The 121,306-nt window shown below is 36.1% G+C and overlaps 5 protein-coding genes, 1 non-coding gene and 1 pseudogene across 10 annotated transcripts; 3 read left to right on the top strand and 4 right to left on the bottom strand.

Annotated features, from left to right (window-relative positions):
* Positions 1-9,762: 9,762 nt before the first annotated feature.
* On the bottom strand, positions 9,763-37,824 carry LOC113046220 (paired box protein Pax-3-like). 3 transcript variants are annotated; one of them, XM_026207158.1, is made up of 9 exons: positions 37,440-37,824; positions 35,980-36,215; positions 35,322-35,451; positions 34,544-34,687; positions 20,474-20,673; positions 19,653-19,818; positions 19,236-19,456; positions 13,227-13,490; positions 9,763-11,281 (listed from the first exon to the last, which is right to left on the bottom strand). In XM_026207158.1, exons 1-9 carry the CDS (start codon positions 37,522-37,524, stop codon positions 11,264-11,266), a joined length of 1,464 nt encoding a protein of 487 aa, XP_026062943.1. In that variant the 5' UTR covers positions 37,525-37,824; the 3' UTR covers positions 9,763-11,263. The 3 variants fall into 3 exon arrangements, with proteins under 3 accessions (XP_026062943.1, XP_026062944.1, XP_026062945.1); XM_026207159.1 differs by having other exon boundaries at positions 35,322-35,448; XM_026207160.1 differs by having other exon boundaries at positions 37,381-37,516.
* Positions 37,825-49,764: 11,940 nt separating this feature from the next.
* trnag-ccc (transfer RNA glycine (anticodon CCC)) lies at positions 49,765-49,835 on the bottom strand. The gene has a single exon. It is a non-coding gene; the product is annotated as a tRNA-Gly (tRNA).
* A 1,539-nt stretch (positions 49,836-51,374) lies between these two features.
* Positions 51,375-70,610, top strand: LOC113046219 (long-chain-fatty-acid--CoA ligase 3-like). 2 transcript variants are annotated; one of them, XM_026207156.1, is made up of 17 exons: positions 51,375-51,586; positions 56,769-57,018; positions 57,107-57,257; positions 59,025-59,225; positions 60,232-60,409; positions 61,794-61,903; positions 62,004-62,142; positions 63,355-63,505; positions 64,472-64,595; positions 64,752-64,823; positions 64,900-65,039; positions 65,152-65,324; positions 65,890-65,964; positions 66,092-66,283; positions 66,619-66,733; positions 66,819-66,976; positions 67,903-70,610. In XM_026207156.1, the coding sequence occupies exons 3-17, from the start codon at positions 57,108-57,110 to the stop codon at positions 68,058-68,060; spliced, it is 2,136 nt and encodes a 711-aa protein (XP_026062941.1). In that variant the 5' UTR covers positions 51,375-51,586; positions 56,769-57,018; position 57,107; the 3' UTR covers positions 68,061-70,610. The 2 variants fall into 2 exon arrangements, with proteins under 2 accessions (XP_026062941.1, XP_026062942.1); XM_026207157.1 differs by having other exon boundaries at positions 56,769-57,028.
* A 14,519-nt stretch (positions 70,611-85,129) lies between these two features.
* LOC113046217 (secretogranin-2-like) lies at positions 85,130-88,245 on the top strand. Of its 2 annotated transcripts, none has more exons than XM_026207153.1 (2): positions 85,130-85,290; positions 85,905-88,245. In XM_026207153.1, exon 2 carries the CDS (start codon positions 85,910-85,912, stop codon positions 87,677-87,679), a length of 1,770 nt encoding a protein of 589 aa, XP_026062938.1. In that variant the 5' UTR covers positions 85,130-85,290; positions 85,905-85,909; the 3' UTR covers positions 87,680-88,245. The 2 variants fall into 2 exon arrangements, with proteins under 2 accessions (XP_026062938.1, XP_026062939.1); XM_026207154.1 differs by lacking the exon at positions 85,130-85,290 and adding an exon at positions 85,486-85,782.
* A 283-nt stretch (positions 88,246-88,528) lies between these two features.
* On the bottom strand, positions 88,529-96,248 carry LOC113046218 (AP-1 complex subunit sigma-3-like). Its single transcript, XM_026207155.1, has 5 exons — positions 96,132-96,248; positions 91,491-91,669; positions 90,196-90,304; positions 89,845-89,982; positions 88,529-89,183 (listed from the first exon to the last, which is right to left on the bottom strand). The coding sequence occupies exons 1-5, from the start codon at positions 96,132-96,134 to the stop codon at positions 89,148-89,150; spliced, it is 465 nt and encodes a 154-aa protein (XP_026062940.1). The 5' UTR covers positions 96,135-96,248; the 3' UTR covers positions 88,529-89,147.
* Positions 96,249-97,091: 843 nt separating this feature from the next.
* On the top strand, positions 97,092-100,015 carry LOC113046490 (dehydrogenase/reductase SDR family member 12-like; annotated as a pseudogene).
* A 3,746-nt stretch (positions 100,016-103,761) lies between these two features.
* Positions 103,762-115,829, bottom strand: LOC113046216 (cullin-3-B-like). Its single transcript, XM_026207151.1, has 16 exons — positions 115,628-115,829; positions 111,320-111,517; positions 110,732-110,845; positions 110,018-110,178; positions 109,759-109,873; positions 109,299-109,527; positions 109,027-109,172; positions 108,644-108,820; positions 107,176-107,346; positions 106,984-107,091; positions 106,677-106,801; positions 106,430-106,526; positions 105,612-105,746; positions 105,329-105,515; positions 104,445-104,590; positions 103,762-104,357 (listed from the first exon to the last, which is right to left on the bottom strand). Exons 1-16 carry the CDS (start codon positions 115,709-115,711, stop codon positions 104,226-104,228), a joined length of 2,325 nt encoding a protein of 774 aa, XP_026062936.1. The 5' UTR covers positions 115,712-115,829; the 3' UTR covers positions 103,762-104,225.
* Between the last annotated feature and the right edge of the window lie 5,477 nt (positions 115,830-121,306).

Raw genomic sequence — 121,306 nt, 5'->3', positions numbered from 1 at the left:
TTAAACATGTGTTTTCGCTCAAGAGCCAATGAGGAGGCAATGCTGAAGGCTATGCAGGATGGAAGTGTCCTTCACAAATCATTTTACTAGAGCACCGATGTTTGCTTAAATTTGGGTAATTTGTCACCAGTGCAGGGTAAATGTCTTCTGAAAACCAAGCTACTGCTTTACTGCTAAATAAAACTGCACTTTAATGAAAATTTGACAGAATAAACAGTTAATACAATTTGTTTAGTATTAAAACATTAAACTCATCCATTGATAGTTGACTAGCATTAATAAATTAACAACACTGGCAACAGCACATTTACATTAGAGAGTACTGTAAGTAATATTTTGTTTTACTCTTGGTTCAGTTTGTTCTGCACATGGAGTCCGTCATGAGGAGACAGCAGGCTGAAGACTGCAGGCTACGAGTGTTACACAGCACAGCTATGAAAAATAAACGTGAAATGAACACCTCACTGAACACGACATCCATGGCACAATAGCTGCTCTATGTAAATATAATTTTTCTGAATATTCTGTGTTTTACAGAAACCTAATTTTCTGAGTATGTTACTCAATGGAAGTGTGCTTTTTCACTAGGTGGCACTACAACATAAACATGAGTAAATAGCCACTCACTGGAACAGACCTAGGCTTTTTGTAAACTGTATTTTGTCAAACATGTAATGGATAAAATCTGATTAAATATGTCCAAGAAGAATAAAAACATAATTGGACTTTACAACAAATTCACATACTCTAAGCTCTCATTACTATAGACAAAAAAAAATGCATAGCCGAAACAAATATCTGGTTATGCTGAAATCCATATGAATTATTTTTGAGGGGGTTTTTTTGTTTGTTTTTGGCCAAACAAATGTTGTTGTTTTCCAATGTTTTTTGTTTATTTCATTTTTTTAATGTGTTAAGTGTCAGATTTTGTGGATATTTAAATTTACATTTTTAGTTTGTTTAAATTTAGTGTGATGGAATTTTAAATCTACTTGCGTACTTTGCGCATAGAAAATAATTGGAATTACATACAAAACATTTTTGAATGTGCATTCTTTGAAGCAAAATAATTTTCCAGCATTCCACCAATTTTTTTTTCTTTTGAGGAACATAACTTTCTACCTTGATGCCATGGGTCATAGCAGAAAATGTGTGTTAGGCTGCCAGTAACGGAAGCAATCTTTAAAAAATAAATAAATAAATGTACGGTGTTTGTGGAAATATTACAAATTGCTTTGGGTCAGTTACTTGAAGACAAAACATATTCCAGAAAATATATAAATATATAGATTTTTACAGCATTGTTCCATAGAAGAGTTTTCCTGCAATCTTTTCTTATTTGGATGATTGGTATTTTTCTTCAGACAAACAGGAAGTAACAATTAAATATTAAATTCCATTCTATAGATGAACCTGAATGAGATGCATGTAAAAAGCTAAATGTTTACATGGAAATGATGCTGGTCTCTGAGTGTGGATTTTACTAATGCTTTAGTTAAAAAAAAAAAAAACTGCAAAGTGCACACTCAGCTGGACTAAGATGAAGGTCTCAGATGCTCACTCCTGGCTCCTCTTATTGTTCCTGGACCAGGTTTCAGGTAACAAGCATGCTTCAGTCCTGTAAAAAACTATAGCAAAGAAAAAAAAACAAGAGCTTAATTTTTTTTTTTTTTTTTTTTTTTTGTGAATGTGTTTCTGTGTATGAGAAGTATGTTTGGAAAAATTACCAGAAAGGAGAATTTTTTTAATAACACAAAACTATTTAATCTGGCCTTAAATTTTTGTGAAAGAGAGCAGGGGACTTTAACATTTAAGAGAAACTACAGCAAATAAAAGACTCAGAAGAGCTTAAACGTGTTCGCTCAAGAGCCAATGAGGAGGCAATGCTGAAGGCTTTGCAGGATGGAAGTGTCTTTTACAAATAATTTTACCAGAGCACCGCTGTTTGCTTAAATCTGGTTAATTTGTGATCAGTGCAGGGTAAATGTCTTCTGAAAACCAAGATAGTACAGGTTTTTTTCTATTTAGAATATGTGACTACAAATACAAATTGCATCTCAACCTTAGATCTCAATATTAGATTATGTAAAATGTGTATTTTACTGTTACCATATACATTTCTATATTCATTGTATTAATGCATGTTTGTATTGACCCTTTTCACTATGTTTCCCAATAATCTAAGTGGGTTACAGTCTGTTAACACACTTCCAGTAAACCTCAATAGACTGTACAACATGTGTAAATGCAAGTAAATGGTTTCAAAAATCAATCTCCTCCTCAGTAGCATAAGGTCCACAAGAAAAACAATATTTCAAAAACTTTTGGTGTGAAAATAGTTAATTTCTGTCATTTGTTAATTTAGTTATGTCTTATCATAGTATTTTTATTCAAGTTACAGTTAACTGTAGCAATAGTTTTGGCTGTTACTTTGCACATTCTATATTTTTGTGAGTTCAAAGGGAGAACTTATTTTTAAATCTGATATTATTTAGCACACTCATTTTAGATAACACTTGAGTATTATCTCTGTTTGTTTTGCGGCTTCAGATCATTTTCCACCTCGAGGCCTTGATGAGAAGGCAGCGATGTGAAGACCGCAGAATACGAACGCTAAACATCAGCAAGAAATATTACTGACCAACACATCAAGTCATATTTATTATTCTAGAGCAGCAGAACCTCTGTGAGAATAAGTAGGCTACTTAATAATTTTTTACCTGACCCTCAGCGTCTGGTCTCCGTCCATGTGTTTGGCGGGTCCTCCGCGCGGCGCGCACGCGGTGTGTAAATGGTGTCACTAGATGGCACTAGAGGGCCAAACCCAATGGAACCTCGCCTGATTTCTTCAGGTAATATATTGTATTGTTATATGCAATTGTATTATAAAGTTTCTGTTGGCCTATAGCTTTTCAGGTTATTATAACTAATCTCAAACAATCTAGTAGGCTATATAATTAGCATATAATAAAAACTTCATTTTATAGTACTGTCAGATGATTAATCGCGATAACATCGCAACATAACATAATATGTGTGTGTATACTGTATATATATATATATATATATATATATATATATATATATATATATATATATATATATATATATATATATATATATATATATATATATATACATATATACACACACACGTGCAGTATATATTTTGAAAGTAGTTCCATGTATAGGCTATATTTATATTGTTATAATTTATTGTATGTATCAATATTTTAAATGTATAAACATAACATATTTTTTCTGAAATATATACATGCATGTATGCGTATTTATATATGCATAATAAATAGAAGTACAGACACATATATTATGTAAACAAAAACTTTTATTTTGGATTCGATTAATCACGACAGCACTATTTAAATCTAGAAATAAAAGAGCTGTTGATAAAAATGAGTATCAGGTCTAAAGATGATAACTGAGTAACTGAACAAACAAGAAAACTTAAACCTAATTGCGTGTTTATAATCACAAACATTACACTGCAGTTGGATAAAGGAGGCACTAAATACGTACATATTTCTATGCAAAATACAAATTGTAGTGTGATGTTTGTGTGGTTAGTGCTTCAACGTTGTGCACCCATTATTTACAGCATATCCTGAGGTAAGATCTAAACCAACTCAAAGATGAATACCACAAAAACTAGTGAAATACATATTTAAAACTTTAAAAAGTCCCCTTTCATCAGGAAAGTGTATGGTCACATGCCTCCATAAATGTGTTCAATTTATTAAATGTAATATTTGTTGGTGAAAACTTTCATAACTAGTTTTGTTAAAATTTTGCATAATAATAAGTCTACACTATACATTTTTATAAAGTATTACATTATATATAAAGCACACAATAATATGAACTCTAAAAAAAATATAAATGTAAAATTATACATATTTGTAAAATCATAAATAAATAATAATTTATGGTTTTAGTCAACAATTATTTTTTTCTTCTTCTTCTTTTTTCAAGTGAAAACATTTCTTGTTTTGTTAGCCTGACTTGGCCCCTTCTGTGAAGTTGTGGAGGTATGATCAGGTCAGAGAAGTGAGATGGTCAGTTCAGCTCAGCTCAGCTCTGCCCCCGGGCTACATGTCTTCAAAGAACAGCAGGCGGACAGATTAAATTAAGACAGGTCAGGCTCTTCCTCGGGTCAGGAAGGATGCTCCTCTCTTGGCCTAGGATACACAGCTGAGTTCTGGTCAAATATCTAGCCACTGATATCCCAACAAAAAGAAGTCATTGTATGTGTTTACCTCTATGGAATAAATTATTTTAAAAAACTGTAAAATACTAGTGATTTTTTTTTCTTCACAATTCTAAAAATAAGCATAAATATATATATATATATATATATTATATTATATTATATTATACATATATATATATATATATATATATATATATATATATATATATATATATATATATATTCAATACGTATATTATTAATACGTTTAAATATTTTAAGATACTCTTTATTTGTAAAACTGCTTTAAAAACAAAGTCTTTAATGGGAAAACATTGTGGAGAGCACTATAAAAATAAAACTATTGTGACATATTTATCATATTGTTGTTGCAGCCATCTTTACAATAAGCCACTCAGAGCTGCTCACAGTGATTACAGCAATATAGTAGCTACCTCTCTGCAGAAAAAAAAAAACATTAGTTAACCTATCCCAAATATTCTAACTCATCTAAAATCAGAAAACAGACCAAACCATTTTGAGTTTTTAGTCTAAAAATAATCAGTTGTCTAGAATTTTTAATAATTAATTTCCTTATTATTTTAATTTGGTAACTTCATGAAGACAGTGTGTGTGTTGTAATTCTACAGTGATAAGATAATCCCAATAAATAATTCATAAATCAGTTTAAGTTTATTTTTTAAACGAATCAGGCTTTTTTTGAACACCAAACCTTTGAGGGGAAAGCAAGATTGTCACATAAGTTTTTAAAAGTCATTGCATGCAATTTATGAAGTAGCCTACCAAACCATTTAGATTTTTCCTAATTATGTAAGCCAGCAGTAAGTCTTTATAACTTTTCTGTTTTAGTAGGTTGCATTTGGTGTAGAGGCATGTATTGATATGATGATTATGTGTTGATTTATATAACTGTAATAGATTATAAACCAGGCAAAATAAGTCAAAAGTATCAAAAAGGCATCAAAAGTTTCCAACCCATGAAAACAAGCCACTGCAAATGTTCAAGCGATATGGATAGACAACCACACATTAATGTGTTCCAGTGATAGGTTTCTAACAATAAATAGAGTTTAATATTCCTCCTCAACACTAGAGCGCCATATGAACACCTTCTGGCAGCTTTATTCTTGCATAACGGTGCATTATCTCTTTTATAATGTATCACACGTGCTGTAATACACTTAATTTATCATATCAGTGATGTAATTGCTTTTAATTAATTTTGTAATTTTAATTATTGTAATTGCTTATTATTGCAGTTTGCCGCTCAGCTCCATTCGCTTCTACCGACCATCACCCGAAGAGCCCTTGATTTGCTTCTGAAACTCGAGGAAACTCTAAACTTCATATAGGGAGGGGTGCAAATATAAGTTGTGTTACAGAAGATTACACCGCTCTCTCTCTCTCTCTCTCTCTCTCTCTCTCTCTCTCTCTCAATCTGGCTTTCATGATCTGGCCGGCAGAATGTCGTCAAAATGAAAAGCGTATGTTCTCATTAAAGGCATCCCCCGCCATTCTTGCTAGATGCAATTGACGTTAATTCACACGACCGATAAAGTCTAAGGTTCCATGCGTCCTCTCCGCTCTGGGTCGAAGATGTGAGATCACACGGGGTCAGCGGGAGGTTCAAATTAGACGAGCGCTCTCCGCTGCATTTTTCGCCGCTTTCTGCACGGATCAAGTCCCGTACACGGCCGTCCCTTGCACCGCATCCCTGCCTTCTGCCTTCTGCTTGATTAAATCTAACCTCTCCACATCAAAGGACCTTCGAGCACACATCGTTTAACTTACTTCCTAATACTGATTTTGTCAAAACAAATGTAATTACAGGGCTGCGTTTGTTAATTTGTAAATTCACCTTGCGATTGCTGGTAACTGCGCACAGGGGTCACTAAGAGTATATATGCACTTTAAGTTACTTTGGATAAAAGCGTCTGCTAAATGCATTAATAATATAGGCCTATTGTGTGTTGTCAATAAACCAAAAGGCATTTAGAAATGAACTGGTTTTATTCCAATCAAATATGGCGGAAGATATACTCATATTTACATTTTCAATAACATCTTCAATTAATTTTCAAACCTTTTTTTTTCAACTGAAATATTTTTTGCCTTCTGATATATGACGTACAATATGCTTAGTTGTATAATATTGTTGAGTATTATTTCAATTTAAAACATTTTGCTTCTATTGTAATGCATTTTAAAATGTTTTTTTTTTCCTGTGATGCGATTCTCAGCAGTCATTACTCCAGTCCTCATTATCACATGATCCTTCAGAAATCAGTCTAATAGCCTGTTGAGTTGCTGCTCAAAATAAAAATAAAACAGTTAGAAACATTTTTTCATGATTTGTTTATGCATGAAAAGTTTAAAAGAACAGCATTTATTTGCAATAGAATGTTTTATCTTTAATCTCACTTTTGATTAATTTAATGTCTTTGCTGATTTTTTCAGTTAAAAAAAAAAACCTTCTCACCTCAACATTACAGAAGCATAAATATCCTATATATATATCATATAATTATATATAATGTGTTTTGTGCAGAATCTCATTTAATAATGCATGAAGAATCTCTAGTGTTGAGTATACTGACATGTCTCTTGTCTCAGATGCTGTTTTCCTCCTCAAAGTCGATTTTGTCAGCGGCTGGGCCTGCGTTGGATTTCTGCTTTGAGGAGTCAGTGGAGGTCATAAACTCTTTGTATGGATCATTATTGCCTTCATCATACTGAACAAACCCTTTGAACAGAGCTAGAGCCAGGAAGGAGTAGAAGAACATCACAAACAGGATGTAGAAGTAGGCATTGTCGTAGGAACGCCTGCTTGGTGTGGAGGTCGTGGCTGTTGTGCTCACGTTATCTCGGGAATCCTGATGGTTCGTCTCCATTTCCCTCAGAATGGCTTGTCGGCACCTGTCCAGCAGGGCAAGAAGCAGTGTTTGGTTCGTTGTAGCGCCACCTAGGGGCATGTTGATACTAACACTGAGGTCAGATTCAAGGTTTCAATCTCTCAAGAGGAAACAGATGCTGTAACTTCACCAAATTACATCGGTTTGCTGTTCTCTTCGAGGTCAAAAAGATGATTCCTTCACCTTGAGCTGTGACGAAATCAAGAGTTCAGAATGTACACTTTTTGATATTTTCACAAAGCCTTGCTGATGCTGATGTAAAGGGCAGATATGGAGCTGCTGGAGCAGTATGGGATAGATTATCCGTGCCGTTCAGATACTCTGATGGAGGCGTTAGTTCCAGAACGTCAGTGTGTGTCTGAAGTTCTTTTTCTTTTGTCACTCAACTTAACTGTAACGTTCAAACATTGAAGCTTCAGTCCTGGACACGCTGAGTCTCCCAGTTATCAAATGCAGCTTGTTTTGCTCCTTAAACTTCACGTCAGAGAGACTTCAAGAGGGCTTTGCTGAAGTTCATCCACTGCAGTGGTGAGTTGGGCTTGCTCTGGTGATTATGAGGTTTCTGTCTGTTTTGTGAACAACATTCAGCCTGACCAAAGAAAGAGAGAGAGAGAGAGAGAGAGAGAGAGAGAGAGAGAAATGATAGCGAGCGAGACGCTTTTGGAAAGGAATGCTGTCTGCCGTGCATTTGTTCTTTCACTGCCATGATAAACACTCTTTATCATTTATGTTGTGATAAAGCCCTGCTCAACATACACAATCCTTTATACTCTGCTAAAGCTGTGAAAATGAATTGCATTAATGTTTTCACATGTCACTTTTTAAATTTACACACATTGCATAAAATTTCAAAACACTCATCTGCATAAAAATGTAAACCGTAACACAAAGCCATTTGAACAATGTTTTTTTTTTTTTTAACCATTATTTTGCATGAAAATTTAAACCATACATATATATGATTATTATATCATATGTCAGGCTATACAGGGTAAATTTAAATACTGAAATTTGTTATACCATGAACAGCAATTAGTAGCCCTAACACTTTGTGGTTGGTATAAACCTGCATGTTTATCAACTCGTATTCAGTTCAGTTTCTTTTACTTTATGTACTTCATAGTATTTGAGCATGGGGACATCACTCCGTTTTTAACGCCCCGTTGTCTGTGACCCAGAAGAGAAAACCTATGATCCTATCACGATCCACCAGCTCAGAACATCTTCTGTAGATACTTGATTGATGAATAGTTCTGGACTGATGCTGTTCAGGACATTGGCAAAACACCTTCAGAAAGGTGAAGTCTTGAATGTTTTTCTCTGTCCTGCACGTTTGCGTATGAGCCGTGAGATGTCATTTGTTACCGCGAGAAACAGTCTCATGTCTTTCATGTTTTTCTCCCTGTTGTTTTTTTTTTTTACTTTCTCTCCTCTTTCAGCCGTCTGTCTCAGAATGACGTGGGGGAGTGGGGAGTAACTCTTGCCCTGTCCGCTATGCAGTGATTGTCTACTGATTTCAAAGAGTGCAAGGGGTCAGAGGTTAAGTTGTCTCCAGTATATGTTATTGTGTCTGACACCAGGCTCCATGCTGGAAAAGCGAGCAAAAGAGAGGGACACTTGAAAAAAAAAAAACCTGTAAAGACATAAAGGTGTGCTACATTAAATTTAATGTTCAAAAGATGGTTTAAACCAGCAAGTCTGACCCCAGGGGATCCTGCAGGCTCCTGAGGGGGTACTTCTTTTAGATTTGAACTGTCTATAAAACAAAATGTATGACATTGAAATAATAATATATGGGCAAAATAGAAATTAAAATTAAATTTAATAAAATCAATCAATAATTAAATAATCTTCTGTGTTTTTTTTCTTTTTTTTCTTGCTGCATAAAAAAATTATTTTACATTTTAAGAAAAGAAAACAAAATATGTGTGTGGATGACATATTTCTAAAGAACACATCTTTTTGCACACTTAAGTCTGGGACATGAGGCAAAAAGTGTTAAGAAACAGATTTGTGGCTTTTTAAATTGTACTATATTTTACTATACTAAATAAGAACCTATACTTGTCAAAAACATCCACTCAATTGCATACATTATTACACAAGAAAAAGACCAGCTGATGAATTTATGAGAATAAAAGAAAGAAAAGAAAGAAAGAAAGAAAGAAAGAAAGAAAGAAAGAAGAAAGAAAGAAAGAAAGAAAATGACTTTGTTCTGGTTCTCTGTTGTGTTTGGATGGTTTACAGCGCTCTGCTTTAGTCATTAACCCTGTTTAGATCTCTCTGGAGAGAAGTACTTGCTCATGAAAGAGTGTTTTTATGAAACTGAATATATTTGTACATGAATAAAAGTGCTCTGTGAAGCTGAAGACTGAATAAATCTGATAGTTATTGTGGACGGTCACGCTAATTTTCCTAAAACAGCATTCAATACATGGTTTATTATTTTATACAGGTGCAGAATGATTTTTTGAAATGTTAAACATGATCCAGGAAAATAATGCAATTTGTTGTTTATTCTCCCACAGGCAAATGTGGAAGGATTATTTAAAAGACAAAAAGATGGGAAATATAGAAAAAAACACATTTTTTAAAAGTAAAATATTACGAATTTCAAAACAATAATTTTGAATGTAATTTATTTATTTTTTTCTTATAAATAGTAAATAGTGCTGCATTTTACACATTATGATCAACAATTATATGCAGTCGAGAACAAAAAAAGAAAACATGAAGGTATAAAAACAAGGTAAAAAAAAAATAAGACATGAACATTGTGTTACAGAGACAGAACAAAGAACTTCATCTGCAGATCTTCTCCAAACTTAAGAGTAAAAATAAAGGTGGTATCCGTCCACATATGAAAGTCCTTTCTTTGCATGAAAAACAATCAGAGTTTAAGAACAGATGATTTTCGTGAGCGAGTGAGGTATTGAGTGTGTATTGCACTTTCCTTGGGTTCGATTTGTGGCAGGGGTCTCTCTGAATGTTCAGAATAGCATACTACCATGCTACTAATGTTCAGTATGCACTATGTATATCTTGTGCAATTTTTCTGCATGCAGAACTAATGCAAATCATTCGACTTGACTTTCCTATTACACTGTAACCAGTAAATTAAATATTTTATTCCTGTTCTTCTTGACACGTCATCAGCCAAATCAAAGACGTTTTTACACTAAATCAGATTAAAAATGCAACCGCATTTGCAAGGTAGCATACTACTTTCATTGCATTCTTTTAGTATACAAAGTAGTATAGAATTAATATACAGTATGCAATAAGCAGAACAATAGTATTCCATTCTGAACTTCACGTCTGTCTCATAATAAGCTCTTTTGTGTGTGCTCAGATGACTGGGGTCTGTATAGTCTGTTTGCACTACAGAGGGCCCGTGAAATACCATCGGACACTTGAGTGCATTCTGTTTAGGTCACCCTCCTTCCCTCTATGAAGTGGACCTGAGAGCGTTGTGCCAAATGTTTTTGTGTATTCAGTCATTTATTTATGATTAATAATACGGAAAGTTGGCACACCTGTATTTTCCAAGGCCTCATTTCCTAAATATGTCAACAAAGTCAAACAAAATGTGTCTCCACCAAAGAGTCGCCGTCGAGTTGTCACAAACCAGCCACTAAAGTGCGTCTGTCAGTGGACAGCTGATATCACACTCTTCCCTGCCATTCCATGCTGTTTATAAGCACAGTCTCAGTCTTTGAGTTATTTGTCCTTTCCCTTTGTCCCCCTCGTGCCCCATGGCTCTTCAGGAAGGAGGTGGCAAGTGTCATCAGAGCGTGTGATGAGATGAAAATAAGGAGAGGCTGCTTCCTCCAGGTCTAAATGGTCAAACTAACCCATTCTCAGTCCTGGTACTAAACCAAAACCCAAGCCCACCCACAATATCCCCCTCATAAAAACAACTCCGTACAACACTTTGTACCCACAGGCGTTAGAGAGGACGGCCAGCACCACTGGCCTTTACTCAGCGCTCCTCAAACGGGAGTCTGAAGACGGACGGTCATTTTGGTCAAACATTCGAGGATTGGAGGAGAGCTCAAGTGCAAGAGTTCACGGCCATCCATAGATCTCTTCATCTCCCTCTTCATTCAGTCGATGCTGGGTTTCAGATAATGAAAGGCACCTGAAAGAGACAGAGAGAGAGAGAGATGTTAATTTAAGGTCAGGGTCATTATCGTCATTATGAAACCATGAAAAACTTCATTACTTGAAATGTAATAAATATGAACAGAAATAAAATAAAACTTATTTTTAATTCAGTTAGGTGCCAAGACAACGATTCTCATTTTCATTTAGTTTAAGCTGAAGTAATAAAATAACTAAAACATAATAAAAACCATCACCATACAGGCACAAAACTAATAAAAATGACAAAAATACACAACTTTATGAAAACTTTTACAAAAACTCAAAGGAAAATATAAACTTTAAAATGAAATTAAATGAAATTAAATGTTTATTAACTGGTAACAATAATTGTTTAGGGAAATAATATAAAGAAAATACAGTTTTGCATGCTGCAGAACTATATATATAGTAGATTTAGCTTCTTTTATTTTTTAAAGAACAGTACACACACACACACACACACACACACAAAACTCATGACATTACATACATCATATTAAAGTCTTGGAAGTCTACTGATGCCTCCTAGTGGGCTCCGGCACAATGGCTGAGAACTACTGATATTAATATATGACTATATTGACCTAGCCTTTGGCAGAAGAAAAAGAAAATCAAACTATGCAAAAGCGTAAGATCCAACAAAACATAGAACATGATTGAGTGAGCCGGTGCGTGCCAATTCCACTAAGAAGACAGACAGAGAGAGCAAGAATGAGAGATTGAGAGAGAGGGGGAGAAATGAGAAGAGAGCGGTCCTATATTCAGTTCTGTACGGATCAGAGTCAATGATCAACAGCATCTACAGATCTGACCCGACTGAAACACATGGTTCTAATATCTGCCTGCCACGGGCCATTCTACTCCTACACGAGACCCCCGCTAACTCCTCCACGGACCCCCAGCTCTGTGCTTACGGGGGTGCGGACCCCAGCAAATTAATGATATCAAGATGCAGTGCTGGATTGGGCACTCGACATGTCTCCCCTCCGCTTCTGAGACGGCTGCTCCTCTCGTTTCACTGAGTGTTTGAGTGGATCATGAACGATATCTTTGTTACCCAGAGCTCATTACATGGCTGGCTGACGGATGACTGGAGCTGATGAGATACAGCTCATCTCACGGGGTCATGAAAGGTCACAGGTTAAGCACCGTAAACCACGGCAGCGTTTACCTGTGTGGCGGCCCGGCGGATCACAACTAACTAATGTAAACCTATGATTACGCCTCAGATTAAAAGACCAATACTTCACTGAAAATAATCTGAGTTGACATTTAGATGATCATGTTTCTCTGTAGAATCTTTGCTTTTAAAAAAAAAAAAAAAGTTTCCTGGCTGAACTGTAGCGGTTAGGACGGTTATTTTAGAAAGTCGAGCTGTAGTGATGCATCTCATCAAAATCATATGCCATGCATCAATAAAAGTGTAAAAAAGTGTAAAAACATTGCAACCGTTAATGCACTTTTAAGCGTGGTTGCACAAACAAAACATATTCATTAGAATGAACATGAAATGGAAATTCATGTCAGATCTATGTTCTTAATGCACGTTATTGATCTAATTGTGAATGACTCATCCATGCATATATATTTATTTATTTTTTACCTTGTAATTTTTCATCAAAAGTGAAATGACAGAATTCTCTTTGGTGACTTATGCAGGACTTCTCCAATTTTGTCTGCATAAATCCCACCCCTTTCTTACAATCGACTGCATTCAGATTTGCCTTCATCCAATCAAAAAATTGATTAAATGATCTACATGTTTTCTTTTCAATAAATCCTCAAGATAAAATATAAAAATAATATAAAAAACAATTCAAAATGAATAAAAACTGCAATAGTATCTATAAAATATCCCAGCTATGCATCGAATGCAAAATGTAATTTTTTTCCGCTTCCACAACAAACTGAAAGGTTTTTAGAACAGAGCTGGTGTTCACCTTGCTCTGCCCGTATTGGCTGTACTGGTAAGACGCCACGTGGTCCACGCTGTACCCGGGTGAACTGTAGCTGGAGGGGCAGTAGGACTGGGAGCTGGGCAGAGTTGGCATGCTGGGCAGGCCTGGCAGAGCCTCAAGTCTCTGAGAGGAGTGGCAGCTGGGAGCCATGCCTGTGCTGGGCTCCAAACCACCCGTCAGCGGAGACAGGGCAAAATCACTCTGTGGCTGGTGCGGCACTCCACCCGGATTCAACAGCCCCATCACCTGAGGAAAAACAAGAGAACATTTAGTACAACTACACTAAGGTACTTTGACAAGCAAATGCTGAAAAGACCAGCCTAGACCAATGAATTTCCGTGCTGTTCAAGCTGATTTGTGCCTGTTAGCCAATACATGACCAAATACTCATTGTATTTGAGTCCAGAAAACCACATTTAATCAACTGCATACTTACAAATCAGTTTTATGTGACAAAGCAGTGTTATTACTGTTAACTAAATCCAAAAAATAAAACCTTAAAGGGCATTACTGTTTAAATATATACAGTATATTACATTTCTTGCTGTCTGAGCTGAAGTACTAAGATAGCTAAAATTTAATTTATATATATATATATATATATACAATAAAAATGAAAAAAAAAAATACAAAAAAAATCATTTAAAAATTTCATTTAAAATCTAATTCAAGATATTAACAAAACCTATAGTTATATTTCATCGATGCACATATAAAACAGGAAAAACAGCTGTCTTATTAAATGTTTATTCATGCAGGTATACATAATTTTAAGGTTTTCCAAGAAAATTATATATTGATAGTCTTTCAGTATTCAGAACTTCTCAGATTAACTTTTTTAAACATATTTTGAATGCACATGGATTAACTTAAGTTCTCAGACCTATCAGAATTCTTCATCTTCACTTCATTGTTTCAAATAAAACAATGAAAATTTGCTTTTGTTTTAAACTCTATGATGTGAAATGAATTCAACACACCGAACTGAACATAATGACAACGCTAAAGTTTTTACTTCAGCCCTCCCTTTTATCGAACAACACACATCTGAAAGGATTTGGTGACAGCGAGTGAAGATCTCTCCAGCTCTCACACAGCGTCTCTGGCCGCCTGTGTCTAATTCTCACCAGTGACAGACAGATGGAAGCGAGACGCGAGTGTGCCATCAGTGTCTGTGAGCTCTCGGACGCTGCTTGATGGGCCAAATACAGATCAGTTCCCTCCCTCTGCTAATCATTAATCAAAACCAGTCCAGCCCAAAAAAATCTCCTGCACACTGACTGACCGACTGAACAAGCGGCCGGCCCACTGACTGTGTCCAGAGTCCATGAGAGTCCAATTATTCCCCATCCTGCTGAACACATGGTTCCTTTTAAACCGTTACCCGGTCCAACCAAAGAGGGGTGGAGTCATTCGAGACGGGCTGTATTTCTTTGCCCGGTTAACATTTTCCTGAAAACTATACTGAGTTTAGAGTTGTGTGTTTGAGAAGAGAGCATAGCCATGAGAGTAAGGAAAAAAGAAAGCAAAAAAGAATGATTTGGCATTTTCTATCAAGATTTGATCTTAAACACCAATAGAACAGAAGAAACATATGGAATAAGTACGTCATACAGTATGTTGGTGGGTTTGCTTAGATATTCTTTAGGGACAGATTTGTCCTCAGACGTGAGCTAAATCCGACAAAAAACTCCCTGTGGGGACATCTGGAGAGGTAATCAACTGGAAAAACAATCCATAAATAAAGTTTTTATTTATATATAAAATAAAAAAATAAAATAAAAATCCCAGTTGAGATGCACTTACAGTGGAAATGAAGGTTGCCAGAATTAAATTATTAAATTCAGTAGTATAGCCCCAAAACATAATCAATGTGTATTAACATGATTTCAGCATGAAAAAAAAACCTTAATAGCCTTTTCTGTGTAAATTTATATTCAGTTTTATAGTCTTTTTAAATAAAAATGTTAAATGACTATAAAAATGAAATAACAAACAAATAGAAAAGTTAATGTAAGTTTTTTTTTTTTTTTTTTTAATAAAATGATACACAATTTACATAATCGTGTATGTAAAATATGTATAAAATTACACATTATACATTTTTGCTTTTCAAATACAAAAAATCAGCCCCATTCACTTCCATTATAAGTGTCTTTATTTTATAAGGTTTATGCTTTTTAAAACCATGAAGTGAACTTTGGTTTTCATATGACATGTTCAAAGAATCTGTCATTATTTACTCATGCTCATATCGTTCCATACACATCTGTGCAAAGTTATGTTGCTATGATAACTGCAATGCCTAAAACTGTAAAATGACTATAAAATGCATGACAATTTAACAATGCACAAATTTCTAATACAAATGGTTTAAAAACTTAAAAGCAATCAATTTTAAGCCATTTAGACAATTCTAATTTCAAAGCCTCCAAAAATGGTCCCCATTTATTTCCATTGTGAGCGCCTCAACATAACCTGGATTTTTTATTAAACCATGAGCCTAGTCAAAATTATCAACATTATGCTACAAATTGTGCAAACATTTACTTAACTTGTATTGAACCTTGAATATTCATTTCTAGAAAAAAAAAAATGGGTGTCTATGGTATTTCCTCATTTTGCAAGGAAACCATGTGTGTCTGTGCGGTTAACTCTTTTCCAAGTGGTGTGAAGGGTCATGAAATTCCTCTTGGGGTTCATCTTCAACAGCTGCTCATAAGAGAAATGGACTGAAAGCTCTAAGCACTCACAGATTTTCAGGTGCTTTCCCCACCTTGCAGATAACTCGCGGATCACACGAGCTGACAGCGTATATCATGTACAGCAGCGCATGTGTGAGTCACACGCTGATGTGTGATGCTTAACAAATGAAAAGCACATGGAGGTTAAACTCTCTCGTTCACCTCCCCATGGGGGGCCCTGGATGGCTACATGTGAGGTGAAAGCTAAAATGTTCCTTCCATATCCAGACCACAGACAGGAGTTGGTGACAAAAAGCTTCCTCATAAAACATTTTCCCAGCCAGGACATCTCATGTACACAGCTGTCCGGAGGAAGCAGCCCACATTCACCAGAGCTCAAAGTGCAAAAAGGCAATATTCCCAAATCCAAATAAAACGCCATTCTGATTTCAGATTAAACACGTTAAGCAATTTTTGTGATTGCAATTTCTGGTTTTGTTGTTGTTGGTTTCACAAACTGATGCATCATATTTAATCTCAACTTTTTATTTAATTTTAACAGTGCAAAAAAATAAATAAATAAAATAAATTATACAAATCACTGCAAAAAAAAAAACAATTTAACATGTTACTAAGTGCATTTTTAGCACTTTTTACTGACAGTAAAGAACAGCCTACGTCTGCAATGAAACTTATTTTATGACTTTCTGAATTTTTTTTTAATAAAAAGTACATCTGAATGAACAGGAAATGATGGGATAAAAAGCAGTGAATTGGATAAATAAAAAAAACACACATATGAAACCAACTTGAACTGATTTAGGTCACTGTTCTTGTAGAAGTAATGTTTTACAGCAAGAACAAAACCACTAAAAAGGGAAAACCATGTTGTTGTTTTTTTTCTTTTAAATTAATAAATGCTGTAACAAAATTATTGCTCTTTGTTAGCTAATGCATTAACTAAAGTTAACTAATGGAACCTTATTTAATGTGCATCTTTTTTTCTCTATTATGCAAAAGTTTATTTTAAAAAGCATAAACCCTTATGAAATAAAGAATCCTCTTCATTTATATTCTCATAAGCTTTATCCATCACTGTACTATCATATTTTTTTTATTAATAAACAAAAAACAAAAACAATCTCAATTTCACTTGGTATTAAACTACAAACCAATCTGCAGGCACGAGCCTCCTCAGCACACCCAGAATCCCAAGCTTATTTCAGCATACATTAAACCACAGATAAATACATAATTCAAACAATTAGCCAACAAAGTGGCTCATTTGCATAAATTACACAGAGCATTATGGAGGGTAAATTCACCCATTCCAATCAATTAAGAGTCCAGAGCATCCCATAATTAGAATCCCAGACGCTGAGAGTTCCAGCATCGTCATGACGACGAGAATCCCTGCCCTTTAACAACAACACAACAGTACCAGCTGACCCTGTGCCAGGTTACACACACACACACACACACACACACACACACACACACTAATGGCAATAACAGACCGAGTGTGAGTGTGAGAGCTACCTGACCTCTAAGTCAGTCCTGACGCAGGAATGCTGTCTTAATGACTAGGAATTGGTTCTGATTACAAACCCTGCTGCTGGGGGCGCTGCAATTAGACACACTTCAATTAATACGTCATGTTAAATAACTTTGTGCAGTTCAATAACTTTACACGAGGCAAGAGTCCAAATCCAAACAGAAGATTCTTTATTTCATAAGGTTTATGCTTTTATGACATTTTAATAACACTTTAAAATATGTTTCATTAGCTAATGTAAAACATTAACTAACAATGTGGAATATTATTTTTTGTTACACTTTATATTAAGGTTTTTTTTTTGTCTTGAACTTCCCACATCATTCCAAGCTTGTATACTGTTAAATTTTCCTTGTAATAACAATGGGGAATTTTTTTCTTTTTTTTTTTTTTTTTAAGTGACAGATTTTTCCATGCAATAATATTTCATAGTGAACAGCGGTTTTCAAAACTCAAAAAGAAAGAAAAAGTAACATGGGAGTCATGCATATATAGACTTAAATGAGGAACAGACTCACATTTAAGTTGTATGAACTATTATGTTACTATTTTAAAGACTGACAACCATAGTAACAATGAACTGCTGTTTTATCACAAAAGCTGTAGTGATTCCCCAAAATGTTCTCCTGAATTTCGTACAAGTTTGAAACAGTAGGGTGAGTAAACAATGACAGAATTTTCTTTTTTTTGGTGAACTGTCTCTTTAACAAAAACGTTATTGTACCATAACATATCTAATCAATGGGGATGTGTTTAGACGGCAGTGTTTTCCATAAATCGTACTGGTAATCTTACTGGCTTTCATTGCTTTTTTTGTGTATTATGAGAAAGAAGCTCATTCTCTTACAGCCCCAGGGGGGCTTTCTATCTCAGTCATTCTATTTTTTCCTCTGCTTCCATTTCATTCTCTCTCCGTCCATCTCTTTCATTCCATTTATCTGTATCACGCAGCACTCCGAGGGGTTTGAGTTTGAGGACAGCACCCAGGATGCCGCTCATGTCTAACTACCGGATGCTTTGAGGCAGTTAGGAGCTCATTTTCTGGTTGTTAGCACGACAGATAACAGCTGATGAGTGTGTAATCACAAATAATTGTCTTTCACTTCTGGTTTCCATCATCATCATCCTTTTAATCGTGTCCCACCCCTCCTCACACCTTCAGTCTCACATTAACTCATATTGCCATTCAGCTGGTCAGTGTAAAAACAGAGACTTCCTCCAAGTTTGGGCTCAGCAGCATTTCTCTTTTTGAAAGAAATCAGTGCTTTTATTCAGCAAGGATTCATTAGATTGGTCAAATATGACAATAAAGACATTTAAAACAAGATTTAAAATAAAGGCTACTTCGTATTCAACAAAAAATCTTGAAAAACCTTGTCAAAGTTTCCACAAAAATATTTAGCAGACCAACTGTTTTCAACATTAATAATGATAGTATGTTTCTTGAGTATCAAATTAACATATTAGAATGACTTATCATTCTAGTTTTTGATAACCTCAGATACAAAGTTTTGCAATATTTTCATGCACCACAAGCTATTTTGCTCAATCATTTTCTACTCTTTCTAATACTCTAAAACTTGAATCAAAAAGGCATCTTTTGCAACTGTACCTTTAAGATTTCCTCATATGACCTTGTACGATTGCCTAACCTCTTTGCATGATTGTTTGGTGGAAAGCCCTGGCAGCTGGTCTGTATCTGCAGCCATATACTGTATGCCCAGACTGTATGTGAAGTGAAATGATACTGACCTGTGATGGGAGCCCGTTGCTGATGGTGGGGTTCACTGGGTTTGCATGACCAGGCGCAGCCACATAGCCGTCAGAGTAACTAGAGAAACCATGACGTCCAGAGGATAGGCAGTAGGCCGAACTCCCGTCCTGGGACCCCGGTCCGCTGCCAAGCCCAGTCTGATGCACTGAGGTGGGGGGAAGAGGCTGAGGCCTGTGCACAGTGCTGGGCTGCTCTGATACTGTTGAGAGAGAAAGAGAACAAGTCTTCAGTGTCACATGATACTTCAGAAATCATGTTCATTTGGTGCTCAAAAAACATTTCTTTTAGTATCAAAGTCAAAGTCAACAGTTTTGTTGCTGTAAGTCCCTTTGGATAAAAGTGTCTGCTAAATACATTTATTTATTTGATTTATTATTCTGCTTAACAGTTCTCACCTTGTGAGATGGATGAGGGAGGGTAAGGGCTGTCTGCCAGCTGATAGGGCTGAAGACTTGACATCGCAGAGGGTGGGAAACCACCAGGTATCAGGTGATTAAACGCCATGAGCTGATTGGCTCCTGCCTGCTTCCTCCAGCGAGCTCTTCTATTACTAAACCAAACCTGCAGGACAGAAAATGACAAACAACACACTTACATTTAACACCCATACACTCAGAATAACTATTTACTCACATAAACACATCTGCAGATTGGTTTTATACACTAACGGTGGCAAATTTAAAACATGACACATTTCAGCATGGGCTTCCCATAACAACCCCCTTTATTTGGGAACCAGATATGGAACCATGTTATTCCTGGAAGAATGTGTTTGTGTGTGTGATGTATCTGAGTGTACACAGGCGCTCTTTGTATGTGCAGTACCCGAAGGCTAGTTTTTGTCTGATTGCGATCGAAACATCTGTGCTCATTAAAAAGCGGTGACATCATGTCACGGGTTCTAGTTTAATTGGGTTAAAAGGACCTAATAATAGAGTTTATTAAAAGATTTTTGTTTTGAGGTTTTTCTGCGACAGAAAACTAGGGTAAAAACAAGAGGTCAGACGTGGCACAAAGAAGCCTGTGTTTATGCGGGTGTGTCATGTGACTTCGGGGCAAAGGATTTAGTCCCCCAGTGTAAACCACATTTACATTTGATTTTAAACAGCAATGCAACATACGAGAAAGTGTTTGTAGAGTGATCATTTCCACAAAGATACAAAGCTTTTACAGGAAGTAATAGAGTTGAATATCAAAGCTGTGTGTGTTGATGTACCTGTACTCGTGCCTCGGTGAGTTTAGCTCTCTGAGCGAGCTCTTCTCTGGTGTAAATATCAGGGTAATGGGTGCGTTCGAAAGCTCTCTCCAGCTCCTCCAGCTGCTCGGCTGTGAACGTGGTCCGACTGCGCCGCTGTTTCCTCTTTAATGGCAAACCCGGTTCTGAGTCCACATCTGAGCCCTCGTCTGAGTGGCTTGCTGTAAGAAAACATTAAAGTTGGATTATTATTAAATAAAGAATAAATCCAGAACTCTATGCGCTGTGAGAGATTTTCATTTGTTTCAGCAGAGCACAAACTTTAAATGAATAGTTCATGACTTGAATTCCAGTTCTCTCACAAAGCTATTGTATAGAGTCGGAAAATAGCAATGCCTCATACCTCATACATAGTCGAACCACATTTTATGATATTTTTATGGTGTTTTTGTCAACCCCAGCCCTCAGTGACATTCAATGTATGTAAAACAAATTTGCACAGACTAAACAAAGTGGCATTTTTTAAAATACAATAAAAATACTACAGCAAACTAAATAAATTCATAAAACAAACAAACTAAATAAATGAATAAATAATTCCATAGACTAAAGAAAGTGGCAGATTTAAATAATAATAATAATAATAATAATAAATCAAATTAAATAAATTCATAAAATAATTTAAATAGAAATAACTTTATAAATAAATAATACTTAAGCACATTTTTAATAAAACAATTTAAATAAAAAATTTGAATGAATTAATCAAATAAATTAATGAATTAAATAAATTGTTTTGAGCAGCAATGCTGTGGAAATTATTTTAATAATTAATAATTAAAAACAATAATTAAAAAAGTATTTTGTTTTTTTAATGTGTTATATTTGGCAAGATAAACTGACCACAATACTGAAGTTGTTTTGTTTCTATGTGGTTATAACTGAAGGCTAGTATAACACTTTCCTTCACCCAGCGCTCTGTATTTACACACAAGCACACACATCAGCACTTGCTCGTATGCAGGTATTATTTGTGAAGTTGGACCGGGTTAGAGGTTCTTTCGTAGCTAATTCAGCAGAAGAGAATGCTGGTGTGAGTGGACTAAAGCTCAGGGAATCTGTACCCAGAGGAGGGGGCCCTATCAAATGATTAGGCTCCTCAAACTAGCGTGACAGCCAGCTTTTGTCCAGTAATACGCCTCGAAAGAACTCGCCAACGCCACATCTGCTTCATCCGACACTAGCCATCTCCCTTCTCTTGTTTGCTCTCTCTTCGATTTTCACCCCCATATGGTTGAAAACACAAAACGTAAAAAAGACACCCGAGTTTGCCCAGCAAAACCACATTCACAGACCCTTAAATTAAAAATGCAAACCGTCCATCCAATCTACTTTTCGTTGAGCTCAGTACACATTTACAAAGTATAACAACCAACAAGTAAGGAATACGCAAAAAGTTCGATCTGCAATGTGTTAATCAAATGAAAAAAAAATGTTTTGTTTGAAAAAATAATGCAGATGTCAGAATGCTTCTATTTCATAAACAAAAACTAATTAGGACTTCCCACCTAACATGCAGGTGTATTTCTCCTGCAGAGAAAGAGAGCAAATAAGAGAAAGAGTAAAGAAGAAAGAGATATTTTGAGGTTTAATTAAAAGTGAAGAGTCACGCAAAGCAAACTCTTCGTTCTCAACCCAGGAGGCACACAGCGTGCCAGCGTGCATCTCTCCGGGCATCTCACGAGAGTTTGGAAAGAAAAGAGAGACACATGGAGGGAGGGAAGACTGTCCTTTACCACTTTTCCAATGTAATGCTACTGAAAAAGTCACTTCTCATGCCATTTTACTCAAAAGTCTGGACTATTTTCAGTAGACAGCACCTGGAATGAACAGCCAGTTATTGAGGATATGGCATCCATCATTTTCTTCATAAAGAAAGCCCTCAGAGAACTGAGTCGCAAATTAAAATAAGCACATAAAAACACTATATTCGCCAAAACTAACATCCAGAAATCAAACCATCAGATCAGATCCTGCGAGGAAAAGAGAAGGCACGGGAGTTTCCAAATCGCTTTATGATTTGGGTAAAAGTAAAACATCTCACTTTTCATTTTCTTTCTATCATTATGGCTGCAAAAAGTCAAATAAAATGAAAAATACTATAATAAAATATAAAGAAATAAAATATATTAAAATAAAAAAATAAGTAAATAAAATAAAAAAGGAAAGAAGTAAATCAGAGTCAGAGTTTCTTTAATTTTCACCGCAATAAAAGTCAAATGATAAGAATAAAATAAATTAAAAGTAAATTAAATAAAAGGTAAGGTAATCATTACCACTGAAAAAAGTGATATAAAAAGGAAATAAATAAAAAGTAAATAAAGTAATTAAAATTAATAAATACATTTAAATAATAAATAAGCCAGCATTTCCATTAATTCCTGCAAAAAGTCAAATAATAATAATAATTAAAAATATATAAAAACAAATAATATAAAAAACGTAAAATAAATACTATAAACAAAAATCTAAAAACACCTATCATGTTTAATTTGGCTGCAAAAAAGCAAAATAAAATCAAATCAAATAGTAAGTCAGTCTTTCCCTTAACTGCTTGGAGTTTGTAGCATTACTGCTGCAAAAAAAGTCAATAATCTGTAAATGACACTGTTGCATATGGCTCTTTCTTTCTCTCGCGCTCCCTCTCTCACTCACTCCATCTCTTTTGGGGAGTTATTTGGCAGTCTTTTGTTGGCCTGTTTAGTGAGAATGGTGACTGAGCTCTTTGGAGTCTGATTTCCACGCTCCATCTGTAGGTTCCATGAGCTCGGTCCGGGCAGCATTGAGGCCCCTGTCACCTGCCTGGCAGGGGGCGGGGGGGAGGTGGGCACAATGAAGGCTGGATGCAGGGCAATGGGGGCTCCACAGGGGAACAGCGGGGGGCCGCCCCCGAACCCTTCCTCCTCCACGGCCAGGGGGTTACAGAGGTGGAGGTGGTGGGGGTTGACGGCGAAAGAGCAATACGGAGAGAGTTAGGGGGAAAAAAAGAAGAAGAAGAGGGGGTAGATCGCTCAGTGGCACCTGGGGGACTAGTTTAGTGACTAGTGAGGGGTGTGTGGGAATAGCGATCCTAGTTAAAGATGATTGTCAGTCACGGTCTTGTCCATCGTGTCCATTTACAGCATTGACGTACGCTAACACAGACACTTCTCACTCAAATGTATAATTATGTGATTTTCCCGGGATTTTTAACTTCACTGACATGGGATTTCAACAAACAGCATCAAACATTGATTTAACATTAACATCAGAACGATACAGAAATTGAGAGAAATTGCATTGCATATTTCCCATAAAAAAAACTGGATTTTAATAACTTAAAACATCAAAGCATAAAAAAACCTGAAAAATAAACATGCAATTTCATTCATCTGAATAACCAAAAGCTTGACATCTCCAATAGGGAGATCAATAAATGTCAGAAAATTATTTTTAATCTGGAAAAGTGGGAAAACGGCGGGAGTAACAGACTCCTGAGTTGCTGTCCATCAGAATTTGAGCAGGACAGGAATCTCATACTGTGACCACTTCCCACAGCATACCTGTCCCAATACACCACCAACCGCTTATCCCATCCATCCTCTCTCCCTCACGCTCATCTACTCTGCATCTCTTTGACTTTTGGACTGAGGTTTTGTCTTTCAGCGTCAAAATTGTGATTAAAACAATGAGTGATGTGTTGCACCAAGAAAAAGAGACAGAGAGAAATACTGATGAAGCAAGACAAGTAACACCTGCAACACTTTATCTGCATAACACTAACAGTAAAGATATTATCCAAATGAAATACATTTTAAAACTAAATGTAAAACAACAAAGAAAGCACTAGGGGTGTAAATATTTGCTCTAACAAAATAAATTATTAAATTTCATGATTGGTTTTTTTTTTTACTTAAAAAAATATACAAAGTGTAACTGGAGAGACCATCTAATGCCACAAGTTGAATGAGGACCTGAAAATAAGGCTAAAAAAAATAATATAATAAATCGAAGTTTTATTGATTTAACTAAAATAATAAATCATTTTTATTATTAATTCATATCAAAATAGAATTCTTTAATCAATGCATTGAAATAAAAAAAATATATATAATTCTCACTCAAACATTTCTAATACATTTTACAAATAATTAAAAAGAAACAGCAAGTAACACACTGAATTAAACTCAAAATGTTTAAGTAAAGGCTGAAATAATAACCTTGTTGTCTCCAGTTATCCTTGTTTTCTTTACAACTTTGAAAATAATTTACATTGTAGACATTGTTTTTACTTTAATGTGTCTTTAAGTATAAAAAGTATAAAAAAATATAAGCTCAGCTATGTGTGTGTATATATATATATATATATAGGAAGAGTCTCCAGTATTGTTATTTGGTAAGTGTTAATTCCTCTCGCTCACACATCAGATTTATATTCCTCTCACACGCAGGACAAACTCCACAATCCTGCAGCCTGCCAGCTACACACAGCATTTATCAGTGCACTCGAGAAAATAGAGAGAGAGAGAGGGATGAGCGCTCTGCTGAATGAACTCCGTAGCATTTGGATGGACGTTAAAGGGGTTGTGGTGAATTCCGAGCATAATCACAGAGAAACAAGAGAAGGCTGAAAAACAGAAGCCAAAATGACGCAAAGCAAATGCAGCTTTGTGCAAAACTCCAAGAGAGCTGGTTGACTTTGAAATGATGGATTTGGAAACCTAGAAGAAAGCTATTGCTCAAAGGTCGCTAGAGACTTGATTGAGTTCTCAGTAATGTTTCGTTTAAAGGGATCCTCCACCCAAATACAAAATTCTAACATCATTTATTCACCCTCATGTCATTTCAAACATCCCTTCTTCTGCGGAACACAAAATAAGACATTCTGAAGAACGCTGGGAACCAAGCAACATTTGAACCCATTGCAGACAAAATATCTTCTTTTATGTTCCACAGATGAAAATCATATGAGCTTGAAACAACCTGAGGGTGAGTAAATGATGACAGCTTTTGTGTTTTTGGGTGACTTATCGCTTTAAGGATCAACTTTGTCTCCATTTACTGACATAGACGAAGAACATAGAGAAATAAAATAAATCCGATTATATTTGATGAGAAACATTTGCATTCATGCAGATTTTTTTTTGCTCAAATCTGAGCAAAGTACGAAACATTCTGAGGTCTCTTCTGCAACACGTGAGATTACTTAAGTGTTTTTCCTCAGGAGAAACATCTGGGAACCTGGAAACTCCATTTGCTGAAGCCACTGAGATTTGAAAGGCATCTTTTGTGATTTTTCTTCTGGAAAGTCAGGTTGGCAACTCTAACGCAACACACACTGTGACACGCAAAAACAAAGAGAGCAGATAAAGTGAAAGTAAACACAGGGATGCTGGAGCGAGAGCACCAGAGTCCACAGATGACCATCTGGGCAGTTTATAGCTCCTGGTAGGGGAGAGTCTTCTCCTCAGGGGCTGTTAAATGGCTGGGTAATTGAGCTTGTGACATGTGTTCCCCAAACAAAACAAAAGCGAGAAGAGACAAATGAAGCATTTATTTGCAGCGTGGAGGAGTGCTGGCCCTTTCAGCCCGCGCCCCAGCCAGCCACTGGTGAGTGAATTAAAGAGTATATAGAATCCCAGCAGATGTAGAGAGAAGAATGGTTAACGGAACGATCACGACTCCATCTGGGGTTGGCATTTTGTTAAGAGGGAGGAGCAGGGAGTCACTCAACTCGCTCAAGAGCCACGACCCCAGCAGCTGCCCCGAGAGAAACCGAGCGAGAGAGAAAGAGTGGTACACGAAGAAAGAGAGAGACAAAGAGGAGAAAAGATCATTTTCAACCTTGCAGGTGGACTACAATGCGACTGGACATTTTGGACACACTTTTGGACAGCATCTTCCAATATACATATATACATGCCTAACCAACTGCCAAATGTGACCATGGTACTGATCCTATCAGGGGCTGTGTGGGTGCAAATGAGTCAGATGCACCCTCCAAAAGTTATAAAACCTAAATCAAAATGCCATGAAATTGCTCATATATCATATTTATCACTATACGATAAATCAATATATCAATATACACTTCTAATCAAAAGTTTGGGGTAAGTGTTTAATAATGTTAGCCTCTTACGCTCACCAAAGCTCCATCTATTTGATAAAAAATTCAATAAAACCACTAAAAATCCGAAACATTATTACAATTTAAATACCTGCTTTCTATTTTAACACAATTTAAAATGCAATTTATTCACCTGATGCAAAGCTGAATTTTCAGCATCATTAATCCAGTCTTCAGGGTCACATGATCCTTCACAAATCATTCTAATATGCTTATTTGATCCTCAAGAAACATTAAAAAAAATTTAAACTGATATTCTTAAGCATTACAAATGCCTTCACTGTAAAATTTAAGGTGTCCTTGCTGAATAAAAGTATTTATTTTGTAAAAAAAAAAATAATAATAATAATAAAATTACATATATTATATATATATATAAAATCGTACTGCCCCAAAACAGTAGTGTAATTAATAAATAAAAAGTATAAAAGTAAAATAAACTGAATGATGGTTTAAAAGAGGACATTGAGTTCAAAACTGTTGTTATGGGTGTTAAAAAGAAATACATTAAGATCCATTTTTGGAGACCGACACAAGGACCATAAAGAAGAGATGCTGAGGCATTATGGGTTCCCTGCATGCTTTGCTCATTATCATGTCTGAACAGTACAGCGGTGCCTGTTGCAGCATGGAATCGCTCTTAACAACGGGACAAAGCCAAAACGCAGAACCCACGCAGCGATCACACCGCGGGAACACACACCACATGCTCCAAAATATATGAGTGCTCATTACATTGACATCACGTTATATTCATGTTCTTGACTCATGCTTTCCTACCAAGCATGCGCATATTGAGTAAGCCATTACTGTGATAAGTGGGTCACATGCTAAGCCGACAAAATAACATAAAAAATAAATCAATAAATCCTGTGACATTTGCAGTTACAATCCACAAGTGTAGATCTCACCTCTCATCATAAAAATAGTCACTTCTACCTCTAAAGAACTAAATCTCATTACACTGCATAAAATGCCTGTTATAAATGTATAAATAAAATTGACAAATAATTGAATAATTTAAAGATGTTGTTTAAATAAAAAGAAAAAGATAATATATATAAAAAAATACTTTCATTCAATATGATCTTATTTATTATGCAATTTTTCTTCTCATGTAAATTTTTTTTATATATATATATATATATATATATATATATATATATATATATATATATATTTTTTTTTTTTTTTTTTTTTTTTTTTTTAACTGGAAAAGAAAGAAATTTACAGATTTGTTACATTTCTGAATTTTGATGAATCCTCATTTCTGGATGATCTCTTCTATGTTTCAGTGGAAACTGATGCTCGGTAATACATGTAAAGTTCTTGAAACACCTAAAACCTATAATGAAACCATTTAAACCCAGTTCTCCTTTGTCTTCTTCAGTTTCAAAGCATTTATTGGCCATCATAGAGAGTCTGTTACCTGTCACGCTGAACAAACACATTATCTTAACCCTCATTTCCAACAGAGAGGGAGTTAGCACAGCCACTGACCCAGGACTCCCCCTTGACCCTGCCCAGCCACAGCTTACCCTCTCTGGGGTACCAATAAGAGTCTGACAGCCTCATACAAAGCCCTGCAGCCCTGACTCAGACACACAAATATATTCAGATTCAACAGGAACCTGGAAACCACACTATACATCTTGCAACTCAGCAGCTAAAATGCACCACATCCTTAAAAATGGAGCCAAAAAAGAGTTCTACAGCTTAATGCCAAGAGAAACCAATTTTAAATTTTAAATCTATTAACTAATGGAATTCACATTAAATGTTTTAAACTACCAAAAAAAAAAACATTGAATTAGCATGACTTAATTCTTCATTTGAATACAGTTTTTTGTTTGACCTACAGCACTTCTATGAAACATTGAAGAACCTTCAATTCTAATGTTATAAGGCTATGCAGAAGTATTAATTTTCCGTCATGAAACATGAAATTCACAAACCTACACAACTAATAATGAAATGGATAAAAGGCACTAAGACAGTGTTTCCTTGCAAATTTTACTCATAAAAATCACAAGAGTTGGAACACGTTTGAAGTTCCAATTGATGCCAACAGTAAGCCTTTTCTAAATCCTCCAAAACCAAATTATTTCTGTCTGAAACAAATCATAAATTTTTTGTTTGAGTTGGAAATTATGATTCTGTTTGTCTAAGTTGAATGTAGTAGAGAAAGCGAGCTAACAATGGTCTACTGTAGAAGCTGGATGTCATGAGGCTCCAGAACAACTATATAGAGAGTGAAAGGTATGATTTTAGTAGGCTACTGTTTCTGCTGTAATTTCTCTCTCTCTCTCTCTTTCTCTCTCTCTCTCTCACCAACATATTTTGGCAGTTAAGAAGTGAAGTTCCTTAAGTTAAGTGATTGACAACGGCGTCTAGCTCTTCTCAATTAACTGCCTCATTGTGAGTCTTTATGGCAAGGCCCCTGAAACCCTCGACCTCTCCTTTCCCCTCCTTTTCATCGCTCCTTTGCCAGAGTTTCACTCACTCAAACACTTGCAAGAAAACAGAGCGCTCTATTCGGCGAGGATCCCCTATTCTCATTGACCTTCTATTGCCCACTTTTTCTTTTGGACGCTTCAAACTGTCTTTGAGAAGAGAGGAGTGGAAGAGGAGTCCATCACTCGCTAGGGGCTGGTCCGGGTTTGACCCCGCACCCCCCACTTCAAAGATGGTTTGCATTCATTAATTGTTCTTTGAATTAATATTTGAGGATCACAATGCTGGTGCCAGCATATAAAGCCGACCTAATGAAGCATACAGGCGGCATTCACTTGGAGATAAGCTCAGTGCGACCGTGTGCATGTGTGTTTTCTTCCTTTGCGTCTTTGAAATCGAATGGAATGACATCATTTGGAAATGACGCATGGTCTAGGCCGCTTCTGAGAACGTCACACATCTTTATCACCTCCCTAAAGACTCGATTGTCGTTCGGATAACTTGTGCTATCCGTAACCTCGATAAACTTGCACTGTGTTTAACGAGAGAAGGAAAGAGAAGGGCGAAGATTGTTAGGTTTCAAGGAACAGCTGAATAAAAGGCAGATGATTGCTCATCTCCATTCCCGCAGGGCCCCGGAATCATGACTGAGGAACATTCCAGAAGAGAGAAGAGCCCTTGTTTATTGATCAGAGAGACAGACCTCATAAAACATACAAGACTAGACCCCCAAGAGCCAGATTGGGCTAGAGTTTCCCAATTGTGGTCTAAATTTGGATGAGTACATCTGGCTTTACTGCTCAGAGTACATTTGCGGTCGCGAAAAAAATAAATTGTCCCCAACATATCTGTTTATTATTGTGTGACACCAGCTGTCTGTATTTGCAGAGCATCTTTTGCTTTCTCTCCCCCCTTTTCTACTGAGCGAGTATCCACTCAGCAAAGCAGGCAAAAGCCCTATTTTATTTACACAAACAAAGTCCTCCTTGCTCTCTCGGACAAAGGCAGCTGAATCTTTCATGTGTTGTCATTGCTTGATTCTCTCTGTCCTCCTGGCTATTGGCTATTGGAGACAATGAGCCCAGGAGAAAAGCAGCAGATTGTTGGAATGCAGCTCAATGAAACTAATTATTACATGTTGACTGCGTTCACCATGGCACGTCTGAAAGCACTAAGCTCATTCAATTGGCCTCCACGGGACTCCCTTTCAAAAAAACTTGATCCCTTTGACTGTTTGTATTTCTGAGTTTTCTTTTTCGCCTGCCGTGAATGAGAATCTGTGAGAGAGGGGCCGTGGCTCTTTGATGACTTTAGTTACTTTTAATTAGCTAAATGAGGCTCGAGGATTGTCAGTTTTCCCAAAGTTAATGGTATAGGAAAAAGGAGGGGATGTGGGATAAGTTTTATCGATTCACAGAGAATGATTCCAGGCACTAGAACGATCCCTTGCCGTTCTTAAAACTTTCTTTGAAAAGTTTTAGCTTTTGTTCCAGCAAATGAAGTACAGATATAAGAATAGACATAAATATATATTGCTGTTATTTTCATTTAAACATTATCTTTCAACCTAAACAGGAGAGAAGCCTGCATTGATCCAATTATTTTACATAGAAAAAAAAAATTTTAATCTCTAAACCAATCCATATACATTAATTTATACCAATAAAACCAATTTTAAGTTTAAGATTTTACAGTTTAGTGGAAAATAAAAACTGATGAAAAACATAATTTCATATAAATTATCACTTTTTATTTGATTAAAAAACTTAAAACTTAAAAAAATCACAAATACTACCAGAAAACAAATCTACCTTTTTGTTCGGAGCTTCCTCAGCAAACAGTTTTTGAGAAACATCTTTTGAGGTGTTTGCTTATTTCAGTATTAGTAAGCAATGGTCCTCTACACTGGCTTTTCCCAGACAAATAAATCTGAAGGGGCCTTTGCTTTGATCTCATTCTCAAGCCTTAAAGGGGCCCAACAATAGGTTTTGAAGGAGCAGGGGCCCAGAGCCAACACACCCCTCTTACCCGACAACTATAGACTCAGCAAACACATACTTAATCAATATTTGGCTAGAGAACACCCTCTTGATTCTGAAAACACCCTTTTGAGATTTTAACTGAGCACCGAATAGGAAAAAACAACAACTCCCACAAGCAGGGAGGAGAGAGTGAAATACAGCCAGCGCAGAATCAGCCAACTGCAAACAAATGAACAAGAGTGAATGGAGAGAGGAGAAGTTTATAGTGCGTCAAAGTAGATCAGGACTCATTGAGTTTTATGATGTAGACACATCTACATGTGAATAAAAGCCAGAGGTGATGGATCCTTTTAGGAAAACAAAAACATTAACCGGGCTTTTAAAAGGCTGTTTTCCTTTCTCCTTTCCCCTTGCGCTTCCTTTCTTTCATTCACTGTTTTGTTCTTTCTTTCTTTCTTTCTTTTTCTTTTTTTTATGTAGATATAGACATCTAAGTTATTCTGTTGCAAGTCCAGGTTTAAAAGTACACAAATACAACATAAAATCCATCAAATGCTTTAGGCCTAAAAATGTGATGGAAAATATTTGTGGGACATTGATCAAAAATAACTCATCCATAACTTGATCTGTTTCCTTCCATTTGACTCACAATCATTTCTGCCAAAAAAATCAGAAATAATTTCAGTGATCAACTTCTATGAATTACATCCTATCCTTGAGTTCTGTATTAGTGGAATGAATAAATATGGGGATTATTACTATTTATCATTTGGTGTATATTGCTAAATGTTGACGTCAATGTGGGCTTATGGATTCATGTTCTCATTTCTTAGCTTGTTTTCATTATTTTGAAAAAATATCCTCTACAAACTGTAGTCTTGAATATTAACTAGACATTGTTCTCACTGAATGAAAACTAAGCCATGATGAATTTAGCTTGCACTCGTTTAAAAGCTCAATGACCATCACACAACTATTAACAATGACAGCAAAACAGCACAAAAAAGTCAGCAAATAGCAGAACATTTTGCAATACCATAATGCAATCATGCTGAAATGCATGTTAGGAGCTTGCAACAAACACTCATCAAGACAGCGAGATTTCTCAATGTGAAACTCACTATGTTTATCTATGATTTAAAAAGCCCCATATTCCTGATAAAACTATACTTTTTTTATGTTACCTGAAGTTCATGTAAATGGCAAAAGTATGCTAAATAACAAGGTAGAACAAATAGCCTACATGTTTTACATCATAGCTAGCATATGTATAAGTTCAAAAGCAAATACGATGTAGTTATATCAGTGTCTGAGCTGAAACAATGAACAATCCTAAATCAATCTAGCTCTACAATGTGGGGCTGAACTAATGGCAACCCATTTTGAGTTTACTCAAGTTTTTTTTTTTTTTTTTTTTTTTACACAGCAAGCCTTTTGCAATGTTGTGCGTTTCAAAAGTTCATATCAATCAGCCATCTCCGAACAACAACATATCGACAGTCGTTTGTTAAACTAATTACCAACTGATCTGTATTCGTGATGGCGGTGCTGGAGAAGAGAGAAGGAAAAGGGCAGTGAGGAATGAATGCGCGCCCCGGGCGGAGAGGAAGGGGGCGGGTTTTTGTCCTGAGATGAAAGTGGGGACGAATAAAGGGCTCGATTTAATCTACTAGAAAAGGTTTTCATTGCAATGACTGAGTATAATGTGCGCCAATTGTAGCGCGGCCCATGACGCGAGGTGATCCGGCTAGCGCGCTCACAGCTCAGTGTTTCTCTCTCCACTTTACATCCAGAACAAACTCCAATGCGCAAGAATTTCAGCCCGGTGGGGGTTAAAAAAAACGCGCTGCCTGTATCAATTTCCAACTTAATACATACAATTCAAATGGGAAAATGGGTACTGCCTCGAGGTTATCCGCTGCCTGGATGTTAAAAATGTTCGTGATATTTTGTTGTTTTAACTTTTGAGTGTCAGTAATTACATTTTGACGAAAAATTTACTAACTTTAGCGTATAAACTGTTCAACGATTTTCGCGGGCTAATCGTCTCTTGCAACACTTGGCCTAATGTAAGCTATGTTAGCTGTAGCTATTAACATATCGCATTTTAGAGAAGAAAAGTTTTAAGTACAAAAAATTATGATGTAACGGTATATATATATATATATATATATATATATATATATATATATATATATATATATATATATATATATATATATATATATATATACTCGTGCTAAGGCGGCAACTGTGTTGCTATGGTTACCTCTGCAGGTGAACGCGGCTCATGGGTAAATTTGTGATTGAAACGTTTATACAGCATATTCATAAAAACAAATAACAGACTGATTTGAAACGTCAGTCTTTTGTTTGGACTTTCCTTTATGAAAATGTTAACGAAAATATAAGGCTGTAAATATTTTGATATTTATAAAACTTCAAATAATCAAAAAAGTAATTCCATAAATCCAAATATTTAAATGAGACACTTTACTTTTAATGGTCTCGAAAATCCATATAGCCTACACTACAATCAACAGGTGTTAATTCTTAAATAAACTTAACCGTTAAAACATCTTAAAATTAAATACTACCTCCAAATATTGTTGACGTCGTTTTGGGAGGCTAAAGTGAAAATTCCAAGACACGATCTAGCTAAAAACGGACACATTATTCAAGCCTCGAAATTTATACTTCTGATTCGGGACCACGGTCTTTCGTGAATAATTCATCTCTCATTGCCCGTCCATAATGTCCTCTCTCCGTCTTTTGTTAGACCGTTTTTTCTTCCTTTATTTCCAAATTTTGAAAAGCTTGGAGTCTTTTGTCAGGACCAAGCTACTGCTAGGCCGAGCTTTGTCCTGGGGAAACTGAAGCGTGAGTCTCATGGACTCTTTCGCTTTTGTTTCCCAAGTTCATCCTCAAGTGTCCGATTGTGCACCGCAGGAGCGTCTTTTAGTGAACGCTATTCTTGGACAAATGTTTGATTTACTGATTCGGCCAGTTTCACGAACGTTGTTTTAGGAGGTTAATCTCTGATGCTCCTCAATTCAGTTTCAATAAGTTTAAGGAAAGACACAGAAAAACGCTATATATATAAAGACGTGGGCCATTTTTCCTATCAGTCTATTTTGCATTTGGTGGCATTAATAGCGCTTTTGGCATTAATAGCGCTTTTCTGACATTTCATTTACGAAATTTCTGACGTAGGCCTATAATCTACATATTTTTCCACAAATTTTCTTAACAGAACAAACATTCGCTTTCAGTATTAAACATTTATTATTATTATTATTATTATTATTATTATTATTATTATTATTCCTGCTGTTGTTATTGTTAAGAATGCATTTATGACCTACACATATATAGGCCTAAATATTTTCTATCTAGGCTATAATAAAACTTTTGTAGATATGCTACCTGTAAACTCATTGTGCTCATCTCAATCCGCGTAAAAAAAAGATCAAACTCGTCAGAACTTACATCTGTCACCGAGAATCCCGTCGATGCTGTGTTTGGCTCTTCTTTCGTTTTCTTCTATCTCCCTTTTTTCCACTTCATCATCATCTTCATCTTCATCTCCGTTTCCACCGAATTTACAGCGCAGCATGCGGCTGATTGAACTCACTGCGGACAGACATGGAAAGCTTCATCAAATGACATCAGAACTGCACTTGTTGTGTGTTTAAACAATTGAAAATGTGCAAGCATAACATTTCATTCCGTAACCACGAGGCATTTAAAACGATCTTCTATTAAATATATACAGGCCTATACTGTCCAACACAATGATACTTAGTATGCATGTGTGTTTCTAGTTAAAGACTGGTATCAAATGTTCACACGCTGTGATTTGTTACAGTTTAATAGTTCTAAGATGTTATAATATTCCATTCTGTTACTGTGATGTTCATTTAATTATTATTATTGTAATAATATATATTTTTTTTCTTTTTTACATGTATACTAAGCTTTGGTAATATTGTATCATTTACAGTCATGCCAATGAAGCAATTTTGAATTGAATACATATATATATATATATATATATACACACACACAAACATATATATATATATATATATATATATATATATATATATATATATATATATATATATATATATATATATATATATATATAGGAGTGCTTAAGTCACAAGCCACCTCTGTTTCCCCCCAAGCAACAGGTGTTGGAGGCAATATCTTAAAAACAAAAACTAAACTGCACACATTGACAGATAAAGTTTTGTAGGCCTACCTGAGGGCACGTTATTTCGATCGCAGATCCCATCTTTCAGAAGTTTATCCCGCATCTCCCAGCTGAACATCCCTGGATTCTCTCTCTTGTATTCTTCGATTTTCTTTTCCAAATCGGGAGTTGTGCTCTGCTTTCATTACAATGGTTACATAATAATTTATATATTTCATTTTATGATAACTTTCAAAATATCTAGAAACGATTATAATAAGAATGTATACAGATAAATACAAAATATTATGTTTATTTCATTTCAGTCATAAGATGTGTTAAATGAGGCAAAAATATATGTGTAAAAATCTCTTAAAAATAAGAGTTTCACAGACTGATGCCATGGAAGGACTTTTATTTTCTAATTATTTAAGAAACATCTATGCATTGGTGCTTTTAGAGACAAATGGACTGATGTGAAAACTTAAAATAATTGTTTTTAGATAATAAAAATAAAAGATAAAATAATTCTAAACAATGGAAACTGTTGATTGTAGACATTATTTGCTGAACGTCTGTACACGCTTAAAAAAATGTGGGCATAATAAGTTAGTCGTGAAGATAAACACCTTTTATTTACAAAACTCCATACGAATGAACTTTCTAATAAATTCTATAATACAATTCAATTCTAGTAGTGCATGAAGTGGCCTCGGTGATGTCCTACCTTGGGTTTGCTGCCACCAATAGCACCGGGCCGAATGGATCCCGTCTCCTGGTACCTGCATAAAATTTTGGACACGCATCCGTGCGACACGCGCAGCTGTCGGGAGATGACGCACGGTCGTATCCCGTGATGGGCCATCTCCACTATCTTGTGCCGGATGTGATTGGGCAGAGGGCGTCCGTTTATGAAGACTCCACCGAGCTGGTTCACGCGGCCCTGACCTAACGGCGTGGAGACTGAAGTAGGAAGGGGAAAGGGTAGTGTCAATGACTGACGACGATTTCCTTGTGCTAAAGTGAAAATATATTTTGAAAAGAAAGATATATAACCGCACACTCACTTTTAAGTTTACGGTGCCATAAACTTAACTGAGTTTGCAAAGTCCTCCACCCCCCAGCTTGCATCTCTAATAGTTGTGCATTTGCTTTAAGTTTCGTTAATAGTGAAAATATATTCAAGAGAGCATGACAGCTGTATGTTCTTTTCTTATACAAATACAAAACAACAAAAAAACAATAAAACTAATACTAACAATAATAAATGATAACTATATATTTAAATAGCCTACTACAACTACTACAATGTTTTTTCATTAGACCAAAAATATCGAATTTTTAATCATTTGCAAAAATTCTACTTGTTGACAGAACACTTTTTATATTATATATTTGTAGACTATTTAAATTTTTATAAAATAAGTAACATTGGAATTATAAGGTTCTATCTGCATTCCGAGTAGTTTTGAGATATTGGGTTTCAAAGTTTTTGTGTTCCATTCGACTGTGTAGATAGAACCTTATTGGGGTTTTTTTTGTTTTTGTTTTGTACACAACATTAAAAATCTATCACATAATGTAAATACGTTGACACAGAATAAGAATATGTGAATAACTAAATTTTGACAAAAATGTCAGATAGAACATTATGATTTCCAAGGGGACTATATTGGCTAACAGAAAAGTTTTGTTTTACAAAATGCTAGATTAGCATTAAATAAGCTTCACTAAATCAGAATACATGTTTCATTATTTAGAAACATTAAAATATAATTTAAAAAAACATGTTCATGTTGTTTTGTTTTGATTCAGATTGAAATAGTAAAGGCATTCCAAGTGATTGGGAGCTAGCCTTTAATTTTTCACATCACAAAATAATTAAACCTAGGTTTTCACTGCTTGTTAACTTTATTTTTTATAATAAAATTTTAATATTTTCAATGCCATTTCCTTTCTCCATTTAGATTATTGAATTACATTCAATAGATCAAATATGTCTTAAACAGAATCCACATGTTGAATTAATCAAAGTTCAGTCTGTTACATCCTGATCTCACGGCAATTCGTACATATTTTACAAAATCGTACGAATTCGTACAAATTAGCCACTTCGTAAAATACGTACGAATTGGTCATGAGATAGCGTTGGCTGTTCCGTCGTAACCACAGATGCTAACACCTTACCCTCCAAGGAATAGCCTCCTCTCGGGTAGTTTTGGGGTGGTGTGGGGCGCATCATCCTGGAAATGCCCCCCGCTAATGCGGTCATATCTCCTCTGCAAGATAGAAACGTGTGCACGGAACACTTGATGAAAAACCTGAAGTTATCCAAAAGAGAAGCGCTGATCGTCAAGTGTCAGAGGACTGCTAAAGTATGAAGTCTTCAGCTGAAAACGAAAAGTCAACTTCAAAAGTCAATCCTCGGAAGTTAATCACGGATGCACAGGGTTTCAATCGTGGTTCATCTCAACGCAGTTTGGAAGATAAAACTCTCTGAGCTGCGTTCCGTTGTTGTTGACACACTTGTTGTTGAGAATTGGAACAGTGATCAGTGGCGAAACATTTTATCAGTTGTTGAGTTGTTGGCTCCTTCTACCCATCGTCGACTGTGATTGGTCAAGGAGGGAGGGTCTAAAGACTTGAGAAGGCATTCTGATTGGTCCAAATACTTAAACTTTCTTGTGACCTCGGGAGTTCAAGGGGATGTGTCACCGATAACACCCTCGGACATTAACGGTGATGCAGAGAACAATCTGGAAGAAAATACTGAAGTTTTCTTCAAGTGACTGAAAACATTTGAGTTTTGTTCAGTGCAGTGGACTGGGGACGTGATTTGGATGTCTTGTTTATCACTGAATCCTTATTAAACTCATACATGGGCAATATAGGTCTATATGAAGTGCCAGATAAAGGTAGACATTCAAAATGTCCTGGGACGAGTGGGGAAGCTTCCAGGAACTGCATTTTGCCCACCTATAGCTATTGGTATTGAACATGCTCTCCAAACTCTAACTTTCAAGTAAAAACCCAAAAGCTGCACAGTACAGAGGTATTTATTGTATGCATGTGGACAGTAGAGTCTCTACAGAATGAAAGGAGCAGCTCGCGGGGGTCTCAGCAGGGTATGACGCCGAGAGTGCCGTAAAAGCTGTCTGCGGAGACGAATACAATTGTGAAGAAGCGTTATTTATAACGCAGAGACATTCAATATAGTCATCCATCCCACTCATTCTCTTGCATTACTCCGCTTTTCTCCCTCACTCTCTCCATCTCACATTCAGATGCTCCTCCTCTGTTCCCCGCAGTCACTGAAGTTCCTTTTCTTTGAAGGAACTCATTGAGAAAGTCACGTCAGTCAAACGGCCCACGTTCATTCCGAGAGAACCCTGTTCAATCAAACAGCAAAACTGTTCACCCAGAAGAACGCATTGTGAACATATAAAATTAGTTCAAATGCATTATAAAATCATTTTTAAAAAATCTGAATTTAATACGAGAATGTCCTCGTCCGCTTTTGTCTGATCTCTTAATATGACAAATACACGCTGGCTGTCATCTATCAACCCAAAGACGTCGACAGTTCAATCAGGGGGTAAAGTGTCCCTCTGGTCCTCTGGGATGTGGGCATTATCGCATTGCTGTGCTCAGAGGTGCGTGTTTCGCGGCGGCGACGGATAAGCGCATGTTATTGCCGTCCACGGTCCCAGGTGCTCCATAAACGGATTAGCGCAGCGGCGTGGAGAGCGGAGCCCGAGCGCCACAGGCCAGGCTGCCCTCAGAACAAGAGCAGCGCCACGGCCGCCCGTCCTGACTTTAATTGACATCTGACCACTTCTGCCGGATTGGCCTGAGGGACAAAACATCAAAAGTGATAGCTATTATTCCGATTATTGGAAATTTCCCAAGTGAGATTCATAACATTTATTTCTATCTATCTATCTATCTATCTATCTATCTATCTATCTATCTATCTATCTATCTATCTATCTATCTATCTATCTATCTATATCGAAACCCCTAAAATCCATAAAACATTTATAATAATTCTTATACCGCATATTCACATTCATATTACATAATAATTATCATTTTAGATTTTTTGGATTATATTTTATTATGTACATTTTTTAAAGAACAACATGAAAGGAGGAAGAAAAAGTTTGTTGTAGTTGATTTAGCCTACCACACGTGTAGACATTCATTTGTAAATTCAAGAATACATTGAAAAGCACTACAAAAAGGACTCGCATGTGTTATATATAAAAAATATATAAATAATAACTTGAGCCTCAGTAATATTATTATTATTATTTGTACAGATCAAAGAACACTTAACTTGTCCAGCTCATTGGGGAGATGACTTTCATTCAAGCAGTAGCATATACTCATAATATTTCACAAATTTTATAACTAAGTTTAAAGAAGAATTCATCTAAGTCACGCATATATAGCCTAGGCTTTCATCTGTTGTGAATCGTTTAAAAGTGCCCTAAAATCTGTCTCAAGAAAAGAAAACTGGCGAAAAAGTTATTTAGTAGACTAATATGGGCTCACATTTAAAAGTGCAAAAGTAAAAGGTTGCTATCTGAAGATTATTTCCAAGTGACCGGACCCCTTAAAACTATCTCGTTAGCAGTAGTAGTCAGGTCGATTAATAGTTATAAATCATAATCATGAACAGAATTATAAAACAACTCATTTGAAAGTTAAAGCGCATTTTCGATTTCCTGACCAAACTATTTCGCATGTTTGTATTAATAATAATACAACCTACTTTGCGTGTCAGGTTAAGATGATCTTAGCCTGTGCTGAAAATGTATTGGCATTGGGCTGTTTTAAGCCTCTGATTTAACAAAGTCAACCTGATTACTTTTATGAATTTTTAAGTATTCATGACTGTATTGGTAGGCCACTTTTGGCGCGACTGACCGCGTACTAATTGCTCCTTTGGCCTGTTTGCTAATGCTGTGTGTGTGTGTGTGTGTGTATGTGTGTGTGTGTGTGGAAGAGAGAGAGAGAGAGAGAGAGAGAGAGGTGATGGATCTTATAGCATTGGCACAACAAACTTTAATTAATTCATTGCATTGCATATCTCAGAAGCCCCTGCTATGAACAAATGTTTCGGGCAAACATGAGCTCTTTTCCCTCGCTTACAGTGCAATAAACACTATAATAATGTTTTCAGATTGAAGAATGTCTATTGCTTACAACAGGCTCGTGGTAACTCGATATGGTCATAAAGTGAGTGGGGATATATGCGGAATGAGGAGAGACTCAGTTTGATTATCTTTAAAGGGATACTGGATATCCGTGTCAAATCAATTTCGGAGTGAAAAATCCAAGTCAGAAATTTTCTACATCGGTGGAAGAAAAGACATCATAAATAAAGAGGCAAACGCCACACTGGAGAAATGTAAGCGCCCCTGGTTTAGTTTAGACTCTAAAACCAAATAACCCCGGGATGTGTTTCATAGAACTCTAAAGAAAAAAAAACTGTCATTATGATTAAACTCAAGAACAATGTTTCAGCTGTGAGGAGAGACTGACTGCGATAGACTGAAACAGAAGCGAAGTGACTCCAGATACGGTTTGATGTTCACTCTCAGCAGTAGGTCATTTCTGATCGTAATTTATCTTTTTTGAATTTATAACTCCCTTCCTCGTTTTCGAAGGTCACATGTAAAAGGTAAAATGGCCTCTTTGCTCCAAACCGTACAAGGGTCACATAGGTTTTCAAAGTAAACTCGAATATACTTGTAAATTCGAGTTTACAGTGATGTATTCAGCCCACTAAAATTAAAGTAAAATTACTAACGTATTAAAGTAAAACCAAGAGGTCCAAATTCATTGTACTCTTTTCATTGCCGCTTTTGAAACTTAAAAAAAAACATATAATTATATTAAATGGATAAAAGACAAGACGTGTCCAAGGATCCATGAAATCCACTAGTTTACAGCAGGGGGTTAACATGACTCACAGTGTGACACTAATCTAAAACTTTTAAAAATACTTTTATATTTATTACGCGATTGAGACACATGGACTTTTTGATTCCATTTGTTACTAACAAACATTTTAAATGCAAAGTTAAAAGTGATTAAATAGTCAACGGTGCAACTAACAGTCCTCCTGAAATATACCAACCCGTTCTTCTACATTTTAATATAAAATTATATTTACTGAATGTCAGATACACCCAAAAAGTTTGCTTTGCAGATATACATATGAAATAACACGCAGCTTATGGAAACAGCTCGAACTATGTATTTAACTCATGTAAAACATCCCAACTCGCTGTGTAATGCTTAAGTAAATATTTACCGCTCGAACTACTGTGGGAAACACATCGCTCTTACAGTAAAGTGACAAACTACTCAATAATACTTCTCTTCACAATGGAGTCTTGCTGTTGTGATGACTTTATTCACTCCCCCAGCTCATTAGAATAACTATAAAGGGATGGTTATTAGCAGTTTCCTTCTCATGTTTAGAGTTCAGCTCACAGCAACACTTACAAGAATGCCCAACAATTTTGAGATGAGATTTGTTTGTTTGTTTGACTATTCATTTGTTCATGCATTTATTTGTTATTATTATTTTATAGATTTACCCCCCCCCCCATTTACTAAATGAAATATCAATTAGTTAAAACAATAATAATTTATAAAATTAAATAAAAAAAACTATTGCAATCAAGTTTTTTTTTTAGTTGTGTTTTATTTTTTTTATTTTTTATTTTCTACCGGCTCTTTGTAAGATTATACATTTCTGGCTGATGAAAGTGCCAACTATCTCACCTTTTACCCCTTATCAATTTTTGCTAATGAGTTTAACAGTGTCGACTAATGTCACACTGAGCCACTGTAAATCGTGAAGTGTTTGATGGTACTAATTAAAAGGTGGTAAATAATGTAACTCAAGGCAATACAGTAGCGCTGGGATTCAAACGAAATTAAGAATTTTGCATGACACAGGGTAAATAAAGTGACCCAGTAAGAGGCAGAGAGCCTTTGGAAATGAAGCGTTTGTAGTGAGGGCCGCGGGGCACAGTAATGTCTTTACATGATGGCAGGAGGACAGGGAGTTTATTGCCCCCGTGGTGAACCTTGGCCCCGGGGCCAGTGCTCCGGCATTATCGCTCTCAGGTGATCACGGCAACCAGTAGCGCTCCTCTCAGCAGGTGGTAAGCCTGAGAGATGGGAAAATGCAAGCTCTCAGACTTTTAACTTGCGATATACATCTGTCCACCAGAGGGTGTACGAAACAAAAACGAAAATAATGTTAATCAAGGCTGAATTAAAACAAAATGTATGGCAATATATATATTTGTGGTCTACCGTTTTTTTTTTCTTCTTTTTTTCATTTGATACATCAACAAAGAGCGAAAGTTAACCAACCAATACTTACCGGGGATGAACAGAATGAACACCAGTTAATGTTGTCACCTTCATACACACATATGGAAGTTTCTCGTGGAGAAGTGCACTGAAACTAGTTGTTTCTTATTTACTTAGTTCACACAAACGTGCAACAGCTATGTTAAGGTAAGCCGTAAGCGCTAGTGTTTTGGGATCTGTGAGTGGAGATAATTAGCGACCTGTGTGTGATTTCAGCACCGCTTCTGTCGGACAGCTCCTGCGCGCTCAACACCTCCTGACTGCCATCCTGCGATCACGTGACAGTTAGATCGCTAATATTTCTCTGCCTTTCCGTTCATTTGACCAGAAAAGTCTTAAAACTTCAACAGGTGGATTCTAAGTTAGGATTGTATTGCATTTAAAGTTGAGGGAAACAGAGTGCATTTACAAGTAATCATAATATCTACCAGTAATCATTTCATAAACTGATATCTAACACTGTCAACAAACTCCAAAAAGGTAGTTTTTTTCTCTCTGCATTTATATTCGTTAACAGTTTAAAGTCAACAACGCCACCTTGAGGTCTTAAAATGTAACGTTGTAGCTTAGTTTGTAAAGTGGGACCTAGACCTTGATACGGTATATAGAATACAATAATATAAAATATAACCTATTGGTATAACATATTGTGGTATATAATTTATTACATTTAATTTCTGTAACAAAGTCTTTATTGTCATTTTATTGTCATCAATTTAATACACTGTTCCTGATTAAACCTTTGTTTTCTTAAATGACTTAAAACTATATATTAAAACTAAGCAGGACCTCTTAATAAGACCTGTATTAAAAATGCTTATTACCTACCTGTATAGCCTAGTTTGTGTGGGAGTCTGTTTTCTTAATTAGTTACAGGGTAAGTAAATGTTCATGCTAAGTCTTTACTTGATTTCCAAATGACACCACACACACACACACACACACACACACACACAAAACTCAACTGTCTAAATACATTTGTCTTTTCTAGACCAAAACAATCCAGTCAACATTCCCCATCAACTGCACAAAGGCACAAATGTATCAGTTTAGTGTCTTAATGTCTGGATCATATTAGATTGTGAATCTCTGTGTCCTGTGCTTTACCCCTTCAACGCTCCTTCAAGAGGGCAGAGAAAGGCATTGTTAGGGACAATCTGGGTTTTATAAAGAGCCTCATGCTGGGATGATCTCTCACTGCAAACATCTCTCACACGCTCCCAAATAAACAATGCTTGTCTTTTCACATAGATATTTTCCTGCAACACATCACAGTTAATTAGAAACTTAACTGAGACTACTGTGCCATACATCTTTATATGTCAGAGGTTAACAGATAATTTTCAGACTGAAGCTAAAGCTTCAACATGATACAGAACAAAATGCATGTCCAGTTTGTATTTTTCTGCCAGTAATCATCAAATTTGACATGCATATTTCAAAAACAGAACCGTTCCATCCATAGCATTTTTTTGCACATTTGATTAGAAAGTTTTTTTACATACAAACACACACGCACAGATGCATGCACACACATACACACACCCACATACACAGACACACACACACACACACACACACACACACAGTCCATTAAGAGGCTATTGAGGTCCTCACAATTTTAAAGAGAGGAGGGTAGTTCCTGTCAGTATCACAAGTTGTGGAGTGTTTTTCAAATGTCTAATGGATTATATTGATTTAAGCTCAATTTTTCCATGGGGATGTACAGCACTTAAACATGAAATCAGTTTAGTGATAATGCAAGTAATTTCCGCATAAGCCAATAATCTGTTTTAAAGGGATAGTTCATCCAAAAATTGGATTTCCACTTTGAACTATGTTGGCAACCAAAGAGTTTCAGTTTTCATTGACTTCCATTTTGAAAAAAGCTGTTAACCAAAGTGCCGGTTCCCATTTACTTCCATTTTGAAGTGTTTTGGAAACCAAATAGTTTCAGTTCTCACTGACTTCAATTTTTAAGAGAGTTTGTAACCAGACGCCTTCAGTCCCTGTTGACTTACATTTTGAAAAAAGCTGTTAACCAAACAGCATTGGTTCCCATTGACTTCCAATTTGAAGAATGTTGGTAACCAAACAGTTTTGAGTCCCATTGAATTCCATTATTTTGATAAAAAAATATATAGTAATTCAATTGTAAATGAGACTGTTTTATGTTCAGCCAAAAATAAAAATAAAAATGCATACATGACGTGGAAGACATGAGGGTGAGTAAATGAAAGACTTTTATTTTTGAGTGAACTATCCTTTTAAGAACAGTATGTGCTTGATAGTGAACAATCACAGAATTGTTTTTGTGCTGTACTGTGCACCTCAAAATGTACAAAGATGTATAAGCAAGTATAGCCACTTAGCTGAAGCCTTTCTTCAGAGTAGATCAGTACTATATAGACACAATCCCCATGAGGCTAATTGTCTTGCTCAAGGGCACAGTGTTGATGGCCCATGACCAGCAACCATCTAGCTAAAAGCGTGTTGGCTGCAATGTATACTCGATGTTTTATAACACACTAAAAACCAAACACTACTTATAAAACTGATTGGTTGTTTTTTTATTATTATTAGTAGTAGTAATTTTACATTGTAAGGGTACTTGATCCAAAGAGTTAAATCCGAGGGGAGTTTAATCAAACAAAGTGTGCTCCTTATGCATGGACTTTCAGAGAAGGTCATCTACATACGCCAACACAAGCCATATCTGTTTTGGGATCATGTCGGTTGACCACAGCGGCCGCTCTCTCCTGGACGGCCCTCTTTTTGTGTTAATATCCTGCCGACCGCGGTCCTGAAAGAGATGCCGGAACAAAGCAGGTATTTGTTTCAAGGGAGTGTTGTTTTAGGAAGAGACTTAGAGGTCTCGAATTAAAGTCAACCCCTTTCGAGGTCACTCAAGATCCTCCTCTCTCCACGGCTCGGCCCAGCCATGAATACAGCCACTTCAGTGCCCTCGGAACAAAAGGGCAGGAAGAATACAGGCGACTGGGGGAGCGGCGAACCCACTGGGAGGGATGGACAACATGCTGGCTCAGACTGGGAGGAGGGAGACTGTTTCAGCCAGTCTGTCGGGCTTAGAGTTAAAGATTACCTTTGAAATCTGCACCCCTCCTCTGTCCCTATAACTCGGCTCCTCTCTCTCGCCATCGCTCAGACCTGCGGGCAGGCGTGGAGAGCGGTTTGATGAGTCCCGGAGAAGATCCTCTTTGATGACAGAGAAGGATCTTTTTGTTCTCTAATCCTTCTCTGGTCTTAAACACCTCAGAGAGAGGCTGTGCTGAAGCTCGGGGTCTCAATGGAGGCATTCTTCCCCACCCGCGCTCGTCCTAAACGCAGAGGAATCTTCCCTCGTGCATCTCAAACCATTCAAAAGTTCAGAGTCTCTAACAAGTTGGACAACAGTATTGTTAACTTTCACTGCAGGTCACCTCAGACAACAAGGAACAGGTTATTAAAGCAATAAACCACAGGTGAATAAGCTGACATTTTAACAGATAATGCCTCACTTCCCCTATTGATTAGTCGTGGTACATTAAGACAATTGTTCTGTTTTACAAGTTTTCTGAAATGTTTTATATGCAACTGAGCCAAATGAGCAATATTTGTGTACACTTCCAGAATAGAAATGTAAACACTGGATAAAGCCAGGTTCACAAAGTTGTATTATTTTGTTGTTATTTTCACCTTGAAATCCATAAGTATGTATAAGTACAGTACAGACCAGAAGTTTGGACACACCTTCTCATTCAAAGAGTTTTCTTTATTTGCATGACTATGAAAATTGTAGATTCACACTGAAGGCATCAAAACTATGAATTAACACATGTGGAATTATATATGGAATTATAAAAATACCAAAAAAGTGTGAAACAACTGAAAATATGTCATATTGTAGGTTCTTCAAAGTAGCCACCTTTTGCTTTGATTACTGCTTTGCACACTCTTGGCATTCTCTTGATGAGCTTCAAGAGGTAGTCACCTGAAATGGTCTTCCAACAGTCTTGAAGGAGTTCCCCGAGAGATGCTTAGCACTTGTTGGTCCTTTTGCCTTCAGTCTGCGGTCCAGCTCACCCCTAAACCATCTGGATTGGGTTCAGGTCCGGTGACTGTGGAGGCCAGGTCATCTGGCGCAGCACCCCATCACTCTCCTTTTTGGTCAAATAGCCCTTGATGCCTTCAGTGTGACTCTACAATTTTCATAGTCATGAAAATAAATAAAATAAAATAAAAACTCTTTGAATGAGAAGGTGTGTCCAAACTTTTGGTCTGTACAGTATAAAATAAATAAATTAATAAAAAAACAAATCCCATAGACAAATTTTGTAGTAGGGACTTGAGTCATATCCAAAGACCAGAATATTGGACCAGCAATTAACACCCTAACAACACTTTAGTAATCACACACTACATCCTATCATCATGGCAGCAGGTTTTACACAAACCACCACTCGCATCTCTTTAAAAATGTTAAAAACATATAGCCATTTGCTTGATCAACTGATTAAAACTTGTAGATCAAATTCTCTGTGTTAGGATTAGAATGTGTTTCTGCTGTGGACAAGCTTGATCTTACCAGTGTGAACCATGCCCAAACTTATGCACATATCTGAGTAATATAAAAACATATGTGCACACTTACCTTTGAACATTACTAAAAAGATGTCTAAACATGTAAAAACATGCACATGTCTAGCCACCATCACACAAAAGAACACACAAACACACACCGAAACAAGCTTCAGCTTCAGGCTGCTGGTGGAGAGCAGAAGGTTTTTTCCCTTGTGTCGTTCCAGCCAGTAATCGGCACATTTGACACACATGACATGACAAAAAAGATGAAAGAGTTTTTAAAAAGATTTCATCTGCCCTTTTAGCATCACACACATTGACCGTCTCACACGATGACCTCAAAGAGAAGAATTATACACTAGGCTTATACGTATATGTTGCACTTATACAATGATGTTTTTGGCCACATGACATTTACATGTCTTCTAAGAGTGCATTTATTTGATAAAAAATACAGTAAAATGGTAATATTGTAAAATTTAAAATACCAGTTTTCTATTGTAATAATTTTAAATGTAATTTATTGCTGTCATGCAAAGAGTTTTTTAGCACCATTATTCAAGTCTTCAGTGTCACATGATTCTTCAGAATTGATTCTTATATGCTGATTTACTTCTCAAGTTTTCTGATTATTATCAATGATCACATTTAACATAGAATTACTTACATTTAATGTACTTTATTTTATTTTTTTGCAGCCGCTTATAAATGTCTTGCAGCACCCTAGTGGGCATATTGAGTTGGCAATCAAATGGAGCCATAGGCAGATACAATAAATGGCATGTACAAAGCTGAAAGGTCACTTCCATTTGTTCAGGCTTGAGTGTGTGTAACAGACACCACTGAACATACGGAAAGAGCACTGAAGGTTAAGTGGCCATGAGATGTGAAGTAGCTCAGAATAAACACACACACACACACACACACACAAGCATACACCTAGTGTGTCCTCCCATGGATTTCTGTTACTCTTAATTGAAATAAATCGCAACACACCTATCACCTATTACTATACTTACCTCTCTCTCTCTCTCTCTCTCTCTCTCTCTCTCTCCATAGTCTTGAGCATGTGCTCCTACTATTGTTGCTATATTGATTAAAGTCACAGTTTTAAATTAAATCACATAGTAAAACTAGAAGCTAGTGCACATAAGGCTATAAATGTCATATAGAGAATGAATAGAAAGTCACATCACATTTGGCTTACACAACATACATTTTATGCTCCTCTTACACATAAAGAAAATACATTTTCTGATCTTATGTGGGTTCTGGTAGAATATATAAAGCATATTTTAAGCTTACAATTGTAGAATTATACATGATCTTAATATAAATTTAATTACATAATTAATTACAATTACTAATAAAGTACTAAAACATATTTGAAACCACTAAAACAAATAAACTTTTTTTTTGTCAGCATATTGTATTTTTGGTTTCTCATCTTTAATTATATATATATATATATATATATATATATATATATATATATATATATATATATACCTTTGTATAAATGTATATAAACACACCTTAGGTTTGGGTATCATGCCTGCCAGCAGGTGCATTTCCTAACCACATGACCACTTGACTTGTCCAACTGATGGTGCTGTGTGCCATCTAGAGGACCTAACGAGACAATAAATGACCATTGTTACTACTTTACTAAAATAAACACATATATACAAATATGTTGCTGCTATTTGTGATCTGGGTTGTATCCAAAACTATTTCAGTGGGGACCAAAAGTCTGAGACCACACTGAATAGCCGATCTGTGATTTATAATCCCATTTAAACCTGTAAATAAAGACAAAATCTGTTTTGGATTTTAAGACATGAAATTCTGATGTAAGAAGTGTAATGATGTAAGTGGAATATAATTATAAAAATACAATCGTATATTGACTTGTGGTATCAGAATTTTTGACCCCATATGGTGTGCAAAATAAATAGCTTAGTTTAATGCATATGTTTACTGTGAATAGTGTCAATACCGACTGTATAAAAACAGGTCAATACTCTTAAATCTGTATTTAGTCAACTTTTTGTTTGTAAGTAATTATTATTTGTATTTTACATGTCGTATATAATTCAGTGTGTGCTATACTGTTTTAAGATTGTTTCTGACAGCCAGAGCACCATTTAATAGCTATTTTATACACTTATAAACTGTGTGCATATTTAATTGTCATCAACAGTATTGCTGTTTGTTTTAGTTTACTCATTTTACAAAAGTAAAACTTTTATTATACCTGCTGATTCTGCATGAACATACAGTAGTTACACAGAATAATTACATTGATATTAAATTTTTTGGTGTTTTGTGCTATAAACTCCATCTAAACACAACTAATACATTTTACTCATTATTATTATTATGAAGGTTTTTATGACTTCATGGTAATCAAGACATGACTGTAGGCCTACTTCTATAAATGCATTTTTCATACAGCAAAGACAGTTTGCGCCAATGCAGTCACAAACAAGCTGTGCGAATTTTCAGTTACTCTACTTTAAAACAGAAGTGCGCCGCCCGGGAATCGAACCCGGGTCGCAAGAATGGGAATCTTGCATGATACCACTACACCAGCGGCGCCTGTGTATCTCCACGCAACAGCCCACCCTTGACAACTTATCTGAAACGTTATGATAAAATACTTTTAAAGCCTTACGCCCTCGTAACATTATTTAGGATACTTATTTCGTTTACATGAGAGAATTTTTGAACCTGACATTCCCACAACCGGTACTGCGATATCGTGGATTGAACCGATTCACCAAACAAGTCTGGAACATTTGTTCACGAATCGGGCTCTCGAATGAACTGATCCATTAAACCGAGAACCGTCACATTCATGCACGTCCGGTGAGAAGGAAACGATATATTGTCCATGTATATTACCCATCCATAAGTTGATCTTAGTATAACTTTTTAGAGCATGTCACGCTGGGGTGTCAGGTGATGTGATGACGTAATGAATAACAGAACCGCTCTTTTAAACCAGTTCTTTGAAATGAACTGTTCAAAAGAATCGACCATGACTCGCACTTCTTCTCACAGCTGCCTGCCAGCTGTTCGCTGCTCTCATCAACTCAACAAAACTATCAATGGCACTATCCACTCTTACACATCAACATTTCCCTTTGCCGCTAAAATTCGCTTCACAGGGACTCGATGGGCCTCAAAATACATATACACAAAACAAATACCAATGCAGTTTCACTAATAAATCAATCAAATCGATCATGACCGCTGGTAACCCGAGCGTGATGTCACGCCATCCTCCAACACGCGCCACCCAGCGTCAGCCAATGGGAACGCGCGCGGAGAAACCGGCCCCTGCCATGACAACGCTTCCATCACTTCCGGGCTTAGAGCGACGGCCGAGGGGATGGGCGCGTGCACGTGATCTAAAGTACGTCCGGTATTCCAGCAGATTCGTCAAAAGCGACTGCAAAGCTGTAATGAAAAGACGTTGGTATATTCTAAATGTTGATGCAAGTATTACGCTGCCTGTGTTTTTTCCTCAATACCTGTTTAAATGCAGTTTATGTGTAAATTGTTTAACATTGTTGACAATGCCCCGTCTGAGTAAACAAGAAATAAAAACAAAACACATTATTCTGAGTAATGTTTTATTTATTAAAACATCCGAGCCAACCACATACATCCACATGAGTCGCGCAATTTCCTTCATTTGTCCCATAAGGCAGCATCTATTTGAAAACTTTAATAAATATTTATTTTTATTTCAGCTATTGCATGCTATTTAAATATAAACACACTTAATGCAAACATACTGCTATTTTTAAATAGTGTAAATAATATATATACCTATTTGCACTTAGTGTAAATAACAGACTGCTAAATAAAGCTATTGTCACTCAGTGTGTATAGAAGTACACTTGAAATATACGTTTATTTCCATGAAAGTGAATGTGCGAAGATATCGTGTGGGTGGTTTTTACCGTCACCACATGAAATCATGTTAAAATGACACTTAAACTGTGTCACATGTTTTAAAACAGTTATTGAGGAAATAACACAGCCTAATAATTGCATCAACATTTATTAAGAACAGTAAGAACGTCTTTTTATTACAGCTTAGCAGACGCGTTTGACGAATCTGCTGGAATGGGACGTAAATTAGCTAACATGAACGCGCACATCCCCAGTTGAGCCATAACGCCGGTGCGAGTTAGCGACCGCAATATAACCGACCCAGAAAAAATAGCAATCCTCGCTCTGTATTTGCTGCGGTTCGCTCTTCTGTAATATATTTTTACCATTTTAAATGAGATGTTGCGAGTCTGACTGAATCAGCGGCGTCAGCTTGGAAGAATAAGGTGAGTGTTTATTGTCTGTACGGCTCGTGCGGTTCAACGTTGATTTCCGACTCACGTGCGTGGAGTAAAGCATCGTGCGCGTTATTACTCGAGTGTGAAGAGGGTTTGCATGCTTTGACACCTCTGAAGCGGAGGAATGTAGGATATGGATGGCATCGCATTCCTCTCTCGATACTGATCATCTGAGGCCTCTTCTGTCCCCAGCCTGCAATGACACATACATGCATGCATAAATTATTTAGTGCTTTCAAGCCGTGATCAAACACCTGCAAGCACACTCAACACATTAACAAACACTAATCTTGTTCACACAAACTCGATATCAACAAGCATGACATTTTACACATTTCACACCCCGTCAGTTTAGATTCTCTGTGTGATTTAAAGGCATACGAGCACATTTTGTCATGAAGGATAATGTTTTGCCTAAAGGAGGTCACAGATGAGTGTGCTGGTGGCATGAGACTGCAGTTTGCTGTGGGTGCTTGGGAAGATAGTGACATGCTTTCAGATAATCCTGGTGGATTATGAAGGCCAGCACTAAGAATAAGTATCTGCAAATGAAGTGCGTTTGATTTGACTTGAACTTGAGAAGGTTTTCTGTAACAACGTTTTATAATGTGCTAGACTTACGTATTTACGATAACACAGTAAATATGTAAGTCTAGCAATATGCAACATATGTAAGTCTAGCAATATGTAAATATGATTAAAACAAACATTTGACATTTTTCATCCACATCCTATGCATATCCGTTATAAACACACCAATCATTGTTATTTCTTCAAGAGTAGCCTTATATATTCTTGTGTTAGGTACGTGAACTCTTTATTTCACTCAGTCTAAGCATGTTTAACTGTGTTCTTCTGTGTCTTGATATATCTAATCAAGCCCAGAAAACACTGGTGCTTAATAATGGCTCTTAATCCATGATATTGCCACAATTGAAAGGAATAAAGACTACCCAAAACACAATTAAATGCTTATGAATGATGTGAAAGAGTGGGTTGTGATGGCATTTTTGGGTGAATCATTCCATTAAAGAAATGTTTCATCCACAAATATGAATTTTCTGTCATTTACTGATCCTCATGTTGTTTTGTTTTGATGACAACATCGCATGTTGTTTACTTGATTTGCTTACACGCCAATAGCTAAGTTAATAACAGAGATATTTGAAGCAGTTTTACTCACCGCATGCGGTTCCAACACACGATCGTGAGCCTTTTTCGTTGAGATTGCATCATCCTTAAGAAATAAACGATACGCAAATCCGTCGTCAAACTGGGCCTTGTGAACAAGCATCTTCGAAATGCAGGGAACAAACAAAAACACTTGCAACAACTCCGTTGATGCTCTGTAAAAATAAACTCCATCCACTGATCCCTTAATGCTGTTTCTCTTTTGGTAATCTGTGCAGGGTTGTCTTGCCCTGGCAACCAAAAACACACTCCTTTTATGACATTTCGCGACGCTCTCGCTCTGATCAGTGAATGTCTGTGCTCTCAGTGCTCTGCTATACGGGAGCGCGCGTTCTTCCGGCAGAAGAGCGCGCACTTAGGACCCATATAAGGAAATTCCGCTCCATCTAACGTCACACAGACCCATACTCAAAAAAAAATTTCCGAAACTTGTGACAAACCGGAAGGAGTATTTTTGGAACAGAAATACTCCTTCAAACGTACAACTTAATTTTTGAAACTTTGTCCATGTTTAGCATGGGAATCCAACTCTTTAACAGTGTAAAAAACTCAGTATGCATGAAATAGCATTTCACCCCCCCTTTAAATAATCAGATTTTATTTAGGCTATACATCTAAATGATTATCGCCACACATACATAGCACACATCGCATCTGATAAAGGCTTGTTTTTATAAATTTGTTTTACAGTGCTTTTATAATATTTTTGGTTATAGACCGAATAGAAGATTACAAAAATCATAATTTGTATGATTGAATATTAATCAAAGTTTTGAAGGTTTCAATTTTGGCTGAACTATCCCTTTAACTCTATAAATAGTCAAATGTGAGATGCCCCATCTTTTACAGAGCGATCAGTGCTGTGAGGCATATTTAATGACCTTTTTTTTTTTTTTTTTCAAAAAAAGGGAAAGATGCACCAAACATGATTACAAAGATTTTATTCTGGTTTGTAGATTGCACAGTGATGGTTTATACTGTTCAGCTACCGGAAACATGATTTTCACGCTTAAAATGCACCATAGATTGTGTCAAGTGTTCAGCAGTTCTTGAGTGAATTGATTTGATTGGTCTCTATTGGCTGGATTCCTCACGATCATCCCACTGCAGGAGTGTATGTTTAATGTCTTCTATTCTCGCACCCTGAGCACGAGGTGATGGACCAACCGAACAAGTCTGATCACACCCAGCCTCATCCAGTGCTATATAATAGGGATTATGGGTAATAATGAATGAGTGGGCTGTGATTAGAAATCCTGGTATGTGTGTCTGGAAGCTTGTTCCTTCTTTGTGCGGGGGAGTCCGAGCATAAGAGGAAAAGGGAAGAGAACACAACAAAATCGCTTTGTTTTCAGTTTAAGCCTCTACTGTTAGTGGTTACTTAACCCAAACCCCTTTACCGGTTCCTCTTCTCTATGTAAAAGATTTGTGACATTTATCCTTCAGTGTACTCAGGTATTCACACACAAACCATGTTGTTACTTGCCCATCATAATGCTAGGGTGTTGTGTGGTCACCTGTTTTGTTTGCTAAGGTGTTCAGAGAGGTTATTTGCACTCTGTTATGCCGTTTCTAGCATGTTCTGGCTGGTTGATATTTCTCGGTCTTTCAATGTAAGTGAGTGGGATGTTTTTTTGTTTTTTTTTCACCCGTTCGATCATGAATATTAACTAGCATGACTAGTTAGCATTAATGATACAGGCATTAGGTGATCTGCCAGCGTTGTGCCCTTGAGCAACACATCCTCTTTCTTTCAGTTCTGTCTGTGTTGTGGCAGTGCAGGTGAGTTGGATCCGGTTGCTCAGGGGAGATGATATTTGATCGTGATACCTGAGTTTAGCTGAAGACCTTCACTTCACTGACCGCATCTTAGATGACCATCTAATAACTAATGCTTGTGCTTCATTCAGATGCACGTGTTATCAATACTGGGCGTTGTTTATGAGATATGGATTAAAACCATGAATGTACAGAGGATGATTGATTGCACATTTGTTAATCATATTTCAATGGTAGAAGTGGTTTGGCGCACATGGTTATGCCCATCCAGCATGTTTGAATTTTTAATGTGACGTAAACCTAAAATTTTTGTTGCTTAAATATACAGTCTTGAATTTCTACACATGTATAAGGGGTCACTTACCGCTGGTTGGTAAATGTTTTCTGTTATTTTTCTTTGGGTATAATGTTCGCAGTTCAAATTATTTTAGGACCTCTGTATTTTTAAAAGAGGCCATATTGTTTTTGTTTTTTTTTGTGCATTTTCCACCCTTTTTTTTTAATGGAGTTACGTTGTCTACACCAGATGTTTCTGATGCCGCAAGCCCCAACCTAACAAAATGAAATCCCTCCCAGTATAGTAAGCAATAATAATAATAAACAACTAGACAGCTAGAAGCTATAGACACGCATCTGCTATTTAAAATCCAGGACCTCTTCTTCAGGCACTTCCTTTCCATCTAATAAGGATTTTGTTTAGAAATATTGTTCCCCCAAATGTATCTAACTATTGACTAAAAATTTATCACCTGAATTTATTTTACATTTTTTGTCTTTTTGTTCATTGTATAGCTTGTGTAATTTATTCTGAGATTGTCATGAAAATAGCCTTGATGCTGGCATGGTTTTAAAAAGTGAATGAATAAATCAATCAATACATGTAACTATTGTAAGTCATAGTGAGGATGTTGTGTTTTACATTTTGTGGTTTATTTCCAACTGAAATCATAATTTAATAATTTCATAACACTGCTGTTCAAAAATGTGGGTTCAATAAAATGTTTTTAAAGAAATTAATACTATTATTTTTAGCCAGGACACCTTAAATTTATCAAAAGTGACCATATAGAAGACATTTGCAGTGTTATGTTCCAATGTAGGTTCCTAACATTCTTAAAAAATATATTGTGTGTACATTTACTCAAGATTCACCAAAGACGTGTCTGAAAAATGTTCTGTAAATTATGTTCAATGTTTGTGTAATCATTTCAGAGTCTCATTTGTTATCATTAAATTGTATTACATATGATATATTGGCATTTAATAGGCCACCCTGCTTGAACCTCTGTTGTGATGGAGTCCACGAGTAAAACTCCAAGGAGAAACACATTTCTGCTAGGTAGATGATATCTGAGAACGTCTCTATCCTGGGTTGTCGTTTTGAGCCTGCACTGTAGTACCAAAGCCAAAAAAAGACGTCCACAGCTTGTAAAATTGGCTTTTTTTTCCTTAATTGTTTCCTGTTGTACTAAAGTGTTTATTTCTGACTGTAAAACATGCATCTTCACAAAGGATTTTAAGGAGGTTTTTTTTGCGCTTGGCTATTATTGACCTATTCCGAATATGGCCAAATATGTCAGTTTGTATTTCATGTTCTGGATATGATCGTCCCCTCAGCACATACATCATTCATAAACGCATCCTCCTCTCAAACAGAACACTTTTAGTTAGTGTGAGCTTCATCCTTCCAGATTGACAAGCCTGTCTTGTTTGTCGTCTGAGCTCATGGCGTTCACTGTCTGCTAGTCGCACAATGAGCCGTGACATACTGGTTAACACGCATGCTAATACGAGTAGCCAAGTTTGAATCCATATAGCTTTAGGTCCTAAACCTACCAGCCTGCATTATTTCCACAACAACAAATTACGGTTAAAAAAAACTACATTACCCATGATTCTGCAAAAGAATTCCACCAATGGAAACTGAAAAGAGCAAATCATACCAAAATAGCTCTTAAACGCCTGCTTACTCTCATGATGCCCTGTGAATGGCATAAGTCAGTCTTCCTATGCTTTGAGTCTACCTAAATATATATACCTATGGGATACTTCCGAAACTAGTGCGGATAAAAAGGGAACTGGTGTTGCTCTAGGACTGAAAGAGTCAATTCATAGATGCATCTCAAAGTGTTCTACAGTTGAACCAATTTTGAGTCATGACATTGACAAAAGGCCCTTTGCTTGTTATATTTCTCCACAGGGAGAGCTCATCCTTATTCCCAGGAGGCTTTGCACCCTGTCAGAGAAGGAAACTGGAGTAGGAAAAGGAAATGGAACAGGAAGTTGCTCACTTAGCCAGCAGGTTTGACAGTAGGCAGTAGAAAGGCCAACTAGTGCCATCTATAACTTAAAGCTCTTCAAGAACGCGGAGAACTCGGTAAGACATTCAGAAGAAGAGGAATACTATCACATACTTGGAGGAAAGTAAAAAAAAAAAAACAACACACAAAGTGAGTGAAGGTGACAAAAATCACAACTTTATTATGTTTTTTTATCTTTTTGTCGTCTTCTCATCCTCTGCTCTCTCGTTCCTCTCAGGATGAAGTTGAAGGAGGACATGTCTCCTCTCCTGCTGCAGGTCTTTCGATCGGTCATCTGGGTTTATTCTGTCATCACGTTCTTGCCCTGGTACCTGCTCTCCGGAGCCAGCGAGAGCCAGGCCCGTGCTAAACGAGTCAAAGCGCGCTCCGTGAGTACAACAGTGCGATTCATTCAGCAGATTCATTCAGAAACTGTCTCTTATCCTCAGCAAGACTGCATTTATTGGATCAAAAATAAAGAATTATTGAATATTATTACAATTTAGAATAGTGCTATCAAACGATTAATCACGATTAATCACATCCAAAAAAAAAGCTTTTGTTTACATAATGTGTGTGCTGTGTATATTTATGTATATTTGAATACACACACATGCATGTAAATATCTTGAAAGTAATTTTTTTATAAATTAAATATCTAGATTTAATAAATTTAATAAATATATTAATGTAAATATTTACATGAAGCCTAAATAATGCGTAATAAATGTACACGTATATAATCTAAACAAAAATGTTGGATGCGATAAATCATTTGACAGCACTAAGTTATAAATAACTGTTATCTATCGTAGTAGGTTTTAAAGGTTTAACTATTTCCTGTGATGCAAAGTTAAATAATCAGCATCATTAATCCTGTCTACAGTGTAACATGATCCTTCCGAAATCATTCTTCTATGCTGATTTACTTCTTAAGAAACATTTATTATTATTATGAATGCTGAAACCAGTTGTGCTGCTTAATGGTTTCTGTGGAAATCATGAGACACATTTTCAGGAGTCTTTAAAAATAAATATAAAATTAAAAAGAACAGTGCAAATGGTTTGTAACTTAATGTGATTGCTGAATCTTTTCAACTGAATGCACCGTTGCTAAATATAGAAGTAATATTTTAATTAGAGGGGGAAAAAAAACGTACTGAGCTTTTGAATGGTAGTGTAGCTCAACAACACATAATACATGCAAAAGATAATAATTCAACTGAGATTATCGCTGTTTATCTTGGGTTAATGGAGGGATTTGAGTCACTTGCATTACTGATCAATGTCACTTAGACCCAGTCCCAATTCTATTTTATACCTCTTCCCCTTCAAGGGGTAGGGGAGACAATATTCCCCTAAGGATTGGGACACCACTACCATGACATAACACGTCATCATTCGTCATCTAGCTCTTACAATACACACACATACTGGTGTGCATTAGAGCCTTTAATTATCGTTCTGTATTAATGAGCTGCTTACTGACACACACACACACACACACACACACATATCGGAAATCACGCAGCTCACACATCCAGGAGAAAAAAAACTTGTCAACGCTGCCCCACGACTTTTATTAAATACAGTTTAAATACTGAATCTCTACATTATATTTTCAAGTGACGAGAGGATACAATCACTGTTTTTAAGTAAACTCACTCTAAAAATATAAACGCACAATGCGAATACACGCAACCTCCATTTCTCTTTCTCTCTCTCTCTCTGAACTCACAATTGAATGTAACATAAAACAAGTGATTAATTTTCGTTAAAATCTTTATTTATGCCAGAAAAGCTTACATTTATTTGTCTTTTTGTTCGCTGTAGCAGCCGTGTTGCCGAAATAATTCATACCCCTTTGTCTGATGTGTGGTCCCGAAAAATCTTCGTTTGAAGGGCTATCTGGCCCTTCCCCTTACCCCTAACCCTCCAACCAAAAGAGAATCGAGACAAAAAGGGGAAAGGGGAAGGGATAAGGGGTAGAATTGGTATTGGCCCTTAATGATAATGTTGGTTACAAATATGATCAATCAGGCCACAAGTGGGTTTGCACTTTCTTGCAGTTGTGTTTGCACATTTTGTCACCCTGTGCTTTTCGTACATGTCCAGATCTTTCCCCGTGACCTCATCCTGATCTTCTGTCCCATCAGATAAGCGGGAATCCGGCAGGGCCATACCGGGCCGTGAGCAACCAGCAGAAGCTGGTGTCCCTGCTGCATGAGGGTGTGGATACTTTGGATAAAGTGTTTGAATACGCTGTAGTGCACTTCCCTCAAAGAGACTGCCTCGGCACTAGAGAGGTGCTGAGCGAGGAAGATGAGATCCAGCCTAACGGCAAGGTCTTTAAGAAGGTGAGACACAAACATTGACCTTCGAGGACTTTAGATATTTGTTCACACTGCAGGTGATTCTGTTAATTGATCTTATCAGCATATTCAAATTAAAGTATATCCACATTAGTTGCCATATTATGATAACCATCAGCCCAATGTCAAGAGACATTGATGCGGCACACAACATTTCTAAAATCCAAAACACGCCCTAAATTAATTTTAATTAATTTTTTACAGTATAATCAGAAATACTGTAAAATCAGTAAGAATGAGAAATATGACAATTTAAAGTAACTTTCTTATTGTTATATAATTTTTAAATATATAATTTATTCATGAAATGTAAAGCTGAATTTTCAGCATCATTACTTTAGTCTTCAGTGTCACATGACTCTTTGGAAATCGTTCGGATATGCTGATTTGCTTCTTAAGAAACATTTCTTCCTGTCAGTGTTGGAAATGCCTGTGCTGCTTAATTTTTGTGATTTTTGTTTTTTGGATTCTAGAAGAAATAAAAGGTTTGAAAGAACAGCATTTATTTTAAATCTATAACTTTTTTTTATATTATAAATGTATTTACTGTAACTTTTGACCAATGTAATGCATCCTTAATAAATAAAAGCATTCATTTATTTTATATTTTTAATTTTCATTAATTAGCCCTATGAAAGGTAGTTTAAGCCTAAAAACAGATGTAGGCTTTTGTACAAAGACCTTTTTTATATCCTTGGAGAACACACTAAACACATACTTGCACACTAAACACATTCTTACACAATATTCAAGTATATGTAGAGTCTTTCTATGGTTAAGGCACCAGATCCCAAGATAACTCGTTCTCAAATTCTCTTGAACTCCAGAGGAAGAAGATCCATGGCCGTCTCTCTCTGTAAACTGTTTTTATCTCTGGCCTGTTGTTGTCCAGAACTGTTTACATCAAACTGAAAAGAAGTCACATGCTGCTGTGAAAGCTGCTGGGAATTTTCATACAATGCAACTCTGACTCCACTGTCTTTCTCTCTAGGTGATTCTGGGCGATTATAACTGGCTGTCGTATGAAGACACTTTCCATCTGTCTCAGAGGTTTGGTAGCGGGCTGGCTGCACTGGGTCAGAAGCCTCTATGTAACATCGCCATTTTCTGCGAGACTCGTGCAGAATGGATGATAGCGGCGCAGGCTTGCTTCATGTACAACTTCCCCTGTGAGAAATTAAGTCACGCACTCACACAGATTATTGTCTGCTGCTTTATGGTGACTAGGAGAGAATATCAGGCCAAAAATAGCAGCACCGTTGTAGTACTAGATGAAAGACAGCATCACACTGACATCAGAACGCTTTTTCACCGTTCAAGCAGACACGCATGCATGTGCCTGTAATTTGATTCACAAAGTCTTTGGTTTTGATTCGCTGGTATTTGCGGCATTATTCAATGGCCAACAAAATTATTATTACTGTTATTATGAAATACTTGGCCTTTTATTTTCCAGTACAATTTTATCTAAATTGCAATATATATATATATATATATATATATATATATATATATATATATATATATATATATATATATATATATATATATATATATATATATATATAATATTTGTTTTTTTTTTTTTTGTACATTTGAGATAATAAAAATATTGTTTATAATAAATTATTAATATTATTGTATAGTCATATAATGAATACTCTTTTACTATAAATATTCAGACTTTATTATTATTAAATACTCTATTTTAAAGTACAGTTTTAATGAAATGGCAATATATTTGTTTTTAAAATTAAATATTATTATTATGTTATTATATGAATAATTACTGATGTTATTTAATACTTAAAATTGCTTTTTATTTAAAAGTACAATTTGTTTAGGTTTTAACATGTTAATAGTATCAGAATAAATATATTTATATTGAATGAATACTCTCATATATGCAGATTTTATTATTATAAAGTATAAATATATAATAACATTATTAAAATATAAATGTTATACATTTTATTTTATGGTACAGTTTAATTGAAATTGTATTTTTTAATTAAATATTTTTATTTAAATAATAAAAAATGTTTATAATAGCAATGATTGCAATTAAATAATATTTCGCTTATATTTTATAAAATAATTTAATTGAAAAAATATAAATCTGTATTGATCATTAGCATGTAAATAATAAAACATATATTATTATTGTTATTGTACTGTTATTTATTATAGGAAGATTATGCCTGAAAAGGTTTTGGATTTTTTATGTGTTAATTTAAAAAAATCTTATATAATATGACTTGCTGTGTTTATTTGTTTTTTGTTTTCTTTTTTATTGTATTTATATGATATTTGTATTTTTGTAATTGTATTTTTGCCATGAAAATAGCTTTGAGTGCTGACATGGCATTAAATAAAATAATCTGAATTTATTATATGAATACTCTTACTGCATATTCAAACTAAATTTTCATTAGTGAAGTATAAGTTTTGGCAGAAGTATGAAGTGATTTGTGTGTAGTCTCTGCCTCTTTCTCTCTCTCACTCTTCTATATGTAAAGGCACAGTTCTAACTCTTCTTTCTCTTGGTCTCAGTGGTGACTCTATACTCTACACTGGGAGGAGCAGCTATAGCTCATGGTCTGAATGAGACTGAGGTCACACACATCATCACCAGCAAAGACCTGCTGCAGAGCCGCCTCAAGGTGAAAACACAGCGCAGGCCGTATATCAGACACGACACGCCAGTGAAGAGCGGCTGTCACTCATGCTCTCAATCACACTCTCTCTCTCTCTCTCTCTCAGGCCATTCTGATGGATGTCCCCAGGCTGAAGCACATTATACTGGTTGATGAGAAGCCCACCAGTTGGCCTGATCTCCCCAGAGGCATCATGGTCCACAGCATAGCTGCTGTGCAGGAACTAGGGTCCAAACCTGAAAATGGTAAGTCTCAAGTAGCATACTACTTTGTTTGAAATGTTTATGTGCATACGATTATATTTGCATGATGCATATGGTGTCACGTACTGCTTTTAGTATATAGTATACATTAATGAAACGGTCCAATCATAACCTTCATAGGTTTCCAAGAACAGTACAGAACAGAACTTTTGTTGTGTACTAACACAATAAGGACAACAGAGCTGTGAACATCGATTGTTGAGGGAAGAAAGACAGCAGGATCTTCCTGTCAGATGAAAAGAATACTCTTGAGGGCACGCAAACCTGTGTTGAGAACCCACGCGCTTAGCCTTTGTGTCAGATAAGAGCAAGTGTTTAGAAAAGCCCTCTAGAGATAAGACAGGGAGATCTTATCATTATTAGAGCAGGTTTAGAGGGATAAAAGGTTTAGACGTTTCCCTGGGGCATTTTTATGTGTTGCCTGTCTAACGCTCACACAAATGAAACCGAGCAGGATGAATGATCTTAGGTGCGTATGATTTCTAATGAAATGGTCATGTCTATGCCTCATTCTCCTGGAAGACTTCCCCCTTTACAGTGAGAGCATTAGAGGGTTGAAGGGTGTAGGGATCTGAAATGACACTCACTCTCACTTTAACATAATATTTCCAGCTGTCCACGCTGCATGTGATGTGGTTATCACAGATGATGCACATGAGCGTCAATTATACACAACTTCAAATTTGGCCTAAAAAAAAAATATATATATATATATATATATATATATATATATATATATATATATATATATATATATATATTTCACAAAATTGCTGTTTTTACAGTTTTTTTTGTTCTTCTATTTTTTTATATCAAATAAATGCAGCTTTGGTGAACATATGTTAATATAATAAATGACTTTTTGACTGTTTGACTATATTAATTTACTAAAACTGGTAATTATTTATATTTTATTTTAACAAATACGTTTTAAACAAAGCTTGTCACTTTTAGGCTTTTAAAATTTGACAGATGTTGTACGGGTGCCAGGGGTTTAATTTCCATTAGCTTGGGCAGATTTATGACCGTTGTTTCTGACTGAGAAGTTCATGCAGTGCAAAGCAATCTTGGCTGCAAGTTCCCTCTTAAAAAAAGTTAGTTTTTCATCCTTCAAAGTAGTTATTTTAGAATGCCACGACGACATGGCCCCTGCCTCTAATGACGGGATGTGAATGTGTGTTTCTCTGTGTGCAGTAATAAAGTCCCGCAGGCAGCCTGTCCCGTCTGATATCGCAGTGACCATGTACACCAGCGGCTCTACAGGCATTCCTAAAGGAGTCATGATCTCCCACAGCAACATCATCGCTGGCATCACCGGCATGGCTGAACGCATTCCTAACCTGGAGTGAGTTTATCTGACACACGCTCATGTCACACCAGCTGTGTCCTTCGCCCTGTTTTTTTGTGCATTTTCAAGCATCACATCTGGAACTAGTGATGGAAACAGTTTCGTGAAAAATCCCCTAAATCGCAAAATATTTTCAAAACTGCAATTCTCAAACTGCAGGCATCCACCTCCGGAAGCAATAACCGCATGTTTTTTATTTATTTATTTGATCTAGACTAAAGAAAATTATTATATTCAGTAGCTCTCCTACTTTTCTTAGTGACATTTAATGCAAGTTTATCATGAAGTTGCATCTTTGTTATCTTTGGCTCGTTGAATGGAAATGGTGCTTATTCGCAAATGTTTTATGCAATATTCCAATTTAGCCCATAAGTTAAATTCGCAACTTTGGGTTGAAACCTAGCTACTGTCTGCATTCACCTTTCTCTCTCTAAAGCTCGGTCTCTCTATTTTTATATTTTCCAGCATTTTTCTGTCTATCCATTGATTGTTTTTTTTTTTTAGTTAAATAGCTAATCTCCATCGATCTTTGTTGTTCTATTGTCAGTACTTCATTTCAGTACTTCAGAGAGCTGGTCACGGCAACATGATTAACCGATAATCAGAAATCAGTTACTTCAGTTACTTTTAAAAAACAAACAGGTTTCCTGCTTATTTAAAGAAATTACTAAACTAAAGTAGTGCAGCTATTTTCAACATGATGATGATATGTTTCTTGAGCAGCTAAGCAGTATATCAGAATGACTTCTGAAGGATCATGTGACACTGAAGACTGGAGTACTGATGCTGTAGATTTAGCTTATCATCACAGGAATAAATTAAATTTTACTATATATATATATATATATATATATATATATATAAACCTGTTATTTTAAATTATATTAATATTTCAGAACATTATTGTTTTTATGGTTTAAATAAATGCAGCCTTGTTAACACACTTCCTGTTTATTGTGGCAGTGAGAACGACACTTACATTGGCTACCTGCCACTTGCTCATGTCCTGGAGCTCAGCGCTGAGCTGGTGAGTGTGTCGCATGGCTGCCGGATTGGATATTCGTCACCTCAGACTCTTGCTGACCAGGTACAAACGCACACGCTCACATCAGTCATGCTGTTGTGCCGTCATCACCATGTCAAGCTTTTTTACAATCTCAGAATACTTCCGATTGCCAAAGCATTTGGATCATAACTGCAGACTTCTTCAGGAAACTTTTTTAATTTTGTCCTTTCCCCACAGTCATCTAAAATCAAAAAGGGCAGTAAAGGAGACACCAGTGTGCTCAGACCAACACTGATGGCAGCCGTACCTGTAAGAAACCCACAAGTTCCCACAAACACACAGCTGCTAAGGTTGATCGAGATGTTAATTATTTCTGTGTGTGTAGGAGATTATGGACCGCATCTATAAGAACGTGATGACTAAAGTTGAAGAGATGAGCAGTGTGCAGAAAACACTCTTTGTTCTGGCATACAACTACAAGTTGGAGCAGCTTTCCAAAGGATACAGCACGCCGCTCTGTGACAGGTATAAAATGAATGCTGCTTATAAAATTAGCGAAATGATTTCATCTGAAACTCGCTGGGTTTGTTTAGAAGCAGTTGTGTTTTCTCTGTTTTGACTGTATCTTGTTCTGCAGGCTTGTGTTCAGAAAGGTTCGCTCGTTGCTGGGCGGTAACACACGTTTGCTGTTGTCTGGCGGAGCTCCTTTATCTGCAGCTACTCATCGTTTTATGAACATCTGCTTCTGCTGTCCTGTGTCCCAGGGCTACGGCCTCACCGAGACCTGCGGAGCCGGGACCATCAGCGAGAGTAGGCATGAGATTCACTGAGCCAGGCTCAGGCAGTTAGGAGTCAATCTGCAATCAGCGGTTTTAGTCTAAAATAAAACAACAATCCTGGATTTTTAGTTGTTAAATAGCTAATCTCTATGAATCTCCATTGCTGTATTATCAGTGTTTCACTGGCAGCACTTTAAATTGTGTGTTTACTAGTATTAAAAAAGTTGATAATTAAAAGCTGGTTACAGTGGAAAACCTGATATAAGGATAGATAGTATCATAGATAGTATTACATCATGTTCTGCTCTGAAATATTTCATCGTGCAGTTTTTTTTTTATTATAACAGACCTAATTCAGCAGTCACAAAAGACTAGGGAAAAGTAATGGGAATTTCTGGCTCAGCAGGAATGGTATTAATATGTTTTAAATTAGTGGTGAGAGATCTTGAATAAAACCTGGGTTAACATGCATGTGACTACTGCAAAAAAAAATAGTAAAGGATGGGGAAAAAGAGTTAGTGAATTAACTAAATTAATGCTTCTGAATAAATATGTAAGATTGCATAAGTGTGCTAAAACTGTGTATGTTTGTCTAGTGTTTGATTGCAGCACTGGACGTGTTGGAGCTCCTCTGGTGTGTTCAGACTTCATGCTGAAGAACTGGGAGGAAGGCGAGTTCAGCTTTTGTACTGTCAACACTTATCAAGTTCATTGGCTGCTACTACTAAATTCTATGATGAGAATTGAAATCTTATAAAATAATGACCATTTGAATATTTTTCTCTTTTTTTGCCATAGGTGGTTATTTCAGCACAGACAAACCAAACCCACGAGGAGAGATTCTGATTGGTGGGCCCAATGTCACCATGGGTTACTATAAAAACGAGCAGAAGAACCGAGAGGACTTCTTTGTGGATGCAAACGGCCAGCGCTGGTTCTGCACTGGAGACATTGGAGAATTCCACCATGACGGCTGCCTCAAGATTATCGGTGTGGAGAGATGCACAACATATATCAGAGCATATATCACCCAATAATGGAAATTCTGTCTCTACTTGTTCCAAACCTGTATGAGTTTCTTATGTTGAACACAAAAGAAAATATTTTGAAGAATGTCTGTAACTAAAACATATATGGTAGCCATTGACTACCATAGTACTTTTTCCATTCCATGGAAGTCAACGGCTACCGTCCGTTATCACATACAGGTTTGGAACTATTTGTTGGTGAGTAATTGCTGACAGAATTTTCCTCCCTTTAACCATCATCATAGTAACTTCTATGTAGGTTCCTCTAACTGGTTGTGGCATGTGTGTGTACTGTAGATCGTAAGAAGGACCTGGTGAAGTTGCAAGCTGGTGAATATGTGTCTTTGGGCAAAGTGGAGGCTGCGCTCAAAAACTGCCCGCTCATTGACAACATCTGCGCTTATGCCAACAGGTGAGTGTACATAAGAAACATGCATTCATAAACGCTGTATAGTGTTTTAGCTGAGACTTCTAAATCTTTCCATCTTTCTACACAGTGATGAGTCTTATGTGATTGGGTTCGTGGTGCCCAGTCAGAAGCAGTTAACTGCTCTTGCTGAGCAGAAGGGCATTAGAGGAACATGGGAAGAGCTGTGCAACCATGCAGAGATGGAAAAAGAGGTTCTACGTATCATCACTGACGCGGCTGTAACAGGTCTGTCAACAGGGCAAACACTTAGATTTTTATAATTTGATTGACTGGAAGATTTTTGAATTGCAATGTCTTTGCCAAACATGTTTTCTGTATCATGGTTTTGCATCTTTTTACTCAGTAAAAATTAACCATGTTGTAGGTTAAATTGTCATTTTTATAATACATCTTAATATAAATCTTAGAATAACCATAATTATTTTTTTAAGAAAAAATTAATTTGATAGGAATGATTTGAATATTCAATGTATTCTTACCAAATTAAAGTATTATTTTTCTTACAATATAAATCTTAGAATAACCATAAATTCTTTTAAGATATATTATAAACATTTTTGTATTAAATACATTTTTGTTGTTTTGGACTATTCATCATCAAAAAATCATAAAAAAACAAATATATCCCGAGCAACAAATCAGAATGATTTCTGAAGGATCATGTGACAATGAAGACTGGATTAATGATGCTGACAGTTCAGCTTTGCATGAGAGGAATTACATTTAAATTAAAATGTATGCATTTAGCAGACGCTTTTATCCAAAGCGACTTACAGTGCATTCAGGCTAACATTTTTATTTTTACGTAACAATTAATAAATTACACTTTGAAATATCACAATATTACTGTGTTTTTAATCAAATAAATGCTGTCCTGGTGAACATGAGATTTCCTCTCAATACTGTCCTCTATTTCCCAGGCATTGTTGGGAAGTCGAACTCATTCATGAATTGGCATGTTGCTTGTTTAGGCAGTTCATTTCGCTGATCCAATTCCACTAAAAATTAATTCATTTAAACTTTCACTCAAAGCCTTTGGCAAAAGACCATGCACAACATTTTACATAATTGTTTTAAGCTTCTTGCTTTATACATATATATATATATAGCTTTCCAACATCATGTTAAATCAAATCTGTTCTGTTTTACAGGTAAACTGGAACGCTTTGAGATCCCAAAGAAAATCCGTCTGAGCGCCGAACCCTGGACGCCTGAGACAGGCCTGGTTACCGACGCATTCAAACTCAAGCGCAAGGAAATCAAATCACACTATCAGGACGATATCGAGAGGATGTACGGCGGCAAGTGAATGAAGCCAGGCGGTGTGATGTGAAGGGGAGGGAGGGAGGGGGGTTTAGGACACACCATATACCACAATGCCTATATACAAAAATTCAGCCCACAATCCTCTGCCTTCCTGCTCCCTGCAATGCTCTGTGATCAGAACTGGGACACACTTGATTTTGACGAGAGGGAACGGTGCGACAGTAAATGCCACCTGCTGTAGCAGGTCCTAAATAACACACTTTTCTCAGATGATATACGAAAGAGACTTCTGAAAGACACGCGACACAACATACAGACTGTGAGACTTTTGGACCCCATCCAGTCCTTTTGCTTCTCTCTTCTTTTTGATAGACACGCCCCCTTTACCCTGCCCTCACATTGTTCTGCAGGCAGATGCGCTTGATGATTCCACCCTACTGCAAAGCGGTCATTGAATTCTCATCGAGAGTCTATGCAGGGAAACGTTTTGTAATTTGGCTGTATTTTTTGTTGCTTATTTCTTTGTTAATTTCATTCAGAATTATTTTGATCTAAAACTGCTGCAAGATTTGGATATGTATGGAATGCTCCTCTAACTGTATCTCTTACAATGTTACTTTTTCTGGAACTTTGGCGTTTTTACTTGCCATCTTGTTACTTTGAACTTGGGCTTCTGTTGTTTACCTGTATCCAAAGGCTGTTACTGTTGCCCTGTGTGGAATGAACGATGCGTTTCTGCTGCTAGTGCACACTGACGACTGTGTACCTAGAAAGAAACCAGAAAGACCAACCTTACACTCCAGACCAAGAGAGAACCCTAATAAACCAGATATCTGTTCTGATGTAACAAAAGCAGTTGTAATTTTGCACCAAAGCTGTTACGGAGAGCAGTCTTAAGCCAGAGACCTGCTCTCTAATACCACAAAAAGCTTGTACTGATGCAACAGAGAGGTTTTTTTTTTTTTTTAATCCAATTTCAGAGATCTGCTCCAAATTTTGTGCATTTCTATGTCAGTGAGTTGGCGTCTGGTCTGCATCTGAAAGATTCTCCCACGTTCCATTACTCACATCTATAGGGTTTGCCCAAGACTCACATGGGATGTATGACTCCATATTTACAGCGTATATTTCTTTGAACTATGTCTTTTGTCTGAATTTGTAAAGCCTTTAAATGTATTTCCTTCTAAATATGTCATGTGGTCATATGATGTCAGCCGTTGTGTTGCATGGATGTTTTGCAAGGGAACCAAGTGTTGGCGTGGAATAGTTCGGGTATCTTAAATGGCCATTTTTTATTATATTGTGATATTATCATTGTAGGAAATTAGTGACTTTAACAAAGAGGAAAAGTATGAATTTGAATGTGCTATAGACGTATGTATGCACAGCCCGGTCCCAAGAGCATGAATGTCTCCAGCCTCTTCGATGTATTGGAAGAGACACTATTATTCTGCTTCTGACTGTGCAGATCGCTTACATCATTCCACAACTAATGCATTATGATTCGCATTTGACTTTGCATGATTCAGGAGATGTAAACCAAACAAATAAGCACTGAATACGATTATATTCCGTTTGCGGACATTGATAAATATGACATTTGCAAAAATGGGGCAAATGTTTCTTGATCTGTACATTAATTCATTATTTATGTGAAAAATCATTGATTTTCAGCACTTAACATTTTCAAAATGAAAAGTTCAGATTTTTTTTCTTATGTTTTCTCGATTCCTTTAGACAGTTTTGATTAATCTTTGAAACACTCCAGCTTTGCCGTCACAACATGATACTCTTTACTGAAACTGTTTTTGTTTTATAATTTTTGTTTGTCCTAAAAGGAACTTTAAGGCAAATGGTGTTCCTAAACTAGACGTGTCTGATTTTCCTGTGCTTGATGAAGGATGTTGATTTGCCTTTCTTACACAGTGGAAATTAAAAGTGCTTCATAGGAATTTATACTTTTAATAATTTATTTCCGTCTTCGAATTCAGGGAGTGACTCATTCCCCTCTGAGAGCTGCTGTACTGCTCATCTTGATCGTGCTTCATTTACATTCTGTGATGTCATTTGTTCCAGCTACAAACACCTGGCCAATCAGCTGTTAGTCTGAAGAGAGCTCCACCTTATTTTCCATGTTCTGAGCCGAACTGTAATCTATTTGGTTAATTCACCTGTCAGTCACGTTGTTGGCAACAGCTAACCCAAATGAATCCGCCTGTTAGATGCTTACGCCATCAGTGCCATCTGTGTTTAACTGCATCCTACTTTACGTTCTTAAAGTCCTTGATGTTTGATGGCTACACACAAGCCTACTGAGCATTCTAGACACAAAGGAGGATGTTTGGTGGATTAATTCTCTCTCCTTGTTAACTGCTCTGTAAATATGAAATTCATTAAGTTAGTTGCATTTAGCAGATGTACAAATGTAATATCTCTTTTAACTATGTTTGATCTTGATTACTGACCAGATTTAGGATCTTTTCTCCTCTGTGTGAGTGGTTACTGTCTTACAACAAGCAAGTAAAAGCAAACAACTTTATTTATTTGTAATTTGGCCTTGAAACTATAAGAAATAAAGATTTGTGAATGACAAGGGGATTTCTGAGCATTATTTATCTGTGCCTTTGATTTCAGATTTTTTTTTTTTTTGAAAACTTTCCTATTCATTTTTGTTACATTTTTATCAAATTGAAATGTTCTGTGCAACAAAATGATTTCTCTATGTTCAAGTTTGACCGTAGAAATAATTAAAAAACTGACACCTCAAATAAGAATTTCAAACCGTCAAAAAAAAAAAAAATCTAAACCTTGACAAAATTTGTCTTTGGGAATGTCTAAATATATATCCATATTACTTCTAAAATCAACTAGAGAAATTTGAAGGCTTTTTCTATAGCGCTACATACAGTATGTACTAAACAATGGAATGCAGATGTTTTTCTTATTTTCCTCCCACCAGATGGCACTAATCTGGCTTCAAAAAACGGGGTTGGGATTTTCAGGTGTGCAGGCAACTTTGACCACAAGTGTGACTCCCAAATAGGGAGCACCAGAGGTTACAATTATATTATATAATTAATGCCTATTTATATTAAGTTGTATATATGTAATGAGAGAATGAGAAAGTATTTTATGTAATATTATTTAGTTTAATATCAAAGTAGATGTCATACACCAGTAGATGTCAGCACCAGATTATTTACCCTTAGATAAAATCAAGTCTACTGTACCTTGAAAACAAATATTTTAATATCAAAATATACTTAGATGTTTTGTATTACAGCTCAGAAGACTAGCCATTTGTATTTTTATGTATCTTTATTTATTTTAGTGTACAAATATTTAGTGAAGATTTTCCATATTCTAGAGTTAAAGTTAACATTAAAATCAATCTTTATTGACACATATTCCAAAATTCTGATTTCCTAGATGCACATTGACTATCCTGTTCCACTCTGAAAAATGTCAGAAGGAAAATGGCTTGATTTAATTTAATTACCAATACAACTAAATGTAAAGTTTCCTAGTTTAAAAACAAATCTCAGTTTTCTATCAGAATTGTACAAATGCAAGAATGAAGACACATTTTGAATTCATTTTCCTATATAAAGCATCTCTCAGTGACCTTACTCAGTTGACGTCATAGTTTTTTATTTTTGTTGCAGTATAAGATGTGCGGCTCTCGATGTTCGACAGATTGCCGTTTCAAAGCATGCATGTACAAGACTAGAGTCAACTGAACAAGTCAGTCCTTAGGACAAGTATCTGTGTCCATGGAAACCAAGGCCACAAGCCTGCAGCGACTTTCTTTTGTAGAGATCATCAGGAGGAGGAGATGGAAGGAGACAAAGACATTCTTAGAAACTTGGTGATAAGTCGGGGAGCTTTGTGAACAAGAAAATTTAGACAGTGAATGGCATTATAGAAGATGGGATGAAAACATCAAATCAAATATTATTATTTTAATTAAAAAGAATGAGTCAAGCGCTGCACACAGCTGTGGATCAGGAACAGATTCCTACAAAATGACTCAGCTGTGCATCATTTATACCGCATCAAACCTCACATTTCATACTGCTATCACCAAAAACTCTGCAAAATGATGGATGCATGGATAGATGAGCAAGAGGAGAAATTTCTATCAGAGGATCCTCTGGGAGATTGTGGTAAACATCGATCACTTTGGCAGTCATGATTCTCCAGTTTCAATTTATGACTAATTCTCTGAAGCCTCTCTCCCTCACTCAAGCATCATGTATGTATTATTTTGTGCACTTTTCCTTTCAATCAGACCTTAATGAAAATTGTGGCATCCACAAATCGTCTGTTGTTCAATAAAACCCCATTATTAAAAACTCATCAAACACGATCGATAGTGTGGTTCACTGTCAATTACTGGCCTTAAAACATTCATGCATCCACAAGAGTATTTTTGAATATACTTCATCTTTTAATTACATAATACTTTTATAATTTTTAGTATTTAAAAATTTGCAAAACATAATTTGAGAAACAAGTTATTTTACAGTAAATCTGATATAAGAACAGAATCTTTCTGTTCATTTGCTAACTTAAAATTGAATCCCAGATGTTGGAATCAACACGTTACTGACAATTATATCACCAGAAAATAGGGTTTGTACAGCCTTTGCAGTGATGTATTATTCGAATGCTTGGTGAAAGATATGTTTTTAAACTAGATTTAAACAGAGAGAGTGTGTCTGAACCCCGAACATTATCAGGAAGGCTATTCCAGAGTTTGGGAGCCAAATGGGAATAAGCTCTACCTTTAGTGGACTTTGCAGCGTTTTGTGACCTTAGGGAGCGTGCTGGGTTGTAGCGTGGTATAAGGCTAGTTGGGTACACAGGAGCTTAACCATTTAGGGCCTTATAGGTAAGTAATAATATTTTGTAACTGATACAGAACTTAATAAGTAGCCGTGCAGTGCTGTAGAATAGGGGTAATATGATCATATTTTCTTAACCTGATAAGGACTCTAGCTGCTGTGTTTTGGACTACCTGTAGCTGTACCTGTTTATTGAAGATGCAGAACAACCACCTAGAATTACATTACAATAGTCCAGTCTAGAGGTCATGAATGCATGAACTAGCTTTCTGCATCAGAAACAGGTAACACGCTTGGCAATGTTTCTAAGATGGAAAAATTCTGTTTTTGTAATTTGGGAAATATTGTTTTCCAAAGACAAGTTGCTGTTTAATATAACACCCAGATGTATCTACCCAGTTGCATTAATTGCCTTTCTTGTTAAGTATATTACATACATAGGCTTGCTCAACACACTGTACTGTAAGCAATATGAATTGAATGAACTGAAATTGAGAGAGAGAGAGAGAGAGAGAGAGCAGACTGACTGTCAGGATGTGTTAGCTGTTCTCCATCTGTGGCACTGACAGTGAGAGATGGAGAATAACACATTAAAAGAAAAGCAATAAACAAAGCAATCATCAAGGGAAAATTAAGAAAACCTTATACTGACAACTACACATAGACCAACATAAATGCATTGGTGCATTTCTCAGATCAGAAATGAAATTCTCAAAACTATTTGTTCAACCTCCACATCATCTAGTCACTTGTGCACATTATAAAAGCAGTTTCTCATTATTTTGAACAAGTTGCAAATTATTATGGATATTTGTCTGTGGTTTCCTACATTATCAGTTGCTAATGTCATGTTGATGAAAATTATATAGTTCTCTTTGCAATAGTTTTACCATTCAAAACATCTAGTCATTAGTTAATGTGTAAGCAATTAAATGCTAATTAAAACTAGTTGTCATAAACTGTCAATTCTCTACACATTTCTATTAGACTTTTTGTAAATTTGCCATGAATTGTGGAGGTGAATCTTGACTTTCACTAATGAAGATAATGTAGATCAACCAATTATGAATCAGTTCTCTGAAATAGCTCAAAGGTGCATCTCATGAACACTGAACTGGAAAGCATATAGACGAAGGTCAACAAGTTATAATTTCTGACAACGGACGAACATCCAGTATACAGAAGAAGTGCAGCACTGTCATCCAAACTGTTGCCATAGTTTATATCAGTTAATCTTGTTTGTGAACAATACAGTTTTTCTCAGTCACTTTGGTACATTTCTCAGATCAGAATTGAAATTCTCAAAACTACCTGTTCAATTCTCACATCATTGTGTCACTTGTGCACATCAAAAAAGCAGTTTCTCATTTCTTTGAACAAGTTGCAAATGCTTTGGTACATCCATGCAAATGTTTATGTACAATTCTCTGTTGTTTCCTATATTATCAGTTGCTAATCTCATGTTGCTCAAAGTGTATTATATAGTTTTCTGTGCAATAGTCTTACCCCTCAAAACATCTAGTCTTTAGTTCATCGTATAAATCATTAAATGCAAAATGTTTACAGTAATATAGTTGTCATAAACTGTCAAGCAAAATTTATTTTTTACACATTATTATTAGACTTTTTGTCAATTTGGCATGAATTGTGCAAGTGAATCTTTACTAAGAAGAGAATGTAGATGATAAACCAATGATAAACCATTTCTATGAAATAGCTCAAAGGTTCATCTCATGAATATTCAGTTGGAAAGCTAATACTATAGACAGAGGACAACACAAGAGTTACAAATTCTGACAATGGACTTATTTTCATCTTTGTGTCCATATTTCTTTTTCCTTTTCTATATCACAATGACATTGTAAAGGTTTATTTTTTTTGGCCAGACCACTAGTAAAAGTGTAACTGGGAATTCAATCCAGTCTCTTTCAGTCAATATCCCACATACAGTAATGTGTAAATGTGTACTTTTGAAATGATTATATGGCATACATAAGCATATGGCATACTGTTCAACTGTCATCCAAAATGTTGCTATAGTTTACATCCGAACATCCCTCCAGAGTACACTGTTATATTGACAACATGACTAAACAATTTTATCCGTACACTATGACACAAGGACTTGTCACTTTTGAGAGATGAACTAAGGATTTTGAGTAAGAGACTGGCTTTTGCAGGTTATCCATGGTGTTTTGCTATTTGTACAAATTGTTTTGAGAAATGCACTTACTGTTTTGCAAATTGTGAATTTGATTTGAGAAATGTACCAAAGCGACTGAGAAAAACTGTACCACAAGGACTTACATTGTGATGGTACTGATTTGTTGACTGACATACATTTTTGAGATATGAACTAAAGATTTTGAGTAAATTACAGGCTTTTGCAGGTTATACATTTTGTGGTGCTGTTTGTAAGGATTGTTTTAAGAAATGCACATACATCTTGGCAAATATTAAGGACGATTCGACAAAAGCACCAAAGCGACTGAGAAAAACTGTAACACACACCTATGGACATAATGGAGTGGGGGCACATCTACATCTGAGTCACTGCTGCTCAACCTCTCTCACTCTCTGTCAATTCAATTTTATTGGCATGACAAACAACTGTACAAAAATTTGCAATACATAATAGCAACGAGAATTTCACATCATCTGAAGAAGACATGATTGGTGCTTGTCTGCCCAAATCTTGTTATGTGGTTGGTTGCTAAAGTTCTCTGGGTGACTGATTTTTGTATGATATGGTTAAAAGCAATAATAAACTTACACTACAATATGATGGATGGATGGAACGATAGAATGAAAGAATGACAGAATTAAAGATAGATAGATAGATAGATAGATAGATAGATAGATAGATAGATAGATAGATAGATAGATAGATAGATAGAATTATACAACTATAGATAGATAGATAGATATGACTGAAACACCACTGGTTTTAATGAAAATAACAAATAAGAAGGATAAAAAACACAATAAAAGCTTTAATATGACCAAGAATACCAACAAAATATTTAGTATTTCGAAACTTCAAGCTACAGCAGCAGTTGGTGCAAGACTGCGTGTGTTCTGTTGGAGTGAATAAGTGTGTGTGTGTGTGTGTGTGTGTGTGTGTGTGTGTGTGTGTGTGTGAGTAGTTGGAGATATTGATATGTCTGGTATATGAGTCATCACTGGGATATATTTATAGCCCCTCTACCGAGAGAGAGACAGAGAGAGAGAGAGAGAGAGAGAGGAAAGGAGGTTGTCAGCGGGCTGCTCTGTGTATGTGTGGGAAGAGAAGATCTAATGAGAATCTCACTGTGTGGTCAAACTCTGGCACTTTTAGCAGGGTGATAGGCCTGTCACCCCTTTCCTTATGTACAGGCCTCCTCCAGCTCTCTCGATCCATGCAGATGTAGAGCTGGATGATTTTAATGAACAGAGAGACTCCAACTGCGCTCGGCTATGCAAGCAAAGGTCATTTTCCTGTGTTTTCTCCTCAGTGCACAGTGTTTTTCTCAGAACTCTGATTCATTAAAGGTGTGAAAACTTTCTGGGCTCCTTTTATGAAACCCCACATACACACACACACACAAACATTTAATAAGTTGCTTGGCTCTTTTCTTGACTGTTTATAATTATAACCATATCTGTGATGTTCTGTATGAGGTATCTAATTTGCACAATCTGTCGCAGTAACAACAGTGCATTCGTGCTGGTTTGGCGTGGGTTGGTGGGACTCAAAGCCCATTTCTGCCAGAGATTCACAAGAAACTAAAATATACAGTATATCCAATTTACCGGTCTCTAACCAACCGAAATGACTTGCTTATTGGAAAAACATGCTTCAACAACAACAAAAAAAAGTACAATTAAAGCCTGAAAAAAAGTCTAAATTCTTGCAATTCGAGTTTACATTTCATAATAAAGATTTGTGTGTGTGTGTGTGTGTATCCTGAGTTTACATCTCAAAAAAAATTTTTTTGTTTTCAAAAAAAGGTGAAGGTGACTGACTTTTTAATCTCACAATTCTGACATTTGTCCCACAATTCTAAGAAAAAATATACAAACTCAGAGTTGAAAATAATATTAGAAACATATTGTGAGATATTTCTCGCAAAATGCCAGTTAGATTTAATATAGGTGGCATATTATTTTTTCTATTAAAATGCATTTACTTTGGATGAAACTGAACATGTTTTTTGTGCTACCTACTTGACATTTTACTTTGAAAGAGTCGCAATATGTGCAAGAAGAAACATAATTTCCAATGCAATTTGCAGAAACTTCACCACAGGCCTGTTTTCCCATTGAAAATGTGTTTCGGCTCTGGTCTTACAGATTTTGGACACAACCATGATTGCATTCCTTACAGTACCATATAAATGCCATGAATTCCATATAAATGTTGTATTCAATGGTATAACTTAGCCCTTAAAGTGACTCTTACATTGCCATATTTTTATAACAAAATATCAAACCACTTTATGCTCACTTTAAACTGTCATTTAAGACATTTCTGTGATTACTTTAACTGATCCAATAATCGGTCAGATCCAGCATAGCCTTCTTGATGAAGCTGGTTGATCAAAGCTGTGTGTAAAAAGCAGGCCGGGTAACATTAGAATCTAAAACACAACACATGTATGCTGATGAAACTATTCTCAATATCAATGTGGCTTAAAGACTATCCCATCTGAAGACATTATTTTAAAAACTAAACCATCAGCTAGAAAGTTCTGAAGGTTTATGAAGGTTAAAAAAGGGTGACAAACTGTTCCAGAACAAAGTTGAAGCAGATGGTGTTGGGCTTATCACAGCTGGTGAATGTGGCAGCTAACCAACACATCTGACCACTGAACATGATGCTGGTCATTCGACAAAAGCACAAGGTCACCATCACATAGTCTCAGCCTCAGACATAACACCCATAGACCGTTGGCTGCTCAAAAGAGTTCTGAAAGGGACAGAACAGAATTGAGAGTATATGAGACTGCAAGAAAGAGAGAAAGACTAGGAGAAACCGGCTGATGTCGATGTCCATTTCTCCTCATTAGGGATCCTGATGATGTACTGTTAGAGACAGAAAAATGAAAAGAGCCTCTGCTCCACACACGTAAGAGAACACGTCATTCAGTCTCATGAGTCAGAGAAAGGTGAAGGAGGAGGGAGAGAATGAAGGAGAAGGGGCTAATAATAAGACGAAATATGAACCAGAGAAAAATAAATGAGAAAATGTAAATGAGAAGGTATGGATCTTCAGAATCATGTGTATTAAAACAATACAATACAATTATAAATACATTTTAAAACATACATGTCTAGAAATTATTTTTAAAAAAAAATATTATTCATAATTATTCTAAATTAAATAATGGAGTAAAATTAATGTAATTATAAAGATTACTATTAAATAAGAGCAAAAAATAAAATAAAATGCAAAATAATAAAATAAAATATTATTAATGTTTTTATAACTTTGTACAAATGCAAATAATAATACTATAATTAGAAAACAATTAATGGCAATATTCCATTACAAATGATCTAATATATTTTCTATACAAAATATTTAAATCATATTATTTCATTTATTTTTTATTTCATTTCATGTATATACTTCAAAATATTAACATTTACAACAAGAAAAAAATTACATTCATGCAAAATATAACATTAAAAATAAAATAAATAAATAAAACAATTTAAATAATAGGCTACATAATAGTATTTTTATAATACTAGAATTGTAGATAAATAGACTATTAAGGAACATTTGTGGAGAATGATACCACTATATTTTGTTGAAGTGTGGTATATACTATAACAAAATATAATATGAGGAAGAACAAAACATCTGAAGAAATGGGTTTGGAACAACATGAGGGTGAGTACATGACATGACTAACATTTTAGGTGAATAATTTCAAGAAGTTAAAATATGCCACTAACAATGCAAGGTCATGGCTTTGATCCTAGAGAATATGAGAACTCACAACAAATTGAATCCAATGTAAACCACTTTGAATTAATAAGTATCTGCTGAATACATTAATATAATGCAACTATTCCTTTAATTCAGACGCTATCTTGAATCTAAAGACACCGGAATCATTTTTCCTTTTTTCCTCTGCATGAGCAAAAGAGTTGTTAAAAACAAACCCTAGGTTTTAACTTACAAAATCCACCTTATTAAGCGAGGGAGAGAAAGCAGGAGACAGACAGAGAGGAAGAGATAGGCTAAGCGATAGTCTTCTTATCCTTATTACTACCCAACTGCCACACATGCCTCTCACTTTAGCAAGAACAGAACAAGTGGACTAGAGAGATGAGTGAAAGACAGAAGATCACCATGGAGACAAGAAGTCAAGCAAGAAAGAAAAAAAATATTGAGAGGAGAGAGATGAGGGGCCTTTAGAGAGATATTCATTAATACTATAACTCCCAAAAGACAAATCACAATCTCCTTAAAGTCAACATGAAAATTGACCCTATTTACTTTTAATATAGCCTCCTGGTCTTATGTAATGCTGTGCTCCACCTCTTAAATGATTTTCATCTCTCTTATCTTATCTGGTTTCACTTGGAATTGCGTCCTGTTATCGAAATTAAATTGAGTGGAAAATCTCAGCTGTTGTTTCGACCCTTGAGTTGATAATAAGATTAAACGGAAGGTTTTGGTTATGTTCCCTGCTTCTGTTATCACATGTTTCTCTCTCAACAAATGTCTCAAAATGTCTGAAAAAGTCATTTCAAACCAAGTCCAAATTATCTTAACTAGTAGACCACGTTCACACAGCAACAGAAAACGGTTTTCATTTATGTGTTTCAGTACACTTTTACTGTCATTTTCTGTTTTTATGATAGTAAAAACCGCATTCGAGAACCAAACGCACACAACCGAATCTTCGTCGAACACCGCTGAGTGAAAGGAACCGTGTCTGTGTTTTGAGCGTTTTGTGTGATTCTGGTAACTCACAGATGGAGATATGGAGATACAATATCAGCCGTCATATTAAGGTTTTAGGTTTATGTCCCATCAGTGTCTTCCTCCGGGGCTGCTCCCGTCAGTTTTGTGATCAGCTGCGCGCGACTCATAAATCGACTGTCGGTTAATTCAAATTTTGACGAATAACCTCGCGAATCCACTAGCCAGACTTTTGTTGTTAAATGTGTTATTCGACTTTCTAAGGCCCGTCCGCACCAGCGAACAATATTGTCCAGTTATTCATTCCATAGACTGTATAAAGGTTTATTCCTATGGTTTATTCCAGAGCCACACGTGCGTCTGCCGCTTTAAATTCTCGAGCTCATTACAGCAGGATTTATTCTGATTGGCTGTCAATGTTTTTTCATTAAAAAAAAAACACATTCTGAAAGTGATTCCAACGATATCGTTGCTCTGTGCCTTATCATTATAGTTGTGGTGTAGTGGACTCTTTACCGTTTATCTTTAGTTATCGTCCTTGGTGACGGGCCATTATTGTAGACATCGCTTTTTAAAGTATTTATTTTACTTCAAGCAGGCGCGAGAACAAAAATTGAGATTTGACGGAAGTTAGCATACTTTTCCACGCGACTCGAATACTTAATCAAGTATTTCAGCTATTGCGTGAATCTAAATGCAAAAATTCGTCATCATTTAACAATAAAAACTCGTTCCGATATGAAAATCTATTAATTCGTTAATTTATATTATGATTAATATATTCTGACTGACTATTGATGCTTTGGCTGAAAAAGGGACAGTTATACCAAAAATGTGTCATTGACATTATATTATAGTGTGAACTTCCTTATTCTTGTAGAAGTAAAATGATTATTAAAACTTAATAGTTATTTAATAGTTGTCGTCCTTCATGTGCATTAATAGGCTAGCCTACTTAAACGAAGCTTAACTGAAAACCCCTACTGGCCATTAGCCTATGTCTTCTGAGTTATAAAAAGCAAACTCTGAGCAATATAAATTGGCCGTTCTGCTGCAAGTGTGGGTATACTAATGCATAAAAACAAACAGCTATGATCTATGAGTCATTCCCACACACTTTAGTACCTGTTATATTCTCTCCAGACTGCTGTGTATCGAGGGCCATTGCGGTGCCTGTTGGTTTTCGGAATTACAACCCTTGATTGAGATTCCAGGAACCACACAATATTGCTGTCAATCTCCCCAGCAGTCAGAGGGAAGGAGAGAGGGAAAAAGAGAGAGAGAAATAGATAGAGACTTGGAGAGATTTGGAGACGAGGAGCAGCATAAGGGATGCAGAATGTAAAAAAAAAAAAAAAAGAACTAATTGACTGATAGATTTCATTGCTTGTATTTATAAGAATGACAGCAGGGAGACGATGCAGAGCTCCCATTCTATTCTCATTGACATTCATCCTCTCCACCTCCTCCCTCCTTCCCTCCCTCCATCCGCCCGCCGTGCCATCAGCACATCCTAACATGCTGAACACAGCTCTGGGTAACTGATGCTTTCATTGAGCCAAATCAAATCAACAGCCTTCAGAACAGGCCAAGCATATAATCTCTACTCAAACTGTCAGTTTACAGAACCAACAGAAATCTGCTGTATTCTCAAATCTCTAGGCGCCTTCAATTCAGCTACATTCATATAACTAATGGTTTTAGTTCATAAAATATAGCAATGATAACATTTTGGGTTAGTAAATTGAAAAAACACTAAGTAACAATATTGTGCGATGAACATGATAGCTCAAAACATGAGACTTTTTGAAGGGAGGTGTGCCATTACTCCTTTAAGTGACCAAAATCATGCTAAATTGAGACCAGAAGTATGACTTCTGGACTTTGACATTGAAGGAAAGACTTGAGCCGTATCTAGAGAGGGACTCAGTGTTTATCCACCCACACATACCAGAAAATATGTGCCTCATGTTTGCTTTTTCTTCTGTCACTGGCTATATTTATAACTGTGAAATCAGTATTAGGAATTAAAATAATGTCATACATGTGAAAATCAACTGAGAATTGAACAAATAGCTGTAACTGGGCTTAGAGAAAAAAAATAATTAGAAGAAATAAAAAAAATCTATCATGACAATTCTCAGAAGATTTTAGCATGGTATTGGATAGGACAATGTTAATGTATTTGGCATTGGTAGAATAGATCTGCTAAGCTGCTGAATTGCTGATGTAGATTATTGATGCTGATGTTGCTGGAGCAAAGCAAGTAAAGTAAATTGTTACTGCCAATACATATTCCGATATGGTGCTGTGAGTATTTAAGACATACTGCTGCTGCACAAATTGCATATAAAATAACAGTTAACAGATCTATAGGTGGAGCGTTTCAGAGGAACTCTGAAAGCATGCTGCCAATCGCTCTAACTGAATGCTAACCAGCCATATACATGTAAAGCAGCAAGCTCAATGGCTGTGTATGCTATTCAATTTTGCATGTCAGGTACATTTATCTTGTTTTAATATGTTTAGAATATCAGACAAATTGTTTCATCTGATACCTTAAATTACGTTTTACAGACCTTATTTTAGCCGCTACTGGTAACAGGTAAAGTTCAGTCTCATGTGAAAACAAAATCATTCATTCCTGCTTTGCTCATTAGACCTAATTAATGTGCAGAATCCTGTTTATACAAAGAGAATCCCTCGTCAAGCCTCCTACACATCTCTTGGCCTATCAGATCGTCTGTCACAGTCCACGCACACATGACTGTAACCTCCCGCTGACACATCCACAACACCTATTTATAGCCAACTCCAGCAAGATGTGCTTCAGAGTCATCTCTGCAGCATTGTTTTCCCCATCCACTAGCCAGTCTCTGCTAGAACAATCATCACATCAACAGAGGGGATGCTCTAATATCGTTAAAGGGAGAAAATTGAAAAGTTCAATAGGCTGTGGATTGATTTCCTTTTAATCTTACTGAGAAAGCTGGGGGGAGTTTTAGAAAGAGAATTCAGGAGAACACCTAGGACTTCTGATTGCTAATGGAATTCAGAAGATCTGTATTTTTTATGAATCAAGAAGACAAAAATAGACAAGACTGTTTGTTTTTTCAGCCATGGAAACATCCCATAATGCTCACACACAGGTTTATGACTCATCTGACCATGTGACTGCTCCACTAACGTCAAGAGAGGCCTGTCTCACCCCTTTTTCCCCAGAGTGCCGTCAGTTGACTGTGGGTTACGAGTCCAGAATCAGTATGTGCTAAAACCAATATAAGAAATATATTCACTGTTCTGATTCTGTACTGTAGGCCCTAACATGCCTTTTTAATATTTTTAATATATATTTTAATATAATTAATATAAATTCTTATATTTATTAATATAAATGATGTTAAATAACAGCTTCTTCAGACCACCATATTGGTTTCTGGGTTCTTTAAGCACCAGATTTAAGCTTAACTCTCATGTTGTGCTCTGGTCATTTTTATATTTTCTTTTCTCAAAAATGCTAGTTTAGCATTATCGCATTGGACTCACACAGGGTATAACAAAACTGATCATTTTTATAGTTCTGTCTTTATTTTTCCCCCCTACTTAATTATACTTGTCAAGTTGCCCATCCAAAAATGACCAACCCACAAAATATGCTTATAAATTATGCTATATTATAAGCAAATATTGGATTCAATATTTTTTCTGCCAATTTTCTTTCAGTTAGCACAGGTTCTGTATTTATTTTTAGAACTGATTGATCCTAGCCCTCACTTGAGCAGCTTATGCTCCTCTTCTTAAGTGCTAATGCACCTCACTGGCAAAAAGGTCAACAAATAAAGATTTTTTTTTTTCATTAAAAAACTGAGGTGCATACAGTACGTTAAGACCAATTAGGCTTATGATCAATCAGTTCCAAAAGAAATAAAAAGCCTGTTCTACTTGAAAGAAAGGAGCTGACAAAAAGACTGAATCCAAGATTTATTTATAATACAGCAGAATTATTATTTATTATTATTATTATTATTTTATTTTTTTAAGTATGTTAATTTTTGACCATAAAAAACAAACGATTTTAAGCACAGCAGAACAGTTAAATACCCAGGATAGCATGTCAAAAATAACTTAAGTCCAAGGTAGGTGTTTTTGCAAAACAAAGTAAAACTCTTTTTTCTTTTTGTACTTGGAAAGTAGAGCTAAAAATACTTCAAACTATATGCTTCTTAAAGAGAGAGAGAGTGCGACTCAAAAAACAAAGCTTTCTCCGCAGAGACGTTTTGTCTGTGTTCCAGGAAAAGTGATCAAGTACAAATGAGTGTCATCTTGGCACTAATGTCACTAGGGCACATTATTCAGCTGCTGACAGGCTTCACCGCAGGATCTATTAGATGCTCGGGAATGTAGGTGTCTAGGGACAGTGGAAGAGAATAGATCCACAACCGGCAGATGTATATTTATCTGAGACCTTGCTCTCCCAGACGAGTCCCACAGTGCGTTTATGCGTTTTTGTGTGTGACTCATCGCCTGACGATTTAACTCGCCTGTGACGCCTGTGCGTATAGAAAGACAGCGAACAAACCATTTTTACATCGCACACCTATGATATCCTCATTACTAATCTACTACAATCATTAAAAAATATTTTAAAAGTAACTGATATATGCCTGCATTAGGAATGTTTTGCAATTTAATTTACCATATATTCCATTCTCGGAAAAAAAGTGCCAGTACCCTTTTAAAAGGTATGTAGCTTAATGTACTAATATATTAATCTGTAACATTTAGGGGTAAATAGGATATAAAGAAGTACCTTTATCGTTTGTGCATTTGGGTACCGCCCCAGTAAAAGCTTTGTATCTTTTTTATATAAAAGCGTAGCATAATTAGCTTTACAATTGTAAAAAATCATGGTATTTTCTCTTTAGGAAGCTTCAGAAACATTCTACCGTCTTGTTTACATACATACATATACATACATATATATACATCTAATATATACATTATATATATATATATATATATATATATATATATATATATATATATATATATATATATATATATATATATCTCATTGGCAGCTTAAACCAGTTTAACAGTTTTATTGCATTATACAATTAGACAACACATTCACTGTATTGCAAAAGCGTCTGTTTAGTCATAGTAAAATCCTGTAAGGATATATGCTATGCAAATTTAGTTATACCTTTCTGTTGTTCACAAAAAGCACTATCCTCTTCTTTATGAATAAAACATACCTAAAATATATACCAAGAGGTTAATGCAAGAGGTTCAGTTTTTCAGAGATAAACGTTGTGAATGGTTACCATCGGTACGAATGGATTCAGAGCCGCGGAATTGCGTGAGCATCGGTGACGCATCGGTCAGGTGCCGCCTCATATAGCGCGGGGAGCTGTCCGGTGCTGAAACACAACCGAAGCGCATTGAGGCAGCACTGAGGACATGCTGTTTACGCTCATTCACATTATCTGAGCTCTACACAAAAGGTACGATGGCTCATTTTAATTTTTTTTTTTTTTTGTGTGTGTGTGTTCACAAAATGATGCTCAGTGAAAACAGTTAACGTATGCGCTAGTCTGCTTTGCGAGGGTTACAGACGAGTAACGTTAAAGCTTTTGTTCCTTTTCTTTCCGGCTTTGTTGATTAGATACTATCACTCATCAGCAGCATATCTCATCTGTGGTTAATCTACTCGATTTCGTCGCGAAAAGATCAATGAAATGTATTCCAACTAGACTGTTTTTTAAATCGAGATTTGTTCTTACAAACACATTTGAAAATATCAATAGTTCTGTTCTCAGAGATCCGTAGCCACAAGTGAAAGGTTACCTTGACAACAGGCGGTGACTCATCCGGTGCTGTTGTCATTTAAAAACATGTTGTGTTCTGACTGATCTCATTGCTTCTCTGGTGCTCGGAGCGTCGCTGCTTCTCGGTCTGGGATACAATTTTAACAATTCTAAGAACTGATTTCATAGGTAGTTTTTAAACTTGAAAAGAATTTTAGCTACACTACATGCATTTTGGTATTAGATATCAAGGTTGCACCATTAATAAAAACACTGCATGGATTAACTGTTTTGTGCTTGTTTATCTCTAGGCTGTATGATGTTGTCTCTACCGAAACTGTCCGTCGGAGGGGTGGCAGTCCTGCTTGTTTCCCTTCTCCAAACACTAACCATACAGGGCACCTCCTTGCGCCAACATCGCCTGCGAGGCGGAGACCAGAGTGGCTTCCTTGCTCCCAGCTCCGATATGATCAAAGCTCTGGAGTACATTGAAAGCTTGAAGCAGAGAGCCGATGGACCAGAGAGTCCAACAGGGGACTACGACGAGGTGGACAAATTCCGCTTTCTAGTGCAGCTTGCCTCCCAACAGGACGAGAACACACCCACGCGTGAGGATGCCACCCGTTGGCCTGAAAACAAGGTGCCACAGTGGGTTCGATCTCTGCTGCAGGTGCTTGAACAAGCTGGAGAGACTCCGGCAAGCCAGCCAGTGCCTGGAAACGAACAGCGTTCTCACAAGAGCAGACGCCCGGTGGCAGATGCAGAGAGCCCTGCTAGAGACTACGGGGGCTTTGTGAAGCCGCACAAGAAATATCCGCTGATGTTTGAGGATGAGGAGAACGGCAGGGACAGCAAGCGTGCGACTGAGGATTTGGACGAGCAGTACACCCCTCAGAGCCTTGCCAACATGCGCTCTATTTTCGAAGAGCTTGGTAAACTATCTGCCACGCAAAACCAGAAACGAGAGAACCAGGATGATGACGATGCCATAGATGATGGAGACCTCTACAAGGTTAGAAACCTGGCATACGAGGACGTGACCGGAGGGGAGGAATGGGTACCGCTAGAGGAGCAGCTCGAGACAGAGGAAGTAGTTAAAGGAAGCCGTGAAGAATACGAACGAGGGCTGGGAGATAACGGAGAGCAGGGCGAGGCCATTGATAGACGAGCTAGCCCTACTGAAGACGCTGACGAGAACCCAGACGATGACACAAAACTTGTGGATTACTACCTGTTGAAGGTCTTGGAGATGACAAACCAGGCACAAAAACGGGACCTGATGGAAGGAAGGAGGAGGCTACTGTCCCAACCCTCTCTAATCGACCCTAGGGCTATCAAACAACTGCTGTCAGCTATTTCAACGAAGCTCCAGGTGCCTCCAGAGGACCTGGTTGGAATGCTCTTCATGGAGGAAACCAGAAAACAACAACAACGCCTTCCTGAAACCCAGCTGGCTCGGAAGCCCAGCCAACCTCGTTTTAAGAGCCGTGTCATCAAGTATTACAACGGTCGACAGCCTGAAGTCACAGTGAGCGATATCCATCCTGATGTCAAAACTGAGGATATCCTGAAAGTCCTTGGGTTAGGGAATCTGGCCAATAAGAATGCAAAGCTTTCTTTGCTAAAGCAAAGGCCCTACAAAACAGCCATGGCAAAGTACTTCAACCCCAGCGGAAGACGGGGAAGCTTGTTCCTGTCCGAGTTAAACAAAGCTCCAAGCAAAAGAAAAGATGATTACAATGATGATGCAGTGGATGAGGATGAAGAGTCAACCTTCCTAGCAGCCAAACTCCTGACTGAGTACCCCGACACCAGCTCGAGCGATCGCAAGAGAGCCATCGATTCTACCATGAACGGACAGTTGCCTTATGATTTGTATGAGGAGGCCATGAAAGATTTCTTTGATCAAGTTGATAATGGAAAAAGCATGCCCACCAAGAGAGACACCCAAGGAAAAGAGGAGCCCGAAGCACCCCAAAAGCCGCCCACTCAAGATTTAGCACAGGAGACCGTAGATCAAACCCCACCTGTGCCTGGAACAGAAGAGGGTAAAGAGTATCACGGGAAAATGGTTGTAGGAATGTGAAGAGCCGGAGCGTGTATTTTTTTCCTCCTGCTCTTATTCTGACAAGTCCCACCCCTTGACCTTTTATCTATTTGATATGGTTGCTATGGCTACATGAACGACTACTGAACTGTCCAAATTGCAAACTGGTTGTAAGAAACTCCTACTGTCCAATCCTGCAACAGAAGGGACTTGTCGGAGTATGAAAGGGGAAAGAAATATTGCTTACTCGTGGGACATGCCTATATCTCCTCAAAAGCTATTAAAAAAAGTAAACAGTTTAAAGTGCTTTAGTTTTCATGGAATTCTATATGATGTAAATATATATGGTATATCAATGTGCAGGAGTTCAAGTGTATTTTATCTGTCGTTTATGAATTGGTGGTCCTCGAAATGTTTTCTTGTTCCTTTTGTTGGTATCAAGAGAATGTTCCTGTAGTCGTAGGACTCCCCTTGCTGCAATCTTTACAGGCTACTTCATTATCAAACCAATAAAGATGGATGTGATTCTCATTTATAAATCATTTTGTACGTGTTTTAAAGTGTGAGAAGAGAAACATGAATAAAGCATTACCGTATTATTTTTCCTCTCGCCGTATTGTGCTGCCTTATTACACTGAACATGATTCAACATAAAAAATATCATATTATGACTTAAAACAAGAAACATGAAACCCAGTGTGTGTTAGATCTTAAAAGTGAAGAAAAAATATCACGTATTGAAATTTACATTTGATGTCATAGAAAAAGCCAAGGGTGTCCACACTTGATGATACAGGACCTAAAACAGTGCCAAGCATAGTCTTATATTAAGAGATATTAATAGAAAACAAATCCATTACAGTGCACAAAAATAAACTGCTGGAGGGATTTTAGAGAGCACTGGATGCATTTAATTAGAGAAAATTGCAAACACTTGCCTGAGACTAAATCATATCAAAAAGACCATTTTAATAAGACAATATCAACAAAGTGTGCTGATAAAGCAGCATTAACATTTCATCAAAAATGAGTTTTCCTTTCTTGAACTAAATGTGTCCTGAGACATGCAAACATGATTAAAAACCATGAAAAGGCACTTCAGAAAAGCCAAGGTTTAAGGTTATTGCAAATATATGCACATTATATAAAATTATTTTGGCATACAAGTTGAAAATTATCATCTGAATCTATGGTTGCATTTGTATATGCATGCTGGAGCCATCACAGAAATTCTGCATAACATTTATTTATTTATAAGCTGACATAACCTATTCAAAAACACAACATGAACCCTGATTCAGTTCTATTGAAATGTTAGTGGAGTTGATAAAGGGGTTCATACAAGCATTGAGAAGAAAATAATAATAACAATAAATAAGAAAAATCCCTCATGAATGATGTCTGTAATTTCTTGCCATGAAAAAGTGTGTCCTGAGTGAAGGACACAACCTACACTGCGGAGGCAGGCTTCTTTCCCTTTTGTCACATTGGATCACGTCAGCTGCCGTCAGAAGGCTGGTTTGCTCATGTATTCTTCCATCGTCTGAAGAGAAGAAAACAGGCACATAACGGATTCTTCAGATGTCTGGACCCTGCTTATTAGAATGATATGTGGACAACACATGATCAGATGCCATATGTGTCTTAAAAGGAAGAGTTGGCTCCAAGATGAAAATTAGCTAATCATTTATTCACCCTTGTGTCATTTATACCCCTTATGCTATAGTGCTGTGAGTGCTCAATATGCCAGCTTTGAATGGGAGCAAATCACATCATTTTCAATTAGGAGGGAACTATTCTTTTAATGAGGCATGCTGGGAAAGCTGGCATTTAGTGGTACTGAGAGCTGCTCTGTAAAACAACACTCTCAGACAGGTCTGTTTATTTGTCTGTTTTTGTCAAATCTATAAAGTTTAATGAAGGTGACAGCCAAAGTAGAGCTTTATAACTGTGTGGGCAGCACCATTAAAACAGCTGCAGGTGCTTTCGATCTGAAATGTCTTTCTCAGAAACACTGATTGAGATTGTGTCAACATGTGTCCAATTATTATTATCATTATTATTATTTAAAAAAATTCAAAACAGCAGCAATTTACAGGGATGGAAGATACTTTTTTCTACTATAAAACTGTTAAATAAAACTTATTTTCAGTTTCATTTTTCAAACATATTCACCTAAATGCAGATTAAATTTAGTGTCTCACCTCTTGCAGCATATCAGAGGCCTCTACAGACTTTGCAATAGACTGTTTTGACGTCTCCTGAATCTCTCCACCCATCAGAAACTCATCCAGGATGAAATAAGCCTTCTCAAAGTTAAAGATGATGTCCAGCTCACATACCTTTAAGATAATATTACACAGACAAAAATTGGTATAAAAAAAGAATAAAGAGACACAGAATAAAATAACTAAAATTCAGTGTTCAGTCTATACAAAAAAATTATTTAATAAAATAGAAACAGGAAATATAAACAATAATGTTACATATCTTTTATTAAATATATACAAATATTTGCTCCAGATGTGATAAATTAAGAAACTGAATGTATTTACATTGCCAAAGTATTTGTCAAGTAGCTCCACATAACGGTGCAGAATCTCTAAAGCCAGAAGTTCATTATCCTGGTTCTCCAAAGCACAGCAGAAATACAGACTGGCGTACCTACAAACAAGTAGGAAAACACAGACGTATGCTTATTTTCATTCATAAAAAAATAAATACTGAAAATAGTACACACTATCCTCACAATTGCCATCTACAGTCTTTGTAATGCAACGGCTCACATGGCAAATATCTGTATAAAAATAAAAAAAAACAGGAAAGAACAGAGAGACTGGTTTAAGAAAAGTGTGAAATACAGATCTGAACCAGAAGAGTGTGAGTAACAGGCTCTCAGGAACACAAGTGTGAAAACTCACTCTGAGAAACACGATAATTTCAGTCCCTGACCGAAGGATATTCACCAAGAATATAGCCAGGCTCTGAAGCATTAAAGTTTACAAGCACAATTAAACATTTTCTCTAAAATATTTCCATACCCACTCACAAAAACAAAAAGTTCTTCAGTGGTTCTTTGCATTTTATTATTCAGAAAATCCCTCTTTTTGGTACATTTTCTACTATACAGTGTTAAAATATGGTTTTACAGATTAAAAAGCTCTTTATAACATATCGTATTCACTCACTTTTTTATGATCAAATCAGTTCAGAAAAAATAAAAGCGAAGTCTTATTTTACTTGGAAGGTCGCATTAATAAATGGATTGTAAATGATTTTTTATATTGATAAAGAAGATTTAATCTTCAGAAGTGACATTAAAATGTTTATAATACACCTTCTAACTGATTTATCATAATGAAAAGATGAAGCACTAATATTTCCCATTGTGAGCATGTGGGTCCATTTTCAGACACAATTGAGGGGTAATAGAGGGCCATTGTGTAAAAAGCTGCCACTAGGTTTGGCCAGAAAACAAGGAGGACTCAGAAAGGGGCATGTCGTCAGCTAATGACATAAGCAATAGCAGGAGAACTGGGCTGAACCAGTTTTAAAACTACAGCACAGGACGGGGCAACAAACACGATCCGGACGCAGAAACCTTCCCATGTGGTATTTTAATTAGCCCACACAAGATCTTGACTGCTGACTAGATTTTAGAATCTTTTGCTCACACCTTGTGATGACTAATGACCAAACACGAGCGCCTAGCAGCTGGGCTTTTAATTAATGCTGAATCTAACACCATCATTTTGTTTGAAACCAGCATGCTCTTACTGAAGACATACTGAAAATAGCCCTAAATTGAATCCTGTGGGACATTCCCCATGGGCCTGGGATGAATGCTCACCTCTTATAGACAATCTTCAGGTCCTTCCAGTGCAGGAAGTTACATGTGCGTGGTTTTCGTGACAACACCATAGTGGTCATGTCCTTCACAATCTTCTTCCTCTCTCTCTCTGGCAGGGGCAGGAACCATTTCTGCAGCCGTAACTTCCCCTGACGACTGAACAGCAACAGGAAGTGCATCTGTCGGGAAAAAAAGAACATGCATTAATTAATGATGGTTTTATTCTTTCATCTTATGGAGTGGGTGTTGTCTAGTGGTTAATGATTCAGGTTATCCAAAAATTGCAGGTTCAAACCCCAAAGGTGATGAGTTACCAAGACTGTTCCTTGGAGCACAGTCATGAGAAATGTGCAGTGAAAATACACTATGGATGAGTCTGAGATTAATCGTGAATAATCCTTTACTTTTCATTTTAAGTGAATGTTGCTTTTTGTACTGGTCTGTATCATATAGAACCAAAACTTCATAGAAAAATATAAATGTTGCAATACATTCAAAAGGAAAAATATCATAAATCTATGTACAAAATACTCTTTATGCAGGGCTTTTCTGCAGATGCTGAAGGGAAGCAGATGGTATGAAATTCTGCAACACAGCAGGTGGACTAAAGGGTTTCACACTAGAGTCAAGGCCAAAATGATTCAAGTGGGTGGACGTCATTCTGTACCTATGAAGTGTACCCGTATCCTTACTATTTACAGTACCTCCCATCAACCACATAACCACAATCACATTTTATTACATTTTTCTTTAAATTTACAAGATCACATATGTGCCAAGATGAAGACTGCATTTGAACAGCTGTGCTGGAAATCTGGTAGTGCATGAAAAAAATTTTTCAGCAATCTGTCGACTAAATTCATCACTGTCTTCAATTGAGAGGAGCTCTTCATTTTAGCATCTGTGCAATTTAACAACATGTCCCTCAACAACAGTCACATCTCAGGTTTACAAATAAACAAAACGTGCACAAACTCTAAATATGTTGAGCTGTGGTGCTCATGCGAGAAACGCAGGTTCATATCTGGCCTGCATTGTGTTCTGATCCCACTTCCCCCATATTTCCTCTCTCTGGTCTTGTGGAGCCTGTAAAAACAATTCTAGGAATTTTAGGAAACAGGAAATACACAGAAAAAGACCAAATGCACTTCAGACAAAGAACTATAGATAACCTTTTCACTGTCTCACAAACCCAATCAATGAGAGATTTAATATCCGTGAGACAAAGATCCTGTCAGTGACAGGATGGACCCCTGCGTGAATCCTTTCCACACAAGAACTAATCAGCTAAATGCAATGACACCAAGAACAAGATTTCGGAGAACTCCTAATTTCTCCTCCCCCTTTAATTTGCACAGAAATCTGGCAATGCTTGAAAAAGCTGTCTTCTCATTGACATACGTCACGGATAGAGAGAATGTGATGCTCTCTTAATGAGTCACACAAACTGCTTTTTTCACAGAATTATCAGGTCACAACTGTTAACAGAAACTATTACACAGAAACCTGAGTCACTCCTCTGAAACAAGATTAAAAACACACTAAATAAATGGAACCGGGCTGTTCACTTTTATTGCTTGAAAAAGGCATTTCATAAGAAAAACTTCACAGAAATGAGTAATGATGAGCAATAAAACAGCGTTCAATACAGAGACATTTATAATAACTGAAATTTTTTTTTTCCAAATGACAGTTGTGAAGAAATATAAAAATGTGCAGTATATCCTAAATCCCTGTGCAGAATACAGTATTCCAGAGTGCAATTATTTCTAATGAACTGAAAAACTTAAATATAACTAAATCATTAATTATGCTGTCGAAAGTTACACATTTTCTACACAAAATTAATTGTTTTTACTTCCAATATTTTGACTAGACATCAACTGCTGAATTAAACAGTGTAATGCAGTCATATGACAACGAGTAAATAGGCCTAACTATTCTAAATGTCTATTGATTGTTCCATTGCATATTACTTATTATTTTGCATAAAAACAGCTACAGTATAATGCATTGTACAGTATAATATGGTTATATACAATACGCTAAAATTCCATATCCAGTTCATCAATGAATGTCTTATGGGTTTAAAAGTTTCTTGCAAGAAATAATTTATTTTACCGTTACATTGTCACTTCTGGCCAATATGAGAGCCTACAATCCATAACAACACTTCCATCTCCTGTGGATTAAAATTCAGAGACAAATTATTTCCACTTGTAAACAGAGCTGAATCTGTGCATATTTTTTCTCTCCTGATTCATATAAGATGGCATTCCACCAGAGAAAGCATTATGGATAGAGGATTTTTTTAAGTTAAATTTGATTAACTTGTTTATTACAAACAGCTTTTTTCACTTTACAAGACATTTTACTGATGAACTGGAGTGGTGTGGATTATTGTGATCTTTTTATCAGCTGTTTGAACTCTCATTCTAACGGCACCCATTCATTGCAGATGATTCGTTAGGAAGCAAGTGATGTAATGCTAAATTTCTCCAAATCTGCTCTGAAGGAGAAACAAATTCATCCAGATCTTGGATGGACTGAAGGCGAGTACATTTTAGGTGTGTTCCTGTGTCTCAGTGGGAGAACATTGCGTTAGCACCGCAAAAGGTCATGGGTTCAATTCACACACATACTAATAAAAAAAAAAATGTATAGCCTGAATCCACTGTAAGTCGCTTTGGATAAAAGCATCTGCTAAATGTAAATGTAAATTTTCTATGTAAAATGCGTGAAATATTTCTTTAAGTGTAAAAACATGATAATTTTCACAGAACTCAAACCATCAAGAAGCAATCAGTCCTAAGGTTTGTCCTCCTAAAGTTGATTGTTATGTTTAATCAGAGAATTAATGAATCTGCTACAAGCAACTCATTTTGCTTGCAAACACACATGCACACAGATGCAGGAACACCAGGTGGGGAAATGGAACTGTCAGCTGCTTCATTGTTATGACCAAAACATGCTGGCAAAGAGTTTATTTGCTTCCTCAGTAAATCCTGATGAGAGACGAAAGTTGAAAACACAAGGAAAAAAAACAAGGAAACAGAAGCATGCACCATGCAGTGCGTCGGGTCTACTATTGTGCTCCAGAGGAATATGATTCTCTGAAGTATTTCTTCAGCATGGAACACCCATCTCATGCCAACAGGAAGAGAAAAGAGAAAGAAAACTGTGCTACAACTATTAAGTTACATGTATCTTTATCTCTACATTCCACACTTTCTCTCCTTACACACACACCCCTCTCCCTCTCTCCCACACACAAAGTTTCACCAGGGAAGGGTTTAAATGACGCTCCGAGCTTCCTCTTGAGCCGGTTCCTGCTTAGATTTCAGTTCTGTGTTGCTCTGATTTCATTTTCCTTCTATTGTTGGGGTCGACACAGCTGTGAGTGGCTACAGCACACAGGAGAACATGCGTATTAACACACTCGCTGCAGTTTAAATGAGATTCTGCAGTGTGTTGTTATCTCTTTGAAATTAAAAGGGCCACTTCTTCATCACTTGTAATTACTCAGATGAATACAGACAATATCAGATGAAGCATTGTTGACCTGCATGTATTGTATTACTATTCTGGAGAGAATTTGCCAACACTTACCAAATTCATATATATATATATATATATATATATATATATATATATATATATATATATATATATATATATATATATATATATGCTGTAAATAATAATACTAATAATGATGGAATTCAATAAAAAAATGCATTAAAATATTACTCAGTTTGAAAGTAAATTTATTTTTAGATTTATTTTACGTTTTTATGTTTTTTCATACAAACAAATATGTATGAGCAAAATTATTATTAGTAATATAGATTACTGGCTGATTTCAATAGACAACATTATATTTTTACAGCATGATTGTCATGTAATTTGAGTATTAAAGTATTGTTTTTAAATGTATTAATAGTTAATTAATAAATAAATTATATAGAAAATCTAATTATTATTCAATATATTACTCAATATAAAAAAAAATTTATAATAGCAAATGTTAACATTTCATTTGTTATACTGTGATTGGTTTATAAGGTACTCTTAACTCATTTCTTCTTCATTCTTGCACACATTAACCAGAAGAACAAATAGCTCTTCTGTAAACATGTCAGCAGCAGTCAAACGTCAAACACACTTTGTTCTAGTCAACTTCTAGTTGAACGACATATAAACGAGTTTACCTGGCCGCCAAATCAAGTAAGCTAAACCAGAACTTTGCATGCACGTTTTCTCCAAACAAAGGTTTTATAACATTTTGCGTTCCGAGTGTCAAAATCTGACAGTCCAGTTCCAGTATCGAGGGAAACGAACAAACCTGTTTGTCCAGACAGATGAGATTACTTTAACACCTTTAACTCCCTCAGCATTTAAATGACACCCGATTAATTTGCTCAGACTTTGAATAAAACAACTTTAGGTGAATTACACCAGCTCTAAATGACACTGTTTTCTTTCATTACAAGCAGCTCATGAAGGACGGAAGTTTTAAAGTCCGCAGGTGCACTCGCATTTAAGTCCTGACACGTGCACGAGCTCAACCTGTGGAAGAAATCACCTGTGATCTAAATGTGTGCTTTTAGGCGAGGAAAAATAATAAACTGTGTAACTTACCATATTGAAGTAAGAAATTCAGAAAGAATGTTGAAATCCACAAAATTCCTATCCTCTTCCCGGCTGGTCAAGGCCGGAGTCATCGCTGCCCTTCCCAAACTGTGGGGAGAGAGAAAAGCTACGCATGCGCAGATGCGTATCTGAGCGGTCGGCTTTGTTTTCGCCTCCCATGTCTGAGCTCTGATTGGTTAAAGCATTGCACCTGTCTTGAAAGGGGCGGGACAACACCCTCCTCACATATTTTCCTGTACGTTACCTTTAAAACGCCTTTTGTAAATGCAGCCTTCATATTTACGGATATAGATATGACATGAATGACTATGTTGTTAAGCAACCAACTTAAAAAACAACGAAGATTAAACTATTTTTGTTTAAAAAATATAATATAATAATATTAAAGTACAGTTTGCTATTATGAATATTATTATCTTGTTATTCGTTTTAAAAAATTATTAATTGAATTACCATTTTTTTATGGTAAGTGGTTGCTTTATGGTAAGTGACTTGACTTGACTTGACTAAAATAAATTGATTGCAACCACTTACCATTAAAAAAAATTTAATTCAATGAAACATTTTTTTTTCAGGGTTCCTGAGAATAATAACTGGCTTTATATGATAAATAACTGTTGGGTCAAAGTCTACCTTGTTGAGTCCTATTTCTTAACCAATTGAGTTTGAATGGAAGACGATTATTAATCATTTATTTTTATTTACATTTTATGTTCTTACTTTTTTCTTTTATGGTATTTGTATATATATATATATAACAAATGAAATGTTAACATTTGCTATTATAAATTTTTTTTTTATATTGAGTAATATATTGAATAATAATTAGATTTTCTATATAATTTATTATATATATATATATATATATATATATATATATATATATATATATATATATATATCTTTTATTACACATGACGTGGATTCGTCTGTAGGCTACTCAGAGCAATGTCTAAGTCCAAAATGTCCAGTCAGGTTCTAGTCCAAGTTCATTTGTAATTGAAGTCCGAGTCCAAGTATCCCAACTATGAATAAAAGTATTCTTTATTCGTCATTTAACATTTGAAAATGTACACAAATTAGAAAGTAGGTTCACGGTAAATGAACAAAAAATTACTATTTTGTGTGTAATTATTAATCATTATGCAATTACTAAATATTTTGGAAATGTACAAAATTTACAGGTCAAATACTTAGATTTTACTAAAATTTTTTCCAAAACATTGCAAGTTTTTTCAAGCTTCCGTAGGTATTGGAGGGTTTTTTGGTTATTTGGAAAGTCATTTTTTTGCATAAAAGGCAAACACTTGAAAAGTGAACACCACCTGACTTCATTTATTTGCATGACCTTGCGTGTGTATAATTGATTCCCTCTGACACTAGAGGGAGTCCTCTGGAGCTACAGTAGTCACAAATGCATCTGTCAGGAGTCATATCTCCAAGTAGGGGTTGCAGTCCAGTAGAGAAGAAACAACAAATTTGTCTCTGCAGGAACATAGTGTGGTTTATCAAGGGAATGAGGGAGTATACAAAGTAAATTACTTTTTGAATTTCGTACCGAATTCAGTTTGTGTTGTTGAGGTAATTGGGCTACTTTACTGCTGATAACTTTTGAGAAAGTTTGTTGGAAATAATTTTCTAATTAGTGCAATAAGATGGTTTTCATTGCTATGATGATTTAATAATTTGCTAAATGATTCTGGCCTGAGCATTTATTTAGCAGCTGTTCAGAGCTGCTACAAAAACAAAGTCTTAAACTGTGTTCTCGCAAGCCAAATGTTATTAAATGTAGTGGTTTCTTGCACAAATGTTGTTTTTGAAGTTTCCCAAGTCATCTTCTCTGACATGCATTCATCCAAGCCCTCAGTTAAAGGTCAGTCATCAGTAGGCCCTATTGAGACCCCCGCTGCTCTCTCAGGTGTCCACACAGAAGCTCATCTGGCCCCTGATCAGGGCTCTTGTCTTAGGAGCTTTGTCTCAGATGCACAGAGGTCACATAACAGTTCAACGATTGCCTTAAAAAACAAATTTTTATGGACAACACAGCTCTTGAGGTTTTATGCTGGTTGTGTTTCTGATTTGATTCATGTGCTGGATGTTGTCAACAGGTCTGGATTTGAGAATGCCTCTTTGTAGCGAAGGACCTGGATGTGTCCATGGTAGTCCGTTCCTTCATAATCACCGGAGCCAACAGCGGGAATAGGGAAGGCAACGCTCATGGCCATAGCCAAAAAAGGTTTGTTTTACAGTCACACAAACACTTTTTAGGTTACAATATTATTTTTCCGACTATAAATCTATAGTATGATTGCAGGAGATGGTAGTATGGTACCTTAATACTGTGTATACCATTATGTTCTGAATGATTAGCATTTTCCTATAGCATGGTAGATACAAAATACATGTAGTTTTTGGTAGTGAGAAAAATATATATTAAGATTGATAATATAACATGTATATTATTACATACATCAATATTAAATAGATAACACAATACAATACTGTTGAAAGGTTTGGGCTTGGTAAGATTTGATGTTTTTAAAAGGCTCTTATGATCACCAAGTCTGCTTATATTTGTGAAAAAATACAGTAAAGTATAAAGTAAAATTGTGAAATATTACAATTTAATTGTTTTTTTTCAGTGTATTATTGTTAAATATAATTTATTCCTGTGATGGTAAAGCTGAATTTACAGCATCATTATTCTTCAGCGTCACATGATCCTTAAATAATTTAGACTCATTTATTGCTTATGTATCTACTGTAGGAGGTTTATATCCATGTGTTGGACCTCTCAGAGACAAGAAAGGTGTGGGAGTTTGGCCTTTAAGAAGGAGCATTCATTGCTTAGTGTTTTGGTATCAGAGAGCTCCTTTAAGAGATTCCCATCATACCTCACTATATTAAAGAAAATAGCAGGATTCAGCTGAAGCTTACAGGTGCAGGACAGATGAAGACACATCCTCTCCTCTAATCTCTCTCAGATCAGTAATGCCAGATGTATGGTGAACCAGAGGGAAATAAGCTCTGACGGACTGGAGAACATTTTTGCAACCAATACACCTGGTAAGACACAAGTCAAATGTCATTATTTTTAAAAGTCTCTTATGCCCACCAAGCTTTGTATGGCATCAAAAACAACAGCATACTCTTATACATTTACACATTTAGCAGACACTTTTATTCAAAGCAACTGTTCAGTTTGCTGCTTAATATTTGTGTGGAAACTGTGGTACGTGCAGGATTCTTTAAAGAATAGGGATTTATTGGAAATATTTGAAACCTTTTGTAACATTATAAATGTCTTTACAGTCACTATCTTTGCTGAATTTTTTTTTTCATTACAGAAATCTTGCTGACCCCTGAGTTTCTATAATATTCTTTAGTAGAATATATATTCTGTTCTAAAACGTAGAACATGTTGGATGCAGTATTTAATCGAATCGTGTCCGCTGTAGGTGTTTATGTTCTGACTAAATGTCTGATTCCATTGCTGGAGAAGAGCAGGGACCCTCGAGTTGTGAGTGGATAAACAACATTGATCTCATCGCCTTGATTTATTAAATACAATTCAGCCTGAGACTGCAGTCTTTCACAGTGCATATGTGAAGACATATACAGTTATTGTGTTTCTGACACAACCTATGATAGATGTGTTTCTATTATAATAAAAGCTATGTGTACACATCCACATGGTATCTGTTTCTCTCTCATATTGTGCCATATTTTGTATTTTAATCATGTGTTGTGATGATAATAATGTAGATCACGGTGTCATCGGGAGGGATGCTGCACAGAAACTAAACACAGACGACCTGCAGACTAAGAGAGATACGTTTGAAGGTACCATGGTATATGCACAAAACATTTAGAGACAATATTTTGAGAATTAGTGTTTTGCCTCTTAATTTACTATTTTGTATTATAATTTGTTTTATCAGTGAATGATTGCTATTTTTATTGCTCTTACATTTATTTATTTAGAAGACTTATAGCAGCAATACTTAAATGTTTAGCACAGACAAAACACCACTCACATTTTCTGTTTCAAAATAATAGTCAGTGTGATATTTTTAAATTAAAAATGTAAAATTTGAGGAAATCATATTCTAAAATTACAAATATTATATATATATATATATATATATATATATATATATATATATATATATATATATATATAGTAAACTATATTTTTATTTAAGTTTTATGTCATTTTTATTAGTTTTGTCTTTTTTTAAATGTCTATACTTGGTTAGTCATTCATTTGTTTATTTTTTTTGTATTAATATTTTAGTACTCAATGAAAAATGAAAAATGTGAAAAAGTTTACCACACATTTTCTTTTTTTCTTTTTTAAGTCAATATAAAACCTTCAAATGTAGATTTTAGATATACTAATGATTAATAACAAAGAAAAAATAAAATCAAATATACCCAATTTACATTTATTTTTAATTCTTATCTTACAGAAAAGTACCCTGGTATATAAATGTGGTAATCAATTAAATATATCAAAGCAACATCTGAGACTGAACTGTGGTCCTTTTTAGTCAAGTGTTGGCAGACATTTTCTTGATGAATGAATTATACGGATGGTGTGAAAAAGATTATATAGATAAAAAATTGTATTAATGAAAAGAGAATAAAAAAGTCATGAAGATTTAGTATTAAATTGAGATGAGCCGGATTACCTTTCTCTCAGCTGTTGCCAAGCAACAGGTGACACAGAGTGCCAGCAGTGGCATCTCCATTAAACAATATCTGATGCAGTAATGATGATGACCTTTTACTAAACACTCGTTATGTGTCTCTCTGTGTGTGTGCGTCCACAGAGGCGGAGACCTGGGCCAAAGCAAATCCCAAAATTCATTTCTCTGTGATGCTCCGACACACCGGGTATTACTCACTTTATAAGTCAACAAGCAAAATAATCTGCTACTTACGGCCAGCATGATAGTGAAAATGACATACAGCCAAGTATGGTGACCCATACTCAGAATTCGTGCTCTGCATTTAACCCATCCAAAGTGGACAGACACACACACTTATGCTGCAGCACCCAGGGAGCAGTTGGGGGTTTGTTGCCTTGCTCAAGGGCACCTCAGTCATGATATTGCCAACCCGAGACTCGAACCCACAACCTCAAGGTTAAGAGTCAAACTCTCTAACCACTAGGCCACGACTTCCCCACATAATATATACACACATATATATATACACACATTTATTTGTTTATTTATTTACATATAAAGTACATATTTTATATTTTAAAAGTGATTTTTATAAAAAGAAATGTTTTATTATAATTACAGGTATATTCATTTAATGTAATGTTTTATATATATATATATATATATATATATATATATATAAATATATATATATATATATATATATATATATATACACACACACACACACACACACACACACACACACACACACATACATTATATGTGTATACATTATATACACACATATAAAATATATTTATTTACATTCAAATACATTTTAAATAAAATAATATATATATATATATATATATATATATATATATATATATATATATATATATATATATAACTACAATAAATTGACTTAAATTAAAATACAAATGAAAATGTATATTTAATTTTAAATAAATCTTTAAAAAAAATGACAAACTTAAATAGCAGACTCTTCAATTCAGTAACATATGCTGCATAACGATTTTAGAAATCCATTAGCAAATCCATTGGATAAACCTGTTTTTTCCGAGCTTCTGTCAAACTCATCACTAGTAATTTCTGGGTCTTTTTGTGCTCAGCGGTTGCCAAGGAGATGCTTCAGTTCCATCAGATGACGCGTGATCGTCTGTGTTCGGCGGAGCAGGGAGCCGATAGAGAGTCGTCTGCCCCGCCATGTCACGCGCCCCCACTGCGCTTCCCAGCGGCTTTTTCTTCCAAGGAGTGCATGCTTGTTAAAAACGGTAACATCTGATGTTGTGTGTAGATTTTTCCAGGAGCACTCTTACAGGTTGTTTGTTTCAGATCAACAGCCGGTTCCAGCACACTTGCCCCTGGCATGGACGCACAGCTCACGACTGTATTTAAAATGAAACTAAAAAGCCTTTTATTTGCTAAAAAAGTATGAACTCAATAACCGCGGATTAATCATATGACAGAAGGCATACAGCAGGTTGACCGCAGCAAGTTTTAATCATGTCGATCATTCAGACGCCCTAGAAATCTGCGCATCCCATTTGATAGGCCTACAGACTTTCTACAGGTTTCATAGAGTAGACTTTACAGGGTTAAAACCTAAACATAAATGGTGATCATAATGTGTGCAACCTGCGTCATTTCCCACTTCCATTCCTGTCCTCTCTCAAACTGCTCATGAATAATAAAACAAAAACACTTAGGCTTTTAGCCTTGTCAATATCAATGTCACGCAAAAGAAAAACATCCTATATAGTGACGCAAAATATGACATAACCTTCAGATGTTTTATGTAGAAACAACATAACTAACAAACTCCTCATAAACTGCATCCTCAGTTCACATGCGTCATCATTTGTCTCAGCCCTCTCTGTGCAAGGATGAAACGGATAGAAATCCTTCATTTCCTGTGATGGTAAATGATTCATCACGCTCACTGTATGACGCAAACGATGCTTTCAGATGCACAGACACCAGTGTATGTGCTCATCTTATTAGTGGAGCAAACCAGCACTGGAAGCGACTGCACCATTGTCTTCTCAGATGGTCTGACTCTTACAGCTGGAAGACAACAGCTGTGTGTTCTGTTGAGAAGATCTCTGTGTTAATGAGCGTGTGAGTTTGTCTCAGTGAATCCCAAGCACCTCCGTGCAGATCAAAGCCTGTGATTAAAGGATTTAGAAATCATACATCTGCTCAAACATTAATGAATAAGCTGTCACAGTAAGGCCGGTGAAGCATTTTTCAATTACATGTAATCAGCTGCTCTCAAGGTGATTTTTAGCAGATGTGTGAAGTCAGTTCCCTTCAGGTGTAGTTCATCGCATTAGCAATGAACAAACACAATGTTTAACAACCACAAAGACCAAAATCATGATTTTGAACAGTGTAACAAATGTTAGAATAATGCTAACAATAATCTTGATCATCTCAGAAAGAACTAATCTCATCTGATCAGTTTGCTGTGTCACTGTAAACACACGGTTGATACAGAAAGAAATCAAGGCTGTGGATTTGCTCCCCGCTATTTTCTTTATTTTTTTTAAGCTAACCTTTATTTCATCAGGGAGTCTCTGTGATGTTGTTACTCTTTCTTCAAAGCGGTTTGTGCAGCCCTCATCTGCTCTGCCCATTTCTGCAAACAGTTTGATTCTGTTTGCACCAGGGCCACACATACTTCAAGCTTGGCAGTAATGGCATTTTCGAGCTTTAATCGCAGGAAATTGGAAATAGTGATGTAGCGTTTAATTCTGCCAGTCATTTGGCTGCTTTTATTTCACGTGCTTCGGGAGACACGCTCACCTGGGACAGTGTGGAACATTTACATTTGTTTAATAAACCAGGAATAAAACGGCATCGATGTGTTCTGCATCTCAACGCTACCACAACGGCTTCTGCAAGAAAGCAGCAAAGGCTCAATATCAACATTTTTTATTGAATTTCTTTGCCATATTTTGGCTGTTCTGTTAGGGTTTTAATAATTCTGCCTTTTATACAGTATTGAAAAAAAAAACAAATAAACAACAACAACATGTGCAGTGCATTCACATTTTCCCAAGGGATTCTTTTCATTTTGATCTCTACGAGGGTCAGACGGTGAAGTGACTGAAGCTGGATCCATTCATAGCGGAGATTCTCATAAGAGTGGGAGTGACCTAATTAAAAATTATCTACAACACAATTATGGATTTCTTAGTTTGCTTCCTGATTATATTCCAGATTGTATGGTTTGTGATTACTCGGTTTGCTTTAGTCCGTTACCCAGAGCTCATCTCATTTAAAAGGAACTTTCCAGTCCATGCAAAAAGCAGTTCAGAACTATTTTATTTTTCCTGTCTTTGTGTCGCTCGTTCATCTCCTTGCGTGGTCATGTGATCCACTACGCGACATACGTGTAGACTTTACGATCCTCCGGCGTCCGGGCCAAATATTCTCTTTCTATAAGTCCTTCTATGCGCTTTTTAATGACCACGGGGCTCGGCAGGAACCGTGCCCTCAGCTGCTGGGTCACCTGACGGGACACAAGCAAACAAACATTAGAAATTTACAGATACAATTTTTGAAACTAATAAACATCACGCAAAGAACACACTCTCACCTCTGCTACCAGAACGTTGTGCTGCATCTTCTTCCTGGACTTCATGATGCGTACAATGGCTGCCTCGATTTCATGTTTCCTGTCATCGTCTACTTTCTGCCGTGTCTCCTTGCGCTCCGGGTCTGATTCGCCTTGCTTAGCAGCAACTGCAGGAGACGGATTCAAAGAGTTTGTAAAAACGTCTACATTTGAAGCCAATTTAAAATAATAATAAGTGCTATATGTGACCCTGGAGCACAAAATCAGTCATAAGTCACACATATATTTGTAGCAATAGCCAACAAGACATTGTATCGGTCCAAATGATTGATTTTTTCTTTTTTGCATCATTAGGATATTAAGCAAATATCATGTTCCATGAAAGTATTTTGTAAATTTCCTACCGTTAATACATCAAAACTTCATTTTTAATTATTAGTAAGCATTGCAAATGACTTAATTTGGACAACTTTAAAGGTGGTTTTCTCTCTTCTTGCAAATCATATTCCAGATTTTGAAAAAGTTGTATCTCTGCAAAATATTGTCCCAACCTAACAAAGCTTATTTATTTAGCTTTCAAATGATGTATAAATTTCACTGGTATAAATCAGATGGATTTTGTGGTCTAGGATCAAATATTATTTGCTACTTGCTATTATAAAAAGGAAAGGGTGAGATTATATCAAAGAAAACAACATTCTCATTCTAGAGAGTATTTAATCAGATAAATACCTGAGATGAGTTATTTATAAGTAAATTATCCATTATGTCACTGCCTTTAGGAGTAAACTACCATACAGTTATCCTTAAAGCTAAAAAAAAACACCTTGGATTTCTTTCAGACGTTCACTTTATTTCGTCCCTTAAGTCTGAATCAATAGCGCCCTCTAGTGGCAGCACAATACCTGTTTGTATTTTGACTCTGTGCAGTTTGGAGGTAAACTGGTCATTGACTGTAAACGAATGGCCGCTCTCGATCTCTTTACTCTTGGGCTCTTTCGTGAGAACTCTCTGGGTGGGCTTCCCGCAGGCTAGAGACTGAAGGGCCCGGACCAGTTCACGCTCGGGGATGTCTGTCTCCTGCTGGATCTCCTAAAGGGTTAAAGAAGGGTTGACATAGGTGAAGGAGAAACCGATTGGGTAATAAGCAAGGCATTTAGACCAGGAACAAGTGCACATGAGGCTCACCTCAAAGGTAAACTTATCTCTGTTGTTGAAGAGCATGAGGATGGTCATCTGGAAGGTGGACACCTGCAGAATGTGCTTCCGTGTGTTCGAGCCGGTTAGCAAAGCCCCACCGACACCAACATCAGAGCCATCCTCCTAAAGAGACAATTAACCATTTATTTAATAACTGTAACCATTTATTACAAACAACCAACATGTGAGAAATAGACTTAGTGTTTAGTCCTCACTGAAAGAAAAAATGCCATGTAAAGCAACAAAATCACAAGCAATTAGAACAAGTTTGTTGTTTAAAAGCAGTTTTGAGGAGGAGGATTTAGACCAATGATATTCCACTGTGGGTGGAGCTACTCAGCACAGCATACTGTTGATTATTGCATCCTGCGGTTTAATTTATTCATTATATATTTTAAATATTTAAATACATAAAATATGTTTTAAATGTTTAAATAAGTATATATATATATATATATATGTGTGTGTGTGTGTGTGTGTGTGTGTGTGTGTGTAAAACTGGAATGAAACGCAATTGCAAAAATACTACGGTAATTTCAACAGTATTTTAAATGTCTATAAATGTTTACATTTAAAATAAAGTTTACAATTTAATCATTATTTCTACAATTTCTATCTATATTAATTAGTTATAATATTTGGTTATTTGGTATTAAAAGCGCAAGTGTCATGAAATGCAATATCTGTATAAAAAAATAATAATAAAAAACAATTATATATATATATATATATATATATATAGTTAAAAAAAATTATACAGTATAATAAATGAGTACATTTTATTTATTTTCTGTGGGTATCTGTACCTTCTTGATAGCTCCGTAGAAGGTGGCGTTGAGGTCTGCAGAACCCATATGGTGCTGGAGTGTAAGTTGCCTGCCGCTGTGCTTAGCCAAATAAAACCTGCACAGACAGAGTAGAATTAGCATGAAACCAAGCTACAAATGAAGACACATCTGACATACAGACACATTTCATAAGTGATTATAACATGTCAAGCTGAGAATATCGGCTTCTCCTAAATACTGTTAACTCACTTTCATTGAGTCTTACCTTCTGAAGACCTCAAATGCATGGCGTGGGGAGGGAGGGATGTTGCATTTTGGCGTGGCTGACTGCGTGGGCCAGTAACCTGTGGTCAGAACTCTCACCGTGAGATCAACCCCACAGAGAGACACCTGCAACATCAAGACAAACCACACAGTTTTGCATTTGGTGCGAAGGAAATGGATGCCTCGTTTCAATGTTCTTTTCCTGTAAATGTGGACTTGGTGTACATGAGCCCTTAGGGTGCAGTAGTTCTAGTTAGCGAATGTGTGTGTGTGTGTGTGTGTGTGTGTGTGTGTGTGTGTCTCTGCACCTGTGATGTCTGCAGGTGGTGGCGGAATTCATCCATAGTGGTATTAGAGATGCTCATGTCCCTGAACATGCCCTCCAGTTTAGAGGTGAACTGACAACCGCACTCCGTCTGAGAGAGAGAGAGAGCGCGAGTATCACATTAGACACACAGAGGAATACAGTGAAGAAGAGTAATGAAGAATATTATGCTCACCTTTAGTTTGGAAATCATATTTTTCTCCGAGTCATCTGAAACGCTCTTATTGGTTAAGAGTCTTCTGGCCAGGTGCTGTTTGTAGTAACGCTCAAACACGTCCTTCTCCTGCATGAACCGGAACAGCACCATGGCCTTATCCAAGATGGACTCCACCTCCTGTTCTGTCAGCTAAACACAAACACAATTAAGAGATCAGTAATAAATACCTTTGTTTCAGTATTATTTCTAAACTGTTATAGCATTTATGGTAACACTTTACAATAAGGTCCCATTAGTTAGCATTAGTTAACACATTAGCTAACCATGATCATCAGTTGTTATAGGATTTATTCATATTTGTTAACATTAGAAAACACTGTTTATTGTTAATTCATGTTAGCTCAAGGTCCATTAAGTAAAATTGTTTTTTATTTGGTTTTGTTTTTTAAATAATGCATTAGTAGATATGTAGAAGTATTTTTTTTTTTGTTATTCATGTTAACGAATGTTAACAAATGGAACACTATTTTACCGTATAATTTTCCACAGTTATATTTTTCAATTAGCTTTGCATTTCTAATTCTTAGTTTAAATTTTTTTGTGCTCTCTGTTCATTTTATAGCAAATATTTCATTTTAGCTTTATTTTTAGTTTCAGTATTTTCAGAACTTCAACATGAACTTACTTTATTTCAGTTAGTTATCAAGGCAACATTTTCCATATTCATTGAAGTTCATTAAGTCTATGTTTTTAATCAAATATTGATATTTTATTTCATTGAATAAAAATGATTTTTAATAGTTTTAGTTGTGTTGTTTGTTCATGTGGGTGTTCATTCATCAATTAACCTGTTAAATGTCACCCATACGGGACGCCTACATTGACTATACTATATTACAATCAAATTTAATCTAATCTTGACAAACTATATATCGTTGGAAAGGTCTAAGACTCCAAAATATATATTATACCAATATTTTTTGTTAAAAATTATGTAGGAAAAGTAATAGATCAATTTATGACAAGAGTGCACCCTCAGAAATCTACATTACAAAAGGAGCTTTGACCCTTGTTTAAAAAAAAGACTTCCTCGTTGCCTTTTTCTCTATCACATTTTAGAAATCATCAGAAGTTATATATCACTTGAAAACATAAAATCTCAAAATTCATCCTTTAAAACCCATTTTAAAATCAGACATTGCATTACCATGTAAATGGCACATCAAAATCATGTTACAAAATGTTTTCAGTCATGAATTATAAAAATGTAGGTTTGTATCATGCACATTCAAGTCTATCTTCAAAAACGTGAGTGACAGTTAACAGGTTAATCCATGTCTGAATTATACAACAACTCACATGCATAATCTTTTCACTTTCGTTGGACAGAAATTGTTTTGTGGCAATACTGAAGACAAAAGCGACCAAATTTGTAGGCAGAGTTTTAATCTTATAAGCTAAATATGGTCTAAGACTAATTTCTTACCCCCTTCACTCCTTTCTTGAGTTTGTCGTCGATGAAGAGCGAGAGGTACTCGGGTGATCTGGAGTTGAGGTTGAGGAAATACTCAAAGTCTCCAGCGATAGTCTGTTTGAAGAGCCTGTCGTTGTTGAAAGACTCTTGCAGGAAGCGGTCGAAGCGCGACTTCAAATCCAGCAAACCCTAAATGATTCACAAGAAAAAGAGCATCCTTACTACTCATTACAAAGCTACAGTTTGTTGAAGTTGCTGTACCGACACATTTTTACAAATCTGAACTCCTTAACCTTAGCAGATTTGTTCCTGTGTCTATTCAGGATCAGACTCAGCCAGTCCTGTTGTTTTGAATTAATTGTCTGTGCTGTTCCTTCGTGTTGGTGAATGTGTACCTGGATGTAGTCGACTGGGTTCTTGCCCTCTCCTTCCTCTGACACCAGCGCTTTACCCTGCTCTCTGAGGTACCAGCTCATACACTCACACATCGTCTTCAGCCCGTTGGGAACCCGACCGAACAACTTATACATGCACGCCAGGTCTGCCACAGAAATGGGAGAAAAGATGAGAGAAATTTAATCAAATATAAAGCAAGAGAGAAAAACAGAAAGCCTAATTCCTGACACTCAGAGCTAGATGACAGATCGAAACCCAAACAGCTGCTCACCTTCTGTCTTTCCATTCTTGAGCATGTGGACCAGTCCCGAGTTCTCCATCTCTACGATGGTCTTCATGTGTTTGGAGATGAGCTCTCTCTCCACCACCTTCACAATGGGCTCCTCCGTTGATTTATCCAGACAGTGCATCACTCGTTCAATCTCCTCATTTATCCGAGCCTCCACTTTCTTGATGTAAACGCTTGCACTGTTCTCCGCTAGGAACTTCTGACTTTCCATCTGCACAGACACACACACGAACAAACAAATACAAAAACAGAGACATTACAAATAACACAGTGGTCAACGCAGCCAGTCAAACATATTAATCAAATGCAACAAGTTGAATTGATTAATTTGCATTTGATTTAAAGTTTTTTTTTTCTCACAAGTACTGAATTTGTTATTCTCAGCCTTTTTTCTTTACTGGAAAATCTTCTGTTATTATCCAAAATGGTCAGCAGCGCTCACCTGGAAGAACTCAGCAGACATGTCTAAAAAGGGGATTTCAAAATCCTCCTCGTAGACGGACCGACCTTCTAAGCCCAAAACCATCAGCATCTGACAGGCATTCCTGATGGCTCCTCTGCCATAAAACATGTCAGCACAAACCAGATAAAAATCCATTCCTCTACAACTGTGTATGCATCAGTACACTTCCAGCTACAAGCTTTCATTCTTTAACTAAAACACTTGGAATGACATCACACACACACATACACACACACACCTGTCGACCACCTCTCCTCTGCGCTCTCGAGCGATCATGTCCAGTAGAGTTTGTCTGAGATGATCTCTGATGCAGCCATATCGCACAACCTGATCTCTGAAGATGATCAAGCCCAGATTGTAGACGTTCTCCACGTTATTCTGTTGAACATACACACGGTCCTAGATAGACAAAGAAAGAAAGAAATGTTCATGCAGATTCAAATCCAGACTTTGTTGTGTCCAAATTTCTTTCTCAAGTCTCATTTCGAAATTAATTTTCATGATATGACACTTTTTTTGCAGGCAAAATAAAAAAAAACAGAAACAAGGTTCTATCATAATTAGATTTTCAAAATGATTTATTTTTTTAAATAAATGGCTGAAATAAGGTCATGTTGGTATATTTTCTCATTTTATTCTATGACATAAATTCATCAGTAAAACTCCCTTGTGATATTTTTAGTGATGGTTACATTGAAATCATGTGACTGTGGTGTAATTTATAGCCTAATCTAATTGCCAAATGAAAAACCCTATTGGTTTTTGTCAAGGGAACGAGTGACTCTATCTTCTGATAGCGTTCTATAGTCAGGTCAGTAAATGTTAAGGATCACTAACACTTTTTGATTGGTTGCCTTATCCATGAGTTCCTCCCTGAACCCTCTAAAAACCAAAGAAAACATTAGAACATCTGTAAAGTTACATCCCACCAAAGAATGTCTAAACAACTTACCATGTACATCAAAATGTCTCTAATCATGACCATGGCAGTCTGATGATCATTCCACGCTTGGTTTAGCGTCTGCAGGAAATTGTTATTTAACGAGTGAAGCACGTCTTCTCGTACCTGAAGCCAAGGGGGGAAAAAATGAAAGCTGTTATGAGAGCAGCTCAAGCACATGGGTTTCATCCAATGACATCACCACTGGGACAGGCAGGTTTCCGCCATCTGCTTCATCTCCAGAACTGACATCATTAACAGCCAGCACCAGAGATAAAACCCCAGGGTCTTCATTAAGCTACATATAAATATATACGTAGTTAAGCTGGAAGACAGTGTCCTTCAGATCTTCTCAAATCAATCTGTTCAATTTCAATTCACATCACACTCCGTCAAATTCATTAAGCAGGTATTTTAAGCAGTAAGCTGAGGTAAAAACACACAGTCTCTTGTGGCTCACAGCTTATTAGACTACATTTAACTCCCTTCTAAAGTCTGTGACACACTTTAACCCTCAAACGTTGAATGCAGATTTCATACGTTTTCTCTAAAGCCTTACAGGAAAGATCTTAGAGGAAAGAGTGAGACAGGAGCTCATACTTTGTTGATGAGGTGTTCGGTGACCACCTCTCTGAGGCCCGTGTAGAGCTTCTCCCCATGTTTGTGCAGCACCATGGTGTATGCGTTCCTGTAGAGCTCCTCGAAGCTCAGCCCACTGTTGTTCTTCCGCTGGATCTCCTGGATGGCGTTCTTCAGAAGATCCCAGATGTTATTTACATACTTCTCGTCCATGGTCATCTACAAAAACAAACAAAACATAGAAACGCTTATGACGATTAGATACCAACTGTTTTAGTAGAGATGCGCCATATCAGCATTGACCAATATTGTTTTTTTTAATTAGCAGTGTTTCTAATTGGACTAAGATTTAATTGAAACAATTTATATTCTTAATTAAAGCTGCATACATACTCTTTATATCTTCATATTGCTTTACTGTCAATTTTGCTCAATTTAATCCATATCTACTGAATAAAATCTAACTGGCCTCAACCTTTTGAGCTGCATTGTATATCACCTCAACCCTGAGATTCACTTTGCTCTCTCTGCACACATCACAACCTTACAAAAGATCTTATTGACTTTATTCAGCACAGGAAACTGGACTGGGTTCCGGGCTCGTTAAAAGTAAAACAACTCACTTACAACACTCTAATGTGCATTTAATGTGCAGGTCACTCGCTCGTATGCTCAACCCTTGGCAGATACTGGGCTAGCGAAATCAATTTTCCGTTACGACCAAACCTTCGGCCCAGCTCCAGAGCTCTTGATAAGCTTCAAGTGACTCAGCAGAGCTAATCTCACAAGGAACAGGTCTGATGGCTAATCAATCATGTGTGAATTTCATTTGTAATTATTCATGTCAAAACACAACACTTCAACACATTCAGCCCATGTTAATTATAATGCTTGTCACGGTGTTAGTAACAGCTCCTGTGATCAAAGTAACACACACTGTAGATTCAGACACAGAGAAGGCCTCGCTCTCACCTGTCTGTCTCTCTCTGCTAAGCCTTAAAACAGACAGGTCTTGAGACCTGATACCTGTGCAGTCTAGTCTGTGGATTAAAGCCATTTTGATGGATAAAATCAGTATGGGTGTGAGTGTGACCATCCACTTTTTCCAACATTACGCTTAAAGGCTACCTGAAGACAGTGGAGTTGCACTTTCGAAAAAGTCAAGTTAACACAAAGAGGAACCAGTTTTTCCATGAACAATAATCCTTGAAGCAAAACGTGTGCATATATGTCAAGCAAGTAAGTAGGTTTCCAAACTGGGTTTCTGTAGGCTCAGGTCATGTCCCTGCTAAGACACTGATGAAGTAAGTCCAGAGAGAATGTATTTGTACAGCAAGACATACCTTTATTTACTCTTAAGCACTAACCCTGATATTAGCACATTTAACATTTATCAGTTTGCCAGACGCATTTACACAGTGTTCATTTTTATCAGCTCATGTATTCACTGTGCCATGCTCGACTGTTTAATCTACAGGAACACTATAACCACTTCTAGTCTTTTATTAAGTCTGAAACTGAAGTTAAAAAATTTGTTAAAAGATTTACATTAATACTCAAAACTTCAAAGTTGTGAAGATTTTTCAATGTTTTTAAAAGAAGTCTCTTATGATCACCAAGGCTGAATTTTGTGAGCAAAAATACACTAAAATCAGTCATATATGTGAAATATTATTACCATTTTAACTAATAGGCCTAATATTTGTTTTTATTCCCAATCTGACAAAACAGAAAAAAGAAATAATTTGTGAATTTTTGTAAAAAAAAAAAAAAAAAAGCCATTACTCCAGTCTTCAGTGTCACAAATCATGCTAATAAATTATTATTTTTTTTTTACAAAAATTCACAAATTATTTCTTATTATTATTATCATCAATGTGGAAAACAGTTGTGCCTCCTAATATTTTTATGTAAAACATGAGACTTTTTTTAAGATATAAGAACAACGTAAAAAAACCCCAATAAAAACAGCATTTATTTGAAATAGAAATCTTTCATAACATTATAAATGTCACAATCAATTTATTCCATCCTTGCTTAATAAAAGTAATTTTTTAAATATATTTTTTATTGATTAAAAATATTTATTGATAATATAGCATTGTGAGCACAGCTGTGCTATATGTCGGCGCAGTAACCACTAGCCCATCAGCGCAGATTATAATTTATTTGAAAGAAACTGCAGAATAGCAGTGTATTGTATATAATAATTATAAAACAATTATGCACAATTCTATAAAATGGTGAATCCTGGAACAGTGAACAAATGTGACTGAAGGGCAGGCCACAGGACAACCAGGTAAAAAAAAAATTAAAGTCAGATGGACAATTTTCACTTAAAAGGACTGCTGAGTTTTGGAGGATAAAGCAAGAACAATCAGAAGAATCATAACTAGTTAGCTTGTGCACTAACAGGTTTTGAAAACCCTAATTCTGACAAAAATGTGTCTATGATGGTCTGATCTTTAACAATGAACTGCATGTTCATGTTTCAAGGCACAAACCGTTTGAATGCAGATGAGAGCTGAGAGCATGTGGGGTGTATCAGATGAGAACACAGGTCACTTATTGAGAGGGTAATACTGTGACCAAGAAGTTAAGGCAGCTGTGAGATTTCTAATGAATTCCTCTAACAGAGCGAGACATATACAATCCAAAGTAAATGCTGTTTCTGAATGAGATAGATATCTTATTACCACTTATCTTACCCAAAATGTTATTCCTGAGTTCTGTGTACATGCTGACAGGTGTCAGGGGGTTTCCAAAACTGAAGAGAAGAATATTTCTAATGCACTAACAGAAAATAACTGCATGGAAACATTTTCACTTCTCTGCATATTATCAAGTTATTCTGACCTAGTTCATTCCATCAGAGCATCACCACCACACCGACTGTCCTGCAATGTACATAATTAGTTCTGAGTGGAGATAATAAAAGAACAGAAAATTGCAGAATGTTGCAGAGAGCTGCACGTCACACTGATGCAAAGTGTGCTGCAGTGACAGTGAAAGACAAAAACACCAAAAGGACAAAAAAGGACAACAGTCATCAGTGTGATAATCTACAAAAACACTAACCAACACCCATGACACCCGACTATACCAGAAGTTTTTTAAATGAACAACAGGGGGCTTACAAGAGAGTGCTGGGGTTTCGTAAAAAGCTTTAGAAAATAAAATGTAAAAAATAAATCAATAAAATTTCTAAAATAAGTAATGAAAAATATATTACAAATAAATAAAAATAAGATATATTTGAATAAACAATTATATTTATGTCATTACTAAAAGGTTAAGGGAAAATAAATAAATTAAAGTTAAATAACAAAAGGATAAAAAAATAAAATGTTATTAAAATAAAAACTATTTACATTCACAAAAAAAAAAAAATCACATTTACATAATACAGGTTTTGAGATTTTTTTTATATATTTTAAAATAAATAATAATAACGATACAAATAAATAAACAACAAATTAGAAAATTACATTCGCATAAATAAATCATAGAAAATGGTAAATAAATAACACATCTATCTGTAAATACCAAGAAAAAAACCATGTGATAGAAACTCGTTTTACAAACAATATGCATTTTTCACAACATAAATTGTGTCTTCATTCATAAAAATATATAGCTGCCTTTACAATTTTAGAAAGGGGTCCTACACACAAGGATGATCATATTTGGAGGTCCTGGCATCTAAAAGACTGAAAACCATACACCATAACAAAATACACCAAACACCAACCAATGACAAGAAACTAAATTAAACCAGACAACACAACCAGTGTAATCAGTTTGGCAATATACACAACACCAAAGGCAATAACAAAATGAACCATCAACACCACACATAGACAACAATCAGTTAGAACCAAAACACACAACATCAACATGAGAGGCATCAAATCATCAACAGGCCAGTCTGACAACACAAGACCCAAAATCAGACCTAAACACTGAAAGAAAACAAGCAGATCTAAAGGAAAGACTCCGCGGTCCCTGTAGGATCTACAAAGCTGTACATATGTAACGTTACAGCTTTATTGTCAAAACATAAAGACTCTGAATCATCTGAATCACAGTGGCTGTATCAATACTTCAAATCACTCATCTTTCTAATAAATTAGAGATATTAACATCTTTAAAACCCTGACGCTAATATTATCACGTTTACACGCATTTTCTAGTCCGTAGTCTCAGCAAAGCTTTCAAACTCAGCCTCAAAACACTTAAACCAGCTGTGGCCTGTTGCTCTGCCCGATCCCCGGCTCTTGAGTTCTAGCCTCTACCGCCTGAGGCGCGCTCATCTCGGCTGATACTCACTGGAAAGGCGCGGATCCGCATCTTGGTGTCCTTCTTGGTGCCGGGTTTGAGGTTGGACATGTTTGGGTTAGGGAGTGATGCCATCAACAGATGTTAGGGTGGGTGTGTTGAGGGGAAACACGGACAAATATCGCCCTCTTTCCCCCCCAGGTTTGAGTCCCTGAAGCTTTCTCTCTCCCTCTGTCTGTACAGCGATGGCGGACGACTGGATGACATCTCGCGAGATTGATGATTGTGCTAACTGTAATGAACCCAATATCGCGTGAACGGGGGCCAACTGGGGCTGACATGTGGTAAACAGCAGTCTGTCGCTGAGGAAAGATCAACATCCATGGATTCACAGGTATCGTAGTTTAAAACACTGTCATGAAGTTTGATAATACGGAAGTTCTAAGCAGCCATGTGTGGGAGTCTTTCTTAAAGTTTGTTTCCTAACTATAATTGTTTGTATTTAACCGTTATATATTTAATTATTTAGAAGACGTCTTATTTCTTATAACATTTATGAGAAATTCAAATGAATGACTGGTTAATTTCGACATTAATAGGAGATTGCTTGTTTTGAAGATTGAATATTTAGATAATAATAATAAAAAAAATAGTACGTTATTATATAGACTGACAGAAGTTATACATTTGCACCTAAAGTTTAGGGACACTTAAGTAAGCAGCTTTCATCCCATAAGCAGCACTTAAAATATATGAATATATTTGTATTAGGCTATATTTCACAAATAAATAAAACATTATGACACAGTTATGCCAAATTTACACTGCAAAGGTGGCACAGAACCACTTCTGAAGTTGTATTTTGGTGTCTTTACACAAGAGGTTTAAGGCTGCTCAGATGTGGCATAAATGTATTTTGGTAAAAACTGTATGCTTTGATACTAAGGGATGAGGTGGGTTTAACTGACATTATTTAGTCTGGCATTGATGCAGCATTGCATCTTTAAAATGTATTTTGAGCAGACACAGAGCCACCTTAACTTGGCTGTGTAAAGATGCCTTACGTTTGATATTTTGTTATATAATAATAATGCACATTTTACATTTTAACTGTTGGTTGTCTGAGAGGCGATGCACTTGATACCACAATGACTATAGTTTGATTTTGCACATTCAGTCATGTTTTACAACTTTATTAACATGTAAAACACAATATGCATAGGAACATAGTACACAGTTAGAGTATTCTTGAGACATGTTTTATATAAAATGGATAATAAAGAACAAACCACTGAAGTGTAGTACAAAGTAAAATAAACAATCTTCACCCTGCAGGTCCTGCCCACACCATCTGTATCCGATTGGACATGGACACAGACGTAGGAAGCTGGATTGTGAGTATTGAATTAAAACAATGCTGGATAGAATCCATAAGTATGCTTTGGGTGTTTACGCAATTCAGCGTGGGAAAAATTATACACTATTTCTTAAACCCTGTTAATTTACATAGATCGTACTGTTCACCCTGCTGTTTTTGCCTGGTGTCCCCTTAAAGCTACTGTTGTTGTTTCTGGATGAGGTTTTAGTGAGTCCAGCAGGGGGTGTTCATCCTGTGATCTGCATGGTTTTCTGTGCCCCAGTATAGAATTAGAAACACTTTATTGTAAGACAATGTCCTTTAGATGAGACATTAAAGCAAGGTTGCTGTGGTCAGTAAAAATCCCAAGGTGTGTCTTGAAAGGAGTGGCCAGATTTGCCTGCTGGCAAGCACAGTTTCCTAAACATTGGCTCCTGTCCACTAATAGCTGGTGTGTGGCGGGCTTTCTGGTGCATTATGGCTGCATCTGGTGTATTGAAAGGTCATTCCAGACCTGTATGACTTTCTTTCTTCTTTGAAACATAGAATATAGTTTAAGATATATATATCTTAATGTCCGCATTGGTTACAAACATTCTTCAGAATATATTTTTGTTGTCTTCTGCACACACACTTTTGGTTGAGCCATTGCTTTTTGATATATGGATGAACCTGCAGAAATTACAGATATATGACTTGATATTTCAAATACAATAATTCAATTTAGTCCTAAGTTTATTTATGTATTACTTATTTTTTAAATGTACATTATTTGTATATATATATATATATATATATATATATATATATATATATATATATATATATATATATATATATATATATATATATATATACATTTTTTAATTACTGTATTTATTTATTTGATATTTTTGCAGATTTGGACCTCCATATTGATATGCAGTTAACTTATAATAGCTAAAATTTGGATTGCTGAATCATGTTTAAATGCAAATGTTTAATTGCATGTTAATGAAAAAATAGACATTCATCACAGACTGTTTGAATGCATGTTAATGCTGATTAAATAGCATTGCAGGACAGAAATGACACTGTATTGTCAATGCCGATCGCAAACAGAAGGTGGCAGTCTGGCAGTTTAATCATATGCTGACAAGTATGCAATGTTATTGCCAAATGGTTAGATACCTTAAATGCTAGCACCTATTTGATATAATTAAATATATATTTCTTCTTTGGTATGTGTTGGGGCAAAAAGGTGAAACTGAGAGTCATGATAACGCTTGCTTGCACACCCTGACACAAGTACAAGTGCAACTACAGCATTTAAATATGACATGAAATTCAATTTGAAATAAAAATTAAATACATCTTTTAAGGAAATCATATCAGTTGAGAAAATCAATGTAGGCCTACTTGCTGTACTAACATGCATTGAAGCCATGCAACTAACATTTCAAGAGTCAGGCTGCATTTTGGAGTGATGCTGTTGGAAACCTCACACCCAGGTGCAAAAACTTTGAGTTGTTCAAGAGTTAAGACACAAATGAAACAGAGACAAGACAAGGCAAGAGAGTGATGGGGTGTGGCTGCATGGGCGTCTGTATGGTCTGATAAATGTGTCAGCAGAAGGGGATTTTCATGCGGTCATGTCTAGATATTCAAATGCACATTGGTCAGCTATGTGTATTTTTGGAGTTGGTTGTGGCGCTTGGCTTTCTGTATAACTGACCATGATACTGGAGTCTTACTTTTCTGGATGGAAGATCAGCTCGTTTGCCTTCATATAATGCTCAAAAAGAAGATTAACCCCGAGATAGCGGGCGATTATGAACAGTTATTAACAATTTGTCAGTTTGAAAACAGTATTAGCACCTCAGGCGAGATTAACACAGTCATAGTGATGGGAGAAAAGATAAACCTGTCCAAATGCTCAGTCTGTAACTTGAAGAAATATCATTCTTGGTTTAACAATGCCCTCAAGCTCTCATTGTTCACAGTTCTGTTATTGTTTCACACTGGCATCATGGGGAAAGGTAAGTTGGCTTAGTGCAGTGATCTCATTTTCAGTGCATTATTTAACACACCAATTATTTCTAAGTTTTTTACATTGCTAGGATGTCAGTATGAAGTACCTCTAAAAGTGCATTTTTGCCAGAAATCATCAACAAAAGAAAGTCTGTGCATATCTATTAAATGCACTGATTTATTCATTACGACTCATTTATAATTCATAATTCATAATGATTTCTGTCCCGTTTTAAATGATCGCTTACTTAATTATGGCCTTCTTTAGAAGAAATCAGTGTAAGGTTATTTATCTGTTTTATGCATATGACTATGACGCTAATTGTGGCTGTGAACTATTTCCAGACGTTATGGAGAAAGCATCTGAGGTGGAATTGAATATTGCTAATAAAGTCTTAATATAGGCATTTGAGCATCAGCATTTCTATGCAGGGGTCAGCGGCAAACAACATGGGCCGCTAAAGAAGGAATGTGTCAGCAGGCGTGTGATTTTAATGTGATTTTTAATGTGCTTTTCATTTTAAATATAACCAAATTTGCACTAGCATGGTAGCAAGGTCTCAGATGTCCATGCAATGGAGGGGGCCAAATATTTGATCAAAATGCATATGCAGAAAATCTATTGCTTTTGTTAAAACATTACAAACACAAACTTGATTTTTTTTTTCTGAATGTCTCGTCAAAATAGCATTTATTTAGGCAGAGGACCAACAGCTTAGACAGGAAAGGCTGTCTGACCAAACGCAGCTGGTTTATTTTAAGTGACATGCAGGGGTTGGTAAATCCAAAATCTGAAATAACTCTTAAAACAAAGCAGTATATACAGCTGAGTACACATTAAAAAAAACTGAATAATGGAAAGTGGCTGAATTTAAGCAAGCCAAATATACATTTTCCTAGATTTGTAATAGCATGACAGATATTTTAGGTCTCAGATGCCCATGCAATGGCCCAATCTTTGCACTGGAGCTTAACCCTTTAATGCATGTTGGATGAAAAGCCATGTTTAACCATTCAGGCTTACATTCAGAATCAAGAAAAATAATTTTTTTACTTGAAATAAAATAAATCATATATAAATATGTAATAACTTATTTATATAATAAACTATATTTATTTTATTTCAGCTGGTTGTCAAGTTTTTCATCTAGTTAGCTTGATATACTAAAATATCTAAAACTTAAATTCTAATAAAATGAATAAAAACCATACAGATGTTTAAAAAATGAATAAAAATTACTCAAATGTGCGACAAAATTGCTAAAATAAAAATGTAATATATAAAAAAACAAATTCAAAATATTAACAAAACCTATAAAAGTACCTCACCGACACTAAAATAACATTGATAGGTAATTAAATTTTACATGAATAAGTGTGAAAAAACTCTAAGAACCTATCAAATATTTACTACTAACTTATTTTAAAATTCTCAACAGATGTGTTGCCAGCTTTCTCAAAATTCACCTTTTAAGATTTTTTTTTTTAATCAAATTTTCTAAGTAAAGATTTGACAGTTTGCTTAGCTGAAATGTAGTCACATTACTGAAAAAGTAAGTTATGTTGTTGCTTAAAACTACTTAAAGCTATAAATGAAGACTTTTAACTATAACAAAAAACAGAAAGAGTCAGTGGTAGTTAAAAGTCACATTATTCTGCATAAGCAGCGGTCAGTTTCATGACCCTGGGAATAGGAAACAAATTCGATTTGGGATCCAGGCGACTGTCCCAGTTAGCTTGAACTCGAAGACCATCTGTGAATTTCCACAATGCTTTCCACAAATAATCAATCATCCATCAGGCGAAATCAAAGAGAGAGCAGTCACGCACCAGACTGCATCGCTTCCCCACTCTTCATTCTCTCTCTCTCTCAAATCCCTCTTTTGCTGAATCTGTGGCCTTCGATCCATGTGAAATGGTTTCCTTGCAGAAACACCTGATTTTTATTTCTGTGAGGCTTGTTCATTTGTCAGCTTTGTCAATAGTGGGGCTGTCCATGTGACTGACAGACCGTCCTGGTGCATCACTCCACTTGATTCTGCAAGTAAGCAATAATATCTGACAGAACTCACAGCTAAATCCAAACTCAGCATTCACTTGAGACTCAGAGTGGATCTGATTTGCACCAGAAATGCTGTTTTATTCTTGTAATGATCATAAATACAGAGAAATATTGAGAGCTGTTTGCACTATTCAAATACTAAGTATCTAGAGAGGATAAAATAATTCTTTGATATGGTAGATAAAGGTTGAGATGGAAACAAATTGCATTTATTGATGATAAATAAAAACCTAATTATCGTCTATTTAAAAAAACAACAACATTCAGTTCATTACCTGTTTCATTTAAAATTTCCAACCTG

Source organism: Carassius auratus, chromosome 27, assembly GCF_003368295.1.
Source record: "Carassius auratus strain Wakin chromosome 27, ASM336829v1, whole genome shotgun sequence".
Classification (NCBI taxonomy): Eukaryota; Metazoa; Chordata; class Actinopteri; order Cypriniformes; family Cyprinidae; genus Carassius; species Carassius auratus.
The sequence above is the reverse complement of the archived record's forward strand: the minus strand, read 5'-3'. Positions and strand labels throughout refer to the sequence as shown.

What these genes read in the sequence shown, in the direction of transcription:
- LOC113046216 (XM_026207151.1), bottom strand. Translation starts at nt 115,711, where the DNA reads ATGGCATCACTCCCTAACCCAAACATGTCCAACCTCAAACCCGGCACC. An exon ending in CCGAACACCTCATCAACAAA is followed by an intron (nt 110,846 to 111,319) that starts GTATGAGCTCCT and finishes CCTTGGCTTCAG; the next exon opens with GTACGAGAAGACGTGCTTCA. An exon ending in ACCACCTGCAGACATCACAG is followed by an intron (nt 106,802 to 106,983) that starts GTGCAGAGACAC and finishes TTGATGTTGCAG; the next exon opens with GTGTCTCTCTGTGGGGTTGA.
- LOC113046218 (XM_026207155.1), bottom strand. An exon ending in CTGAAGATTGTCTATAAGAG is followed by an intron (nt 90,305 to 91,490) that starts GTGAGCATTCAT and finishes ACTTGTTTGTAG; the next exon opens with GTACGCCAGTCTGTATTTCT. An exon ending in CCTCTGATATGCTGCAAGAG is followed by an intron (nt 89,184 to 89,844) that starts GTGAGACACTAA and finishes TCTTCTCTTCAG; the next exon opens with ACGATGGAAGAATACATGAG.
- LOC113046219 (XM_026207156.1), top strand. Translation starts at nt 57,108, where the DNA reads ATGAAGTTGAAGGAGGACATGTCTCCTCTCCTGCTGCAGGTCTTTCGA. An exon ending in GAACGCATTCCTAACCTGGA is followed by an intron (nt 63,506 to 64,471) that starts GTGAGTTTATCT and finishes TTATTGTGGCAG; the next exon opens with TGAGAACGACACTTACATTG. An exon ending in CACTGATGGCAGCCGTACCT is followed by an intron (nt 64,824 to 64,899) that starts GTAAGAAACCCA and finishes CTGTGTGTGTAG; the next exon opens with GAGATTATGGACCGCATCTA.
- LOC113046217 (XM_026207153.1), top strand. Translation starts at nt 85,910, where the DNA reads ATGATGTTGTCTCTACCGAAACTGTCCGTCGGAGGGGTGGCAGTCCTG.
- LOC113046220 (XM_026207158.1), bottom strand. Translation starts at nt 37,524, where the DNA reads ATGACCGCATTAGCGGGGGGCATTTCCAGGATGATGCGCCCCACACCA. An exon ending in AGGAGGCTATTCCTTGGAGG is followed by an intron (nt 36,216 to 37,439) that starts GTAAGGTGTTAG and finishes TTCCTACTTCAG; the next exon opens with TCTCCACGCCGTTAGGTCAG. An exon ending in TCGAAATAACGTGCCCTCAG is followed by an intron (nt 34,688 to 35,321) that starts GTAGGCCTACAA and finishes GTCTGTCCGCAG; the next exon opens with TGAGTTCAATCAGCCGCATG.